Source organism: Pipra filicauda, unplaced genomic scaffold (genome assembly GCF_003945595.2).
Source record: "Pipra filicauda isolate LSUMZ 115617 unplaced genomic scaffold, ASM394559v2 scaffold478_size463431_pilon, whole genome shotgun sequence".
NCBI lineage: Eukaryota > Metazoa > Chordata > Aves > Passeriformes > Pipridae > Pipra > Pipra filicauda.
This window is the reverse complement of record NW_024104618.1, coordinates 339,846-463,432: the sequence shown is the minus strand read 5'-3', so window position 1 is coordinate 463,432 and position 123,587 is coordinate 339,846. Positions and strand designations below refer to the sequence as shown.

The 123,587-nt window shown below is 39.3% G+C and overlaps 1 protein-coding gene and 2 long non-coding RNA genes across 3 annotated transcripts; 1 reads left to right on the top strand and 2 right to left on the bottom strand.

Annotated features, from left to right (window-relative positions):
* Nucleotides 1–2,643: 2,643 nt before the first annotated feature.
* Nucleotides 2,644–80,604, top strand: NR5A2 (nuclear receptor subfamily 5 group A member 2). Its single transcript, XM_039386285.1, has 7 exons — nucleotides 2,644–3,067; nucleotides 5,486–5,604; nucleotides 6,889–7,030; nucleotides 9,734–10,380; nucleotides 43,498–43,617; nucleotides 53,328–53,475; nucleotides 77,360–80,604. The coding sequence occupies exons 1-7, from the start codon at nucleotides 2,986–2,988 to the stop codon at nucleotides 77,605–77,607; spliced, it is 1,506 nt and encodes a 501-aa protein (XP_039242219.1). The 5' UTR covers nucleotides 2,644–2,985; the 3' UTR covers nucleotides 77,608–80,604.
* On the bottom strand, nucleotides 22,456–24,742 carry LOC120324266. Its single transcript, XR_005565433.1, has 3 exons — nucleotides 24,704–24,742; nucleotides 23,570–23,606; nucleotides 22,456–22,701 (listed from the first exon to the last, which is right to left on the bottom strand). It is a non-coding gene; the product is annotated as an uncharacterized LOC120324266 (long non-coding RNA).
* On the bottom strand, nucleotides 36,966–40,049 carry LOC120324267. Its single transcript, XR_005565434.1, has 3 exons — nucleotides 40,024–40,049; nucleotides 39,560–39,622; nucleotides 36,966–37,004 (listed from the first exon to the last, which is right to left on the bottom strand). It is a non-coding gene; the product is annotated as an uncharacterized LOC120324267 (long non-coding RNA).
* Nucleotides 80,605–123,587: the final 42,983 nt, after the last annotated feature.

Here is a 123,587-nt window from a genome sequence, read left to right as displayed (position 1 = left end):
TCATTTTTAATATGTACTGCCCTAAACTGTTACTTCGGAGAAATGTGGATGTGTAATAACCACTCCAAAGTATTTTCATCCATAGCGACAGCTCGCAGAGTGACTTTGCGATGTACAGATTGAAATCTCTCCAAACTCTTCCCTGGCGGAATCACATTAAGTCCACGAGTAGGAGCGAAAAGCCCGGGGACCAGTGCTAGGGCCATATCCTCGGGGGAGTGTTGTACGGGGAGAGCCGACCCGGCCCGGGCCACCCGCCGGCGGAGGCACTTGGCCGCGCTGCCCGCGGGGGCCGCAGCCCGCCTGGCCCCGGCTGCGCTCGGGCTGTTTTCGCCTGCCCTGTCCGGACGCGGGGTTTCCTTCCCCTGCTTTTCCCCGAACAGGGATGCCTTCCCCGGAGCAGCGGTAACGAGAGTGGCATCACGGAGAGCTCCGTCGGGGTGTCGCCAAGCGGCGTGACCCACCCGGCGGTGAGCGGTAGGGAGGGGACCGGCTTGCCCGGTGGAGCTCAGCGGGCTGCAGGACCCAGGTCCGTGGGTGTCCTGACGGTCTGCTGTAAATGCGTCCGGAGCTGTGCTCTGACAGCACTTCTCCTGCGGGGAAGGGCTGCGAGGAGGGGTCGCTCCTCTGCGAGCCGCCCCCGTAGCGCTCCGGCCGCCCGTCGGGCCCAGGCGGCCCGGCTGCAGGCTCGGAAGGCCGGAGGGCCGCGGCCTCGCCGCGCCGCGGAGACCCCCGACCCGCAGCCCTCAGGGCGGGTGCCGGGGGAGCGGAGCGGAGCCGCCGCTGTGCTCTGGACGCCGCGTGTTGAGCCGCCCGGGCTCAGCGCTGGGCGATACTACACGAGAGGGGTTGTTTGCAACTAATGTATCTGGGAACAATTTCCCAGGGGCCGAAACAGAGTCTCAGCCTGAGTTACTTCTGCCTAGAAACGGGGGCATTCCCTCGAGAGGGTTTTCAGCCGCCCCGTCCTAGCCATCCAGCTGTTTTCTCACGCAGCTCGCCATCCTGCTGTCCTAAAACTTATTCGCAGACGACCTGCTAAACTGTGAAATTATAACTTGAGGTATAAGGTGTTGATATAGTTCACCCGCTCGAACTCCCGCCCGAAGGGGAATGGGGAAAGGTGAGAATGGAAGGAGCCCGAGAGGTCTGAGCCTCTCTGCGTGCTGGGCTCTACTCCGCTGATGCTGGTGTTGGGTTGGCTCGAGATTTGCGCTGAACTAGCAAAGGTGTCCCGGCTACTGGATGCAAAAAGTTGAGCGCAGCCGAGTCTGCTCTCTGCATGTGGTGCGCTTGACTCACTGCGGGTTCACCCTGCGATCACCACCACTAAGTTACAACAACGACCAGTTTTCACCATCTCTCTCCCAGTCGATGGGAAATGCCATACTCTGCGCTAGAGACAGTTCCGCGCCCCACTTCCCATCGGAAGCAATTTTCACCGCCAAATATTTTCAGCTCTTAATATACACAACGGAGATTAAAGTGCCAGAGGAGCACGGGCAGCCGAGCGCTCGGATGGGGAGCCCGGATGCTTTCCAAGGTGCAAATATCGCTCATCCCACACCACCAAACCTATGCGCCGCAGTGGGAACTGCGCGGAGCCTCCCGGACCCTCCCGGCGAAGGAGGGGCAGGAAGGGCAACGGGGGAGGGCAGAGCTCCGGCTCGACTCGCCGGGCGGTCTGCACCCCGCCGCCCCCGGGGCTCCCCCGCGCCGCGCCGCGGGGCCGCCCGGCTCTCGACGCTGAAGCACCAGCGTGCGAGAAACGAGTTCTTTGGGACAACTTGGAAAGCAGTGCCACTTGCTGCACTGTGAGCCGGGGAAGGGAGCGATGGCTCTGCCAGGGCACTGGCTTTTGGCAAACGATGCTACTGGCACTGACAGATTTCGCAAGAAGCTTAGGGGAGGGAGACCGAAAAAGCCTAAATAGGTGCAGCGAGCTCCAACGCGGCTCCTGCTCGCTTGTGTCAGACCCTAGGGCTGCGCCGGCTGCAACGTGGCCGCAGGGGTTGGGGGTTCCACTGTGTACCCCCGCCCGCCCCGAGAGAAGGCGAGGGCCGGGGTGTCTTCAGCCGCCGCTGGCCGGGCGAGGGCATTGCCCTGCCGGCCCCAAGGGAGCTAGAGCGTGGCTGCCCGCCGGCACGGCCGCGGAAGGGAGAGTAGGCGTAGCCCCAGCCCGGCGGGGCTGGTGACCCGTCGGGCTCCGCTGGGGCGAGGAGGGGCGGCAGCAGCCCAGTTCCTCACGCCGCAGCCCCGTTTAACCAGCGGGGGTGACTGCGCTGGGCCAGCGTGTGTGCGGTGCGTGTGTGTGCGCGGGGGGTGTTGCTCATCCCGCCTCTGCCTTATTGGCTGCAAGGGCGGTGTCGGGGCCCCCCTTCGCCGGAGACCCCGCACTCTGCAGCCCCCAGGCTCCGGGAGCGCCTCCCCGCGGGGCCGGGGCCGGAGGTCCCGACTCGGCACCTCCGCACTTGTACCGGGGGGAAGCGGGGGAGGAGGAGGAGGAGGAGGGAGGAAGGGAGGAGGGGGACGGGGGTGGGAACCCTGTCCAGCAGCACCAGCGGCGGCAGAACGCTCCTGTGCACTGTGCCGCTCCGCATGGATCGGGGCGCCGAGCCGCCGCCGTGCTGAGCCCCGGGTGGAGCTGCTGCCGGCTCCCGGGGTTCCTCCTTCCTCCACGGCACCCCTCGGTCTTCCTCCTCCTCCTCTCTTCTCCGCCCCCCACCGCCTGCAGCCCGACTACCGCTCCGTGGCTCCGCTAGCCGCGGGCACCCGGCGGCGCTTCCCGGCGGCCGGGGCGCTCGGTGCTCCCGCTCCAGCTGGGCAAGGGCTGGCGTGGAGCACAGGGAGGGAAGAGGAGGAAGAGGGGGAAGAGGCAGCGGCCGCCGAGCGCCCCTTGCTCCAGCTAAATTTGTGCTGCCGTGTCCAGGTGCTGTTGTCGCGGACGGACACGGAGCTCCCAGACCGGCCCGCAGCCGCCTTGTCATGCTGCCCAAAGTGGAAACGGAGGCTCTGGGACTCGCCCGGTCGAATGGGGAACAGGGGCAGATGCCGGAAAACATGCAAGGTAAGGGGGGAGAGGCATGGCGCTCCCCCTCCGCGCACGCTCGGGTTTCCCTCGGCAAAGCCCTCCTTCGTCCTGCCAAAAAAGTTTGTGGCTGTTGCTTGCGAGCTCCCCCCGCCGCCGCCCGCTCCGCGCCTCCCAGAGCCCCTGCCTTCGCGGGCCAACTTGCAGGGTTGCTCGAGCGGGCAATGGGTGTCGGGGCACCGGGTGCCGGGGCACCAGGGCCGAGGCGACGGAAAGGCCCTGGTCAGAAGGTGCAACCGCGGCCGGGGAACCGTCAAGCACCTGGCCGGTCGCAGCCTTCCCTGGCGTGCAGACGCACCGTCGCACACTGCCTCGCCCTGCTGCAGATGCGGGGGATCTCGGTCTAATTCCCAGTCCGCGCCAAACTGCCTCGGAGTTTATGGCAGGCGGAGTTAGGCGGGGAAGTCCTGCCGAGCACTCCGTGTGCCACACACCGTCCCAAACGGGACCCGAGGGCTCTGTCCCGCGGGTGCGGCGCTCGCAGGTACCGCGCAGGTGGCAGCGGCGGTGTCGCGAAACTTCGCAGTAGAAAGCCCCGATGCCGCGGAGGATTTGCGCCCTTGCGGGGTACTCAGGAAGGCAGAGGGATGCCCGAGGTGGGATGGTGCTGGAAATGTCTCTGGGGGTTGGCGGGACGGGGCTGTTCCCAGTGCCCTGCTCCGGCTCGGAGCGCTGCGCGGAGGGAGACGGCGCAGATCCCGCCGAGGGTCGGCTCCGTGCCTTGGAGCTGGCACCCCGGGATGCGGTCAGTGGCCACCCAGCCCTGTGCGCCTCTCCTGGGGCCCCAACTCCCGTCCTGCCTGCTCTTTCGAAATTATCCCCTCTCCTCCCGGGAGCCTGCTGTGAAGTAAGGGCGGGATGGGCCGGGGACCTGGAGGTGCTGGAGGCGACCTGCCCAGCCCTTTCCTCACCCAAGGAGGAGGCTCCGTGCAAGGGCACGGCGCTTGGAAAACCCCTGCTTTCCCATTTGTTTTTTCCTACGAGGAGGGGAACTTCGCCCCAGCGCCGTACCCTGGAGCCGAGACCGCAGGAGCAGAGGGGAGGGCCGGGCCCTCCTTCTCCTCCGCCTGCGGCCGCCCCGTGTCCGCCCCACGCCGCTGGCAGGCGGCGATCCCTGGCCGTGTCGAGGTCGCTCAGGAAAGGTTTCTCCGGCAGCGTGCTAGCGGGATAATGTCCCCGCGCTCCCCGGTAGCTCCCCCGAGCGCTGGGGCGCAGCTTTTTGCTTTGGCGACCGGGCGCTTCAGGCGGAGTCTGAGCGCTCCAGTGCCCCCGACCTGTGGCAGCCGCAGGGTTAAAGACAAAAAGGCGACATCCTAAGCAGTGCGGCGGCGATGCCCACCGCCTCTCGCCTTGCTCAGGAGCCTTCCGCTACCACGATGCTTGCCGACCAGGTCGGGGGCTTAGCAGCAGGGAAGGGAAAGGAAACCGGCCCCACATCGAGTGGAAGGGTTTCATTTTGGGAATAACCTGAGCGGCTGACCGGGGCTCCTTGTGGGGGAGCTCGGCTCGAGTGACCGCGCTTCACTCCGCATGTTTTAGCCCCCCGTCCTCTCCTGACGCCTCCTCCCCGCCTTTTCCCCGAGCGGCAGAAACTTCAGGCGGCCCCCGCGCGCAGCTTTCACGCCCAGCCCCCGGCAGCGGGGGATGCTGGGTCTGCGGGCCGGGCAGACCTGAGCGCATCCCCCGAGGACGGCGGTCCCGGTGCGCTGTCTCTGCCGACCCGCGGACGGCTAAAAAGCGTCTCTCCCGTGTCTCTGCGGACCCGCGGGCTGTGACAGCCGGGGCTGCGGGCACGCAGCGCCCATCCAGCGGCGCGGGCAGGGGGCGAGGGCGAGGGGGCGGTCACCCCGAGACGACGGGTTTGGGAGGCGCGGAGCCGGTTTTAAGCTGGTTTTGCAAGCAGCTAACTTGGATTTCACGCGGTGCAAAAGTGCTCGATCCGTGAGATACAGATTTTGTCTAGGTAAATATTTGCAGGCTGATGTTGAAAGAAAACTTTAAAGGAAACGAATTGCTTTAAATATGCAAGTGACAGTCTTTTCTTTCTGCTTTTTTAAACGTTGCCCTTGATAATTCTTGGATTTAAATTAATTCTTTCAGTTTGTGATTCCATAAAGTAAGCACTAGGCTAAAGGCACTCTATAAATATAAATATCTAAACATAAAACTTAGAAGTTGATGGTTCTTGCTATACTTCTTAAGTACCATGCAGATTTGATGATGATGAAAAGCTGCATGTCTCCATGTAAGTTGTTTTTAAAAATAAAACGTTTTGTCCCTCTATTTTCAATAGTGTGCTTGTTTTAAGTGAGCTTTCTCTCTAGGTGAGAACAGTTGAAAAAAATTTAAGTTAGTAACATAAATTCTAATTGAATGTGCTATTTCTCCTTTCCCCAGTGTCTCAGTTTAAAATGGTGAATTACTCTTATGATGAAGACCTTGAGGAACTATGTCCAGTCTGTGGAGACAAAGTGTCTGGGTACCATTATGGACTTCTCACCTGTGAAAGCTGCAAGGTTCTCTACTTATTACTCCATACAAACACAAGTATAGCAAAAAATGTTTCAAATATAAGCAGAAAAAAGATAATTAAAGAAAACAGATGTGTAATAATTTGGGTTGTTCCTGATATGTTTCTTATTACATTCACATAAAAAATTTAACCACCAAAAAGCTTTAGGATTTAGAAGTCTCTTTGAGAGAGATATCTGCACAAATGGAAACAACTTTGACTGATTTGCATTGTAGTTTTGTCATTGCTTTTAAGTATTTTGCTGTTGTCATGTAGTTCTAGAAGAACTTTCATTCCTAACTGTCCTAAATATTGGTTTTAGTTGATTTATATCCATTCAAAGTATTTCTTTTCCTGGAGAATAAAGTAAGAAAATTATCCTCAATACAGATCAGCTTTGCAAAATCTAATGCAGCTTTCTTAAGATTTTTCTTTCATCCTTCAATATTCCATTGTACATTTCTGTGACTATAATGACGATGCACTTTATTCACGCAAACTAGAACTGTCAGAGCTTACTTGACACACAAAGTCAAGTAACTAATTATTTGGTTAGATCATTCATTAATTTTGAAAATAAAATATTATTAAATGCAATTTATCATATGGAAAGATGAATATATCTGCACTGTTTTATTATACTATAAGGTTTACATAATTATGATTTTATGATGTCATATTTTTAGTGTAAAATTTTTAAAATATTTTACAGTTATTTAAGTAGTGCACTGTAAAGGAAACTCCTTTGCCAGAACAATGCAATTTAACATTTAGTTGCATGGAAAAATTAACTTAGTCCATTATATTTTCACTAAAAAATAATCAATGAGTATTGATTATTATCAATAATAATCAATCAAGCACTTATTATGACTCTAGCATGCTCCACTGGGATGTACAGTAGCCAGAGGTATTCTGTACCTCTGTTATCTTTGCAACAGTGTCCCTACTTATTTCATGCAAAACTACTTTAAAAGAAAGACTTTAATAATTCTGCTATGATTAAAGAACACAAAAGGAACTGGTCAGTGTCACTATTTCTGCCACCACTGTCAGAGGCACAGAAGGCTACACCCTTACCAATCTCTGACATAAGCCTATAAAACATAGCACTAAGACAAGAAAACCTCCTCTGGAGTCTGGGTTCAGATCACTCATTTAAAATAAACTCTAACTTTGTAAGTGCTTGAGTGGCATCTGAAAATTATGTTACAATGATTTCCATAAAATAAAATGCTGAAATACAATATTCAAGCAAAACAGGCTAATTTTTGTATCTATCATACAGGGATTCTTTAAGCGAACAGTCCAGAATAACAAAAGGTACACATGTATAGAAAATCAGAATTGCCAGATTGACAAAACACAGCGAAAACGATGCCCTTACTGTCGATTTCAAAAATGTCTAAGTGTCGGAATGAAATTGGAAGGTAAGAGCTACAGTCTTGCTGATATCTTCAACTATGCTATTAAATTATAGGATTAGATGTTGCTACATTCTATTTTATATTTCAAAAGTTACATATTTATGTTTTTGAAATTATAATAAAAGATTACTGTGCATGCTCAGTGAAATTGTTGCTTTATAAAAAATCTAGTGAGTGAATGGTATATCACTAGGAACCATAGTCCGTTTTTTCATATACATTTCATATAGTTTGATATTTCAGGAGTTTAAAGTCTGTGAATTAATGGAACTAGATACAATACTTTTGCAGCTTTTTAAAAAGACTTGTTTTAAATTAAACATAAAATACATAAGAAGTGTCCAGATTATAAAAAAAATTATTTGTTACTATGGAGAGTGATCTGATTTTATTTGTATTTTATCTAGGGTTGATGGGGGTTTTAACATACATTCTTCTGACAATAAGGCAGAAAACAAAGAAACAGATAAAATAAGGGTTTTTCTCACACCAACTTGCCTTTGAGATTAAGGAACCAAATAATCTCTAAAGTTGTGTCCTATATTTTTGTAATGCTACACCTGCGAGGCTATTGCAATTGAAAGAGTATAAGGCATTTTGAAGTACACTTTTTGACTTCATTTCACTTTCTCATCTACAGAGAATAATGAAAAGTGTACAATACCCTTTGAGGTAACCGAATGCAAAAATGTCGACTTGAATTTGTGAATCATACATAGTTCATTCTAACTTTGATATATAAAATATTGAAATTCAGATTTCACAGCAGATGACATTTTTCCTTGACCAAGGACAAGCTCCTACATTCCTTATTGTTACAACTGTACTGAAATGACATTCACCGTAGATGCTTAACCAGGAAAAATCAGGCCAAAGGAGGGAAACCATAAACCACGAAGGGAAACATAAAGGAAAAGACCCAGTCACCTGACTCTGGCAAAGGAAAGCTGTTGATATAACTGAAGATAAACAGAAAAATCAGCCTCCTGCAGTTTAATTGATTCAATACTGTTCTAATTGCCCACAAGACTGAGCAAGCACTGACACAGTGCACTAAACATCCTGAATCACTGCATGTGCTTCCAAATTCAAATAGTACAATAATAGGACGTGTTAAATCCTTTTGTAATTGTTAACATTAAGGATAAGGATAAAATACATTTATCTACTCCTACTTTTAACTCCTGTCCCTTGCTGACAGTGATACAAGACCAAAATTTGTCTTCTGTGATTGCACGCAGAATTTAAGTAGGAGTTATACAAAAGCACTTGCTAATCCAATTTGCTCACAGTTTTTAATTGCAGAGTAATTAGGAGGATACTGTGTATACAGATTTAAAATAAATTACATTTACCAGTGATATCATTAATTTCTTGCATTTTGTTCAAAGTCAACCGCAATTTTAGAAGCATCATTTTTACTACAAATTCAAGCAAAGTGCCTGTGCTTTTAAAGATACTGTAGAAAATGTACTTTAGCTTCCTTATCCACATCCATGCAACTTCTTTTTCCTTGTTTAGAAAATTGGAAAAACACATGCTTCCATAATAGTAAATACTTGTGACATTTACATGTGTATTTCCCTGATAGTCATAAATATATATAGCCTTAAAAGTCTAGTTCATAAACAACCATAGACCAAAAAAAAAAAAAATCATTAAACGTTAAAGTCCTTATGATAAGGTACAGTATTATGCGTATCTAGCATTCATAATAAATTTTTAATGTCTTACTAATCCCTAAGATAAAAAGCTCAAGAACTTAACCTCCAGCAATCTCAGCAGTCTCAACATGTCACCAGGCTGTCAAAGGTTCCTCTTTCAATCTAATTGCTGTTGGGTAAGGTGGGCTTGGTGAAAGCTCCTCACTCACTAGTCCAGTACATATATACCATGGTGACAGACGCTGCTGTGGCAGAGACCACCAGTATGACTCCCAAGGCAGCTGTTGAGTAGGATTTGTTTTAATTATTTCTAATTCCAGAGATATTGTAGACCAGAACGGTGTCAATAGTTTCTGTTTCACTTCCATCTTCCACGTGGAAGGCAGCAAGCTGACAGCTTTCTCTCTGCACATTTCAACTGCAGCTAAACATTTCAGTAGAGCTGTTCAGCAAACTAGAAATGTCGAAGTTTCACACCAACCTGAACAGAATCATCAGAAGGAAATATTTCCTTTTTGCCAAGAGAAATGTATTCCCCTTCATGACTACTGAACGTTTCACAATTTACATTTCAGATGTTTTGCTGCGGTGGAAGGCAGTAATGGAATGATTGTAATGAGACAATGTGGTCTGCTGGATACGTCTCAGACAAATTCTGGACATCACCCCTTGTTTCTTAATGACATAGTAGCTTGACATAAAACCAAATTACATTGAGATTTCCACATGATCCCATAGCAGGTGTGAAATTCCTGTAGCCATCCATTGTGTTTGTCCCTGTGTCCTAATCAATGTACAGAGAAGTTCTCCTGTGTTAGTAATATATGCATGTGACATTTAAGTTACTAGAAAAAAGTGACACTTGTTAAGTCAAAATGAATCTTTTCCTTTAGGAATAAAAGCGCAACTTTGAGTTTGTGGGGAAAAGAAAAGAAAAGAGGAGTTATATTTTTACATTTCTGCTCTCTCCTAGTGTATGTTTCACTAGAGAGTGTCTATTCCAAGATTTAATTATGATTTACTTCCTCCTTTCCCCTGGCAGCTGTGCGAGCTGACCGAATGCGTGGCGGTCGAAACAAGTTTGGACCAATGTACAAGAGAGACAGGGCACTGAAGCAGCAGAAGAAAGCTCTTATCCGAGCAAACGGACTTAAACTGGAAGCCATGACTCAGGTGATCCAAGCAATGCCAACTGACCTGACAATATCCTCTGCAATCCAGAACATCCATTCAGCCTCCAAAGGCCTACCTCTGAACCATACTGCCTTGCCTCCCACAGACTATGACAGAAGTCCCTTTGTAACCTCTCCAATTAGTATGACAATGCCACCCCACGGCAGTTTGCAAGGCTACCAAACCTATGGCCATTTTCCAAGCCGTGCTATCAAGTCCGAGTACCCTGACCCTTACACTAGTTCACCAGAGTCAATAATGGGCTACTCATACATGGATGGTTATCAAACAAGCTCACCAGCAAGTATTCCACATCTGATATTGGAACTCCTGAAATGTGAGCCAGATGAGCCGCAAGTCCAAGCTAAAATCATGGCATATCTGCAGCAAGAGCAAGCCAACAGAAGCAAACATGAGAAGCTCAACACATTTGGACTTATGTGTAAAATGGCTGATCAAACCCTCTTCTCCATTGTTGAGTGGGCTAGGAGTAGCATCTTTTTTAGAGAACTTAAGGTAGGTAACAGTCTTATATTATCTTTCAGTCAAGAAAATACTATTTCTTACAATGTTGTACTTCAAGCAGGAAACCATGGTTTACATTTTCTCCCCCCGAGCATCTCATTCTTTATTTATTTGGCTTGAAGTAGTCAGACTATTACAAGGAGAAACTTGAAGTTGTCTTCCACCTGAGCCTGTAATTAGCTGTAGCAAAGAGATTCAATATTCAGTTCGGCTTTTCTGTATTTTCGTATTTATTATAACTACTGTTAACATCCATAGGGCCTTGCATAAATTTTACGCCTTCCCCGTCAGCATCACTCATTGTCTGGCTTGTATTCAGAGTTGTAAGCACACCTGTTACACCATTCCACATTCATTTATGTAATTATCTCATTACCTTATTTAACATAGGGGGGAACACCGTTTCTGTCTATCTCTGTTCACACTTTATGTAACTCCATATTTGGAATATTCACTTTCTCAATGAGATACTATTTTATGCACTCCCATGTGTCTAATTAACCATGAAGGCTGAATCCTAAGCAAGATATACACACAGCAGAAAGCAAGGAGGAAGAAGATACCTTAAGGACTCCTTTTGGTTCTCATCACCACGAGTACATGGGGGATTCCTTTAGTCTAGGCTGCTACAATGACCTTTCAGGTCCTAATTTTGTTGGAGCACCCAGTAAACCCTCATGCACAGCTTTCTGGTGGCCAGAAATTGCTCCATTTACATTTCTCATAACTGTAAAAGCAGTTAGGTGATCTGTTGTAGTCAGGTCTGAAATTTTAAGCCAGAAATCTGAGATCAGACAATAGATATGAGCTACAGTTTTTAACGACTTTATTGATACAGAAATTAGCTCTGGCAAGAATAATCTTCTGTCTCAAAAAAACCCTCAAGATGATGAACTCAACTCACATCTGAATTTCCTTATTATGTTGCCAGTTACCTATCTCTGTCTACTAGAGAGATGTTTTTGCCACAAGTATTTGCTGCTGAAATCTGTAAAGCTTTGTGACCACCTATAATTTCTGACTGCTGTCAAAATAATTCAGTATCCAAATACAATAATTAGTGTAGAACTTCACTGAGAACTGAATCTACATGAACCAAGAGCACAAAAGCACCCTGTTAAAAAGCTGCAATCAGAAAGCTTGCCACAACATTTCTGTCATAACCATAATGACATGGACACATGAAATAAAGCTTGTTTACATGAAAGATAACCTGTATATGTTGCATATACAACTCCAGTTGCATATACAACTTCCCTCCATTTTTTTGTGGGAATGGTTGCAGGAATCATTGAAAACTCAGTCTATATAAGGAGAAAGAACGGGGGAAGTTTACTCAGAAAGAAAAACCAAAATGCATTAAAGAGAGGAAAAGGCTGTCACATATTTGCTATCTAAGCTGTATGCATTTTTATAGTAAGCTATAAGCCATGCTACCCATTTTAATAATTTAAAAATTGAAATTGCGAACATCTTATTTTTCCAATAGACCACGTTCTAAATATCTGAGACCAGATCTTTCTATCCATACCTGGGGAGTACTTTAGTCTAGAGTAACAATGTTAAAGATCACTGAATCTTGCATATACCTTTCAGTGTAAAAAATTTTAAGTTACAATCTACCCTAAATTCCATTTATGATTAAAGTGAGAACATGAAAAGATAGTCAAGCAATATTTTTTTTTATGGTTCCATAGGTTAATCTAGAGGCAGATTTTATAAGTATTCAACGTGATATACTGGGAATAGTTTTAGAGAGGCTCCTCACCTCCAAACTCAGCCTGGACGATATTCTTTAACCAACATATGTTCACTGGTATGGACACAAAAGAGGCAGAAATTTGTTTCATGTAAATGCTTACCAACTTCTTGCTCTGGATGTCTGTATACACTACCACGTACATACAGATTTCTGGAAATACATATATTCTAAGTTGCTACGTAGAGCCTTTGGCTAGTGAACTGACTTTCACACATTTGTAGAAAGCATTAGTTTCATCTTAGTGTTTGTACCCTTTACACCTTAGAAGCTTAGAAGTACAACAGTTTCATACCTTCTGGCATATCCAGATGAATTTTTTTAACTGGACAAGATCCACAGAATTGCACAGCATTCCAGAAGAAGAGCAACTCACTTGGAAATCCATCCACATCCAAAATTTAGGGACCAGATTATACACAATGCTAAGAACTTAGGGCTTTTCAATTTCTAAAAAGAGAGGTGCTTAAAACACGTTTAGATCAGACCCTACATTTTTAACAGTACTGGGTAACACTATCTGTCTTTTCAGTTGTGAGTACAAGATCAGTATTAAACAAAGGGTTTCAAACCTTTCCTGAAGGCAGCTCTCTTCTGTGCATCCATGGTTTCAGGTCCTTTTGATCAAGATAGCAAAAGCAGCTATTTCAGATTGCTCCACAGAACATGAACATTTACCCTGTGGGAGAGGGTAAAAAAATTAAAAACCACCTAAGAATATGACAGATTTTAAGTGCAGAAGGAAGGGGAGGCAATTGTGATAAAGTTGCAACTAGATTTTCAGCACAGCTTTGTTTCCTACCTGTACACAGAAGTATGTATTTGCTCAGAAAGCTATTTTATTATTATTCCTACCTGTCTAAACTTAACAACTGAATATTAAGATGTCTTTCAGACAAGTCAGGTCCATTAGCAGATCTCTGGGACTAAAATTTTAAATTACTCAAATAATTAAGCAGTATAAATGTGGCTTGTATGAAATTCATCTTGACTTTACCATCAGGAGTGATGCCTTGCACAACTGGCTTTGAGTTACTGGACAGCATGTTTGCAATTATTTACTGTATCTTTTCACTTCATTTGAAATTTTGTCTTACACACTCGTCTCTTCAATTAATATAAGAGAGCAACTACTTTCCTTTCTGCTAAATTTAGAGAATTGTAGTTAGGAGAATTCAGGAAGAGGATATGATAAAAAATGCTGTCCCAGTCCATCAATGGTTTAGGCCTTATTTGCCCTAGAGATAATAACCCAGCACTGGGATACAGCTTTTAAGTTTTCTCTTTTTCTTTCCTTTTGGCTGAAGACTGGATTTTTTTAAAGAGATCTCAAGGGACAACAAATATGTTTTAAAACTATTTACTGAAATTTTTATCAGCTTATGCTTATCACAGTCTTCTCACTTACTGCTCTACAAATTGTCATCACCTCTTTGGAATACATTATACATTTAAGGATATAAAAGGTAAAAGTATTGACTGGCTAGAACTACCTACAGCATGCACTGCATTTGGAGATGCCCTGTGCATGGATTTAAGTATGTAATTTAAGGCTAATATTCATACTCGGTAAAGGAGCAGATCCTCTCATCTTCAAACATTATTTGAAAAATTAAAGAAGCAAACTAGTCAGGATTAATAATAATACCAGAATAAGATCCAAAGCAGCCAACTGTAATCCAGTAACTTTACCACCTGCTGAAATTTCAAACATCCCTATCTTTCTGGTGAACTTGGAATACTTTATAAGTAGTAATTACATCATAAATTCTGGGGGTTGACATTACATATTACTTTTTTATTCATAATGAGAAATGTTTCTATGTAGTTCTTTATACACAGATGAAATCAGAATACAGAGATAACCTCCCAGTAGACTCACGATGATGATACTAGTAGTAAAGAAGGTCTTTGTTTGCTATTCTGGAGTTGTTGAAAACTCAGTAAATATAAGAGTAAGATACATCCATCTTATCCTCAGCTAAGAAAACTCAGGAATGCCCTGGGGATGCTAGATTTGTAGCCAGCTGTCTTAGCCAGGTGAAAGGTCTTTGTACAAAGCTAAAAAGAAAATATTGCAAGCGTTCCTAGAGTCCAAAGGTTGCTTGGCCCCAAGAAAGGATGCAGACAGCTCCACTGGACTGGTCTTTCCTCATCAGGCCGCATCAGTGAAAATTCAAAAACTACTTCCAGAGCTAAGTATTCCCGAACCCATAAAAGAAAGCAGGCCAGGAAAAACACAGGACCTGCACTGTGGAACAGTTGTCAGGATACCTTCTTCTGGCTGAGGATCAGAATCAACTAAATGTTAATAGTTAAAAAAAAAAGGCACTGAAAGACCGGTGACTCACAAAAAATACTACCTTGACTTATTTGGCTATTTTAGTGAGGATGTCATAGGTCAAAGTACTGTGTGAGCACAAACCCACTTAGTGAATGATTGCAGGAAGAGACAGTGTACTTCATGTTAAAGAAGCTCATCCTACAACTATTCACTGAGTTTGCAAATTTAGGCCATTCATTGATGTCAGACTGTATCAGTTCCGGGACAGATTTCTTGCTATAAGTCTAAAGTTGCCCCTGCTTACATTAGCTGTGGCCTTCAAAGAAATGCACATATCTCAAAAGGACCCTGTCTATAGAACTTGTACTGTGCATGGCAACACAGATGTTTTGGCAGCTCACAAACTAATGAAGGCCTGGCTTTGTATTATGTATTCCTTGTAAGCACAACTATATTATCAGAGTTTCAAATTATTTCTCAAAGAAGTGCAAATAGTGTGAATAGGATTAACAGAACTCCTGGGGTCTCTTAATTTTTTCTGTAAAATCTATTTAGATAGATGTAGTAATGTAATACTTGATACACCAGCTTTAATTTCAAATTTCAGACTCTATGTAGTTAAGTATCAAGAAATGCGTAGAAAAGAAGGAATTGCAGAAATTGAATTATGACACAGAACTAGCACAGAATAGCAAAAGAATAGGTTTTCTGAGTTCCTGATTTTTGAGAAAAAAAATCAGCAGTGAAATACCTTAAAAGATCTCCTTCAGGGTGATGAAAGGTTGATAAAATATTTAGACTAAAGTAATCAAGTGCAATTTGATAACTTAAAGTGCTTTTGGACTTTGTAGTGTATGTGTTTATCAGGACAGGAAATGTAACTTGCATAGCTGATGAAATAAAATTTCTGCAACGTTCTTTCAGTCAGAGGGCTGCCAGAAATTGAGGTCCAGGACAGCCCTTGATTTTGGTAATCACATTAGTTATTCTGTTGTCATGTGCAGCTGCTGGTTTTTAGTCTGTCTTCAGTGTATCTGGATCTGAGAAAAATACCTCAAACATTTAAAAATTTAGAGGAACACTGTAAACTTCATGATGATCTGGCTCTTCTCTGAACAAAGGATGTGATTAAATGCTGTATTTAAGCATGTGGGCATGTCATTTTGCAGCCTTTTTAAATAGTTTGTTCAGTGCTCAGCCTCTGGCACATTTTTTAGGCATAAAAAGAAAGATGACATTCTCCTATGCCCTTCTATGTCACATATGGATACTTTAGTTTCACTCTGCCATACGATGTTGTTATCACCTCTGATAGCAGGAGACTGAGTTCAGTCACTCTGGGTTTAGTAATTTTTCTATCTAATACCCAGTTAAGCGTCACACTGAGATTAAGAACCATGTTCCATATAGGTGTTTTTTGAAAGACTGCCACTTCTACACTTGAGTGGATCCACCATCAGTAGTTCACTAGCAAGCTTACTCAGGTTCCCATGAATAGCCACAATGCAGTAACGAAGTTTTATCACCTATTAGAGAAAATTTGAGCAAGTAACGATTCCTAAAGCTGCCCAGCTCATAAGCAGAGATATAATAAGCTGTGGTATGGACATGATTCCATAGCTACAGCCACTCCTGCTACATGTCCTGAAGCAGGCACTGAGTTAATCAGAGTTTAAGGTATTTGTTACAGAAAACAGAAGTTTAACATTACAGTTAATTGTTTTCCTTCAAAGTGTAAGTTTCCAATTTGTTTGACAATTGCCAGCAGTGACATAGAAAGGTTACTTGGGTGCATTAGCAAATGCATATCATATTGCTGTAGGGCAAGATGAAAAAAATAGTGCTCTTTAGATCTTGCGTGCTGTGAGTAGTCCAAAGTGATGTTAAAGTTAACTCCAACAATAACGGCTGTGCCAACTAAGAAACTGAACAATGAAAGCTCAGCCACATTGACAGTCTGTTGTATTTTCAGACAATTTTTAACCATTATTTTCTGCTATGAAAATTGGAACTTTTTACCAAATGACGGAGAGCTTTGCACGTTAAAAATTAAACAATTCCAGTCTCTCATAAAAATCATAGATTTTGCTTCATAAAGTCACATTTTTGACAACAAAATGACAGATCTTCATTTGCAAAGGTCTCGATTTTTTGCAAGCTTCTGCAACAAACAAACAAACAAAAAAAGGCAAGCCATTTTTCCATCTGCAAATTATGACATTTTACACAACCAGGCAATAAATCTTACTACAGGAAGAGGACTAGTTTCATTCAGATCCAGAGTTTTTGTATGATACCTGTATCATTCAGATCCAGCACTTGTGTATGATACTTGGATGGGATGGTTCCCAGTTACAGTGAAAGTTTGCCTTTATAAATTTATCAAGGCTGTTCAGATTTAAGGATGTTCTTCTGTTAACCTGTAGCCCTTAGGATCACCTACAGTAAGGATGAAATCCCAGCCATGCTGAAGTCACTTACAGACTTCCTATTAGCCCTTCAGAATGCCCTATAGTATAAATGGATGCTCTTCTATATTTTCAAATAGAAGAAGTAAGCTGTCCCAGGTCAAGGGATTATCATCTTTGTACATATATCACTGTGGAGACAGTAGCTCCAAAACAATCCACTCAGGAATAGGGCTGAAAAATGCTGACAAATTACAAGAAAAACAGAGGAAAGTGTGATTTATGAAGAAAGATTAAAAATCCAAATATTCATAGCTTGATGAGGCATCAAATACATCCATATGAAAGCCTTGTAGAAGCACAACATCTGAACTAAACAAGGACCAAGGAGAGTGAGGAACTGCGTAGTTCCTTACCACTGTTATTGGTGCTACCTGTGGTAGTGCCAATAGTATGTTTTCCACAACAGTCAGTCATCAGATTCATTATTGGAGAGAAGGCCTAAAGCTGAGAGCTTTCAAATTGTAAGATCACTCAGAACAGGTTGGACACACTATACAACTATATAAGCACAGGAACATACTAAAGGATTGAAGTATTTTCCATTTCCAATGTCAAAGTTATTATAAAATGGAGTTTCAAATAGAGGCAGTAAAACCAAGAGGCAGACTGCTCTTAAACATCTGTCTGGTATCTCTGTACTCCATACTTTGGCCAGTATGCACTAACAAGTAGATTTTCAGACTTGTAAAATAGAATAACCCATCAATTGCCAGGGAAGTGTGTCATTTTATGCTAGCCAAAAACTTAGTACAAGAGGAAATAATATTTCAAAAATTAATTTAAACCTGAGCACAATTCACGAAATACTCAAATCAATTATAACCATTTGATTTGAACTCCATTACAGCCAACGTGAAGCCAGTGGCCACGTCCAAAATAGGGTACTCAAATAAATGAGTGCAGTGCAGATCTTTGCGTAAAGTGACATGTAACATAGCTATTGACTCCTTCCCACTTCTCCCACACCTGGCTGGAAAGAACAGTTAAAAGCAAGCTGGAGCACAACCACTATTTTTAGGGCAGCCTTTAACCATTCCCTGATATATTTGGTTTTTTTCTAAAAGAAGTCTCTTAATTATCAAGTCTGCAACCATTTCAACTGGGAATAAAAAGCACAGTTTTGTTCAGCTAAATCACAACACACCTTCTTATACCACATTACAGAATTGATTTTAAACATTTACTCTACCTGTGCTATAGAAACCACTGGGTATCACAGCCCCATCACCTCAGCGCGACTGAGGGGCAGGGGCTGCCACTTCCCACCCGAACCAGGGCTGGTCTTGGGGATGCTGCCAGGACCATCCCACTCCATCACCCTCAGAGAGGCCCTTGAGAGCCCCAAGGGCAAGGCAGGATTTGAAAGGACGAGGCAAGGGCAGACACAGGCAGTGAGGGAGCTCAGGGGGGGCATCGCTGGAGCCTGAATGGTGCCGTGGGTGGGGCCCAGGTGGGACCATTAGGGGTGTTGGGGCTTGCAGCTGAGGGGCTGTGCCCAGCGCAGGGCGTCAGCAAATAACATATGAGAAACCCCGAAAAAAGTGGCAAAGTCAAGGGCCACGGCTTTGCTCCTCTCACGCGTTCTTTCTCCCGAGGCTGACTCCTGGCCACGTAAAAGGGGTCCGGGCTCCAACCCGAGGTGCCGCGCCAGGAGCCGCTCTGCCGCCCGGGGGTCCGCGCTCGAGTCCCGAGGCAGGGCAGGGCAGGGCAGGGCAGGGCAGGGCAGGGCAGGGGTGTGTCGGGGTCGATACTCAGCCCTGGGCTCCAGGCGTGTGGAGCTCCAGCTGCCTTCCCTGGAAAGGAGCCGCTTCCCTCCCTGTGTCTCCTTTAGGAGCGGGTTGCATGGGCTGCTCTGTCCCCCACCAGCCCAGCCAGGCACACTGCTCCTGTGTAAAACAGAGACAGGGACACAGCAATCGGTTCTGTCCTCAGCAGACGTGCAGCCCTTACCTCAGCCCGTCCATGTCCGAGTGGGTGGCAGCATCAAGGAGAGGAGAGAGCATTTGTGCTGAAAGGCAGACTGCCAGTTAGTTTTGCTTTAACGTTTCCCCAAATCCAGCTGCTTTCAGTGGAGTTGGAAGATACTCACCAAATTTTTCCTTAAAATGTTCTTTATTTGCTATTTTGAAATAGGGACTGAAATGTGTTCCAATTGGTGTCACCACAGGCACGTTTGTAGAAAAACTACAGAAGAAACAATCGAGGCGATAAGGAATTAAGGAAAACTAAGAAGGAGATAAAATACAGAGCAGATGGGAAAGTGAGGCTATAATTTTATGTAGACTATCTCAGTGTCTCTTTTCCACCAACAAATGGTGGAAGTTCAGTTATAGGTGGTTAGAAAAACATCAGGGCAAACAAATATTTAACACCATGTCTTGGATACACCCCAATCGTTATGCAACCATTACAGACAAAAAAAAGGGATACCAAAAATTAGTAAAATAAAATACCAATATTCATATTGCAGTGAAAAAAAAAAATTCATTTTGTTTAATTCTGGAATTGTCTGTTGTACCCATCAGTCGGAGAGGGAAAGAAACTAAAATCTGTTTTCGGAAATTCAGAAATAGAAAAATGCTTTTTACATCTAAATACAGCTCTTGCATTTGTTGAAAGAAAAGTTACTTTGATATTTGTTGCTAAATAAAATCTTGGATCAAGTAAACTTAATTAAAAAAATTAGTTAAGGCAACAATAAACACAGGAAATATACATGAATAAAGTGTTCTAAAAGTCAGGCAACTCTTTTAAGACTATAAATATCACCTAAGCGAGGCCACTATAATTAGCAAAGGGTGAACAAAAGAAGACATCCAGAAATAGATGGGGAGGGGGAGGTTGGGAGGGTGAAATGTCTTGGTTAACCTTATTCGAGTGTTCTTTCCATAGCATAGGAAATGGTTCCAGCTAGCTCATGAGTTCTGTTGGTATTAACTGATTTTTAAAAGGACATTTCCATGTTGTCTGTATGCCAAGAAATTCTTTTACTGGCGTGTTTGCTGAATACAGGAAACATCGCCCTAACTAAGTGACACTGAATGTGACAAAGAATTGTATCTTTATTCTGGTGTTTCAGTCAACACAGTCTCTTTGTTTCAGCTGGAAACCTTTCGGTATTTATTGGGGAATACTTACTGCAGTCTTGCAGTTTGTCCTGAGTAATGAGCAAACACAGTGGCTGGTGGTGCTGAGTCATAATCCCTCACCACTCAAGAAGCAGCTTGCTGCATCCCTTGGGCAGCAGCTGATTAGTCTGAGGGATGATCCAGCACTTTAGTGGAGGTAGAGACAGGGCACTCTAGTCACACACTAATCTACTTCATCTCTCTTCAAGGTATGGGCAGAAAAGACTAACAGTGCTGGGAATCTTCCTTGTCTCCATGCTATAGCCAGAATTCCTTGTGTGAGGAAATAAATGTGTACCTACAACTGCTTACTATCCTAAAGAGAGAGATGAACAAGTCAGTCTTTTATATAGTAATTTTCTGTGTAAGTCAGGCTGTGCTTATAGGCCCAGTCTTGTACTGAGTATCAGAAGAAAGCTTTACTGAAGCCAATGAGAATTTGTCTGAATATGAAGTGCAAGTGAAGGTCTTGAATAGTGTATTTCCATTTTCACTCACAGCATTTGACAGTTTCCTGTTTTCTTCCATAAAGCTGCCTGTGTCAAGCATTTCAGTTTCATTTGCTCCGTGTTATTTCTATATGCCCTTTTTATTATCTATTTTCTCTTTTCCTTTCTCTTTCTCAGGAACTGTGCTAGTGCCACAGCCACTACATAGGCAGCAGTAACTGCAATTATTTGTGGCTCCGAGCTCCACTGACCGCAGAGATCTTCAACAGTCAGTGGTTTCAGTGACAAGCCCTCAAATTCCTTGTTCCCCCTTTTTGGAAAAGGTGGAAATATTTGAGAAAATGGTTCAGAGTGGGTGGGTCAGGCAGGCCAGCAGTCATAGCTTGATACTTCTGGAGCTCAGTGAAAATTGCAGTAAAACCACAAAGATATTAAATCCTAAGTATTAACTTTCCTTCATGTAACAGCAAAAACATGTAGAAAGAATAACAGGTGACAATCATGCAAAGTTTCTGTTTCTGCTCCCATTTGTCTGTGCAACAGTTTTAGGGCAGTTAAAATTGTGGGAGAGGGTAGGGTTGTAGTAGACAGGCTGCTTGCTGGGAGGCATGAGACTAAATTACATGGTAGTGCAAATCATCTAGCGTACAAGTGGAAGCCAAAACTAATGTGTAGTTCATACCCAGGTCACCACAGTATAAAATAGTTTCAGCTTCTTTTTTAAGGACTCCACAGTAACTGATGTGCCTTATATCTACGCGTGGAGAAGAGAGCAGTAGATAGAAAGCCAGCTGCTCACAAACAAATACTAATGGAGTATTGTTTGGCTTAGTACACACCATACTCATGAAAAACAAAATCAGGCAATTTTCTGCATTTGAGGCTGAGACCTAGAATCTCCTAACACTATTTTGAATATTGGCCATATTGCTAAGATTCTACACAGACTTTCTAGTCTTTGAGCCATCCAAAATTGCTCTAAGGAGTAGCACTGCCTTTCTGCTGCAAGACTTTGAAAACAAAACAACAAGAATATTAACAACAGCAACAACAGTAATAACAACTTTAAGTAGAAATAAACACACGGCAATTACTTTACATTGCTTTGGACCCATCATTCACAAGATGGGTTCTGGTTTGGCAGGTGTGGTCAAGGACAATGTTGTCTCCTGACTAGGAATGAACTTTCGGAAAGAACGTTCCCAGTAGGAAGGTTTAGACCTCAAAGCGAGTGTTTACGTGACTAGCTCATTTGGTAACATTGAACAGCATTTATTTTTAATTTGCATGCCTCTCCTTTAAGTAATACCCTTCTCCTCTTGACTTCACTGAGAGCTCCACATGTTTTGCCTTTGATTCCGCTGCATGCTGACAACTCTAATTAGTGTTAACAGGAGTTTCAGTGGAGTTTCTCATTCTCCCTCTTTCTCTGTAAAACAGTTTACAGATTGGGAGTTGGAGCTATATCAAACTGGTACATGGTACCTATCAGGAATGTATCTTCCTGTCTGCTCTGTCCCTGGCAAAATGGAACTCAAACTTTTTTTTCAGGCTGCATAACAATGGTGGCATAACTATGAGAAAAATGACATTGATCATTTTAACGAACTCCCCTCAGTTGTGAAAAGACTGCTTAGTATTGGTTTTGATTTTTAACAGTAAAAATTTCAGCTAGTTAACACAGTCTTTCTCTGTAAGTTGCTGTCATAGTAACTTGGTGCAATAAATGAGTTAGCTCAGTTCTCTAGGGCTAGAACCTGCAGTTCATACTGAACCTCAGTCTGTTCTGCCCTGTAGAAACTGCTTTGAATTTCAGAGATATTTTGTACAGGGAAGAAATACTGTTCCATTTTGAGATTTTAATCTCAGACTTTCATGCACATATGTACAGACAGACACGATGAACAGAAGCCCCCTTTCTTCTTCTTCCTAAGAACTATTGCATTTGGCTTTCTGTGCTCACATAACCCTCCTTCCAATATTTCAAAAGACACAGAATTTCCCAGCATGATGATAAAGTTTTCCTGTGTTCCAATAATAAAAGTTGAATGTACCAGTAATTTCCAGTTCCTCTGTGGTCGGGCAGCCTGTGAAGACTAAATCAGAAGTATCCAACCTGCAGTATCAGTGTGGGAGTCGGAAACAGATGTTCACCGGACAATACAATTTGTTGTCACTGTCGATACTATATGGCACTTTTCCCAACAAAAATTGTCTGTAGCTGAAAAGGAATGTAGGGAATGATTCACGCTCCAAATTATTATTTGTTAAATTACTGTTAATGTTAAATACTCTTTGTTTTGCTTTGTTTAAAATGTCTGAATCGAGGAGGCACAAGCACTCAAAATACAATTAACTGGGGTTGTAGCATCTGTATACTCTGTGAACCAATTAATTTAAGGCTTTTTTCATCAAGACAAGACATTTTAAAACCAAGAGTCAAATTCTCTTCTTTAGAATCAGGGTACCTTAACTTTTAATTTTGTAAAATATTTGCTCAGTAACTATTTACATAAAAAGCACATGGCAAGAGGTAAATGAGACAAATAATTTTGTGCATATTTGAGTGTGTATCTATGAAAATTAAAAATTATTATATTCATATAATAGTATTTTTATACATATAATAACATCCTAAAGTAGTTTATGCCTTGGAAATTCTAATATGCCATTTGGGCATTCAAAACTGATCAAACACTCAAATGAAAAGTCCTCTATTAGCATATGATAGTAACATATGATGCCTAGCCTTGATTTCCAAATTTCATGAATATTACAAAAGCAGAAGCACAAGATCATACTTACTGTAAAAGGCAATGGATTGGGTTAGGTGCTTTGTAAATTAAATATTAATTTTTTCAGGGATACATCAAATATATGGGAAAAAAGAGGATGTATAAAGCCAAATGATATCCAGCCTAAACACAAATTAATATATTCAGTAGAAGTGTCAAAGAGAGAGCTAAAGATCTGAATGCCAAAAACCTTGGATATAGCACCTATATTTACATGAAAAAGTAACACTAGGTATTTTCGAAAATGAAGACACTGGGGATTTGGAGTTCACTGAAACCAGGGACAAAACTCACATGCAGCCGCTGACTGTTGTATCTCTAGCAGGCTTTCCTTAGAGATATTAAAAAGAGGAAAAGGTATGTTTAATCACAAAGCCTGAACAAGAACAAATGATTCTAGCACTGTAAAATCAAACAGTTGTCTTATTTTTACAAATGCATGTGGTAACACTTCACACTAATGTTTTTGTAATACTGATTTTGCATTTACTGTGTTTACATGTCAGCATGTGATGAGACAGAATGAAATAGCTGATGAGGTAACATTTAGCACACATGTAAGCAATGTGCTGAATTTTTGTGTGTCTGTATATGTGTATTTTCACATACATTCTTGGGTCAAACTGAGTTTTTCATCAACTAAGTGTGGGCAAGTGCCAAAGTGATTTAGGATTAGAATGGGATTTAGGCTGATCTAGCTACGGTTGTATTTCTCATTTCATCATCGTGCCAGGAATACTGTGACAGTTGTGGGTTTTCTTTAATTTATGAAATAGACAAAATTAAATGCCCATACCAGACATACTGTTTGGTTATGGGGAGTGAAAGAGAAACACTGGGTTAGGCCTTATTCTTTTGTCTGCACCCAGAAGAGTCTTGAATGTACAAAACAGCTGGGAAACTTCCTTTGTAGCACACAGCTTGAAAAATGAACTCAAGACTTTTTTTTTTTAAAATCAGTCTGATTAGGCTTATTTCAAGTGACTGTTATTCTAGTTCTGCAGTATATCTCTTTGTAAAATATGAATCAGTACAGAAGTGTGTTTTCTGGGTGCATTACATCATTTTTAATACTAACTCTACTCCTATTTTTGCCATTGTGATAGTTGAATTCCAATAAATGTTTTAGACTTTGAAGACTTGTCATTGCAATACCAGAGACAGCACGTGCTCATACAAAGTTTTAGTACTACTTATAATTTCAAAAATTAGTGGATTAAAACAGACTCATTTGCAAAATCGATTAATCTGCCATTTTCAATCATGCTGCTTTTTATGTGTTAATTTTTATCTACTGAATGGCATTTTGCTTTCTCTCTTCCTCAATTTAATTACCCTTTTTGAAAAAGAGAGGCTTCAGAAGGAGGCAAATTTTAATGTGCAGGTTACAGGAAAGATTTCCAAAGAGATGAGAGAAAAAGAGGTTACTGAAATTAGCAGGACTGTGTCCCGCCCGCCAGCGAGCGGAGTGAGCAGCATTCGGAGGAGAGGAAACCCTTGGCCACCTTATAGTGTGGCTGTGTACACCAGAGTTAGTTAGAGTGCTCTGAATCTCATCTTTTGATCTCGGGCGATATTTTTCTCTGTTATGTCACAGAGGTCACCTGGCTCATGTGTGACAAACTGCCTGCATAAGTCACAGTGCCAGTGGCAGAGATTTGTAACCATGTCCCTGGTCCATTGCCTTTGAATTATTTCGCAGGCCCTCTGCTTTACATTTACACTCTGTCGGAAGATGAACAGGGGAAGGGAGTAAAATCAAGGGCAGGGTCTCATCCTGAAGGACAAGGGGAAACAGGTGGAAGGTTAATGGCCCTGGAGCGTATCCACAAGCCTCTCAGGCTTGATATATGGGCCTCAGGCCTAAAACGGGCATTGGCTTTCAAAGATATATTATTTCATTTGAGGAGAGACATTCTGGAGTTCCTGCATTTGTCTGCTGATAGATGATCCTCTGTCCACAATTGGTTATGGCGTGTGAGTTTTCCTTGGGCCTGCTCCCGTACATAAAAATTTTGCTGAGCTCTCCAACCTTTCGCATGCCTGTGAGAATGGGACGTGTGCGGGCCTTTTGGCAGGCGGCTGGATTTTTGTTGCTGCTATTTTCGTAGTTCCTTTTGAAGCGCCAGGCAAGTGGGGGATGAAAGGCACTTCTGTTCATTCATACACGGCTGGGAAGGGGCAGCTTCACAAGGACGAAAATGGGGCACAAGAAGATGTGAGGGACCCATTATGCAGACGTGTGTCTGCAGCCCAGGAGGAAGTCACTCCTTCTGACCCCATATTTTATACCGGCACACACCCGCAGAAAGATAAAAACGGGGAAATGATTTACATAATTTTTATGACCTCTCTTCTTTTATTATATTACAGTTCTGTTAGGGTTTTGGCATGTGCTCCAGCTCTTGGGCAAAAAAACTATGATAGTAACTCCATATCTTAAAATTACATTTACTGAGGCCCTCCTCCAGAACACTTACCTCAGGCACCATGGGAAAATGAGACATTGCTGCCCATGTCCTAGCAAAAGCCCAGAGGACCCAGAGCTGGTTCTGCTGAATGCAACAGGACCACACTGCGGGCAGGGCAAAGCCCGAGCAGGACCTGGACCTGTTCCGTCTGTTGTGCCCGGCTGGAAGAGGCACTTAGGCATGTATGGAGGAGCCTGGTGTGGCAAAGGCCTCGGTTCACAGAGGGAGCAAGTCCTGCATTCCTATGGCGTCTTCTGTCATTGCATAACTGCTGTAAATTGCAGGAAAATCTGTTTAAAAACCAAAGAGTTTAACAAAAAATCCCAAACCCCTTAATATATATTATGGTTTAGCATAGCCTGCATAACAGATTGCTGTTATCCTGATTTTTACCTGATTGTAGTTACTGTTATAGGATTATGTCTCTAAGACCTATTACTCCATGACAGCATGATTTAAGGAAAGTAGGGTGTATATTTTCACTACATAAACTATATTCATTTAGATTTCATAACAAATAACTTTTCAGTTTCAGTAGATAGATTTTGCTTGAAAGAATTCACATTAATTATGCTTAAATATCTCCTAGTTCTACCTTTTTTATTTTTCCTGTGCTGCTAAAAAAGCAAAGTAAGTGCAGTATATATGTTGTAAGTATATGTTTGTTTGCTTTGGTTTTGCTACAGTAAAATTTGTACTTACTTAAGTTGTAAAATATTTTTACAGTGTTGTTTGAGTAATTAAGATCTGCTTTTGCTATCACTTAAGTCAATTGTTAAACTCTCAGCACTCCACTGCAAGCAAGATCGGGTGCATTCTGCATTTCAGTCACTTTCTGTAGAAAACGTGCTGGTGCAATGCAATTACTGTTTCTTCATTTAGTGTTCTGCAGAGTTTTAGTTAGACAAGTGAGCTAAAAACTTGAGAGATATTTAGCATCTCCTGCAGCAGTAGGAAGGAAATCTGAGGACTTGTTAAAAGGAAAGATTTAGGAGCAGAAATTCTGCAGAGAGAACTGAACAGAGTGTTAGCAGGCAGGAGGATCTGCTTTTCCACTTGTTGCTTTGATAACGGATAAAAGGCTGTCATGAACTGCAGGCTACCAGCTGGGAGCAGATAGAGTAATCCCAGCAGAGGGCTGGCCCCAAACTACACAGGCATTCTTTTAAATCTTCGAGACCATAGGAAAGTTGTTTTTCCCCTACCATTGTCATCATTATTCATGATGATGTGTTCCACCCCAGTTTAAAATGTTGGTCTAGAAAATCTACTTTACAATACTTTTCTGTTTGAAATATAAGCAAATATCACGTAGAAAGATATTTCAGCTATTTCACTCAACTACCTAAAGATTCCCAAAATAAATTCCAGAGAACTGGATCTGCCATCACATACCACTGCTGTAAGAAATCTCTGTCATTTGATTGTAAAGGTATATTGTGCCCAACGTGCAGATAATCATAGGAACAATTTGGAACCTATGTCTTCCTTGTAATCAACACACTTGATAAATGAAATCTAGAGGATGTGTTACTTGAAAGAGAATGGCAAGAGAATGTCATTTGTTAGAAAATGAGCCCAAGCGACCCCTGCACGGCACCAGTGCAGGCAAACACAACAACAGACAGAGCCCAGCAAACCCCTTCACATGGAGCCGTACTGATGTGCATTGTGCCACCAAGGTCATGTTACCAACATGCTTAGACACAGGCAGGACTGGGCCAATAGCATTTGTTAGCATGTGTACAGATGCTTGACAAGCCGTGGTGTTTCAACCTGCCATTATTGAAGAGAAAGAACAAAAAATACTTGAAGCTCCGATTGTCATTCTATACTGTTCATTTTAATGATATATGTAGGGGTCTAGCTTACTTTGTATTCTTATGTGTAATTACCCATATAAAAAAACACCACTCATTAGTGTTCTGTTCCACTGACTTAATTATACCCCTTAATTAAATCTTGACTAACTGGGGGTCACTGCAGTGTCAGTGGGATTTGTCACTGTTTGTCAGCAGGTGTCTGGTCACATCTATTTCTGGTTTCCCTGTTGCTGTATGCTGTTTAAGAGCACAGTCTTTTCTAAATGCAAAGGACAATTATGCATTACCTTGCTGTGTTTTGTTCCTTAAAGAAACATCAGTGAATCTGTTCTGTAATACTAGCGCTCTCCCAATCTTTATGTACAGGAGATGGGGAATGTAGCAAATATAAACCTTTTCAAAACACAGCTCATTACTTCACTTATGCTCCTTTTCAAAGGCTTAGTCTTCCTACACTTAAAAGACATGGTCTTATTAATTTATCAAATAATCTTATGTTCAACAGGCATAAAACTATCTTGCAAATATCAATCCAGGGATACTTCTCCTTTTCCCTATCTCCTAAACATGAAATGAATTTGAAACATGACCAGCAAGAATGAGCTAAATCAATATTACATGCATAACAAATACTACATGGCATGTGCTGCTATTGCTGTGCTGCTCTGAGTCAGAAGACCGAAGCTCCCGACTCACTGTTCCCTGAATAATTCAATTGGAGTTCTGCATGTGCAATAAGTGCATAATAGCGCCATTTCTGTCTATTTCAAATTTGCATGTTTTGGGTTTGTTATTTTAGAAAGTTACTTAGGGGAAATATAATTCCCCTGTTTACGCATATAATAGGTACCTAATGTTCATCTGAATAATTGATTAGTCAAGTCAGGCTTTCATAATTAGCTATCGGCTTTCCAGTGTAAGCCCACAAAACACTTGTCAATCTACAGACATTTTTAATTTATTAATATATTTATTATCAAAAGAACTGCAGTAGTTACCTAGAAAGCATTTATTATTTATTCTGTCGAGGCTGAAAAAGCATTTAGATTCTAGACATGTATTTTGAATCTATTGTAACTTTCCCAGAAGATTATTTTTTTGTTCTGAAAGTTTTCATAAATGTTCTCTGCCTGTAAGAACTTGCTTACAGTGGAAATTGGAAAGAGGGTTTTCAAAAAAAAAAAATCCATTCCTAGGTTACACAGAAGCTAGTGACATATTTCACTAACTATAAAACAATGTATATTTCTTATTTTTACTCAGATACCTAACAACGATCTAAATAAATGCCACTAGTAGACATCCTTAATGCAGCCACAGACTCTGTGACCAGACAGATGTATCTGTTGATAGCACAAGTGTGACAGTGATATTGCAATTATGAGTTGTGCAGCTGTATGGTAAATTGAAGAATTATAAGATAAATTGTATTTATCATGAACTTCATGATGCCATTTGAACTCTACCACTATTCCACTTTTGCTTCTGCATGTTCCTGACCAGTTTTCAAGTGGTTGTTTTTAAAGGAAAAGGACATCCTCCTTACTCTAGAAGTGTATTTTGAGCCCAATGGTGTGAAGTTTATAAACCAAACCATTTGATTGTGAAATCCAGAATGATTGTTCAGTTCTTACTAGAAGTATACTAAAGATTGAACATCCCATAAAACAATAGGACTAGAAATCTTTTGATTTATATTATTGAGAAACAAATTTTATGTTTCCATTGGGAGGCAGCATTTACTTCTAGCACTTCTTGAGTGTGAGACACTGAATTTTTAAAAGATAGCATTATTATTATTTATAGAAAAGGTATTTTAGTTCTATATATGCTATGTTTACTTTCCCTGGCTCCTGTTCAGAAGAATAACCTTCATTTTAGTGAAAATATATAAGCATCAGCTTCCCATCAGTGAGATCAGGACGAGTGCTTTTCTGAATCAAAGTCCTTCTGATGCCTGTACTGTTTGAAGTGTATTAAGTTCTGTGCTTTGTAAGTTGAAAGATACAAATATAATATCAGAATTCTAAACCCCTTTTAGATCTAAAACACTTCTATTATAGAATAGCTTTTTAGTTTGTTTGGAAAGAACATGATGAAAAAACCACAACATAGTGGTAGGAAAAAAGTATGCCCATTTTGGTGGTGTGATTTATTTAATTGTGGTTCACCACTTCAAATTATGTGGTTTCACAGAATTCACAGAAGTCCTTGAGCAATACTACAGCATCTTGTATACCACAAGTATTATGTATATACTCTCAGTTTCTACTGGAAGGTAGAAACAATATTAGAATCCTTCTCTTTAAGAAGTTTGGTAACATAACTCCCATTGAAAAATGCAAATATATTTCTAAGGGTGTCATTATAAAGTCCGTCCTCCACAATGTATATATCTTGTACTAATATAAAATTCTGTTATCTATTTTATATCCACTGCAAAATAATCAAAAATCAAGTGCTACATTGCAAAGAACACAGTATGTATGTAGGATTCAGAGCCATGTTTGCAACTGCTGTTTTAGTTTTCTCTATAACATTTGTACAGTGTTAACATTTCAATCAGTGTTATATAAGGATTTTCTATTAGGATATTTTTAAGCATAGTTTTTTCTACCTGGAAAGCATTTATAATTTAGGCTGGTATGCTAATTAGGGATTTGAGCTGTGTGAGCATGGAAATGTCTGCATTCTCACTATTAACGTGCAAAGTTCTCAGCAGTTCCCGAGTCTGTTACCCCGAGTTCAGAAACATTTCCCAGTGGTATTGTATGGCTAGCTCGGTTCTTCCATTTAGATTTTGAAAGAGCATTGTTTTCAGAAAGTGTTTTACACCTGGAAATAGATGTGTCTGCTAAACAGATTCATATTTGCATCATTAGACAGGTGATCTGATCACAAGGCGGAAGAGAGATCATATACATAAACAATGAATTAAAGCCCTGAATAGGATTGCTAAGGCTGTTTTTCTAGGTTACAGCTAAATGAGGGGCCATTATGTGGGCTTTCAGATAGACTCACAAAGCTCTTATCTGTATAAACCTGATAGATCTGCCATTATTCTTAGTGACTAACAGAAGTTATATCATTCAGTTTCATTAAAAATGCATTAATCCTTTTTTAGTAACCTTTTCCTAATTCATTGATTCAATTATACAATGAACAATAAAAATGTTTGGTATAATAAAAATACAGTATTAAGAGTGTGTTATATACATAAATATTTCATTGCAATGAAATTATTCAGGGTTAAAAATATTAACAATATTAATATCATGCTCCGAGACAAGAAAAGTGTACTTTATTTTCAGCGTCTCTGAAATTATAAATCAAAAGGATGAGTCTTTAAAATGTGAGTCCCAAAGTACTTGGTTATAGTATTACTTGTGGTCACTTCATGTACAGACTTCCTGTACAGTTGGTGACACTTACCAGCACAGGTTGATTGAGGGACAGAAGAGTTTTTGGTATGTATGCACATATTGCTCGTAAATATCATGAAGCCAGGCTCCTTCTTATCAGCTCAATTCTCCCCAAAGTCACTGTCCTCTGAAACGTCCTAAATGAAAACAGACTGACTCCCACAGTTGGACCTTGAGTTAACACAAGTATTGGGAACATCTTGCTTGGTGAAGGTACACTCAGAGCATGGCAGCACTCTGAGCAACTTTCACAGCAGTGGCAGCTTCCACTTACACCAGCTAAATAATTCAGACCACCAGGACTCCAGTATAGCTCTCAGTCTGGTAGTTCACCCAAGACTTCAATTGATTTTGACACAGCTAGCACTTTTTATCATTTTGTACTTGGGTTTTTTTATTAATTTCTGTGTCAGGAGAGCAAACTATCATTTGGTTGTATTATACCGTTCTCTCAAATGCCAATAGCCAGGCGTGGCTGAGCCGGTGCCTGTGCGACACACTTGATGTTGCTGCTCCTGTGAAAATCTGGTGTGATTTCTGCATGCATTCCAAGACTAGAGGAGCAGAAAGCACTTCATATTTTCATTAGTCATCCCTTTACAGATTTACTTTTAATTCTTTCAGCAAAGCAGATTATTAAAAGCAATGACCTGAGGTCTTCATTCAGATATCAGACTTGCAATCCTGTATAATATGCGCCGCAGGGCAGAGGTCACACTGACGAGTCTGTTAATGTAGTCACTCTGGGATAAGATCAATCTCCATACTTCACCATATTGATCTAATAGCTCATTGGCACTTCCCTCTTTGAATTGATTAGCTCATGTGTGAAAAGAGATTGATGGGTTTGTGACCCTGAGGAGTCTGTCAGGGGCACACCCATGGCAGGGGAAGTGCATGTTTTCACTGCTTCATTTGGGTGGCTCATTACCTGGATGCCTCACGGGGAATAAGGGTCATAACGTTGTTTTATGAATTATTTACAAGAAAATATCAGGGGGTTGTTTTATTTGATGCTCTACCTGTACTGAATCCATTCTAAACAGAGCATGAAAAAATACACATAAATGGCCAAAGGTACCAAACATTTGTGTAAAGGGAACCACGGCATATAAGTGACCTTAAAAAGCAATTTTACTAATATAAGGTAATCATAATAGATATGAGGGTAGGAATAGACTTCATGGGTCACCTAGTCCATTCCCCTTATGCAATGACAGAATATTGATGATATCTAGAAATGAATTACATTTTAATTGCATATTCTGGATAAGTACTTATAGTGAATCTAGTTCAGACATCTTGGGGAACTTCATATGCACATTGCACTGTAGAAAGAGGCAATTTGCATGCAACATGTGAGCTAAAAAATAAACTGTGCACATTCCTCAATTGTTAAAAGTAACCAAAAAGACCCCAAGATTCAACTCCATTTGTCAAATAGTCATATATTTGCAAAATGCATATACAGTAGATTGGATTTTGGTGCAGTGTGTGCTCATGCAAGAGGAAATTTAAAAGGAGCTGTCGCAAGAAGCTGAATTTAGAAGTTGGCTTATGTTAGGGTGTGCTTAAAAACTGTATGCATTATCAAAGTCTTTACAGATATAAAGCAATAAAGCTAAAAACTGGCTCCTTGAAGCCTTTTGCTGAAAGCCAGGAATTTTTGTATTTCTGTCTGCATGTGAATTGTAGAATGAGTATGAAAGACATTCATAATGAAAAAATCTCGTCTATGCCATCCAAGCTCTGGATACTGTACAATACCATACTAGGGATGGTGTTACATAGGATGTCAGGTTATGTGACTATGCCACAGTTCAAAAAAATATTGAGCAAAATATTCTCATATGTCATTAAGCTGATGCTTATATTTGTGTAAGAAGACAGTAAGCTTCACTAATAATATCTTGTTGTATTATTTAACTGGACATTCTGGGTTTATTTTGCGGACTGGCAGTTTAAATTGAAAAACTGATAATTTTACTTATGGAGAAGTATCCATGTATGCTCTATGCAGTCGGGCAACCCTTTCCTACTATTTGATTTATGGTAACATAAACAGATACTGCATAAGACAGTAATAGTCAGTCCTTTCCCTAAAGACCTTACACTCTAAAAGAAACAGACCCTCAGGCAGATTAGTTAAAAAAAAAAAAAAAGAAGAGAGCCAAAGAGAGAATTCAATCCATTACCTGTCAGTGACATAATGCTGAATATTTGCATAATCTTGCATTCATTTTTACTTTTAAATCATTCATGTACCAGGAAAATTGCCCTGATATAGACTTATGTAGCCATATTTTAAAAAGTCCTAAAACACCTCAGAAACACTTATTAGAGGCAGAGTTGTGATGCACTTTCCTTTGGTAAGACTGGGATAAATCTGGGATTAATCAGTAAATCTTCTTACATTTGGGTGTCAAAGTAATCTTTTAGTAAAGTAAAATCTTCAATTATAAAATTCATATTAAACCTAATTACAAACCAAAGTAACTAGTACTTATACCTAGATTAATAGTAGATTGCCAGACACTTGAATACAAGCAATGCAAAGCAAGATTTTTTGAGGAAAACGTTGCCATTTCATTGCAAGCTCTTGCCCACTGACAAAGCCTCTGCCAGTCTGACTGAAACTTAGCTCCTACAGTTGTGGTGTGTGGTGTGCTCGTGGGTGAATGCAAAGTAATTAGAGCAACCTGATTCTGTTGATCATCATCCCTGCTGTCATTCAGAAATGAGCTAAGAAAAACCTAATTAATTAGATGTACATACTCTCTCCATTTTTCCTAAACACACACCTAATCTTCTGTTGCATACAGACATATAGGAACCCAATTTAGACATTCACAGTTTTGATACCTGTACCCAGCTGTGACAGCAAAGTCCGTGGCTGGCCGATTTGTGTCACAGTCCATGGACATTTTTGCCTATAAAGTTCCTGCTCGTTCTGTGTTCTGTACTGCAAAAGTTCCTGTCAACAACATAACAAACAGCCCATATAAAACCAGTACCAACAAAGATATTTTTAAACATTAAAATTAATCTTAACTGCAGTGCTAATGACAATATGGGATCTGGGCAGAGTGGTGACAATCTTATTTTAATGACACTTCAGAGATTTCCAAATTAGACTACAGGAAACAGGAAGTAGGAATAAATGAAACAAAGCCAAATGAAAGGATGAATGGGAAAAAAAATTAATACATACTTGCCAGTTCCTTAAACATTCATTCAATCAACACTTCCTGTGATTTTTAGTAGCATGGCTCTGTCTGCTCTTTTAAACTTGACTCTGTTGGGAAAGGAGCTAATTTTTTTGAGGATCGTGTTCATAGTTGAAAGGATTTAGCTGGGTGGTAGTAGCTGCATGCCAAGAGCCTCTTGCAATGCTTTTAAGATATAAAGGGAAGTACTAAGTCTTTTGGATCATCCCCATATACCTTGTTGGATCATGCATCACTACACCTCCGCAACCTACTTGTATGACTTCAGCTTCCTTTGGTGGTGTTTTTAAGCAATTTTTTCTATCAAGTCAGACGGATACTGGTTTAATACATGACAACCTCCATTCATAATGCTGATTTTTCTTTCACTTTCTCCGTTAGCACTGGATCTTCTTTCTTATTTAATCTCTGCCTCAGTGACTTACTGTTACTGCTCCAGCCCTCGGGATGTAAGACAACATTTCTGTACTTTTTCTTCATCAGTATGCCGACTCCTTTCACAGCTTGACTGAAGATACTGTTTCTCATGATTTCTTACTGCTTTTGCTGTGGCATTTTTTGGCTGTTCTATTACAAATCAGAGGAAAACACAGTGGAATACATTTGTATGACAAGTGCAGTGTTCTACAGCAACTCCGGCATCTGTTGCCAAAGTTGTATTACAGGTGACTGTCCTGTTTAGCACACTATAGCTCCCAGTCTTGAGACTTTAGATCCTTTTGTTTCACTGACTCAAGTACGGAGAAGGAAATTCCTGCATTTACATAGTTGGATGTTTGTCAAAAGTTTTAACAAGACTATGAAAAGTAAAATATAAACTAACATATTCTGATTACTGAAAACGATTGCAGTGCTGTGCAATCAAAAGATAAAGAACATTTTAAATAAAAAACCTACTGATTGGCAGATAATTACAAATGGTATGAAACATCTAATGTATTACATTCTTTGTATGGTTTGTCAGTGTCCAACCCTGGGTGTCGCTAATACTCACCTGGAAAATTATTCTTCTGCCATAATGTTAAAGTAACTTCCTGTTAGCCATGACTTCAGAGGATTATTTGCATATTTCCATCTGCATAACTGTGAATACAGTCCCACACTGTGTACACAAACCCGGTATCACCTGCTAAAAGAGAGTAAGATTTTACTTCTCTTATGGCTTGCCCTTTTCCCATACTCCACACCAGCTTGAATAGATCTACTGGAAATAAACACTAACCCCATTAAACAGAAGAGTAACCACACTGTAATTTAAAAGAGAGATGACTTAAGTAACTCTTGTGGTAATGCATGCAAAAAACAGTGTTCTGGGGCAGGCAGCACTTGAAAGAATGGGACCCTAAGTGTGTTGAGATATTGCTCTGCCTGCCTGATACCATATTAAAGAGTCTTTCTGACATTACCATGTCTCTCGTGTCACAAGTTAAAAACGTTTTCTATATGATGCTTACTTGATAGAGTTTTAATAGAATATTTATTTTGTTAAAAGTAGATTTAGTTCTTAGTAGAACTTTGTCTTTAATATTGACAATCTACCTTGTATGTTATATTGATCTCTGTTGAGATTTGATGTTGCTGAATTCTAAGAAATTTTGCAAATGAGAGAAAATGTAGGAGGTGGAGTTTATCTGTAGACTCTTAGAATAAGTGTTTAGAGCTGAAAAATACAGAAGCTGTAAGAAAAATTAAATCATATTTTTTCCAGTGAATCACCAGACAGGAAAGGAACATTAGGTACTAGAAGTTCTTTCATATAATGCTAAAATATGTGACTTGGAGAAGACCACAGATTTTAATCACAGGCTGCTCTACATTAGAGTGAAACTGCTGATTCAATATATTGAGAATAAATTCACCAGCAGTACCATAAAGTTTACTAGACTCAGTCTTGTCTTCTGATTCCCCGGAGGACATAATTGTGCATCCTAAAAAGCAGATCAGACCTGCAAGGCTAATGATGAATCAGATGGGCCTAATTCTGATTTTATGTGGAAGACAAAAGACTTACGTTCATGCAAGTTAAGAGTTAAGAATATGGTCCAGCACAATTTTGCAGTTAGTTTGTTGACAGCAGAAAAAACAGGTGTTTTTCAGAGAAACACAGCTATGGCACCAAAATTGCTACATAAACTACATAGTCTTGTCTAATTCTTTTAAAATTCTAGACCCAACTATGCATAAGCTTAGGCTGTACTAACATCAGTAAAGATACTCACAGAAGTAGGATTTTGAAGGTTAATTCTATCGGTCCAGTCCAAAAGAAAGCACCTCATTCTTCACTCTTTGAAAAAGATGCTGAGAATAATTCATTTTCCTCTTTCCTTATCTTTGTATTCACTCTGAGAGGCAAGAAACACTGCATTGTAAGCAAAATATTCAGTTGTGACTAAAAAGAAATACTTTTTCTTATTTTCAGTTAAAATAAAAAAAAAAGACCCAAAAAAGAAGGTAAGAAAAACACATTTATAATTCATCAGAAATAATGCTGACTGTCAAATACTAAGTCATTTTCATGCAGTTTGCACAGAGATAAATGTGAGGAAAAGGAGAAGAATATATGTTGCATTTGACGCACTATATAATATATACACACACAAAGTTTATTGTAACAGCCCTTTCATCTGATGCTTGTAGAACTGAAATTTGTCATTTACCTTCTCCTTAAGAGAGGAGAATGCTCTCTAAATGGAGTCCAAAAATCCATGAGAGAGATCCTGTTCTTTAGCAGGATCACTCCTTCAGCAGTCTGAGGCCCCCAGACTCATCCACCTTGCATTGTATTCCTGCAAGAAAACAGGATGAGTGTGAACTGATGCTTTTCAAGGCTGCTTTTTATTAAAGTGTTTTGACTCACTGGAAGATCAGCACTGAAACTGGGAAGTGGCTGGTCAGTGATGTTCTGACCCGCTCTCTCGCAGTGATCTTGCCCATAGATGTCCAGGGCACATGAGGGGAGAAGGTGTGGTAAAGCCATCGCTCTCCCCGTGTGCATTTGCTGAACAGGAAATACCACACGCCTTTCAGAGCATGGGCACCACACCTTCACCCCTTCACAGTTCAGAAGGGTAAAAGTTTGGGGATTTTCAAAGGTATAATGTTGCTTTGTGCTATAAATTCCCTATCTGTACACTTTAAAAAAATCAAAAGTGGCTTGATATTCCAAATACTGGTGGTTCCATGAGCAGGGAGTTAACGAAGCGTTTTAGTCTTTCTCTCTTCCTCTTTCTCAGTTCCCTACTGTTGAATATAAGGTGAGCATATGAGCCTTTCTTTCAGCAAGGTATCCAGCAGTTGCTTTCCTCTGTCTGGACACTGATTTACACAAAGCATATAGGAATTTAACATTTTGGATAGATGAACTTCCTGTTGAAATAATCTGACTCTGACCAGTGGATTCAGAAGTTCCTGAAGGAGGAGGTACACACACACACGGGCACACTCCAGGTATAATTGCACCCTTATAACAGCCTCTTTGCATGCTTCAAAGGAGCAGGAAAAGGCATACACTGAAGTATTTCTGTATTTCCTTCCATTTTTAAATCAAGACAAACATAAAATGCTACCAGACTTGGACAGATTTTATATTCCCTTCACAATCATTTACCCCAACATTGGCTTGTAAAGATCACTCCCTGCCTTCACATAGAAATTTTATATTACACACAGGTTTCTAGTAAAGAGCTGGAACAACCATAGTTAATATTAAAACATTTCTTCTTGAACTTTGTAGCATTTTATTACTGATGTTATAGGTAGTAATCAGATTTTATTAGGGCATTCACTGATTCCGAAAGTTACGTGCATTCACTTCAAAAACCACATTGGCTGTTACGTGCTGCTTTTTGACAGTAGCCTTCCACAGGAGGTTTCCCACTGTTAGCAGCAACTCATCTGGAGAGTCCAAATCCTCCCCTATCTGTATAATGATTTGGAAACCATGCATGCATTCACAAGTAAAAAATAGCCTCTGGAGTGCACTTGTCTTATCAAACTTTGATTTGGGGTGATTTGCATCACTATGGCATAAGAAAATGGAGTAACAACTCAAACTATATGTCTGCAATGACTTGTGAGTGATCTCCTAACTGCATTTGAAAGAAAGTTCAACCATTGCTTGAACCTGTATGCTTCAGGCTGAACAGTTCAGACAGATGTTTAATCACTTCATATTCACTAGGAAATGGCTATTCAATGGCCGTAGAATTTAAAAGTGGCACTATGAGATGAGTGCTTCATGTTATTTTCTATATTTGCATTCCCTTCTGGAAGCATAAGTAAAAACAATTCAGCTGAATCCAGCACAGTTTTATCACATAAATTTCAATTACCATATTTTTTTAAAAATCATTAGATACCCTTTTAAATTTTTAGTAGCAGAAAAGCCCAAAGCTATAGTGGCAAGTTGATGCAAATGAACAGAGATGAAAAAGGATTCTCCAGCTTCTGAGTAAGTGAGGTATAGACTGGGTAAAATTTACCCACACTGAGCGCAGTGTTTAACTGAATCTGCAGTAATAATTATAAGGAAAATATTTAACTTAGAGCAACACAAAAAAACCATGACCCTGAAATTTTTAACAGGTAATTCATCAAGTGTCAGGCTGAAAATACCCCTTCAGAAGAAAAATTATAATAAATTTGCAGTTGTTGGTTACAGTATGCTAAATATTGTGAAACATTTTCCTAAAAGAAAGACACAGTGTGGTTTTGATAAGATTAAGGTGCATTTCAGCAAAGCATACACATTTTTCTTCATTTTACTGTTTGGCAATTTCAGTGTTGTTCTTCAGAGAAAACAAAAGTTTATAATGATTAACGTTCTGTGCTGTGGGAAGCATACATTCTACAACAATACTACTCTTGTGTCACACTAGCCTCCCTCATCTATAACATCAGCACAAATAGTTTTTCAGATGAGTAACCAGCATTTCTGAGATAAGTCCTTCCTACAATTGATAAGGTGTGATTGTGTATTTCAGTGTCAACAGAGGCCTCAGCAAGACTGACAAACTTCCATGGAGTCCTGTGTCAAAAGCTCAGGGCCCAGATGAGTGGGAGTCCAGGGTTTAGCAGACAAATGTGACGCCACCATTCCCAACCCCAGACCATCTTTTTGTCCTACCCAGACACAGCGTGCCACCATAGTACTCAGGATTAGATCTTTATACATCAAACTGAGAGTCTGTTTCCTTTACTCCTGGAAATATTCTATGTGGCCTGCACTACACTGGCAAGATAAACTATGCAAACTAGTAGGTGCATCTAAATGTATTCCCATGCATGCCTGTTTTTTAATCCTTGTTAGTGGAGAACTCAGAAAAAAGTGATTTAAAGTTACCTTATAATTCCAGCTGGCAGTGAAGGAACTCGGGCATGCCGCCGTGGAATTCTGTGTTCAAACCTGTATTTAGATATTTAACAGAATCAAATTTATTGTGCAGATGAGCAATACCACACCTGTGCTGATAACAACTGCCATCCTCTGCTTCTCTAACAAAGTACTTGCTCCTTCTCTGCCCCAGCAGCATCACTTACTGTCACACAAACCCTTAAATTCTGCATGTCATCATCCTCGCACTCAAGGTTTTACCCACATCCAGCTCCCCTTATGTCTTCTCACACCACACTGCCTCCCCGTTCCCCTCATTTAAGGCTTCCTCCTAAGCACTCTCTTTGCTTCCCTTGTCAGTTAACAGTGTGATGTTTTTCTTATTTCATACTCATAGCATTATTACTCTTTCATGCCACCCCGAATGCTGGAAATGATCTCCTATTTCTTTTGAGTCACACATCCTCCCTTACCTTCTTCCACATCTTTCTTTAAAAGGCATTTCTTCAGCAACAACTTCCAGTTACATTGTCCTCACCGGTGTGTCTTCATCTGAATGCTAATGGCCAGAAAGGACCTAAACTTAACCATGTGGGCACAGCATTCACTTATGCTTTTGCTTGAGGGTAGATAGCTGTCAAATGGGCATCCTGTTTGACAACTTGCTTAGGTAAGACATGGGTTACATTAATCCTTGTGTCGGTGTTCTCTTATGGCAGGGAGCAGTTGCAGATCTGGGGAGTGTTCTTGCAGCAGGCAGTTCTTGGCCATACAATGTTTAATTTATAAGCATTCTCAGTAGTTGGGACAACAGGCAATTTTTTTTTGTTGGTGTTAAAACACTGATAGTACTCTTAAAGAGCTCTACAAACTGAAAAACATCAACATTTAGTCAGCACAAGTTTTTGAGCTTGTTTGAATTCAATATATACCGCAATTGAAAAATTTGTTGATTATGGATAGTCCCAGGCTGGAGCTAAGTTATCTTGGTGACAGAATCTTATCTTTGCTCCTGCTTCCCCTGGTAATGGCAGAGCAGCACGCTCCAGCTTTGGAGTCAGGAGACTGAAGTCCACAAGAGGCTTTTTCTGCAGAAGATTTTCCTCTTCAGAACTGAAGATCAGTTCTGAACTTCAGGATCAGTTCAGGGCACATTCAGTTGAATGCATGCAGTTATTCTGGTGAAAGGCTGACTTTTTCATTTTGCCAGAGAATGCACTTTCTGCAACTCATTTATCAACGTGCCATGGAAACACAAACGTGTTTGTGTATTGGCTGAAGTTACACACATCATAAACTTTACCACCTCATTCTAACATGCAGAGTGATGCGTTACCATTTTTGTTCAATGTGATCTATGTTGTTTTCTGTTTTTCATGTTGTTTGCGTTATCGAGATATAAAGTGTGTGGTTTTCTGCATCTGCATGTCTTTCAGAAGTAGGCTGGAACTGGTCACTTGCCATACATTTTAGTGATCAGTGATCCTCCTTAAAGTCATGTCTCTTTCTTCCTAGTACGAAATGGGAAGCATTCTTCTGCCCCATCAGTTTTCTTAAAATGGCAAAAGCAGCTGGATCTGATAATCTTCTGCAGGCCACACTGTGTTTGGGATGTGTATTGTGCTTTTTGTGCTATCCATTTTTATAGGCGTTCACTGGTTAAACTGCAGTGAATACAGAGGAGCAGATTTTGTGAACCACTAGCAGATGTTCACTGTTGCTAGTTTTATGAGTCTTGTAGAACAGCAGGAACAGACTATGTGCAAAACAATTTTGTTGTGATTTTGCCATCTCACACTGTTTTCACAGCACTGGCGCGGTAATGATATGATAAAGCTTGGGAGGTAAGCTTTGATTGCAGACTAGCTGCTGTTGGGATCTTCAGAAAGCCAGACCTGTAAAGTGTAGTTTGTTTTCAAAAGCCTGTGGCTGAGACAGATGGGTTAGCTGGAAATATGTCATTTATAGCAGAGTCAAATGCTTGACCTCTTATTCAGGTATAAGTTGTTATGACATAGATGCTGAATGTTTAAACTGTCTCACAGTTTGTTTCCTTCAGATGTAAGCTGTGATAGCTTTGTGTGAAATGTTAATTTTGGATGACTGGTGTGTTCACATGATTTATTTGATTTTTGTGATTTTTCCAACACGTTTTTGGTCAGAGGAGAAAATTATCATGGAACAGCTTCACATAAAAAGCAAGAATAATAGAATCTGTAAATTTCAAACATATTTTTCAAATAATTAATTGAAACCTGGCCAAAGTGCATCAATGTGGTAATTTACCGTCCTCTCTTGAGCTAACAAATCACTTGATTCAAATGGTTTTGTAGTCAAATACATGTTTATGAAGAGCAATAGATCTTTAATAGCAAATCAGTCTTGCTCTGTGATCTCTGTGGGAGAATGGGATCTGTGGCACACAGACTCTTCTGCCTTTGAAAAGTTAAGAGAAAGTTAAGATAAATGAAGGAGGCAAACAGAGATTTCAATATTTCAGATGTTAAAGTCCAAGCTATATGGCAAGTAACTAGAAAGAGAGAGAGCATCATCACAGATGATGCTACAAAAATCTATAAGTAACAAATGTCACTTCCTTCTCTATCACACAACCAGAAAACAAGCTTGAAATAATAAAGTTCAGAAATGCATTAGGTCTTACTGAAAAAACTTGAAAACATCTACTGCATTATCTAGTTCAGCTCATGCAGGATTACTCCTTGTAATGTGGTTTCCTGTGTATTACAAAATCTGTTTCTAAAGGAATTGAAACTAGAACCCCTGAAAAGTAGTTTTAATAGTTTCATGTCTCAGAAATTCTAGATATTGCTCCACTTTAAATATGCTAATTTATTTTTTACTTCTTCTGATTTATAGCATTTTTAATCTGTTCAGCAATTACTGCCTATGAAGATTCTTAGAGTCCTTTCAACTATATACATGCTATGACCACACTAAATTGTAGCAAGCATCTCTCAACTCTTTCAGGGCACACATCTGAAGTCAAAGACTTTGTTTCATTTTGAAAAGAAGTCAGTAAGATCAGTAAGAATAGGTCCAGAGGATATTGATCCTTACAATGACTTAATTTAATAATCTGCCTTCCACTAATTTGTGATTTTTTCCCTCCCATTTCCATGGAAATCCTAATTATTTTTCATTCTCTAAATGAATAAAAGTGAATGCAATCCAGTTGTAATTGGAGTCATTTTAGGGACATATTTCATGGTTCTCCAGTATGTACATCCCAAATAACTTCACAAAATCTTAATGTAGATTGCTTGTGCTGAGTGCCCAGCATGTTCCTTCTGTTCCCAAATACAATCAGTGATATGTCTCACTGCTCACTACTGACTTGTGAACTGCCCTTTCTTGCCCTACCAGTGACCCTTGAAGCTGCTTAGCTTCTGTTCATGAAGTGTTATTCTCTTTTCAAACCTCCACAGCCATTTTTAGAAAGTGTTTACCTCTCTCTTCACTTTTTCCTTTTGCAAGGGACATATCTGTGACTTGGGCCTGTTGTAGCAATAATGCTCTTGAATCTGCAGATTCTTTACTATTTCCAGAAGCTGAGTTACAAAGATGGGGAGTATGGCAAAGTTCACATCAGCATTATTTCTGCTCCTCTTGTTTTGGGTGAAAATAACATCCCATTGGCATTAGCATTTCATAAATACACAATTATTATTACTTTGCATAACAGTGCCATAGTTCTGCTTTCCATTAATCTAATCAGGAGTAAAATTTCTATACACTTTATGGATAAAGGTTTCAGCAGTGTCCTGTTTATTCAGCTGAGAATAGCAATTTTGTGGGTTAATAATTCTAGGTAGCATTTCTGTTCATTCTCATGACGTTAGCCACATGCTTGAAGGAAGACTGTCTCCATATTGTGATGTAGACCTACTCCCAGAGTGATGCCACCAACGTTCATGTTTGCTTTACAGGTTGATGACCAAATGAAGTTGCTTCAGAACTGCTGGAGTGAACTCTTAATTCTAGATCACATTTACCGGCAAGTGGTACATGGGAAAGAAGGCTCCATCCTTCTGGTTACCGGGCAACAAGTGAGTATGTGGTCTTAGAGAAATATTGATGTCCTTTTTTTATAATAACTTTCAAAATAGCAGGAGTTTAACTAGGTCAGAAGCGCTCCTATGTTCCCAGAGATTCTCCACAAATAATGTAGATAAAATGACTTGTGCACTCTGCTTCTAGTCCGCTGATTACAGTTAAACTTATAAAAGCAGATATAATCATAATCACTTTGCTTTTCAAATGTACTTGTATACTTCAGTGATTGAAAAATACCAGATGAGAAATGTTTCTCAAGAAGTTGTATTTCCTTGGGGCTGAAATGGTTTCTGACAGCACCAACAACACTCCTAAACCTAATACTTTAGATTTAAGCAAGTATAGCTTATTTCGCCTTCAGAATTGTGATTTACTGAAAAGAATCACTAACAGAGTCAGAAATCTAGAGAACCTGCAGCTTACTACCTCAGAAATATCTTGGGTTTAGAGACATACACACATGTGTGAGAAACTGGGCAGCTGAGACATCTAATCACAGGGAAATTATTCAGTCCAGAGGCTATAAATGCAGATATTGTCTCAGGAGCTATCTCAGGATATGCACCCTGCAGTTTCTGCACAGCTTTCCAAGGGTTAATTTTCTTTGGGTGTCAGATACATAGATCTCCCAAAATGCAAGAGCTGTCGTCTGGCAAATATTATGAAAACAGTGAGAAAACCCAAAAGAAATAGAAAGTTTTGTCTTCCTCATACTTTCCAAAGCACAAAAAACTTGCCAGTAAAATAAGAACATTATTCCTAAGATTATTATTCTGCTTTTAACAGAAAAAAAAATCACAGTATCAAAGAGAAGCAAACTGTGCCTGGACAATATGTTTCTGACTCAAAGTGAAAACAAACAGTGGCTTATTGGTATTTAAGTAGCTGCAAACCAAACTATCTCAATTTATACACACTTGGGAAAGAGCTCCTTTTTCTGTGCCACACCGTTAGTGTCTGCATGTTGCGGAATCTCCTTACAGCTTCACGTATAATTTTAAAACTGAAGCCATTTCTTAGCACTGAGAACAAGTGTTTATAAGAATCAAAAGGAGACATAAATGCTTGAATTTATGATTAAAAGGTCTACAGTAGAAAGGAGAAATGATTGACTTTTCCAAGTAAGGAAATGGGAAAATTCAAATTCTAGCTATGGAACTGACTCCTGCACCTTCATGGAAATTCACTGGCCTGTCTCAGAGAGTAGTGTATTCCCTAATTATATGAGAAAAAATTAGTTGCATTGCTCTTGACTTATATTGATACTTTTGAGAAAATGACTGATCCCCTTTCTATTTCATCATCTACAAAAGACAGACAATTTTACCAGCAATTAGTTCATTTATCACACACAGTGCTTGCTTATTCCTGTGTTTATAAAGCTATAAGTATATTGACAGTTTTCTGTTCCTGAGAGAACTGCTAAATTAGTGTCTCATTTGTTATGTGATTAGCTAGTTTTTAATGGTACTGAGTGTCTAAGTCCCACTGAAATCATTAGAGACATTTGAATATCCTTATGTTCTAGCCATTGTGCCCATTTTCCCACAGTAATAATTTTTATCTTATAAGCCACTCTTTTCTTGAAAAAAAAACAAACAAAAACAGCCATACATCATCTCCAGGCAAAGCAAAGCGTTTCTTCACTGTTGGACAACAGGTAGCAGGACACTTATTAAATGTACTATTCCAAATCAGCAGCTGGATTTGGAAGCTGTGTATTTCGAAGCAATCTAACTAAATTAAAACCTGGCTAAATCGAACTGATTGCATCCATTTTTTTCCCAGGTTTGTAAAATAGGTTTAATGCATTCTTCTTTAAACCCAGTTTCAGTTTTCCATGCCAAAGCTTGTAATTTTGAAGTTGGTGCAAGACTCCCAGAGTCTCTCATCATCTTCTGTGCTTTCCTCTTTGCACTTAGGCTGTTTGGAGGGCAAGGAACCATATTACTAGGCTAGCAACCAGAGCACTACAGTCAGTCCTTTTCCTTATGGATGGACTCCTTGCCATTTCACTCTTGCTAACAGCTGCAGAACACACACCCATGGATGTGCCAGAGATTTTCTGAGAAATAGGGAGACACTAGACAGGAAGTAAATATGCAGTCTCTGGCTGCTGATTTTGAAACTCGAAGGATTCTGAAATCTACACGTAATGCCACTGTCTTGTCCTGATTTCATTCAGCTCTGGTCACTGCCATCCTGGTGGAAAAGTCAGAATACTTCCAGGAGCAGGTACAGCTCTCACTGGACTGTGGGTGCCACACGTGCTCACAGAAAGGCCGCTGGTCATTGAGGTATTGCAGAAGTGCCAGTGCTGTGCCAGTACCTGAGTTGTGTGTGATTGATCTTTCCAAAGTGTTTACTTTAAAACATCATCTATTAAAATGATTTTCATAGATAGAAATAATTTCTTTGAAGAACCTCTTTTATTTAGGTCGACAAAGCTGGATGAGCTAAGGAGAAGTTTTAGAATAGCTAGAATTGCCAGAGCCACAAATCTTAAAATCACAGAATAATCCAGGCTGAAAGGTATTTTAAGGAGTCACTAGTTCAACCCCCAGCTCAAACCAGGTTTCTCAGGGCTTTGTTCAGTTGGGCTTTGAAAACCTCTAAGGATGGAAACTGCAAAACCTCCATGCACAGCCTGACCACTTTCATGGGGAGGAAATTTTGCCTTAGTTCTGGTCTGAACTCTTTTTTTTTTTCAGTTTACACCCAGTGCTGGTCACTCTCCTCCTCCTCGAGCCCTGATGCAAACCACAGAGCCTGGGAGACCTTTTTAGTAAAGACTGAGGCAAAGGCAGCACTGAGAACCTCAGCCTGGTCTGTTCCTGCTGCCACTAAGTCATCATCTGAATCCAGCAGCCGTCCCACATTTTCCTTGTTCATCCCCTGACTATCAATTTGACATCCCTTGGAAGTTTCAACTACAGTTGAACGCTTTTGTAACATCATCTCTACATGCCGGTGGGCATGGACAGTGCTTCTACATTACTTGTCCTGAGCCATTCCTGGCTTCAGCAGCTGTACACTGCCTTTACATCCTGGCTAAGTTGTGAGTTACTTTTTTAGACAAGTTGATCCAATCCAACTGTTTCTTTTCTTAAATGTCAAGTTGGACTGTCTTCACAGCATCAGCTCAGATTGTTGCATTCTAAGACACAACACCAGTTCAAATGTATTTATGAAAGGACAATTATGACTGTGTTCTCTGTAACAACTGTAAAATAATCCTGGAAAGCCACACTTCTAGACCCGGGCACTATGAGTCTTTGCTAGTGCACCAAGTGCTGCATACTTTCTGGTTGCTGTCCTGATCTTTTCAGTTCCTGCAGTAGAGACAGGGAAAAACCATTCAACTATTTCATAAAAATTAATTGATTAAGGTGTGGAAAGCACTCTGACACTTCTGATGAAAAGTGCTTTAGATGTTTTTATTTCTGCTACCAACAAAGCACTATGAGCAAAATTACAGTCAATCATCTGGCTTTCAAAGATAATAACTTTAAACTGAGGACCTGAGCTAGATTGCCAAGTTTATTGCCTGAGAGATCAAGATTATTGTCACAAGTTGGTAAATTTAAGACCTCAGAAGCCTCACTCCTCGCTTTCCTTAATATATCCCTCCATAAAAGCTACTCATAAACACAGTCCTTTTTACAATCACAATCATGGTAGAAGCTGTAAGGGGGGAACGTACCACCACTTAATTAGAACATACCTGCTCTCTCCACTTAGACTGCACAGCCTCTGTTCCTCAGACACAAAAGTCAAACTTCATCCAGTTCCCCAGGGCCATACCACTGTCAGTTCTATACTAGGTATCTAAAATGGGCCAGTAGTCAGAAGCATACTTGATAATTTTCAAACACGTTGGCTCAAAACCCATTACCTTAGGGCACTCCTATCACATTTCCATATATCTGCATTTCCCTCAAGCCACTGGCTTATGAGTTTTACCCAGTGTCAATCCACTCTTCCCACTTTGATAGGCAAAAACTGTAGTCAGCAGCTAAGTAGCAAGCTTTGGCCCTTGCACAAAAAGAGGCTGTATTTTATTTTGTTATTTATTTGGTTGGGGTTTCATAACTGAAGCTCTTTTGTGTGTATGTTTCAAGAAAGCACTTTTTTCAGATCATTACAATTCCTCAGCAGTTCCTCAGAAACAAGTTCGTCCCTATGCTGCACACTTCATTTTCTGCACTAAGTACTGCCCCTCAGCAGTAGCAATTACCATTTCAAAAGGAAATAAAGTAGCACAAATGCATTTTACAACTCTCGAAATTTCATAATAGAAAACAGCTAAGGAGTGATTTGCAGTGTAGTGGTTAACTGTAAATCATTGCCAATGTGCTCTCCACACGCTGAGTTTTGTAGGTTTGCCGTGTGGCACGTAATTTTAACAGACCATTTCCAATTATAGAACTTTAATTCCTCCAACTCGAGCACTTTTCTTTTGTAACTTCTACACCAGCAACACACTGTCAGCTTCCAAGGCCCAGCACACACAGGGTAGATACTAAAGCTCTGCACAGAATATCATTGTTCGTGCATTTTCATGGAACAGTCAATACACAACATCTGAATTGTAGCCTCATCTGGGCAGACACAAGCTGCTGCTTTTGTTCATACCTACACTCTACTCATTGTTGCCAAATATTCCCTCTGCTGAGTTTGGTCAAAGCCTTTCTGAGTTAGCATAGCCTTTGATTTGTTACCCAGACAGTCACAAAAAATTTCCAATGATGCTCTGTCTTCAGATGAAGTGTATTGAATATTCAAGCTCAGCAGTGATTTCGTATCATATCATCTCTACACAAAAACCACAAAAGTGCATTACAACACTTTGGTAAAGAAATGGATTCTGTTGTACTCTAAGCTTCCTCACTTCAGCATCTTCATACTCACCATTTGAAAAACTTAATTGTCACCATTGCTAGAGTAGAAAATTTAATGGTACTGATTAAAATAGCTATCTAAATAGGCTTAACAATACTTTCATTATTATGTGTTTTATAACATCTACCATAAATTAATCTATAATGATCAACTACAGGGCATAGAATTTTTCCACTCTTGATGTATGAGTTTTTCTGAAAATAAGTTAGAAAAAGTAAATGCAGTACTTTGAAGTGTTACTATTCGCATATTATAGCTAATTATCAAGCACAATAACATCATCCTAGGGGAAAGGTCCACTGGCAACTTAATTCATTATCTTCTATCATTGTGTATCATGTTAAAATGACAAGCATCTTATGCTGCATAAGTCAACACAATTTTAATTAATATATCCAAACCTGATAACCTGTAGATACAAACATATCTGCTGGTTTTGTCCGTGCTGAGTCCTCCTCAATTTTTGTATTTAGGTGCCTCTTCAAAGTGTTTTCCAAGTTTGCTTAGAAATGTAACAGAAATATTGTTTTTAATGAAAGCATTAATCCTATGAAAAGCTCAAAATGAGTTTAATAACCACCACAGTTGCCACTGAAATATATAATTCAGGAAACAGTGGAAAGGTAATTATGGTTGTGATAGTAAATTAACTTGTTTGCTATATACTGTGCTGAATGAATCCTTCCAAGAGTAACTCATCCACCCACATGCACTCGAGCCAGCTCACAGGCTCTCAGCAGGGTCAGGACTTCAAAACCCAGGGCAGGCCATTGTGGGGAACGCCACAGGCTTTCAGTGCAGTTTGCAGCTGAGGAGGGAGAAGTGGGGGAGCAGCCTCCCAGCAGCAGCAGCCAGATGTGCTGGCCAGGGTTGCATTGAGTAGAGCAGGGAGGAGCAGGATGATCCCATTGCTGCACACAGGCACCCACTACCTCCTTTGCCTTCGTGCCCCAAACACACAGTAATCTAATTTAGTAAATTAAATATGAAATCAATCTTTCATTAACTTGAACCGCCTTAGTCTGCCAGAACGTTCATTCATTATACAGGTACTGGATAGAGCCACAGCAGGGGCTGTATTCCTTAGGTGTACAATTCCTGTATGGCTGGAAGGAATGGCATTCAGGGATAATCAGCACCTCGTAACAGCCATCAACAACTAAAATCACTCTCAAGCTTATATTCTTGAGACTATTTCAAGCTTGCTGAAGCATTGAAAGAGATAGTACAGTTCCACACAATATTTCGACATGATCCCACGATCATATTCTAGAAATCAAACACTGCTTAATTTTAGGATTTTAATTCCACAATTAACTGTTAGACTCTGTTTTGTGAGCATAGAAAGGAATTGATACCAGAGCCCACCATCTGATTCTGCCAGAAAAGTTACCATCTGAGCCCAGCGAAACCAGGGATTTGTCTTCAGGAGTCATTCATTACCATGATAAATCATTTGCAAAACAAAAAAGCACAGGTGCTCCCTGCCTTTTTGGCCTTCAGCTGCAGCATTTATTTAGCCTAGGGTACAGGAGGAATTCACACTCCTGTTTGTCTGTGCAGCCGTTACTTTACACCCATCATTTTCTTTCCAAATTAGGTTCTGTGTAAGCTTTGCCAAAGCTTCTGGTTACAAAAATGCCAGTCAATGTACCATTTTCAACATCAAAATCAACTGTGAAATGAAATAGTATTAATTGGAAAGCAAGAATAATTTAGTTCAGTTGTGGATTTGATGTTACCAAAAGTAATCAATGGTACAATATAAAGTAAATGCTAAGACTTCAATATGCAATTAAGCATTTTGCACAAAATCCAAGCTGGTTTAATTTTTGTCTTTCCAAAGTGGTTTTAATCATGAATTGGAAGGTATAATATACCTTTTATTATCAATTTCTGCATACAGGCCCAAGCAAGCAGGACAGCATACACTTAATTGTGACCACTTTTTCAGAATAGACATTAACTGAGGCTTTTTCATGCACAGTTGCTTTTGTATAAACTGATTGACACCTTTGGGGGTCGTCTTTCCACTGACTCATAATTTTGCTCACTCTTGAAAAAAGCCTTCTGCACACCTAGTATTCTCTAGTTAAAGCTGAAAATTCAACTCATCATATTTACACAATTAAAAAAAAAATCCATTCTGCGTTGTTTTTAATTGCAAATCCTACTCAAGGGACCAATTCTCCTGCTTAGGAGGCAGCCCTGTGCCTTCTACTAGAGAACCAACTGCAGTCAATTATGGTAATGAAATGTCAATAAATATAAAAATTTAATACAGCCTGTTCCTGGTGAGTGGCAGATGAGGACTTGCCTCCCAGACAAATTTGCTGGTGCTGCAAATATTAAATGCACCTGAAAGAGTAGCAGGTTGCCTGAGAGCTCTCCAGTAGAGGGATGGTGGGAGATCCAGGCATCTACTGGGTTTTTCCATTATGGCATAATCGCTGCACTAAGGCCACTGATATTCTTGACATTCAGACATTTTAACTTCTTATTATGAAGTGAGTAGCGTATTTTCCCCACAAACTGGAACCTCAGTGAGGGATTTTGAGCTTTTTTTTCCCTTCTTAACAGTTACAAAAGGGAAATTAAGTTGTGAAATTTGATCTTTATATGTGACCAGTTTCTCAATATGAAGTAGTTGAATCATGTCACTATATTAAACTCTTTGAGTAAAAAGTATTTGAGGTATGTTACTTTATTTTTTCTTATTATTTCTATAAGTAAATATGAATAAGCAAATATGTCTAAATGTTTGTGCAGAAAGAGATAAATAAGAGGTGAACTAGAAAGTAGATTTTGAATGACAGTTTGGCTGGGATTTCCAAAAATCAGGTCCTAATTTTGTCACAGATTTCTTTGGCCCTGAGTAAGTGATTTAATGTCACTACTTCAAGTTTCCCCTGGTGTAAAAGAGAGCAATAAAACCTACCTCACAGGATACTTAAGCATAATCCATTGTCTTAATTGAAACATAAGCACAACTTTAACTGCTCCAACTCTACAAAGCATCAGTATTCTTAACTTCCATACAAAAAGTGTAACTTCATTTTTCTTGTGCAGTTGCCTTCAGTCAGTTTCTTGGGAGCAGTAAGAGTACATATAAAAGAAATGTCTTATTAAAAGTCAGTAATCTATTGATTATATTAAGGTCATTACTAGGAAAGGTTATTTTTAGTTTCTTTCAGTCATCTGTCTTTCTTGGCTGAAATTTTGTCAGGTTTAAAGTATTTTAGGATTTTTTTATTGTTTTACTGCCATTTATACTTGAGCAAAATCAGTAGTTTAAAAAAAAATAATTTCAAAATACATGTTCCTTAACAGTTTGGGTTGGGTTATTTTAAGGGATCAGAGCTTGGAAAAACAAAATTTTGCGGTATTGGTCTGTTTCCTTTGATGATACCCGTCCATTCCTTATTAACTACTTTATTATGGAAGACCTTAAAGATAGGATAAGAGCATTGATACCATTAAACAAATCACTAACCCAAAGTGTGCACTTACCATTGTGCTTAGTCTTCGTTTACAGCCTTCACTTACATGTGCTCACACAAAATATGGTTAGCAATTCCCCTGTTGTTCTGGAGGCTCCTAAAAGAGAAAGGTTTTGGTAACGTTAGAGCACCCAGGCGAGAAAAAGGCATTTTGAAAATGTGTCACTGACCCATTTATGTCTCAGCCAGTTGGCCAGGAGTGGTTCCTCATGGGGGCAAGCAGCACACCAGGCCATTTCCATGGGACAGTGGCACTTGTAGGGAGTTATCTGGCACTCTGGTGAACAGGGGCTGAGCATTTTAGCTGAAGCAGTTGCTCACGTCCCCCTGGTTCTGACCCACCAGTTCCACCGTGCTCCATCCTGCGCCACTGCCCGGCCTCACAGTCACAAGCCTTGCCTGTGAGCCAGCTCAGCCCGGCCCTTGCACTTCAGCTTCACATCATGGCATTCCTGTAGGCTGCAGCACCCTTCTCTGCTGGTCCCTATCCATGACAAAGCTCATAGACAGGTCAGCCTGCCCTGAGAACAAATGGGCAGCATGACAAGGGCAGCAGGTCACAGAGCAGTCCCTCTTGTTTCTCTTCCCCCGGGGAAAGCAGCTTCGTGTGCTGCGGTTGCTGCTCAGGACAATGTGAGTGCAGCTGGCCCGTGTCACACACCTGCCAGCTCCTCCTGCCCCCTTAGCAGGGCAGGACTTGCCAGAACAAGTGTGTTCAAATCAATTCCAACAAATAGCAGGATTTTGTGTAGCTAAGGAGAACAGAAACCACCCACACAATACCTCTGTTTCCTGTGGGAATACACCGACATTTTTGGGCTTGAATAGATGTTTCTGGCCAAGTTATGGACACTGGACCAATTCCCACAAATATCATGTCCCTGTGGACTAATACACCCAGTGTAGGCACGAAGCTCACTTCATCAGTCTTTTTTCACAAGATCTTACAGTTACAATGAGAACAAGAGACACCAAGTGAATAAAACAAACCAAGATGGGGACAGCTACAAGTGCCATAAGCAGTTTTCATGTATAAAGCTTCTGCAAAAAGCTAATACAGACAAACCAGCACTCACAGCAGTGTGACATACCATTAAGATATATGGTTTAATATTATTTTCAATAGCGCTAAAATTGGTTTATATATAAAGTCATCTTGATACTTGATAATATAATTAAATTGAGAATGATTCCTTTATCCAGGAGTATCACAATTGTATGTGATTGCTTGAAACAACAGTTTGCTTGAAAGTGGTTCTGTGGCCGTGACAACCAGACAGGAATACTGTCCTCTTTTACAGGTGGATTATTCCATAATAGCATCCCAAGCTGGAGCCACCCTCAACAATCTCATGAGCCATGCACAAGAACTCGTAGCAAAGCTTCGTTCCCTGCAGTTTGATCTACGAGAATTTGTATGTCTCAAATTCCTGGTGCTGTTTAGTTTAGGTAGGTACATTTTAATCTTCATACTTAATTGTTCGGGTTTTTTTAAAACATTGAAAATATTTTGCTTTTCTTAAGTTTTTCATGAAACACATTATGAATTATATTTAATGAGGTTCACAGTAATCTGAGGATTATTTTTTAATTATCAGTTGCAGGGAAATTATGTATAAGGACTAAAAGTGTGTTTCTACAGAAATGACTCCTAAAACTGTGGAATTTAATAGAGTATTACAAACTTTCTGTATTTCTGTATGCGATTACTGAATTTTCCAGAACAAGGATAAAATTCTATTAGATATTCTAGAGAACAGTGGAAAATACAGATTCCCGTGTTCTTCTGTGATATTGAATACAGTTATGTAAACCAAATGGAGTGGGGATATGGCTGAAATTTCCCTCTTTTTCAAAGGCATCTGTGGTAAGTATAAACAATCTCCTTTGCATACGATGACTGTCACATTGGAACCCATAAGTGAGGAATGTATCTCATAGTTTTTTAAAAAGTGAAAGGAACTCCTAAAGTGCAAATTAATGATAGTAGCTTTATGCCAGATCTGGCTAGGAAATAACCTTCAAAGCGAAGATTGTTTTGTACTAGTGGAGGGGACAGAATGGGAATGATACCTATGCAAGACAAATTAGTTAAACCAGTGCCCTCCAATAAATCAGTCAAGAAAAATCACTGGTGCCAGGAATAAAAAAGGGTTTAGGGAGATGGATTCCTATTGACTTCATAGGAGGAGATTTTTCTGCCTGTCCTCTGTTTCAGGTTTGCACTTTGTTGACTTAATAAAGCTGGCCTAAATGAACTTTGCCCAAATGAATTTTTGTTTACTGGCAGACAGTTGAACGGAGAGACTTAAAAACATAAATAAGGTCAGACCCAGCTATATCTCTGTAGCAAAAACACCTCTTTTACTGAAAAGGTGTTTTTGTCTACAAAGACAGTGAACAGGTAAGCCACAGTAAACACAACAGTGAGAGACAGCAGCAGCTGGTGACATTACATAATACTTTTCTTTAAATTTCAGTTTAGAAAAAAAACTTCTGTAAAGGAATAAAATTCTAAAAAGAAGTTTTTTTAATACAATTACAAGTAGACTAAAAGGAACAGTTTAGGTCACACTGTAGAACATTGATTACAGTCTTAAATATGTCCCTCTGTGGTATTATAGAATTTGAAACTGCTTGAGAAAATTTTAGATTAAGCTCTCTTTAAATGCAGGGAGCAAAAAAGACTAATACTTCAGAGGTACAGGACACAGTACCTGTAGAAAATAAAAAAGAAGTATTTTACAAATTAGAATGAAATGAGAATAATGCTAACAGAATTGACTGTTATGAAGTACGTCCATTTTGAATCCTAGGAAGAGATGATGGATTTCCCTGGTAACTGTTAATATTTTGTATTCGGGGCTTCATTGCTTTCCATATCTTAGATTCAGAGAAGCAAAAGCAAACCATCTGTTGCAGAAATTATGTTTTATGAATTAATCTGATATAACAAGAATTCATATTTCCTAATTCCTAATAAGTAGATTTTTCAGTCATTATACAGTGGCACAGAAATATCTGTAGAGCCTGTAGCCTTCTTCTGATAAAATATTTAGAAGATTCATCTCAGTTCAGCAATATTTTAAATTAGCTGAATAAGTGAAATGCATTTGGAAAATTCTCACATTTAGGTGGCCTTTTTGTTTGATCATGTTCATCAGCTGTTCTAGTATTTTGCATTGATTTAGGAATCATTCTCACACCTTTAGCTCTTCTAATTCTGCCAGGTACTATGCTCAACTTCTGCAGCAGTTGGGCAGGAATACCCTACAAGCTTGTACCGAGTCAGGTTAGCCAGTTTTTCTCTATGCTGCTATAAAAAGAACTAATTTTGCTGCTAATAGGAATCTTGTAGTCACATCACTTGCATATTAAAGTGATGTAGCTAAGAAAGGTTCAACACCTTTGAAATGGATTAGCTCATTATTTAGCGTACTGCAGAATTCTGTTTGCTAATAGTCAGAGCTACATGTTACTCTGAAAAGAGTAAAATGTAAAGATGGTATCACTTAACCCATAGGACAGAGGCAAATATTTGATGAGAATGATGACAAAAATTAAATGAAAACCACACATGCCCTTTCCAGCTAAGTACTTAAGTTTGTGCCCAAAAGAATGAGTGAATCATCTAGCTGGAATTAATAAGATGCCTCACATCCTAAGAGTGAGTCAGATTTTAGAAGACATTGAAGTGTCTAACAATGCTGGTAGGCATTCAGCAGGGCTGTCAAGAGTAGCTAAGCATCAAAGTCTACATAAATAACGGGGAGCAATTATCATACCTAAAGTATCTCAGTGCATTTGACACGTATCTACAACTCTTAAGTATTTCAACAGAAAACTGGTCTTAATGCCAAAAAATATCACTTAATCAAAAAAATATTTCAAAAACCTCAACTGTTTCTTGTTGAAAATCTGACCCTGTAATGCTTAATGGCATAAAAAGTGCTTCAAGACATACCAGCCTATTTACATTTCTAGGGATGTTCACAGCAGTGTTAACCAAGCCAATAAAACCTTATACTCTTGTTCTTTAGTACAGCGCTTGATTGAAAAAACAATATCTAATACAAAGCCTCTCAAAGGCAATATGAACTCAGAAATCCACAGAATTAATTTATTGAGAAGAAACTGTTCGGTTTTTTATAACCATATAGATATAAGGCCGCCTTGTGTAGGTGGTTGTTATTCATGGCTGTACTATGTTGTCTGTCTCTTCACAAGACAGCAGACTCCTTTAGGGCAAAGAACCTGGTCTCTGCCTGTTTTCTTAACATTTCACAAGTTATTATCTTATTAAACTAACAGTAAAATAATGTTCAAAACCCAAAGCACTTAGAATAACTTTTTGAAATAGAATTAAATCCTATCAGTTTTGCTTGCTAGGTTTTAAATGAGAGAGATAATTGTTCATTATCTATTTGTGAGAAGTAACAAAGGGTTTATACAGGAAAATCCTTTTGATTTTTGGCAGCATTAAAGAAGATGCTGTTTAAGCTCAGACAGATGCATATTTATAGTAGCCTTTGGAGATAGCAGTCACAACTCTTCCTGAATCAAACTGCATGTACCCACTTCATTGAGCTCAGCTCCATTCTGTAGTGGGCCATCCAGTCTGTATGGGCCCATCTGACCAACACTGCCAAGTACGTGATGGTATTGACTCAGCAATTATTCAACAAGCCAGAATAGTTTGGTAACCAGTCTCTTAAGTGTGACATCTCTTTGGTTCAGTGCTATATAGTATTTATATACCTAGAACTACATAACTTTTAAATTCCCTCTCTTAATTGTGAAAAGCAAATGTTTTTACAGCTGGGTAGTTCTTACCTCTCTATACGTATAAGTCTTTCATGTCCACAGATCTTCACGCTTCAGTGACTGCCTACCCTCAGTGGTCCTCATGCATCTTTTAGTTCAGTCACTGCCACTCTCTGGAGAGGAGCAAGTCCATCACACTTGGATTACTGTTCTCATCAGATAACCAAGATGGAGTCATGATAACTCAGCAACTGTAATAACAAAGTGGATGGAAAGTTAGTGGCCAGGCACAAGTTGCAAAACTGGGAAAGACTAAAGAAATCTTTGACAGACTTGAGTGTTAAACCTACTTTTAACACTACTCGATGAACTCACATCCTACACATGGAACCTCTGAAAAACATGCTGATCACATAGTTGTGTAACTGTTTATCAGATTTACCACCAAATGACAATAAACATCTCTAGCTTTCTGAAAGTTGACCAAATTGAGGATAATGTGATTTCTTTACCCTAATCCCAGGGTAATAATACACCTAATTTTTCTATGGCATATAACCAGTATAGCCCACGGTACACATTATCAAAAAGTAGTTCAAAAACTAAATACAAGTGATTTCCTAGTTGTTAATAACTGCTGGTTTGAATCAAAATACATCACAGATAGAAAAAGCAAATGTGTCAGTTTATCAGCCTCTTTGAATTTTCGTTACCACATCTGACACTAGTTTGGAAACTCCCCTCTTTATTTGTCATAAATCAGAATTAGAAATAAAACAAATAAATGAAAATAAACAAAAAACTCATCCCACGTGATCTGTAGAATTCTCTAATTCAGGGGCTGAAATAGATTCGGGTGCTCCACTAGGCTGAAATTTTGACCTAACTAAAGGCAAAGAGAATTTCACGCAGTTTTTACCAGAGCCAAAATTTGCTTCCTAACACAGAATAAAGTTCAGATCAAATTTTCAGTACCTAAACATGATAAATGACTAAATCTAAATGACGCTTGAAGAACCAAATGAGTGCCTTAAATGGGATATTTTCTGTCATCTTCATTTTACCATCCAGTAGCTGTACAGACTGGTCACTTAACCTGAAATCAGCCTTTGTTTTCTCTTTATCAAAACTTCCCATTTGTCCTGCTAGTTTTTATTATCTGAACTCAGCAAGGATGATTTTTCAGACCTCCCATCAGAGCAGTTTGTAAAGTGAAATGCCAATAGGAAGAAAGTTAGACATCATTTGACCCATGTCCAGGCACTTGTCCAGCTGTGGAGCTAAATGCTAGACTAGGCAGCAGCTGACTGGTACTGCTCCCTTATCACTGTCAGGACACAGATAAATGTACTTCATTTAAGAAATGAAGGCTTTATCAATGGACAAATAATTGCAGAGCCACTATTGATCTCATATCTCACTTAACATGAGACAAGAGGGTCCGGTAAAAACAGTAAACATTTAATCGTGGTGGACATCAAACAATGGGCTCTTGCTTAAACAACAAAAAAAAACCTAACAAAAAAAGAACTCAGTTTTTAAACAAACTGCAGCCTTACTTAAGGGTTCGGCAGAAATCTATCTAAATCTGCAACGCTCCGTTCTCATTTCTGTGAAAATGAGAGGAATATTAGCAAATTAATCTTTCCTTGCCTTAAGTCTCCCTAAATTGTCAGAGCTGAGATAGGAGGAGGTATCTAAGGTTCTGGGCCCCACTATTTGTGCTTTTGGAAAAGAAATGTGCTAAGATCTTCATACAGATGAAGCAGGCTGAAATGAAGCATTTCCAAGGCAGACTCTACTCCCACCACTCACAGAACTAGAAGGAGCAAATACACACCCAAGGAGCAGCAGCACAAAGCCTGCCTGTGCTCCATTTCACCTGGTTCCAGTAACTCACATCGATGCAGTCACACAACAATCTGGAGCTGGAGAAAAAAAACCAACTCCAAAACAATATTTTAAATGAGCTATCGCACTTTTTACTGTACTTTACGTAACAACATTGTTCCATTCATTGTTCTGTTAGATTTACAGACTAGCAGAATCTCTGCCTCAGTGAGTTTGCAATCTAAATACACAGAAAAGGTAAGAAAAAAAATGCAGCAGCAAACCATGATGAAACATGAAGTTGTAAATATTTTCACTTTCATAGTTTTTGCTGAGAGTTTAATTTGAGATACCATGTATGTAGATAGGAAAATAAGAGTATAAGCATCAAATTGAAGTAATATGACAGGGAATATTTACTAAATTTTTGTAGTACTTACGGTAGTTAAGAGCACACAAACAAAAATAATATAAGAATTAAATGAAGAAATTAGTGAGGCAGGAGGTTTTATCAGAACAAAAGGAAAAGAAGAAACAAGACTGGAAAATTAGACAAGAACCAATTCGTGCAGGATTATAGATAACTAAGTGTAATACAGATATAAAGGTATAACCTAGCAAATTTTGCATGTAGATCTTTATTGCAGATAAAGATTAAATAGGTGCTGCAAATTTGAAATGAAAAGTATTGCATGACAGTCTTCCCTGGCAAGCCAGTGTAAGCCAGTAATGCAGCACTTATCCAGGGATGGACTTGTCATCACAAATGTGTCCACTTCTCATACAGTGACAAACAGTTCTTAGGGTTCAATGCAGTCTTCTTCAAAGTCGTCACTCTGACTGTTTCTATTTTTGGTAGTTTGTAAATATACAACTATTTTTACACCTCTTTATATATATATATATGTTATTTACAATACAGATGTATAATTGAATCCATTGTCAGTTTTCTTACATTCATCCATTCTGTTACACAAGTGTACCTGTAAAATTGCACCTGGTAAACACCGGTAACGGAGCAGGCGAGGGGTTCTGTACAAGTAGTATTCCAGCAGGGCTTTTAGGCTTCCCCACATTACATCTGAATTTAGAAAAATTCTTACTGCACACTCATCCACGCTCTTATCTCAACCTTAATGTCCAACTACAGTAAGCACTGGAGGGTAATACTGGCAAAGAAACACTTCCTAAACTTCATGTAATCATTTGGAATTCAGGAAGGATCGATTAGTATTCAGGAGATGTGACTGCTCAATATTTATATCATAGAGACTTGGCAGAAGCAAATAATGGTACATAAAGCTGATGCTTGTCTTAATTAAATGCAGTATAATACGTGTTGGGGATATTTTTTTAGTGAAGAGAGCAGTTTAGCAATGACCAGATATAACTCATTCTGAAGTTCAGAGTTTAAAACTAATCAATATGTATTTATAACAAGGGAGGAACTAAATATCATTTATTACTAGCAGACAGCTGACTAATAGTAAAATCAAGATTTATTTAAGTACTTTTTCCACATACTAATTTCTGACAAAAAAATTGCTCCCTTGTATTCTTGATTTTTTTTTCCTGTACTAACAGTATTTCAAATAGACTTTTTGAAATGACCATCTCATCTGCAGAATGCCTGGGAATGAACCAAAGAACATAGAAGGAGACATTTAGCTAGGGTGATCCTTTCACTGTGACAAACTTATGAACAGGAACATTTCCTAATTTTATGATAAGGAATCCTTAATGGCAGGTGACATTTTTAAATGCTCCTTTAAAGTATGCAATCTACATATGTGATGAGGAACAGGTTTTGATGGGCAGACAGTGCAAGGATGACAGGCACAGTCCCAGCACACTTACAGCCCAGGCTTGTCTCAGATATCACAACAAAGTTTTGAAGGGGAATATGAAGAAAGTGGATAAATAGATCTGGCATATTAAGCATGAGAAGCAGAAAGGAAAAAGCAGAAAAGTACTTGGTCCAGAAAGGTGGTGGGTGGGAAATGGAGAAGTCAGAGGCAGGAGACGACCTCGTGATGTTGAATGACTGATGATATGTAAGGCAGGAACTGCTACGAGCCCTTGAAAGTTAACACAATTTATGTCTGATGTAGCAGGGAAAAGGAAAGAAGCCAAAAAACAGGGAAGCAGTGAGATCAGAAAGGTACCTTGGCAGCACCATTTGCCAAGGCCAAAGGATGAAATGCTGTGGTCACTGAGATGGAATATGATGAAGCAATTTTTTAAAAAATTAATCAGGTAAACCATGTCTCCTGTGCACATCCCATGGAAGTCGATGAGAACACATTTGCAGGATTAGCTCTGTAATATTAGTTTGGGATTAATTATACTAGAAATATAAGTATTTAAGGGTGAAGATCACAACCTTTTGGAAGATCTCATCTCTGTGTATAGTGGAGGCTCTGTTTCTTGAAATCTGAAGTCAAGATTATGCCTCTCTAAATTATTATGATACAGGTCAGTCAAAAGCTACAGACTTTGTTCCCAACTGCTGGAAGGAAACTGATGGCTTGCATTGAGCAGAAGGCTGAAAGAGGTAACAGTGACACTTACAAGGATCCTTTCTTGTCCCCAAGAAAATTTTATAGTCAAGAATTTGAAATTTATCATGAGTTTCCTGATTGCAGTTTTGACAAACATTTCTCTGACAAATTTGAATTTGCTAACTTTTAATGTGAACAGTTGTCAGCAGTCTTATATAGTCCCTCACTGTTGCATGTTCCACATTCCCTTGGAAACTATGGTTACATCTCTTACTAGAGATTATGAGGGCAAATGGAACGGTTAAATAGCCAGCCTGCTCCTGGAGCATTTAACTCTTCTCTGGATCTCAAGCAAAGCAGCCAGGCTCCTCCACTCTGCCACCAGAAGAGCTATTCCACTTTTAACCCTCTGGGAAAGCAAAGCAAATGAATATGGACAAAACCTCATTTCAGAATAATCTCATGAGGGACATTCTCCTTTCATGGAGGCAGCATTGCCCAACAGAGAAATCAACCCTTTTGTTTCTGACTCCATTACTTTGAAGTCCCTTGAATGATATCTCAACTACGCAATCTGGTAAACGAAAACAGGAGTTATCTATCTTTGTAAAGAGTGGTGAAATCCAGAGTATTAAAGATACTATGTAAAGTAGAGGCAGACTGAAACAACACTGTTTGAAATATCTACAGATACTGTAGCAAAGACACTGTTCACAGGAATCTGATTTAAAATACCTTGAATAGATTTTGAGAAAATTTGATCCTTTCCTTTATAAATTACTCAACATGAAACTAGTTCCTTGCTGTATTTTCATATTAGGGTCTAAAACTTTGCAAAAAAAATTTGAAAATTCATCTTTTGAGGGACTGTTTTTAGAAGTGAATTTTAGCATTTTAGCACATACAGGACAAAATGGATTTTCTTTTGCCCTTTTTTTATTTCTTAGCAAAGACATATTCCTTTCACTTTATGTGTCAAAATCCATAACAAAGCCAAACAATTAAAAATCAGTCCTTAAATTTCTTATAGATGCTAAATTATGATGTATGGAGTGATGACTTTGATAAACAACGTTCTGCTCCTGGGAATGCTTTTTCAGTGAGCTGACAGGTTTTAGGCCAGCCTCCCATGCAGGTTCCACACACGTGCAGGCAGTATTAAAGAAAGTAGGACAGTGTCTATTTTACAGATATCTATCTTAGTGAAATCTCCAGTGAATTATTTTTGTGAAAAAAGCACATAATATAAAAGGAATAAAATACAAATGCTGGGGTTATAAGGTACAGTTCAGAATTAAACCAGTAGTTTTTAATAAATAAAACTTGAATCATTCATCTCAGCCCTGGGTGTAGGAGTAGTGAATGATAAAATTCCTGCAGGAATTTCTAAGATAGCCTTCTGTTTCATGGCTGATGGAGCTTTTTGAATAAACTACACTAAATAATAGAGGAAAGTTAATAATCACTGTTGATTTGTCCTGATTTTATTTCATTAAATGCAATGAATGTTGCAAATTCATACCTCATATAACTGTTGAGTACAATGGCATTATTGAGGCATGAATTTGATTCAGTCTGATCATTACTGGGTTATGTTGGCTGCTTGTCTGACAGCTGCAAGCCATGGAAATAAGATCTTATGCAAGTACTTTTTCTTTTCATGTTGTTTTTTTTCCAAAATGCATATTTAACAAGGTTTTGAAATAACAATAGGATTAGATGCTTGAGAGAAAATTAGGTCATATATTTGTTAGATACAAATCTCGCAAGTAATTAGAAACGTGGGTATCAAGCAATATTTGTATTCTGTACAGTTGCCTTTGTGTGGAGACAGTGGGGATTTCAGAATAACCCAATCAGTGTGCTCTGCACTTTTCCCCTCTCTAATATGTTTGTAGAATACTAGTAAGTACCGCTTTTAAACATCTCCTGAAAGGGGAGAACAAATTACCTGCATATAACCCATGTTTACTTGTGTGTCTACTTTTAGAATACTTTTACAATTTCTGTCCTTTTCTGTTTTTTAATATACATTTTAGATATTTAAAGTGCAAGTTTAAATGTATTACATATGTAACAGAGGAAATATGTTATTACATAGAATCTTTTAGCTGCTGTTGGCTGAAATGTTTGATATCAGTGACTACTTTTGTTAATCAAGTTTCCCAGCATAAGATGGGAATAAATGGCTTTGTTTTAAAATACAGATAAGTGAATGAATATCTTTAACCTTGGGGCCAGTAATACCACCCTATAGTCTTAATTTGAACACGTGTTTAAATGTTTCACTGAATGAGGAACTTGCTAAAGGAATATAATAACTAAATTCACTTTGCAGTAGTAACAGACAACTTACTAAATATTTTTAAAACCAGAAAATATAGACTAAAAACTGCCTCTCATGTATTTCTAATTAAAAACACACATTGCAGAGGCTCTAACCTGAAAGTGTATATATGGGTGAGTGCTGGCCATTTACTGGAGATGCACTGTAGACTGTGCCTAATACTCCTTTGCTGCTTGTGTAAGATTGAACACTGGAAGAGAAACAAAAGCAATGGCTGTCTCTGAGGGTCTTGAAAGGGAGAGGTGAAATACTGTAAAGCAACAATGAAAAGAAGTCACAGGAGAATTTAACAGGAGCTCAGGTGAAAAGAAAGGATCTGCAAGAGTGATGGGAGAAGAGTGTCAGAGAAGAGGCTATTGGGGCAGAGCAGGAACCAGAAGCAGTCAATGAAAACAAGGGGACAGCAGTGATGTGGATCAGAGGAACAGAGGGAGACTGGAGGGCTTGTGATGGGAGCCAAGAAAGCAGAGGGGAAAGGCCAGGGAGGAAACAGAAACCATAGAACTGTGATCAAAGCCAAGCTAGAGGTGGAAAGGGAGGAAATAGAAGCAAATAGGAAAGAAACAATGAAGGAAAATTCAGAAACAAACTTTACGGCCCAGCTTTGAATGCAGCTGGAATCATGAACTGGGAGACAGAAGGGGATGGTGCAGAAACACTTTCCCAAGCTCGTGGCTTGGAGCATGTTCCAGTGACTTCTGCTGGCAGAAAAAGGAAGAGGGATGAAAACTGCAACTCCTTAGGCTCTGGCAAAGCTGCTACCAAGATTGGATGAACCTCTCAGAGCAGGAGTTCCCAGTTTTGCTCTGGTCCTGTGCAAAAGCTATTGAGTATGGGACAAACTGAAAGAGTAAGCCCCCAGTCCATGTGGCTTACAAAACCTTAATTTGCACGTGGCCATCATCCTAAGGGTATTTTAAGAGTTCTTCTTTATAAGATTATTCAAAGATTAATAAGGAAAACCCTACACTTAGTATCATCTTCAGTACTGGGAGGGTTTGATGCGCATTATAAACATATTGCACAACACCTCTGTTTGCCAAGTGAAGGGAAGTCTCATCTCAGGAAAGAAAAAGATTTCAACATCAGAATGGGGAATGACACAAGAGCGTTTTTCCTCCCCAACACCAAAAAATGTAACAGAGATCAGTGAACTGCTCGGGACAAGATAGACGATGCTATCCAGTCTTTCACCAGGGGAAAACCCATACCCTAAGCAGAACAAATGATACACTCTTCTTCAAGCCCAGTCTGAGGCAGGCTGGATGGGTGGCAGCTTGAGAAAGTTCTTTTCTCTCATCTAAGACCATCTCTTCTGAGACAGATTTGTCTTTAGAGAATGGAGTCACCAGCAAGGTTAAAAAGGACAGGTATCAGGCTCACATGCACTTAAGTTCTGGAAAACAACTCCACACACTGGAAATACCTTTCACATTGTTGAGGGGTTACTGTGGCAGCAGTGTCACCTAGACTGCAGGCTGTGCTCTGGCTGGCCAGCTCTTACCTGCATTTCTTCCTCCCCTTCTGCTTTGAGACAGGAAAAAAAATACCCTCAGAATTAATTAAAAACATAGATAAAGCTAGAAAAGATGAGCCGGGGAATAAAGAGCAATTATGAACTTTCCTGCTAAAAATTCACTAGGCAACTAGGCATACTGTAAAATTCAGACATCATTGTGTCCCTCAAAAACACAGCAGAGAGAAGCAGACACGTAGACAAGCTTTCAATTACTTACGTGCCTTTGGCTTGCTTTCAGGATGCTGTGGAACTGGAAACAGCTATGGTAAACGTATTTTCTCTGCATTTGCCTTTCTTGACAAAACAGCTCCAATATTTTGATCTCAAGAATAATCAGCTCTTTTGCATTTCCTTTTCAACTAACTGCAGACTTTTGCAAGTTAAAAATTAATGACAACTTCTCTTCCTCTCTTTTTTTTTTAAACAAAACTCTTTTGTGCTCTTTTCTGAAAAAAAAAAAAAAAAAATTCTTTTTCCTACAGCCAGTAACTATTAGTCTAAACAGCATTCCAACCACTCTTTCTCCTTCCTCTGCAGTTACACACAAAACGAATTCCACCACAACAACCTGGTTCATGGAGACCATTATTCTGGAGATGAAACATTGTGTTGTGTCCTTTACCACTATTATGGGCAGTCAGTCTGTTAGAACATATTGGGCGATTATAGGTTAGTCTTTTCAGAGAAAGCCATGGGTTTCAAGTCAGCAGTAACCATCTATCAATTCTTGAGATTATGCCATGATTTACTGTCACGGCATCATGTATTCTCTGATTTTCTGCCTCCTGTGAAACATTGTGCTTTCCTTTTCTATTGATGTATCAACTATAATAGTTACAAGCAGCTACAGAAAAATCAATAGTGAACTTTCATTACTGTGCACATAGAATACCATGCTGTGAGAGCACCTAGCTGTTAAATAGTCACCAGCAATAAGGTACACTGTAGATGTCTGTTATTTCGGTCTAAATGAAGAATGTCTGAATTTGAAACAACAAATATCTAGAATTTTTGACACCGCTGAATTCTATGACAAGTTTTTTCAGTATGTGATTTTTTTTTCCCTAAGCGTCAGGCTTGATATGTACTTTCTGTACTGTAATCTGTGTATTTTTTTTAACCTAAGTCTGCCACTGGAAGTTAATATCAAAATAAACTTCTGGGCTCTGCTTAGCTGAGTCTTATTAGGCTTGATTGGACAGAAGTGGTAAGAATTGTGCTTTGTTGAATTAGTCTTATCTTACTGACTTTAAAGTGAACAGACCAATAATATCTGTGTTAAACACACAGATGGGATAGAGTTGAAAGAGGCACTATGGTGTTACCACACGCTCAGAGGTCCTCCTAGGACTTGTGCACTAGGAGAAGCATTGAGTTGCTTTTCAATGAACAGTTTGGAAAAAATAGCATAATTTTTGGTTTAAATATATTAATTTGCCTCTGAGAACAAATTAGCTTCCAATTAGTGAATGTAAATGAAGAAAGGCAAGAACAACAGTAAGCATGTGAGGATTGCCTTGAAAAAGTCCAGGCCACTTAGTGTTTCAGGCTGTTTCCCTAGGGCAGGTGGGTAGCTCTGCTGCAGCACTTAGTGGTTACTTTGGCATTTGGAGACTATGGTGATTTACAGCTATAAATGCAGTGTTTGATGCCCAATACCTTAGATTTGAAAGCCTGTGGATTTTCGTGAAACTAAACCATGAGAATGCACAAATGTACTTAAAAGAATTGTGTCCTGCCAAAAGCATATCCCACTGTTTGCCATGGCCACGACGCCACAGGAAAGCACTGTTTCTTGGCTAATGGGAATCTGGAGCCCCTTAATTCATGCCCCTTGTGTTAAACCTATGACTGTATTGTCTATGGAAACATCTCATCCGCATCTGACCAAATATTTCAGTCTGAGCTGTGCAATGAGCACAAATCTGGAGTTTACCTGACTTATTTCTGCCATTCCTTACTGAGCACTTGAAATGTTAAAAACATACTGAAGCACAGCCTTACATGAGAATGTCTGGTCTTTTCTGATGGGACGTCCTATCAAGAAATCAGAGGTAGCTGAGAAATACAACTCTGTTGTAAGAACTCATATTTGAAAGGCAGGTGTAAGAGCGCCACAGTTCTCTACCCTCTGTATAACTGATGAGTAACTGTGTTGCCAGAGAGACTTTCAGGTGGGCTTTTCTTTAGTTTTCATCTCTCTATGTTTAAAACTTTTAAGCAATAATGACAAACAACACATCCAAGTCTTTGGGAAAAAAGTACAAAGGCTGACACACATCTAGGTGCCTCTCCAGTGTTTCCTGTAGGCAGCACTGACACTTGCAGAGTTGCAGCGTAGTGACAGATGTCCCCATTTGGGCTTCTGTCACTCTCATTTGCTAAACCACTTCCACAACTAAGCTCAGACATCAGTTACAGTAAAAAGTGAAATTTGCAACTTCCACTCAGGTCAGTATGCAACGTCAGAAACAATGCGTTTTGAAATACTGCAGCAGAAAATTATGTGCCTAAGTTGTGTTTACTGTCCATGAAAGCAAGACTGGGAGTAGAGGAGAGCAAAGGATTTCTTTTTTCCACCACCTGGCAGGAGGCCCAGCAACCTGGGCCAGACAGGGGGGACAGGGCAGGAGCCCTGTCTCAGGGCCACCAACTCTGCTGTCATTCAGTGAGGAGCACCAGTCCATGGGGTATTGCATTTAAGCAAATTCATGGGCTGCTGCAGTCAGGTGTGGTACTGAACTGATGATTGGTACACCGTGAATATGATGGGACCAAACTCATTGGGTCTTTTCATCTGTGCCAGCAAGTTCTTTTGTCAATGCTAATTTGATAAGGAATTGAAACAGCATCAGCTTCAGTCTACCATCAGTGGTCTCATCTGCAGTTACATTTACATAGAAAATAACTGTAACTGCCCAAAGTAGAGTAAAGTATTTACTAATAATAGTAAAATCCATCACTAAAACACCTTTGCTTAACTACCTCTCCTTCTTTCAATCAGAATATATTATGATAATTTTTCCTCCTGTGGGACTTTGGATCTAAACAAAACAATAAGACCAAACAAAATTCACTAAGTAATAAAAAAGTGGTATGAAGCTCTACCCTTGTCTGGAAAACACTATAATGATATAACTGGCTGGTCTAATATTTTTAACCAAGTTCAAAAAAGTTTGGAATATAATAATTAAATGCAAATGCAGTCCTGATCCCAAAGACCAGAAGAATGCCTTTAAGCTAGTATTTATAACAAGAGCTATTTGACTGAGCTCTCTTGTAAATTTTATCATACCTGAGGCAGTTTTCCTCAGTCGATTAGCTGGAAAGCTGAATATATCCTGAGGCAAACCAGACATCTAGTACAGGCTAAATTCAACTACTGGAGCTTAAATTTGGCTTAATATATCCCCACTTGGATCTGCCTGTTTAATTCTCTTTCATATGATAACGTTGGTTTATTCATAGTCTGGACTTGCCACCTGAACAAACTGTACCTCATATCTTATTCTAATGGAATAAGAAAACTTTGCAAAAACCACAAAAGTTTCTGACTGAAAATCAAATGCAAATTTGGGATTAAAAACTGTTTTGTAAAGTGACTACAAGATTAGTACAGAGAGATTTTTCCCCTAAGGAGTAGTGCTTTTTATGATCATGCATTTTTTATACTCTGCAGAGACAGATGGGCTTTATAAGAGGATACAGCCTGCTACTCAAAAGGGTTTCAGTGGCAGCTGCATTTCTGTGTTTTAACTTCAGCAGAAATTTATATTCTATATTTTTCCAGAAAATATTTATATTCCTTCTTTTCAGACTGTATCACCCCTTGGTGTAGTTCCAGTGGCAGCAGTAGAAATACCTCTGAGATTAATCTGGTCCATTATTCCTATTTTAAACAGTACTTGAGTAGCAGGAGAGGGATAGAACGGGAAGGGACAGATAATATGCAAGGTTCTCATCAGAGCAATAAATCCAAACATTTAGAAAAGTTACAAATGTCTAAGCAAAAGCAGAGCAATTTTTTTTCTAAGTAAAAGCAAATCTCTATAAAATTTCCATTCCTTATTTTCTAAATATTCAGCTTCTCAGCTAAATAATATATTGTTTCTTGCTCCTCTTAGCATTATACCATACTGTCTATTATTGCAAGTTGCATATAATGCCCCTTCTGCCTCAGTTCATAACTTCAGGGACTTTGTATGATGTCCCTATCACCATTCCCAGGAACTTCATAAATATTTATGACATCTTAAACTATTCACACCCTACAAATTGTAGGCATTGAGAGCCAGTTCCCTTAAAACACCAACAATCCTGTGTGCTATTGAAGATTAAAGTGATGTTTCAGAAATTTACTGGGGAAACCCTTTGGTTCACTAAATTTATTATTTATTGTAATTTTTTTAACCCTTATCAGAGGCCTAATTTCTGCTTTTATCAAATGTGATACAAGTGCTCTGGCTGGTAGATATGCTTGCATTTAGGCATATATATATGTAAGCATGATAATGCTTACTGATGGCATGATAATTAGCATACTAGCTTTCTTATATATGCTTATTTTAACTGAATATTCAAAGACATTTTATTTCTAGCCCAGAAATATAATATAACCCTGGGATTGGGTGAGGAGTTTGGGGGGGAAAAAATGAGTTTTGACTCACTTTCTTTCTCAGTTTGTCTGTGAGACTCTTGCTAAATCACTTCTGCCCCAGAGTATCAACATGTGCTGGCATACAAATATGACCATGGCTCCACAGAATAGTGGTTACACATTTTTTTCCTGAAAAAGAGATACTTAGATCAAGACTTTTTTTTCTAGGATTGATCTGTCATTTACCTTTAGCAGTTACTAGTCAAATACAAAAACAAATCTGAAAGCAGGAACCAGAAAGCCATGTCAGCCCAGGCAGGTTCCCTTACCACCAGCCTACAAAGGCAGGCTATAAATTTGGGCTTAATCATCTAGAGTTAATTTTTTCAGTGCACCAGCAGTGCACTTCAACCCAAAGACTGGAGCACACCTTCACTGAAAACAGCCTGTAGCAAGCAATAGCTAAGACCACCCACTGGCATGGTGGGACACTCCAGTTGTTTGGGGAATTTCCTTGAAGACACAACAGAGGAACTGCTCTTCAAATTCCTGTTCCTCTGTCCTGTCTTTAAATAAAGCAGCTACTCTCCTACATGGAACCTAATCCTGTCAGTGAATGCTTAAGCACAGATTAAAATACCTACACAATAAACCTTCGGGCAATAGATGGGCTGCCCTCAGTCCCAGATGAGCAAGAGACAAGGAACATGTTTCATTGCTGGCCCAAAGCAGGAGCCAGTCTTGGACTTCAGTAGGGGAAAAACTCCTAGCGTGGAAAAAGCTTGAGAAAGTGAAAGAAAGTGAGGTGGTACTGAAGTTTAGGCATGGCCAAGATGAAGTGCCAGCAGTGGAACCACTATTGGTACTGTGGTCTGTGGAATGTCCTGGCACCTCCTGGGCTGGGCCATAGTTTCATCCCAAGTGGCTCTTCATACCCTTGACTGTGTGGCCGGACCTGGTCATGCTTTTCCCTTCTGAGTTTCAGTGAGAAACACTGGACTTTGTATTTAAGGGTGTAGCTGGCTGTGGACTTTGGGCCAGGACCTGTGAGCAACTCTTCCATCAAAGAGGCCTAGCAAGATCTTGTTTTATTGTGTTTTAATGACCACCATATCACTTATGCCTCATTTGCATGTAATAAGGATGTGGGTTCCTGGGGTGTCAGGACAAGAAGTGAGTGCAGATTTTGTTTGTTTGTTTAACTTTCAAGACAGTAAATTCAGCCTGAGCTGTTGAAAGTCAAGCTGTTTTATTTTCCTGAGTGATGACTCAGTAATTACACCAGTCATAAAGATTCAAGAAATCAAATTAAGCTTTGCCCTTTGTCTTTACAAGGACTGCAAGAAAAGAAACAACTGAAATGTAGTAACATACTTCCACAGTCGCACAAGGAAAGGAATCCACTTTATTTCCCCATGTCTCTCTTTCCACTGCAGAGATAACAGTAGCAAAAGCAGTTATAAAATTACTCACAAAAGTCAATAAGCATGGTTCTTAATAGACATCAGGAGCTTTTCAGTAAGAATCTATCATTTGCAATCTTTTTGGAACAGAAAAATAGGCTACAATATTCTAAATGGCATTAGAAAGAAGCCTACTGCTATAAAACAATATCAGAGTGTTTTGGTTGAGTCTGAGTTGTTCTGGAAGAAACAAGAGGTCCATCAAGATCAAAAACTGAAGAGATGAAATAGGATCCAGACTAAGAATTACAGCTTGTTCTCTCATAAGCATCTTATTCTCACTTTAAAAATAGATATAATTTTGCCCAATATATTTGGCATGACTGAAATACTTTGCTATAGCAGAATTTAATCAATAATTTCTAAACAATGTGCCCATTAGCAGATGTTATGTTCAACTGAAAATGAAAATGACTTTACGACCCTAATAAACAGAGATCAACTGTTGCACTGTTAGAGACAGCTTAATCCCTGCCAAAAAAGGGAAGGAAAAGTTTTCTGCACATTCAGTTTGGACTTGGGAGTCTTAAGAAAAGTGGTTTCTGTTGTTATAATGTTAAGGTTTTTCAAGGTTTGTAAAGTGCTAAATATAGCGGCTTATCGCTGATTAAGAAACATCTATCAAGAATTGTTTCCCGTGAATTCAAAGTGAATAATATTCAGCACAATCCCGCTGTAATAAAATTGAGGGGAATTTTGCAGTAAGGAGCTTATCTTTACCATAAATCTTCCTTCATTATGGCATTTTGACTGTCAAGAAGGCTTAGCTGTCGAATGACATGCATCTGCCTCCATGACAGATGTGCTGTGTGGAACCGCTGTTGTTGCCATTAGTTTCAATGAAGGAGAACTGTGGGTAATTTTCAGAGACTGGCACTTTATCAACCATTACTACTTTTGCCTTCAAAAATATTTCTAGCACGTGTCAAAAATCTACCTGTGTTTTAAGCCCTGTAACCCAGAGATTTTGCAGGGCTAGCAGAAAGTAGGGAAAAAAAATAGTAAAAAACTGTGTTTGAATAGAGGAAGGTTTGGTAACATTACCTCGGTCCTGGTTAATTCCCTTTTTTTTAACTACTCTGGGGTAAAAACCTTTGTCGTAATTAGCATATTCCATCTTCAAGGTCAAATGGGAAGGAATTGGCCTCACACTAAAGCCCCTGAGGGGAACCCCAACTTCGTGAGGAGCCATGTTGTCTCTTCCCTGATGAAGCAGCACGTTCTAGGCAGAGGCAGTACCGCTTCTTAGGCCCTGCAGCATGGCTGGAGAAAACAGGCAAACCTGAAGGCCAAAACCACCCTCACTAGAGTTTGGAAGAAGTCATGTTTTATCTACAAGCTAATCAGCCATTCCAAAGAGCTGCTAAATGTTGGGGCCAGTTGGGTTTTAGTAAAGTCCCTAAATGATGGGGCTCATCAGCCCGTTCGGGGCGAGAAAGCTCAGGCCTGGGCTGGTATCAAGTCCTATTGCCTGGAGTATCCGTAAAACTGCTTCCAGCCTTGTGAAAGTGAGAAATCCCCCTCCCCATGGAGAGGCCTAAATACAACCTTATTTCATCCTTGCAGACAGGCAGCTGAGCTGTCTGCGTTCACGTCTCTTCATTGCTTCGTGTAGAAACATATCCAATAAAAGACAAGCAGTAAAATTTAACTGTCTTTTTGTGGGAAATATTTATGCTGTTCCTAAGGAGTTGCTACTTTTCAAATTTAAATCTCTCATTCTGTTTCATTTTTCTTTTCAAGATTCCCAGACCAAAGAGAAACTCTCTATAGATTAGTACACCACCAAATTTTAAGTATTTCATGTTTGGAATATGAGAGGGAGAAAATCTCTCTGAAACCTAAATATTTTCCCCCTCTAAAGACCAGACCCATTTTGGGGGAAAATATGCAAAAGTGTTCTCCTCGGGCTGAATGTTGTATGCAGTTTCAGCTTAATGCACAGCTTTATGGCAGATGTAGAAAATAATCAAAATGGGGGGATATCTGGGAATACTGGCAGATCTTTACTGTGACTGCAGAGCAGACCATGACATGCTATAATACTGGTTTTGTCTTAATCGTCAAAAGTAAGCTATAGAGAATAAAAATTCTTTGTTTGACAGAAAAGCAATTGCTATTTCTTGTAAAACATATAATATATTCCAGAAGACCTAAGGGTTTACTTTTCAATAAGGATAGAAAAAGATGCGTGCCCCACTGTGAGCTCACAGTAAGGCTGTTTCATGTAAAAAGTTGGTAATTAGTCCCTGAGTGAATAAAGTAGAAGAGCTAAGAGACTGATACTTACTGTAGCAACACAAAACACTTTTTCTAGCTGCTAGGATTTAAAGGGTGTGTGGGTGGGAGGGGGGGACCTACTCCTACTCATTTAATTTACAAGCGTCTGAACCTCAGAAAATTATTTCTTGCATTAAGCTTAAACATATGTACTTTAAATTGTTACTAATCGATGTAAAGATTGATAAGAGGCATTCCAATTTTAAAAAGCAGACAGAAATGAAGAATTATGTGAAAACATAGAAGACTGTTGTGCTGTACACATCAGTAGCAGATTTTGTGCTCATTGTACACCACTGCCTTCAGCCAAGTTCCACCCGCATTGCTTGATGTCTCACCAAGTTAACTCATTAGCAGTCAAAGGAAATACTTGAAAAACTAAATCATGCCTGTCTAGCCAGCATTACATAATAAACACTGACAACAAAACCAAACCCAAACCGCAGGAAAACCATCTACTTAAAAACCAAAGTTATTAATCTCATTTATATCACTATTAGCTAGCACTAAGCATCAGAAATGAAAACTGTACCATTTCTTGTTCTACCTGTATAACTTGAAGTAACTGGAAATAATTTAATATTCACGTTTTTCTTTGTTATTACTCATCTTTAGTATAGCTAGAGTTTGTGATTCTCCCTCAGAAAGAATGACATAATTGTTATTGCAACTATGTGTTCAGCAAACCTATTTTTGACGATATACAAAATATCATTGAAGAGCTTGAGAGATGACAGGGGAGCTCACACAGTGCTCTCAGCACATATCCTTTGACTTCTCTCTCTGTCTGGACTGCCTCATTTGCTTTATTTCAGCATTTATCGTTAACGTACGTGAGATGAGAGCACTTACCAAAAGTCATATCCAGAGATCTTGGTCACTTCATGAAGGCTCACTCCAAAATGCATAACTAATCATCAGGTTGCATCTACATCCCCACTATTATAATTGCAGTTCTGGAGAGATCTACACACAGATGAATTGTGTGATAATTCACAGTCCTAAACTGTAGTCACACGGACTGTACCTGATTCAGTATAGAAAGTCAGGAAAATCTCTACATGTTTTTACTGGTTAAATAATAACATCTTGTTTAGAAGCACTGAGCCTCATGACAAATTTGTTTAGAGGAAAGACATTAAAAGTATTTCTTCAGGCTGAATGTGGTATAGAAGAGCCCTAGAACTACTTTTTGTTTAATGTTAGTATCAACCTGTTTTTATATCTGACTTCAGTGCTTATGTTGCCTCATATGAGTATTTAAAGAACTTTCCACTGAGATGAAAAAAGAAAAACAACACAGACCTTCCCCTGTAGTTCTGCAACTTCCATGGAATTCAGCCAGGCCAAGTAGCTGACAGGCGTACAGGAACACCTGTACAGCTCACAGGTACACCTACTGCCAAAAGCCACTGATCCTGTGTTTGGGAGTAATGTAATATAAAATATTATGTTTCTTCTTGACTTTGAGTATGGTACCAATACAGCTGAAAACAGAATGCATCTCTAAAAACATACATTAAATTCATCATTTTTGTAGAAAAACATGGAAATTTTGCGGTTCTCAGACTCTGTTTCTTCTTAATCTCTGTAAAAATTTATTTTGTGATTTTTCAATAAATATATGATCCATGCAAAAACATAAAAATAATAATGAACCTGGTTTTCCAAGAAGCCAGGACAATTTAATACACAGTAGGACTCAGACAGCAACAGAATGATGTCCCTTGAATTTAAAGGAGGTTGAATCAGATAACAGTTTCTAAAACTTCCTGATGTTTAAAGTTATTTTTAACAGAGGAAAAAAAAGTTCAAAATACTGATTCTGAAATCATCATACATTTTATCTTGCTGTTTAACACAGTTTAATTTCCAGCATAGTCCCTGTTTTCTGGGGGAATTTCTTATGTTCTAACAATTCATTCATGATTGCATTTTGCATCTGAAACAACCTATTTAAATTAATTGTGGTAGTTGATACTGTTTCTTTCTTAACTTCATAAAAATATGCTTAGAACAACCAATTTTTAAACCAGGTTACCCTAGCTACAAAATACCTTGGGAGATTTCTGTAGGTATGTAAAATAATAAGCAGCTATATTTTGTGTGAGAAAATGTCCAGTGTAATACATGAAAACATGATTATCCAAAGATCTCCAGAGACACTGGCAAAAAGACTTTGGATAAATGAGTTTGAATAGCTAAGGGACCAGGCATAGCAGCTTTGAAGTTTCCAGTTCTCTTCGCTCGGGATAATGCAAAGTTCAGACGATTCTTGTTGGACAGGCAACATAATTTAAGTATTACTAGTGAGTTCCTTAAGCCAGCTAGCAGAATTTAGGTGGATGTCGTGTCTACAGTTCCCAAACAAGCAGCACAAATCCGGGAGCCACTTGCTTTATTTCCACAGTGAAACTGGGACAGGAAAGAGGCAGGCAGTAACAACCACAGCAGGAAACACTTGCCCCCGCTCGTGCAAGAGGGAACCTGAAGCGCAGCCAGCAGCCAGCACATTCCAGAGGGGCTCCTGCTCAAAGCCTGTAACTCAGGCTCTGGAGGCTGTGCATGCTGCCACAGGCTGCCACTGCAATCCTTGGCATCTTTCCTATCCTCTTGTCCCAAAGACAATGTTTGCCTCCTCCGACCATTTCCCTCATGTTCCAGCACACAGTTATGTGCAGGAACCAATATTTGCTCTGTTTAAAGTACTTCTAGGAAAAGGTGCAGTGAGACCCAGTTTACACAGCCTCCCAGGCTCCTTATAGATTGGGGGACCAACGTGTGTTCCTGTTTTGCAAAGGAAAACACTCACTTCCCCTACAATCAAAGGCTGGCATTTACAATGAACCAAATTCTGCCAGACTCCCCACCTCCTGTGCTCCAAGAACATCCATAGAACAGATTTGTCTTTACTCAAAGTGAATTAGCAGCATAGTTATGCCCAGTAGCAGCATGCTTTGGCATTACAAGAAACTGTTACGGTACTCTACTGATGGTAAAAATGATCAAGCACCAACCAAAACAAGTTCTGCCAGCAAGTGCACTTTGATCAGTTGACTCTTTCAGCGTTATAACAGCACTCTAATTTGCAAGCTTTAGAATAACTTCTGCATTCTCCAGACAAAAATAATGCCACTGGAGTGATTTTACACAAGGAAGCAAACGCTGAGGAGATAACGTACTGCCATTTATCTCTGACCAGCGTTTCCAGAGCTTGAACTTGCTGTATAGGAACAGAAGATAATCAAACAGAGGCAGAGTGAACAAACTGTACCTGCCATGCTGATGTAAAAGCCCCGCTGTCCAAAACAAAAAAAAAAAAAAATCAGTGTTGGATTTCGGAAACCATATTCAGGTTAAAGGGCACCATTCTTATCTGGTATTCCACCCAAAGGACAATGATTTCATTTTATAAAGATCATTAGTCAGTGAAATATATATTTTAGAGAGTTTTTAGTAGGGAAGATTATTTTGGCAGTCACTGGAGTGTACCAGATGGTTCATTAACATAGGCTAGACAAGTCAAAGGCTTTCAGAATCATTTAGAAAATGTCAAACAGAAACAAGAACGCTGTCACTTTTTATTAGAATTAACTACATCATACCCTGGACACAGATTTCACCTTGGGTCAGAAAAATTAATACAGAATTATATGAATTGTGAAACATACTAGGTTAAAGATAGGGCTTCCTCTTGGGACTCATTTGCTAGCAATATATTATGGTCCTCTACTTTAGGAATCCTCAACCTTTCTTTTTGTAAGCTATGAAAAGAGCTGACCTTGCTCAGACTCCATTGGTGTCTAATTGATTTGAGGTATATGCAGAATTTCAACAAGACACTCCGCTAAAGCTCTTTTGTGATCATTTTCCCAGGAAAGTTGGCAAAAGGTTCACTGAATATTCAGCAGCTTGTAAAGTATGCTTTTGTCAGGAGGCAAAAAAAAATACATCCATTTAGTGAAACACTGCCTTCGTAAACAGGAATTAAAATGCAACTGAACTGTTACTTTTTTTTCTATTATCATTCAGATGTCAAAAATCTTGAGAACTTCCAGCTTGTGGAAGGTGTTCAGGAACAAGTGAATGCTGCTCTGCTGGACTACACAATGTGTAATTACCCACAGCAAACAGACAAATTTGGGCAGCTTCTCCTGCGACTACCAGAAATCCGGGCCATCAGTATGCAGGCCGAAGAATACCTCTATTACAAACACCTGAACGGGGATGTGCCATGTAATAACCTTCTCATTGAAATGCTGCATGCAAAGAGAGCATAAATTATACCCATTAGAGCTTCTGCTTTCAAGGAAAAAAAAAAAAAAACCCAAACATATTCTGAACTGCTCCGAGCAACACTAATTAAAACGTGGTTTTAAGACTTTGCGAAATGGTATAATAATCAAATACTAATAGTAAATAAGTGATGTATCAGGGTATTTGTATTGCAAACTGTGAATCATGTGCTACACATCCCCAAAGGAATCTATATAGGACTTTACACTGGAGTGAAGTGAACTTACCAAGTGGATACTATCACCAGTGTCGATATGAAAAAGGACAGAATGATCCTTGTATATTTAAATCTGCTGATGGCCAATATGAAGAAACCTAGGTAAAAAAACTGAGCTGTATCATCGAGCTAAGATAGTGGGGAATTTGAGTGCACTAAATTCCTTCACTGTATAGCAGGACTTCTAAAACAGTTATAAGAGATGCAAAACTGCATCTGGAGCATCTTTTATCATCCTTCCAAGGACCCAACACTTACTTCTTCTGTGATAAATGATGTGGCATCCATTCAACAATCTGTAAGAGAGAGCTGGCCTGTGTAGTGTCGCCACCGCATCCTCAGAGGCTGGTGTTGACTGTCAGTCTCTCAGGCCTGCAGACCACTGCTATGAAGAGTCTGTTATCCAGTTAGCTTGGCATTCTTACTATGTTCTGAAGTTTGTTATGTCACGTGTTCATGTTGTTCTATCAGGCAGTATCCCTCTTCTGCTACTGTTATTGGCTAGCTATTAAATAGCTAAGGAAATATTCCAAAATAAATTAGCCAATTCAACTACACACTTAACCAGGGCAGTGGCTAAAATATGGCTCCGCTGTATATTCATGGCTGTTTCCAAATAAAGGAAATGAAGATATTTTAGCCATCCCAAACGATAGCGGTTTTGACAAGAAACTAAACATTAGGACACCACATATTGATGTTAAAAAACTAAAGATAAAATTTTTAAAAATGCATTGCATGATGCAAGAAGTGACAAATGAATTGTACAACCTGGTGATGCCATGGGGCTTATTAAGAAATTATCTTTAAAATTGCCAGAAATTAGGAAACCAAATTTCAACTCAAACATACAATATCTAATGAAACCTTCTGTTTTTCAAGTTAGGTAATACACATATTTTACGCAAAGAAAGAAGAGTGATACTGCTGTGTCTATGTAGGCCAAAGTCTGCTGCAGAACAAATATTAGAAAAGAACAAACACTTCTCTCTCTGTCCAAATGAAGATATCAGTATTAACATGTAGTGCCACAGTTATAAGTCTTGCCTTATTTCTTTACCCTTAAAGGTAACTGTGCAGGTGTAGATCAACATACATTTCAAAATAAAGTATTAATCTCTAACATTAGCAAAGCATAGTGTTTACATTCTTTAGGTCCTGTGGGGAAAAAACTGTGATAAAATTGCAGAGCAGTGATTTCCTTATTATTTCTTTTAAATTGGTAATTATTTTACCAGTACTTAATTACTGTATGTCGTGAGACACTAAAATCAATAGGGGTATTTCATTTTGACTTTAATTTTTGAGATTATTGGCTGCACAATCACTTGTAGAAACTGTATAAAATCCTAATACTTTAATTTTTTTCATGAAGATTGCTGGCTTTTGAATAGTTTATTTATATTGTATATGATAGTTTTCGCTGTAGACAATTATGATGCTAATTTATTTTTCTTTGGTTTCATCTTTATATAAGATATAGCCAGAATGAAGAAGCCAAATATATGTGTTTACTGTAGCATGTCTTCAAGTTAGTGGAACATAGTTCAGGGACACAGAAGGGTCTTTACAAATTAAAATCATTCAATTGATTAAATGTCTGTAAATCTTCATAATCCTAAATGTAGTTTATTTAAATCTGTTGTAAATTATGTGAGTTATATCTTTTTCTGTTTCATGTGAATTTGAAAAGGTGCATTTCTCTCGCTTTTGTCTAAACGTTCATACATTGTATACCAAAGACATCAGCTATTACATCTGCATTAGTACAAAGCACACTAGTTTAATTGCCTGTATTAATCAACTCTAAAATTCTGTCCATGCATAGGGTACCAGTACAGCAAAGCCTTGTGTCTGTGACTCCTCCGTGCCTGTCTTGTATCAAAGCACGTCTGTACTTCCGTACAGACCATGAGCAAACCAAGCCCAGCTCCCTCAGTCATCCCACAGGGCAGCCATAAGCATTATTTAAATAACAGCCTTCTCCCTCAAACAAACTAAATTAACAGTACAGTGCAGGAGGCTATTGATGGTGGCTGTGAAATACGTGTAGGAGATAAGTGTGGGCATTCTTTTTGAAAGAAAAGCAAAGCATTATTTCAAGTGTTTGCATTCTGTACTTTCTCTTTTTCTTTTTTCCTGTTGAAATGCTACAGTGAATCTCACTGAATACTAAGAAAAAAGCTTAAAAAATATTGCTAACTCTGTTCACAGCACCCTTATCTATATACAGGACAGAAGAATTAAAATAAGGATGTAGAAGAAAAGAACAATTCAGTTTAATGGAAACTATTTCAGATAAACTAACATATATTTGCCCATTTCTTTGGTTCCAAGAATCCCATCAGATATTCCAAAGTACAAAAATAAAACAAAACAAATCACCAAAAAACGCTGCTTGCGTTAATTGTTAACTACTTTGTAACCAGGCATTTTCTGACTGCCTTATTGATTACAGGATCTGTTACTAAAAGCAGACTAAAATTCAAAGGGTTTGGCTTTGGCTGGTTTATTATAATTGTTCTGTGTTTGTAAACAGACAATCTGTAAAGTCTGACTATTTGTATTACAGATGTTCTGCAGCTGCCTTGGATTTAAATCCATGCAACTCTTAGAATGTGCAGTGAGTTACTTGTTGAAGTTGAAGTTCTCTTACTGTATCGGTGAAATACATATTGTCATGTCAGTTCTTGCCAGGAGTTTCTCATCACCAATGGAATTTTTTTTTTCAGTATTTCAATAAATATTGATATGCCCGTGCTGATTACTTTATAATTGTCTTTATAATAACATTATTCCACTGAAATGAAGCACCAGTCAAAAATCAGTTACTCAGAAGAGGAGAGTAAAATGCAGGAGAAATAAGAGTACCAAAAGAGAATTTGATGCAAGTGGAGGACACAGGTGTAGAGAAACAGCACCTTCAAAATCTCAGACAGCAGTGGTGAAATTGCTTAGGCTGAAGCCAAATAAATACAGCTAAAACAGATCAGAAAAGCTGAGTTTCTAATAAAAAAGAAAATTACCACTTAATACTTTCAAATTAATGCTTTTGATCTCATACTGCACAAGTAATTTTCACTTTACATCTACCCATAAAGAGTTAAGTAGCCAAAGCATCAGAGAGGGAAAATGACAGAACAAAAGAAAATCAGGTAACGGGATCCAGTGGAGCTCAGGATAACCTCTCAGCAATGTAAATACATGGCAGGGCCAGGGGCAAACCCACAGCTTCCAACACAACTGCCAGCACAGGCTGCCAAGGAGACAGATGTTACTGCTACTAGAGAAAAATATTTTCCTAAAGTTGCCCTCTGGCTCATCTGATTGCTGTTCTGAGAGCAGGAGGTGAAGTGGTCCAAGAGAGCTTGTCAGCAGTACCCTACTGTTTTGAGACCGAGTCCGCTGTTTCCCCTAAACTGTCTGGTAGTTTAGACGGAGCTGTCTGCTGAGGTGCCAAATGTTAATGCTTCAAGGGGAAAAAACAGGGCTATAATTAGTTATTTACAAATCCTGCTCTTGAACGAAACAAATCTGGGCTTAGTGTTGCAATAAAAACAGAGTAAAACACAGAGGATTAGGTGGCTTACAAGTGAGGAAGGATTATTTTAACTTTTAGGAATCATAGCGGAAAACCATGGTTTTGCATAAGACTCAGGGGAGATTTCAGGGTTGATAAATTTTAGATAGTTTTCCTTACAAGAGATATATTTTGGGGCAATATATTTAGTATATGCACTGCATGTTTAAACTATGAGGGGATTTATTTTTAACTGAGCTTGACACTAGTTCTGGAACAAGTTCTGCTGTATGTTTTTATTGGAAACATGGAAAGAGTGAGTTCAGTGTAACACAGGTCAAGTCAGTACAATACTTGGTGATCTTGACAATTTCCTGGAATACTGACTAATGCTTTATATTAATCCCTAATTTGAAGCCCATACTCTAGATACATTGCAATATTCAAACAACATTTCGGTTGTCTCTGATACAGTTGCTCGTTTTTTCCAGGGAAATTCTATATAGGTGCATCTGCTGGGAATTTGGAATGACAGACAAAGAGCATTAAACAGTGAACTAAGAAGGTTGCAGATAAACTTTTAGGGGCATCAGATCCTAGATCTGTATTACTCTGTGATGCTGGCATGAACCCAGATGCTTCTGTGTCAGTCAAGCAAATTCAATTGCACTTGAGTCTGTAGAAATCAATGGGCCCGCATCAATGGGACCAGGCAGAGGTTTCTCTGCATGAAACATGCTTTGCAAACCTGTTGGTTTTGTGCCTCTACATAACAAAATCCTCTACATGTTACCAACAGTCTTGAAGTCTGGCATGCAAGCTTGGACTTGCAATACCAGGTGAGTTTTCACTATTGCTCCAGGAAGGTCCTGGCCCCTGTTTCCTATTCACTGTAATTTCTTTAAGTCCCACATTAACTATCAAGCTTACGGCAGTTTGTGCAATGTATGTCCTGTGCACACCCCAGTGGATAATTCAGACACAAGGTAAAGCAAGATGGTGGAGCACAGGCTCCTGATGCTCTCTGTATTCATGGGAGCTCAGCCCCCTGCAGCCCTGCCTCAGTAAGGACTACAAGTTTTACCATTAGTTTCTAATAAAACACAAGTCAAAACAAACAGCTCTGGAGTCACAATTTTGTCCATTCATATCTTGCTCCTCCTATGCTTCAGGATCACCTACAAAAGGGTGAAATGCCTCTCAGACTGGGATCAGCATGTCAGACTGCTTCCAGTAACACTGATTACTCATCATGCTGCTGCAAACCCAAACCTTCACAGAGCAAGAGCCTCCCTGTGCGGCATTCACATCAATCACCCTGTGACTGATGCTGCTGAGCATTTGCTGGATACTACCAATCCAGGCTGTCACTTGCAATTATATAGGAAAACAGGGACTCTGCAGCAGAGGGAATAAAGCGTGTTTGTGGGAAGGACCCCAAGCAAGCTACTGTTTGTACAACACAGACTGCTGATGGCCATTCAGCAGCTGTTGGCATGCCTACATACACGTGCACACACACCATGTGCCACCTATGGGAATTCCTAAAACATGCTCGAACATCCAGCATTTCTGTTCCTATATCAAATATTTTATGAGGCACTGCTCCCTAGGGGACACCAAGCTTCAGTCATCTGCATGGCTCGATTCCTGTTTTACAGTGGTGTCCTTCCGCTGGTGTAAGCAGAAGTTTGGTGCAGAATAGCAGAAAAGTGAGGTAGGTTTTTTGAATCAATACCTCGGTGTTTATACCTTGCACTACATCACTACAGTTCTCCTGCTCTTTACAACTTGATCTCAACCAACATGTATCAAAGAAGTGAAGTTCTGCAAAGCGCTCTGCTTCCTGTACCAAAGCAGCACACTACAACTGTATGTTAAGAGAAGGTTTGTAGGACTGCCCATGTTTGAATTCCACAGTAAGAAATGTCTATTATGGTCAGCCCAAAAACTACAGTAGAAAGCAAAAGTGATAATGGGGGAGGACCAGCTCCAAAAGAAAGTAAAATAAGAAGGAAGTACATGGACACAGAGGAGACACAAGGATATTTATGTTCCATAAATAATTCACTTTTAATCTAAAGGAAAAAACCCTAAACAAAAAATGTTGGATTATTATCATTGCTTTGAAGTATTAACAAGGCCTGAATAAATTATCATGTGTGTATTGTAGGGACCTGCCACAGTAAGTGATACTGGTTTTAATTTTCATTTAATAAACATAGTTTTACTTTACAATGTATATAAATTTCAGATAAAAACTTGACATGGAATAATTGATTGAGTATGTTTAATCAATTCATTCAACTCATGCTGTGAAAACAAAAGATTATTATTGGAGTATGCTTTTATCTAAAAATCAAACACTACAGCTGCCTCACAAACTATGTCAAATTGTTTTTCCACTGTGCAAATTCAGTTGAAATATTTCACAGCAAAGTCCTACTCTTCCACTTCCCTATGATTGCCACAATATCTGGATTTGGAGTTCCTACCTCCCCCCAAAACCTGCATGCCTTTGCATAAAGAACCTGAGACGCTGAAGCTAAGGGAGGTGCTGACCAGGAGAAGGGGGGGCTGGGGCACATCTCATGATTTTTGTTCCTTTATGTCAGTATCCCTCCTCTGCTCACTTGCATTACTGAAAACCCAGCTGATGTTCCCCATGCACTCCCAGTGAGAGCCCCCGTTCTTCACGTGAGCCTCCTGCTGCCTTTCCACTCCTTTGTACCACTCAGGTTCCCTCCACCCCCATTCACATTACTCGTGTTTATTTTAATTTTCCTTTTCTTTGTATCAAAACCAAAACTCATAAGTCAACTTTACCAACATGCCAACATGTAAGAATTTTCAGGAGAGTCTCTTATATGTTGGGGAGTGGGAAAAGTCAAGGACATAATATTGTCTACATGTCTGAAGCAGCAAAGTGACCACAAATGTCAAAACAGGAAAATGACTGCTGGGCCTGGTCACACCAGGCTGAAGAAACCCCAGCCAAAAGTAAGACAAGGTCACCATCAGTGCACTGACCAGCTCCCTGGACCCAAACAATAATCAACAATTCTTACCAAACATTGTTTTCAGAGAGAAGATAGGAAACATACAAGAATTTTAGTTCAACAACAGCACAGAAATATTAATAGTAGAATCTAAACAGAGTGGCATCAGAGCTGGGATTAAATTATTTTAAGACAGACTTTTTTTCACCAACAACACACTTAGCACTGTTCAACACAACCAGAAAACAGAGCCAAAAAGAGCAGAGGGAACAAAATTTTTCTTTTTTTTTTGTTTTGTTTCTTTTTTTGTTGTTGTTTTTTGGGGGTTGGTTTGTTTTTTTAGTTATCAAACTTGGACCCCACTTTACCCCTTGGGCACCCTGCAGGGGGAAAAAAGAAAACTAAAAAGAAAACCCACAGTACTTTGTGTGGTGACATATTTGAGCCACCTTTCCTTGCTGTCAGAAAAACTGGCTGGTACCTCACCTGGTGTGCCAGAGTCCTGAGAAAGTCCAGCAGAGCAGCATCAGTGATGTCTCAGTAATGTTTTGTTCAGGATGGAGCAACAACTCCAAGGAGGTAACAGGGCACTTACTGCAAGTGAGCACTTCACAGCCTGACTGCTCCTGGTGTGAGGGCACAGCACATTGGCGTCAGCAGCTGCCAGCCTGGAAATGGAGAGAGGAGGGAGATTTAGAGAGATTATCTGCTGTTCTAGAACTGTGCTCCCCTGTTAATATACCTGGAAGTGATTAATAACACAGAATCATTGTCCATTTATTGACTGTGGGAGTTGCGAAGAAAATAACAGAATTTTGATAACAGATATTTTCAGATATTTAGACTTTAATTGATTTACTAAAGGATCACTGTACTGATGCTATTAGCTTCACCCCAACTTACCTCTCATTTAATTTTTAAATTTACATTTTTGGCACTGTTAGGATGTTGATTTCATGTGAGCAACTACACACAGAAATAATATACACAAAACAAGAAAAAAAGCTCCAGAAAGGAAATGATCACTTTAGGGTGATAAAATTGAAGCCAAACACACTGGAAAACCCTTGTTTTCTTCCTGGTAGTTACTTTGTAGTTGTTCTGCTTTGTTTCAATGCCTTCTCATGAAAGCTGTAATACAATACAAAATAATGTAGCCAGGAAGAAAATTATAATTTGTTTGTGGTTTAAAGAACTATTTTAGAAAGAAGTGTGTATACAGACATACTTGACATGTCTCAGAAGATATATGTAAAAGCAAAAAATTCCTTTTTTATTTACAAAAAGATAGATAAGAGAGAGAGAAAATTCTGTTCTATTTCAATAAATCTGTCAGTCATGAGGTATTTGAGGCTCAGATGTGTAGTTCAGCTTGTTTGAGAGATGCTTCCTGGAGATCCAGAGCAGATAGCCTGGGAATCCCTAATTCTCTTCAGTCACAAACTCCCCTGTAATCTCAGAAAATCCCCAGGATGTGCTGCCCTCATCTTCCCACCTGTATCACACAGCCAAGGCTGACCTACATCCTGTGCTGTTCCAGAAACATGACCGTCACAATAACATTTAAAACCTGTAATAAACCCAAAAAACAGCTGATGAGTAGTGTCAGGACGTGACATGTTCTGGGGTATCCACCCTGGACTGGAGGGAGAGTAGCTGGCTTGAGAGCATCCAGGTTGCTCTGAAAGGGCAGCCTTGGGAGATTGGATTTACCAGGCAGCTTTTGTGTGCATCTCCTGACATTCACAAATAACGTGGGGCTTTGGAGATGGTGTTTTATTGACAGACTCCCCCTGTCCCAAGGTACTTAGGAAGGAAAGAGACAGAACCAAAGAACGAGGCAAGCTCTCCCAGGAGAAAACACAAATGAGGACAAATTCCCTCTTTCCGTTTCAAAGGATTTTTCTTCAAGTTATTTGATATCATTTCTATGAAATGTAAGCAGAGATTTCAACATGTTTCTTCTGAGAGTATTAGTCTCTCTCTCTCTCTCTCTCCCTTCAGATTTCTCCAAACGCACAATATGCAGTCTTCAGCGTGCTAAGTTAAGTGTTCCTCCCTTAGGTCATTATTTCCACTCTTTAATTGTTCTATCAACCTTCTGTAGTATTATTGTTATCCAGATTGTGTTGGTGCTGCTTTCCAAACACAGATGAGTAACAGTTCCTGCCCTTAAGAGTGTATATTCTCGAAATAAACCTTTCAAATTCTCCACCCAAGACAAAACACACCAATTACAGCTGTAACAGTCTTCAAAGGTTTTTCAAACTCTCTGAATTCCTGTTTCTGACATGAAGCCAAATACGCATCTTTTATTAACGTAAAACTAAGCGGGGCCTTTTCCAAGAAACTGAGCTTGCATTACAAAACTGATCTTAAAGGATCTGAACTTCCCCTGAAATAAAACCCTTGAGTTTCAGAGCTTTGCCATGCCTCATTCCCCTCGGCACCGTGTACCTCAGAAACTACGAAAGGATCTCTGTGCCCCAGCCCAGGTTGCTTTACAAGCCGCACTTACGTGACAAGTGTACGATGGGTACAACCAACAAGACATCACTGATGGAAATCTTTCTCCTTTTACAGGCTGAGCTGCTAAAAGGTAGTTAGCACACCTGTTGCACAAATCAGTAAGAGTGGAAAAGTTTAAAGGCAAAACTTTATGAGAAGCCATGCAAGGCCACAACAGAAGTGAAAGAAAAATAATTAATTCCAGTTAGAGTAAACAAACAAGCTGAGAATGACTCTGAGGAACCAATTCACATTATTACACAGAAGTTTATTTCCACGGCCCATTCACATAACATGGTTTATTTGGTTTCCATTCACTGACACACTTCAAAATGTGAACTTCACAAGCTAATCCACACAAGGGCACATTTTTCTGCAAAAGCCAGGAGGGAGGACTGCATGGTTAGGAATGGGTCTCATTCTGTATTTGCTGTTGAAATTCTGATCACAGAGATGTGCTTGGTAAAACCAAAGCACAAGTAAAACCAAGTAAAAGTAAAACCACACTGATCTTTGACTATTGCTTGTAGGTTGACGCCCACCAATTCTCTTGATATTTTTTTTTTGCTACTATGTAATTTCTTCTAAACTAGACTAAAAAAAATGCCTAGTTAAGTCATGGGATAACATTTTCACAGCACTTGATGTGCAAAAAGTTTTACTGCTGAGGTTTCAGAGGCACTTAGCTCACCATGCAGCTACTCAGTCAATTGGGTCACTGAACTGCAATAAAAGACATCATTAAGTGAAACATTTGATGGAGGTACTCATTGGGTCAGTGGTTATAGTTATAAGGAACTTCTTGTGAAGCTAATAGATTAAAAAATTATTTTGATTTCCAAGACTAGCATCCCTTTTCAAAGAGGAATACATGGCAGTTGCTACTAATGCACATAGTAACTTAAGACCTTTTCAGGAAGATCACAACCAGTAACAATATTTAGGTCATTTGCATGCATAATCAGCACTGACATCAATAAATTACATTACAAAACTTGTAATGTAATCATACTATTATGATGAAAGTTCTGAGAGTTTCAGTGACTTTTAAGAATTCACTCTCCAAATCCATTGCACCTTTGCAGTGGGGCCAGACAAATGCATTGAAATGTACCATTTCCAAAAGCTAGATGGTATCTCCTGTAAAGTTACTAGAAGTTTGTGCTTCACTATTACTAAGCTACTTCATTACTACAGGTACCCCTCCTGTAGTAGTCATAGAGGCCACCAGGACTCTTCCCCCTGTCACCTCCTCTGCTTTGAAATGTCCCCTCAGGACAAGGGGTTGCGCCTTGCCAGTGCTTGCACAGCAAGAGGAGCATGACTGAGCCCAGTTATCCTTCTCCGCAGCAAACATTTTCGAAACATTAAGCCTGTGAAATCAGAGTAAGAAGTAATGGATTATTTTACAGTATTAAAGCAAATGTGTTGACAATGTAGTAACTAAATCCATCTGTAGAAGAGGAGACAGTGACCTGGAACACAGCTTCCAACTTTCCTTGAAGAAAGGAGACAAATCTGGAAATGTATCCCTAAAAAAATTCTGCTTTGGACCTCCTAGTTCAAATACAGGTAAGAACGAGTGTCCCTTCTTTTTTGACTCTACAAAAGGTTTGCTGGTGAACTAAACTGTAGGTGACAGATTAAAATACAGAACTCCTGGGGAGGGTCCCCACTTCCTTCACATTCACAGCTTCCTCAAAGAGGAACCTCTGTTTGACAAGGACACTTGACATTTTAAACACACCCATACGGACTGGATCAACCTGTGACTGGTGCCATATGATTTAGTAAAGGGTAAAGCAATGAGCACAGCTCTTACAGTTCTTCAAAATAGCGCATTTCAAACATCAAGAACACTGTGCTCATGTTCCAGCTCTGGCTGGTGCAACACAGGAAGTATGTTAAGAGTAAAAAGCAACATGTAATGTCAAACCATTTCCATGAGTTTTTCTATGACCTTGCCTTAGCTATGAGTGTTTTTGTGTCCAGAGAGGTTGAAAATCAGCAAATGGAGGAGGGCATGAAGCTCACGTACCGGCCAGAGCACAGTTCTAGTCCCAAGGCTAGAACATACTACTGGAATCCAAATTTCAAAATATCAGAAGAGTGATGGATTAAAATAAAAAAATTAAAAATATATCTTAAATATAACTTTCTTTATCATATTTTTTTTAGAAATTATTTCTCACAACCATCTTACCAAGATTTTCTTCAAGCTCTCCATCTAGGCTTTCATAAATAAGCCTATAATAATAACATGTTATACAAAGCCAAGGTCATACCAGCACTAATAAAGGACAGCAAGATGACTTTCTAATATCAGATTTCATGCTGTAAAATACTGTTCTTTTTCGCCTGAAAAGGATACAAACCTATGTAAGCATATCTGTTTTAACATCCCTAGTCGGTAATGCCAACTGTAAGTGCTGCTTCTTATGAGAGACGCCTAGAATACTCACTAACATAATAATTTCTGGTAATTACTATAAGCAAGAGTGGTGACAGGATCAGAAGAAATTAACCATTGTAATAACTGTTACAGAGATTATCAGAATAAAAAGAAACAAACAAAGAAAGAAAAAAACAAACCAAAAAAACAAACAATCAATCAAAATGCAATCTGCTAAGCACTATGAATGCATAACAGTAGCTGGCAAGTCCATGCACTGGTGCCTTCCACAGGGGATGTCTGGAGTTACTGCAGGTGCAATCTCAGCCCTGCACAGCCAATTCAAAACTGTCTAGTAGTTGGCATCTGCTGTGTAGGTTGGGTAATTTCTGCAGTGACTATGCAGCAATCAGTGAAGACTACCTGAAAATTCAGCACTTGGTGTGGTCCTAACTCTGAGAACTTGAGGATTTTCTTGTCTGGTTGGGCTCCTTGAATGGCAGGAAGGAAGATGGGGGCCATTGGAGGGAGGAGGTTTAAGCATCCTCCATCTCCTCCCCACATACACTAACAATACCAATGCCATCTAAGTTCCAGATACTGTGATGTAAAACAGTGAGTAAAGTTATGCAAATATTGTGTGTAGTGAAACCTGAGAAATGCAACTTTCTTTACTGGATACTTTATGTTCTCTTCATAAAGAACAAAAGAGCAATTTATACTGGAAAGGTTGTTTTTCAGTACCTGTAAATGTTTCCATGCTTCCCTCTATATAGGTTCAGCAAAGAATGGTATTTTGCATCTGGCTTCATATCCTTCTTTTTCTAAATGGCAGAGGAAAAATAAAAAAAAATCAATAATGGGCAAACCTTGCACCCAGTTCTATAAATGGGAAAAAAAAAATCAGCCAATAGATTCATTACATTAAACAGAAGTATTTAAATTTAGTAAATATATACCATTGCAAGACCAGGACAATTGTGAGCTGAATTTTCAATAAAACCAGGCAACAAGTATTTTCTATTTAAGGACATACACACAGTCAATAACATCCATAACACAGGGCAAGAAATAGAAAGTTCACAAGGATAAACACACACTTAACACATTAAGTCTTTTTGTTGGAAAACAAGGAGATAACTGTTTATCATGAGTATTTAATGTGCATTGTAATACCTTTTATTCAAGTTTCATATCAAGTTCAGAGTGAGGGGGATTTATCAGTTTGCATCAGAAAGCTTCTCCAAAGCTTGTCCAAAACTGGGTATGCCTGGAAATAGTAAAAACAAACCTTGTTTAAAGATGATCACTGCTTCCCAGAACTTACCTTACTTTCCTTTCTGAAAGAAATAGCTAACACGTACAACAAAATTTGATGAATAAAAGCTAAGGCAAAAAGAGCTTTTATGTCAGCATAAAATCTATTCAACCTAATTTTCCCAGAAAATATGATAGCAAATAAAAAACCGGAAAAAAACCTATGTCAAGACATTTCTGAAAAATGCTGAACTTGTTCATGTAATAAAGAACATATCACTGTACTCCTTGAAAGGGAATGAAAACTTGTCATTGGCTCCAATAAAGGCAGTTTCTCCTCCCCTCCCTGTGTTTTCTGTACATTCAGACAGAGATTTTGCAAGCACACAACTCCAGTCTCAGCTTTGGTCCCATCCAGCTCAACCATCTCTTCAGGAGCCCCTGACTTCCAGATCTTCCTAAGCTGTTCTTACACATGCAAGATTTTTTCAAGTTGCACTGTAGTTTTAAGTATAGAAAGACTACTTCATACACAGAGATGTTAGTGTGCTAACCCAACCAGTTGGTAATGTTTTGAGTAATGCATCATAAGAGCTATGGCACCTTAACGATGTATTACATTAATACATCATCAAAGCTATGACACTCTTATGATATATTAGTTTAATACATCATAGCAGTGCCCTGTCTTGGACAATGTATTACTCCAAAACATAGCAACAGCCAGAAGGCTCTCAATATAAGTTTTGTGGTTTTTTCCAACTTATTTACATTACATGAGTTTGGGTGGGGTTTATTGTTGTTTTGTTTAGTTTTTTAAAATTACTTATTATTACTTATTAGAAATAAGTGTTCACTGGGGATAGAAGGCTGTAGTTATTTATTGATAAATATCAATATACCCAAGAAGCTATTTCACAGTCCACTAACTAATACACCTTAATCCACTGCATGGATTATTGTGCCAGGGTACACATAGCTGGGGAGAAGGGGAGTGCTGATGCTACCTGCTTTCTGCCCTGAGCCCCTGCACACAGTGCAAGGGCATCATCCCCCTGCAGTCACACTGAAATGCTGCACACAACCAACTCCTCCTTAAAACTGCCAGCAAAAATGTAAACTGAAAGATTTCTTACAGACAACCTTCCTCAAAAAGGGGTGCTAGAGAAGAGATGGAATTAATTTCCAAAAATTTCCCTAATTTTAAATACTCTGCTCACATTTGAAGTGACATATCAAAAAATGCACCAAAACAGTCAGATGTGTAGTTGTGGTATTATTCACACACTACCGAGCAATCTCTCTCCTCTTCTGGTAACCTATGGAGAAACTTAACAAAATGAAAATTTAATCTTTCTAGTTACTCATTTCATGACATAGAACGTAGACCATACTAGTAAGTTATGTGTTAAATTATTAGTAGAGATTATTTACAGAAAGGTGAGGGGGGAAAAACCTCTTAAAAAGAGAGGACTTCCACCTGTTTCAAACCCTTTAAGAAAAACTTCAACTGATTGTCAATATTGCATCTTTTCTTGATATTATGAGGCTTTAGTTGGTGTAGACGGTAACAATCACCTGGCAATACTGGTAACATTGGTACAAATCAATCCCTCTAATTTCTCTGATATAACACAGTTGCATTTCCCTGTTCACACAGAATATGTAGGTCTCCTCTAGTTGTTTACTTGCATGATTGCCAAAAGTACACCAAAAATCAGTGAGTCTATATATCTACAAAGTAAATCAGGTTATGAAGGTGGTGTGTTTTGGGAAGGGATATTTTGCAAAAGTTCAAAGGTCAAAACCAATATAACAGGAGATAAATTACAGAAATTTAAAATAAAGTACCTGCACCAAAATAAAGACAGAAAGGAGAAAACAGAATTATAATCTGGAAACAAACAGAAAGGGGGGGTGGGGAAAGGGGGGAAGAGAGAAAAGAAAAAAATTCCTCACAAATAAAAATCAGCTGAAGGGAAATGACAAGAAAGTACCTTCCTCAAAAGTCTTTCAGAAAAACTAAACCCAAGCAACATCCACAAAGGCAAATTTCAGACCCGTGACTCTCTGTTGCTGTCACTTCTCTAGCATAAACAAAGCAGAAACCAGAGCATGGGTAGGGAGCTCTTAGAAACATCAGTAACTGTGAACGCTGTATCTGAACCTCCCTCTTTCAGATAAAGTCTTGAAAGTTTTCAGGTATTTTGATTTTTGCTTGCCTCTGTTTTCAGGACAAACAGACCCTTTTTTTCTCCTTCTCTCCTAACAGACCTTGCAAGACTTCAAGACTGTCACAGGAGGCAGCACAGCAGAAGCCCAAGAGCATCTGTCATCCAGGCTCAAAGCCTGGTGCCAGAAGGGAATTCTGCACAGGGGTTGACTGAGGAAAGGTGCCCATCACTTCACAGACTAGTGCCCCATACCCTGACAAACAACTGACAGTGAAAATTACATGATAAAAGGGAAATAAAAATTAATGATGGCTACTTAGTAGTTCTTTGTGGCTACAGAGCCTAACATATAAAGGTGAAAACTTCAAAGCCTGATACAAAATTATTTTTATGGCCAAAATGTAAATCTTTCCTCCTATTATTTATTCATACATTTTTCATTGATTTCACTAAAGTACTTCAAACACAATTATTGCTGAAAACAATAGTAAGATATACAAATCCTTCAGCTGCATTCCCTTTCCTCAGCCCCACGCTCATTGGGCTCCTCCTTTTCTGGCACCAGAGAAGTTAGCTCAGACACCAGCCCTCTACGATCAAAGCACTGCCCATTTCCTAAGGGCACAGCTCTTCCTAGACAGGAAACAAGCATACATTTAATTTTAAAGTGCTTGGCTGAAGTTCCCATGAGCATCCCCATGGTTGAGCCAAGGCCCCTCCTCGGGGACCTTCCCCCCGCTCAATACCGTGACATGTCCAAGGCAGTACATTTCTCCCACCAGAGAAGACACAGCCTATTTCTGCATACAGACTGCTTTCCATAAAGTCCAGGCTCGCTGTGCTCCTGTAGCTCCTGCTGTTGAGAGGTGGCTGAGTTTGGCACACAGGTCACTGCTCCTCGACAACTCTCTGGTCATTCCCACTACGTGTGCGGTGTGTGCTGATGGTGCTGGGATCTCTTGCAGCCTCTCTGGGTGTCCTTTGTCCCTGCTCAGGGCAGTGGAGGTTATACTGGGCCAAAGGCGGTGTGAAAATGATAAGAGCCCAACAGTTGCTGGTCTTGACAGTCCTCACCCTGGAGTCCTGGAGTGCCTCCACCTTCAAACAGCCTTGTGGAAGTCACGTGCTGGCATTAGGATCCACCTCCATGGGCAGCTGAGACCTGAGACAATACAAGGGGAGCAAGAACTGCTGAGGAGGGATGGGGACAAAGGGAGGGCAGAGAAGACAAACAGGAGACAAGGAGGTAACACAGAGGCCTCTGACAGAAGTCAGTGTCCTGAGTAGTCGGAGTTAACTGCACCCCTGGTTCCATTTATACGTAAATAAGCCAATTTTATGAAGGTCAACTTGTTTTTTCTGGTTTTATCTCTAAGATTCCCAACATTACTGTTTTCCAGTGGTCTAATGTAACCTATAAGAAACACTGTTTTCCCTGCATAACATACTTTTCTTACTGTTTGCATGCAGGATAAAGCACATCATACTAAGCTACAGTTAAGTTACTTTCTATTAAATTACATTCGTACACATTTGAATAATTTACAGGCAAATGTGAGTCTGGATTCAATTTTTTTCCCCTTCATTTTAATACATTAATATTCTTCTATTGCTTTTCTACTCAGCATTCTATATATTTTCCCACAGTGCTGAATCCTTCAGAAGCATAAAGCATAAGTAGTCATAAAATTGCTGGTGTGGGGGGGTAAATGCTACTCAAACACATTTGAAAAGTCACAAGTCTTTGTAGAGAAGGAACAAAGTAGCAGAGTAAGAGATTGATAACAAAATGTAGTCAAGAAAACCAAAAGGGTGCTTAATTTTCAAAGGATGGGAAAGGCCTCATAAAAATAACTTTGCTCATGTCTAAAATCAATTGCTGTATAACAGACCTGAAAAAAAGCAGTTTCACATAGTTTTGCCAGTAGGTCCCAAAAATATTTCACCTGAATGAATCCCACCCTTAGCAGCTAAAGTGAAGGGGAAAAAAACAACAAACAAAACCTACCCAACCCAAGTGACTTTCAGGAAATTTTCGGAGTAGTTTTAGGATTGCAGAATAGAAATGGAAAATAGACTGGATTTATATCCTACCTTGTCCAGTATTCAGTATTCATCCATAGGACCCTGCTCTTCCAGCTACACCTGAGAGCAGAGTTGCAGCAAAGGCAGGAGACTGCAGTCAAGACCTGTGCTGTCCACCCACCAGTGGGCAAGAGTCCTGTTCTCCATACCCCTTTCCTGTGTCCATTCCCAGCTCACAAGATGCTTTTTGCCTGGTTAGCCACCTTCACTTGCTGACATACCTAAAAGATCATTGCCTCCAGTGTGCTGAATTTTGAAACCTGCTAAGCATCTCCAGGTCCTAATCTTGACATAAATACTCTCTATCAGAATAAATACTAATGGCAACATCACCAAGACACATCTGTGTGAAGGAAATGTGGAGCAGATCAGATGCTGAGGTACTAACAAATCACAGTGTCTTAGGAGCAGCAGACATTATGCAAGGATGTATAATCTGGTTTACACACTGGATAACTTAAAATTATATGAAAACATATTTTAATTATAAGATACTAATCATAAAATATCAGCACCTAAGTGATTGACAGACTGCCTTCCTGAAGACACTGACAGGAAAGGTTATAGAGAAAATAACCATTTCACTTGAAGAACTATAGTTCAAAAAAGAGTATTCCCCTCCCTTAAACATACTGTACACTATACAGAACCCTGAAATTTAATAGATGAACAGAAGGATTTCAATTTAGTTTTTAGAATAAAAGATGACCTACAAAGAAAACCTAAGCATTAACCCAAGCACAGAAATAAGTTCTGCACACTAAGGGTGAGTGCAGAAATAACCTCTGGGGAAGAGGGAATTTATGGTTCCTGCAGAATCCTCCCCCCAGTTTCGGGTTCGTACTTGACACTTTGAGTGCATCGTGCTGGAACACAGCTGTTGCACTGGGGCAGCGCATAAAGCAAATAGGGAATTGCCTGGTTTTTCATCTGTAGGACAGCAATGAAGATGATAATAGAGAGGAACTATGTGCCATACCAGGAAATGCACAATTCTTACTAGTGACCCTTTGGGACATTTCAGTACATTAAGGAATATTCAGGTGTCTTTGGTATCAACAGCAAACACTGAACTAGCTAGAGGACTTTATTGGAGCTATAAAGAATGCTTTCCAGAGGGTTTTGGATTCATGCACTGAATTCTCCCCTCTTATACTGCCCCAGATAACAAGGGAGCACAAAGCTCATTTTTCAGTGTGTCAGATCCATATGGAAGTTGGCATTCGCGGTTATCTTTGAGAGGATACTGCCCCATGCCACAAAACCTGTGGCCAAAACTTACTACTGCTCTCAACAATCTGTATTTTGTAATTTTGAATTTAAAAGAAAATTCTACACCTTTTCATGAAGCCATCTATACAGTAGGTGCAACACAAAAACATCAGCTAACGATAAGAAGAATTTTACCATGTCCTATATCTGAGACCTGCATTTCAAGTCCCTGTAATTTTACCTCCATGTAATTCAACATGTATTTAAATTCGTCTAGTGTCAGCTCTCCCCACTAAGTCTTGTTCAGATCACCACAGGAATTTATTACAAATTTTGCAATGCTTTTGACCTGTATCAGCTTATTAAACTTTTATGAAAAATCAATGGAGTTCAATCATGTTACGAGCTGTTATTCACACATGTGTCAGTGGCAAATGGAGAAGTCTATTTATCCCAAAGTCTAGAGAGAAGGTGTTGAATTGATATAAGTCTCCAATCATATGAACTTAGAAATGAAAATTTAAGAGGATAAAAGATATGCAGCTTTGGAGAAAAATATGAGACTGAGAACTTGGAATCAATGTTTTGGGGGGGGGGGGGGGGTTACAAGTTACATAAATGAAATTAAATAATTCCATAAGATGATGTCTCAAATAGACACCCTAAGGAGTTATATCTTGATTCAAGGGGAAACAGGCAACTTGATCACATAATTGCATCATTAGAAGAAAGAGAAAAGAAGATGGAAGTATGCTTTCCCCTTTTCTTTCTCACTAAGGTAATCTTTAACAGCACAAGCAGGTTAAAGGGGGTGGTGTGGTGTGTCTGGGCTGGTGCAGTCAAAGGACAGTGCTCTCCTGGCACCCACTGCAGTTCTGCTCGGGAGAAGGAACGCAGAGTAGTCCAAGCACCTCAGGAAAGACTTGACAGGGAAGTGAGACACCTCACACATCGAGGGTACGATGAACACACAGGTCCAGGCAGCCTGACATGACCTGTGCCTGCTTGGTGAGTCCCAAAAACGCCGACGTCTGCAGGGGTACGACGAAAATCAATTAACAAACAACCGCCTCTCCAAAAACTATCACACCTTAAACATGGACTCTGGGCTGCAAGGCTACTGTTGCTTACTGCTTTTTTACCTGTATTTTGGGCACACAGACAGGACTAGTAGTTCAACACCATGTTTCAGTTGCAGAGAGGGAAATAACTAGGAGCCAAATTCTGCAGAAACTCTCCTGTGGAAGTTTCAGTACTTTAAGCTCTAGTATATTGAATAACCAGTGCACAACACATTGAGCTTTAAAAGAAAAGATAGCGCCTCTTGTTTGTTCTATTTCTTTATTTTTCTTACCTATTGTTTTGTTTTTAATTTCCGTGAGTAAGCAGTATTGATATCCTGCTGGCTTCCTGCTTAGCCACAGGAGAAGGAAGGGGAATTTTTGCAATAATTTAAAAATACACTGAAAGTATGAAAAGGTTAAGAATTCTGAAGAAAAAAAATAAATTAAACAAAGGCCAAACAGCATGAAAAAATTAGCATTTATCAAATTATCAGAGCACATGAGTATCTTACAAAGAATAGGCTGTCAAAACTGTGTCCATAGTAAAAATATGTCTATGATATTTTAAAACAAAGCTGTGAACATTCCTTGTTTTGTTTGCCTTGGTTTTATTTGGTTGGTTTTTAAAGTAAAACTTTGATAGCTCTCCAGCTAGCCATCCCAAGGTGCATAAAAGTGGCATTGCTATTCATATTTCTGAACTAGAGGCATAACGCAATATTCTACTGCAAATGGAAGAGAAACCTTTTGAAACTAATGACAGTCTTTCTGTTTATCATCTTACCAAATCCATAGGCTAATTGCTTTTATGCCAGCCAATATTTTTCTAGGAAAAGGCAGCCAAAATTCTTCCTCTAGGCAAAATACGTTTTATTGTAAATAAAAGAAAAAAATTAGTGCAAATCAAAAGAGGAAAACAAATACGATATTTTAATACCACTTTCAAAGACTCAAGTATTTCACAACAATTCTTGCACCTCCTAAATAAAGGGAAAAATTAGGCTCAGATTGATATTAGTTAGATTAACTGAAACATCTGGAAGGGCTATTTACATGCCTTCTGCATTTAATTAGAGCCTAAGACCTTTCCTGCTGCAAGCATATCTTAGCAAAGACCTGCAGGTTTACTCAGCTAGAGTGGACAAGGGTCAATAAACCAGCTTTAACCAGCAACAAGTCTGAAACTCAGGAGCTTCATGCAGAGCAGCACATTTTTATTAAATTATTCTGCAGTCTTGTACTTTTTAACTCAGCTGCCTTCACTGTAGGAAACTGAATCAAACTGCAATATATTTCAAAGAGGAACTAGTAGCAGAGCTTAGTCTTTAACAAATGTTGAGTTCATTTTGTTGCTGCATCCTCTGAAGGGAATGCTGTTTTGCTGTCTACAGCCTTGATTACTGTGGGGAAAAGCCCTAAATGGGATATTCTTTTGGCTTGATAGACAAAACATGTGTGTTGATGCATCTCACAGTGTGAACATGGTCACCAAGGGAATTGCTGCTTAACCTTTCTGAAGTTAACTTGGGTACTGCAGGGTGTTTTTGCATGTACTTACATGTACTGAGAAGACAACTGAGGGGAAAAATATTTAAAATGCTATTTTCTACAATTTACATCAAGTACATCTATAATGCAAGAAACAAACAATAAATAATGATAAAAATACAAAATTATAGTCAAACAATACTGACACTACTTAAGATATAAATATTCTCATCAGCTGTTATTTAAGAAAATTTATCAAGACAATAGGGAATGCCTGGAAAGAGACTCTGACCACCCTTTTGACTTCAAACAACATAGGAAACAAACTTGATTGCATTTAACTATTAGTTTAACATCTATTAAAACCAAATTTCTCAACCTCAGCTCTACTCTATCATTAAATATAATCATCCTTTGGGAGAGAAGGAATTCAGTGGTGTACATGAAAAATTTTTTTCTGTAATGACTTTTCCAAAGCTGGTTTGCAGCTTAGGATGGTTTGTTTGGGTTTTTTGCTTGCCTGGGGTTTTCTTTTTGTTAGGGAGGGAGGGAGTTATGAATGGGCACAAAGTTGAGAACATAGATTTCAGGTGTGAATCTTTGGTACTGAAGTTTCTAGGATGAGTGGCTGAGCCCACCTCAGAGTTGGGAGTGGAAAAACCAAGATCTTAACACATTTCAAACAATCTTACACTAAGTTACACAATACATAAAGTTGCTTAGTTTAAGTCTGTAAAATGGGTACAATTACACTTTTCTGCCTCATAGTGGTATCACTAAGTTTAAACCTATTAATCCTCAGGAAGTATTTAGATACCATACAGATATAAACCATATTAATAAGAAAAGATAGCCCTACCAAGTTTAATGGAGTTATTCACAAACTAGGAGTAAGTGATCAGAGGCAGAAATTCTTGGTTTTCATTATAGCTGCTTTGCTATTTTTGCCAAAGTCTTTACTGGTATCTCACAGGTTATGTTATTTGATAGTGTAAAGGCCAGAAGACCATTAACTTTGAAACCAGGCCAATTGACTCCAGCTGAAGATTAGGTACAATTCTGCTCCTACTGAGTACAGTGAAAATATGACTCCTAATTCTCTCAAATTTCCAGAAAAGCTGCAAAATGCTCTTTTTTCCCTTGCAATTATGCTGGTTCAACATACTCTGACTTTTTATTATACGCTTACTCTGCTCTTGCCATATATCTTTTATTTTATAGGAAAGTCTACTATTAGGTTAATATAATCCCTTCCAACTTCAATATGGTGGTTTATATAAATTAGTGTAGCATGTGTTAAAGATCTAATTTCTAATTACAGTAAAGCAACAGAAGAGGTTGAGGGAGAAATATAGTTCATTGTCAGTCATTGTATCAAATAGCCTCCACATTTGCTTGGAAGTAAGGCCTAATCAGCAATCTCCTCTCTCAGTAACTACCCTTCTTTAGCTTTTAAGCCAGGCATGTAGGCAATTAACAAAAGCTCTTAACCTGTTAAGAAAGCCCATTAAATTTAGCAAACCTTCATCTCTAAAGAAAGGCATGATTTAGCCAACACAGAACAACTCTGATAGCACTAACAAGGCTATAATCAGAATTATTTCTCATTGTGCTCCAATTTAAGGGGAAAGGACAAAGCACTGTGAGCTGCCAGGTATGTTTGGTTTTCAGTTCATGTTATTGGATGAAGGAATTAAAAAAAAAAATTACTGAAAGGATGACTACTTAGGAGCTATACTGCCAAACAACAAAAATATTCTTACAATCTCTGTCTATGGAGGAAGTTCATAAACATACCAAGCAAACTGGTCACCTGAGAATGTCCCTTTATGGTGCAAATATGTTTAATTAATCTTATGACAGATGGAAAAATGTAAATGTGTAATATACAAAAAGTTTATTTTAAATTACTAGACCAGGTTTCAATTGCTGATAACCTCAGGTCAGATATACAATAGGCCAGGCCTCTGTGAAGCAGTAAACTTGGCATCGGTTCTCTACATTCAGGCATAAACTGATCAGATTTTGTTTTGCAAAGGTCATTTAATTAGTAGGATCAGTAACTCTTACTACCTTAATTCATCTTCCTTTAGCTAACGATACCATTTTGCATGTGCTAAGTAAAACAGGAATTAACAAAATTCCAATGGCTTACTTAAATGATAAATAACAAACCATTTTAAGGAAGAAATCTCCTAGGGAGTGCGGAAAAACCTGCAGCTGAAGGCAAGCGAGTCAGGATGTGTAACTCTGCACAGGCATAAACAGGAAACGGAGCAGCTTGCATTTGGATTGACAATCTGGCTCCAAAAGGCTCATCTACACCGGGCACAGAGCTTGACCCCTGTCAAACATGAGAACCGTGGTTTCATAGGAGTTTTCTGTCCTGATACCTCGCTGGGTTCCCTTACATAAAGTAAAAAGATATTTTTCTCTATCATTCCACATGGCCAAGAAAGGTCTTCCTTAGTGAAATACTTAAGATTAATGATGTCATCTTTATTGTAAAACATTTCCTCGTGCATCCACTTCCTACACGTTTGGCAATAAATCCCTTGGATTGGAAACATCAGAAATTAATCATTTTGTAATGCAGAATAATATTCCATTCTTTTGTTGTCATGTTCCAACGTAACAGAGGAACTAGCTTGATTTTCTAGAAAAGAAATCTCAAATTTCCCACTGGCGTCACCAGGGTTTAACCCCACTTCTGCTGATTGCCAATGTTTCTGATGCACTGACCCCATAAGAATTAAACATTGTGCAACCTCATTATGCAAAACCTTACCCTGCTGTTTCCAGAGCATGTGTCTGTCCTGCAAGCAACGTTCACCATAATGCCAGGAGATGATCTCCGTGCCGAGCGGTGCTGCAGACCTGCCAGGACAGGAAAATGACCAAAAACACTCAGGACAATAAGGTGAATCACAGACCTTTCACAACAGAGAGTTGTATGAGACTCCTTCCATTACATTCCGCAGATAATGACGCCTGTAAGGAGTCATTTCATCCCTAAAAACAATATGGGCATTGTAGAACTTAAAGGAAATTACCGCAGTAACTTTATTCCTAAGGATGTTTGCCATCCCAGGTTTTGGTCTTTGTACAACAGACACAGCACTGAGGAAAGAAGATTAAGCCATGCAACAAAAAAATAATAGTGAGAAGAGCATGGAAAAATATAGGAGATTGTTCTGCTTCTCTGAAACATTTTGGTGGCTGCAGGGGAAAATTTCACAAACAAGATTTTCAAATCAATAGCCTAAAGCTCAGAATGAAACGGAACCAACTTGAAAAAGTTATGCAAACCAAATTTGGATCTAGGAACCTTATGTTCAAAGCTTCTGAAAATGGGAACTGGTCTTGTATCAGCCAGAACACACCAGGAAAAAATTCACTATTTGCCATACCACCTTTGCAACTAGTAGTGAAACCAGATATTGAAATTTAGTATTTTTTACTTACGCTATGGTCAAATAGTGTTGTCAGAAAGGAAAATGGTTCTGCAAAACATTACATTTTATTAGAAGTACCTCTGCTTTGTAAGTTTTTAAAAACTCCAAGCAAGACTGAGACAGCTTCAACCACCATTTATTCATACATTTACTTCTTCAAAAATCTTCTCCATAGTATAAACATTTTCGAAAGAATGTTGCTAGCATCCTCCATATAAGCCTTCAGAACATGTCTCCAGTAGCCCTGTTATGATGCTGCAGAGCTCTATTTATTTAAAACCTATAAAGTGTGATGGGATTTCTCTCAGAAGAAATACATTTTTGTCCATTTTGTGGAAGTTAGTGGTATCACTAACAAGCAGCTGAATGACATACGCTGGGATAAATACAACTGGTTTTATAAAGAAATAGTTCATGCCAATATTAGATTCTTGTGGTTTAAAGAGCTTTTTCAGGTGCCTTTTTTTTCTATTTTATTATTTGTACTATGGTGACCAGTAACAGCTAGATCTACAGGGCACAAACCAAAAAACAAAGTTCTTAGTTGGAAAGGTTAGTGTCCATTTTGATCTTCTCTAAGACCTTAATCTGATATTTATGGGGAGGAGGAAGAGCTAGTTAGGTTTCATTTTAAAATTAATTGAAAAAACAGTTGATTTGCATTTTGCAGACAAATACTCTGCAAATCGATGTGATCTTTCACTCATATATTTGAAAGAATATTATATCTCCCAATTTTTTAAATCAGTAAAAATAGGAAATGTTTTTAGTGCTTCAAGCACTTTTTGGTCATTTTTTTCAAGAATGGTATATGATTAACTAGAAATCATGCTCAAAAAGTACAGCACTGTTTTGGAAAAATTTTCTCATTCAGAGTCTTCCTAAGAATTTTATTGCAGCCTCATGAGAAACAATAGATTGAGCTAAGCTTGTGTCCCACCAATTAATCTGTTTTAGCAAGTAGAAGGCAGGGATCTGGACTTCCAGTAAAATGGACACCAGGAACAAGGGTCAGAGGAAGGAGATGTAAAATGTCCATTTGTCACCTGCACATCTTAATCACTAATCAGACAGCAGTGGATATGTCAGAGACTTTCAGGGCAGAAAGCAAAGCACACCATGGCCCAACATCTCCATCAGACGGCCAGTGAGTGCTGGTGGCACACCGTGCTCAGGCAGCAATGCCATCCGGCCTGGCAGCCACCAGCTGTGAGCAGGAGAGGAGCTGGCATAGCATGGGACATGCACATTTGGTGGGGGAGGTGCTGGAAGGAGGCTACACTGGGGGAAAAGCAAGGGGAAATTAGATGGGACAATCAATTACAATATTTGAAAGCATGTGATTAGCATACAATGACCAATTTCCTATTTAAAAGAGAAAAAAAAAAACCACGTTCAGTGGCATGTATTTAAGGCATATTGAGAATGTTATTTTAACACATAAGCAACAATAGTTTAGAAATCCCTAATACGAGCTGAGGATGGAGCTAAGCACCCTAGTAGTGACACAATATAAACTGCAGCACATGAAATACTGGAAGTTGATGTAAACAGCTTTTAATAGCAGTGAACATTTGTTCACTTTGTTTAGACCATCTGGATGTTCCATTGTGTTCAGTTCAACACCGAGGGCCGTCGGGTGACAGTTGATATATGTTAAGTACAAGCAAAGTGCCTCAGCCCACTCCAGGGACCCCGAGGAGAACTTTGCAGTGCTTTGTGGAATATGCTGTCAGACCGCAGCGCAGTCGCCTGCATCCTTAATGGCTCTGGGCCAAAGTCCTCTGGGTTTTGTTGTTTTCTTTTTTTTTTTTTAAATCAAAGCAGAGTGGTGCTTTTACTGTTTGAAAGGTTAGGAAAACTATGCCAAAGTTCTTCCAGGCAGCTTGGAGAGCATCAGCTGACAGGAATGATTTTCAATATGGAGCAAAGAATAAAGAGAACCAGTAATCCTGAGAGATTCCAGGTTTCACTCACTTTACATGCCATGTGGCTAACAGCCATGTGAATGCCACAAAAGAAAAAAGTTACTAATAAATGCAATGATGTAATTGTTCTGAAGAAAAGATAAGAAATGAACAGTTAGAAGCACTGAGACTTTCCCGTGTCCATCCAATAATATACTGCATTATATGCTGCCTACATTTTGGATAGTTGGTGATACATCCTCTGCAGGCAATCAAAGCTGTCTTTCAGGTACACTGGCCATTTCACATTTAATCACTGATTGTGAAATGCTTTGACTCCTGAAATTAAAAGAACTACATAAAGGAGAATTATTATTATTATTACTACTATTCTGCATCTTTACATAACCACAACTTCAGTTCAGCTTTATACAGAAGCAGAAAAGACAGAAATCTGAAAGCTTATTCAGATGCATCCACGTATGAGAAAAAAGTATTTTAAATTTTAAGGTAAAAAACTCAAATAGTCGCTCCCAGTCTTTTCTAGCATATTGATCATATAGCACAGAACTGGTTTTACATCTCCAGAAATATTATTATTTACTAAATCATGTGATACATCTGAAATACCAGTGAAAATATAATTCAATTTTTAAATCTCAAATCAACAGGCACAAAAGTATTGAAAAACATGGAAAAAACCTAGATGTGCATAGCATATCATCTTCTTTCTCTTTCAGTTAAACTGTTAGGTTACATAATCAATTTTGTCACTGTCTTTTTCCTGCAAAGTTGAGCTCTTAAAAGTTTGGCTCTTATAAGCTGTTGCACTAATCTATTTATCCACCAAAAAGGTAGCACAAAAACGGCAACACTCCAAGGTTTTCCACACTATACCTCAGCTCTGATGGGGGGGCCAAGAGCACATATGAGTTTCCATTCTGCTTTAACAGCCTCAGGAAGGCTATTCCAAAGGGTACCAGGTGATACTGTCTGTTACAGAGGTATCCATGTTACACCGTCCTGCAAGAATGAATATTGTTTCATCTACTTTGAAGCTACCAAGCAAATAGTATGTGCATGGCAATTTAAGTCACTATTTGGAAACAACCTCCTCTTTCTTTTTTTTCAGTCTAACCCAAAAGAAGTTATAATAATAGGAATAGAAATACCTTCTTCTAAAAAGATTAGAGAGAGCCTCCAAATTATATTTGAATTCTATTAAAATTGTCCTGTAAGTTATATATATTTGAGTTAATGTCATCCTTCTCAAATGTAATGAAAAGAAGCAATACCTCTGAGTGAAGTTAGAAACCAGTAAAGGCTTTACATAACTTAAAAAATATACACATCTTACAGAATCAGGTAAAAAAATAAAGAGGATCAACACATTCTGCATTCAAGCTCAAAAATATGATCAAATTACAACATTCAAATACAGACCACTATTACTGTAAAGGAGTTGCTACAGCTGGAGTTAATATCCAGCTCAAAATCAATAGGATAACTGAACTAATTCAGCTGGATTTCTGCTAGAAGACAATAATATACCTACATTTCCAGCATGTATGTAACTTCTAAACCTTCTCTTCCATCATTGCAGTGTGCTAGCTTCCATAATTCTGCAATAGTTAACACAGTATTGCCTCTTTTCAACATTATTCCCATTTTGGAGAGATTTTTGGAAAGCATAATGCACAGCCAATTAAGCATTAAGAAACATACATCACGTTTGTGATGTGAATTTGTATTTATGTTAGGATTTCAAATAGTTTTGTGAACATTAAACAAGTGCTGCAATGCTAAGAACTGCAACTACAACACAGTAAGTTTTATCTAAATTTCCAGGGATATAGAAAAGTACAGAGAAGGCAACTTAGTCCAAGCTTAGTCTAGCTCTGGCTCTGTTCCAAAGAACACCTATCCCAAATGCTGCTCATGCTCAGGTACTACCACTGTTACTCTCAGGCACATGGTGTGACTCCCAGGGATGTTCCTGTGCAGGGCTAAGGGTTGGACTCGATGATCCTTATGGGTCCCTTCCAACTCAGCATATTCTGTGAACACAAGTACAACAAATGCAATGCATTGTTATTTTCTTAGTAAATATTAAGGTGTAAAAAAATTATCGACCAATTACTATTACATCAGACAAGAAATCTATTGTAAATTAATAAATCATGAAATAATTTGCTCTTTGAAAACCAATATAATCAATAGTTCTCATGCTATTTTATACCATCATGTAGTTAAGCAAAAGAAAAATGCAGATATTATTAAAATGTTTTCTCTCCAAAAATGTCAAAGTTTCTGCTTTGTTTTTCAAAGAATGCAGTGGGTATTGCAAGTTTATGAGCATTCACACATAAACCAGTTGAGTATTTAATTTTTTGCATTTGTGTAGCAATGTAATATTTCAAAAGAAATGTAATCAGATGCAGAAGAAGTTATTCAATAGATGATAAATGGATGTACTGTAAAATGTAATGTCACCTAGTTAAAAAAGAAAAGAGAGAGAAGATGCTAATTCTGCTGATGAAGATATTGTTTTTCCCCTCTTGTGCCCTATTCATTATGCAAGGCTGCAGAATATGAAGTGTAGTGTGTGATCCGGGCGATCTAATGATCTCCCACACCTGCTCATCTGGTACAATTTTAATTAACACTCCAAGGAGGTTTGTCAAGAGTAATCAAAAACATTGTCGCTTATAAAGCTGTGGCAAGAAATCAATAGTTTTCATCAGAAAAGGTAAGGTCTGGCATAACTGAACCATTTAATTGCTTCATTCCAATAAACAAAAACTGCACATTTTAATGACTTGATTTTGGAGATCAATATCTAACCACATATTGCATTAAACAGCAACATGTGGTGGGATATTCACAGCCATTTCAATTCAGAATGAAGCATTCCTCTTTTTTTATTTCATCTTGGATGGCAATAGGTTGCTGAGCCTATGCAGTACTATGATTTATATCAAATGAGTGACCTCTAGGGCCGTAAGACTAGAACGGGTGACTAGTTCTCAATGGTAAGCTACTGGCACTTGACAAAGTGCATGAAGCAGAATGAATTTACTTCTCTTTTCCTCAATCATCAACAGGCTCTGCCCTGACCCCCATACTGACTCCTATAACAAGATCTCCTGTCTCTGACTGAAAAATTTACTGTCATGTCTACTTTTCATTGAGCTCAAGTGAGTACTTCTGTCACCTTCAGTGAACTGAGTCTGTAAAAGATTTAACTAAACACTAGTCACATTTTAAAAACTAAGCAAGAACAACTCATATAAAAAATACCACTTTTAAGCACTTTTGGAGCTGTGCTTTTTTATTACAGTTCTGCTTCTTTAAGTGTTTGTCATTAACCTGTTAAAAGCTACTACTCCACAAAGAAATGAATTAAAGGCCCATGGTATAGTGCAGGTATCATCACATTAGTAAAATATAGTAGGACTGGAACACTACTCCTGGACACAAAGGCAGCCAAAGTTTAAGTGCTTGTGAACTATGAAATACTCAAACATGAAATTTTATGTATGGAGAGATAGCAGCTATGAATAGCACAGTCACTGGAATTAATGAACAGATTTGTATACAGTGTACAGCATCACCATGCTCAAAATACGTCTATATATAGTAATGTTATTAACAAATTTTTTTAATATTCAAAGATCTTTAATTTTAAAGCAGTATTTGTAAAACATTTTTTCCACATACTTTCAATAATAACAGTTAACATAGAATATATGATACCTAGCTACATATAAAAGCATGCATAGTATATCTTAATCATTTTAACTAGTATTTTACTAATTCTTTAACTTTATAAACTAAAAAACCCCCAACATTTCAAGAACCCTGTCTATCAACAACAGGCAATTAAAAGAATGACACTTGATGGTTTATTCCAACATCTCACTAAAGCCTTACACAAAATTTTCACTCCCTCTTTAATTTCCAATTCTTTTACCCTCCCTGCTTCACAGCTTCTGGCTATTGGCTTTTACAATCTGTCCCCAGGGAGCCAGGAGTTATTACCCCTGTCGATGGAAGAGAAAGGGATGTTATTCCCCTGTCACCTTCTCCGGCTCCGGCAGATTCCTACCTCTGATCTATAGCCTTCATTGGAGAAAAGCGTCTGACATGCTGTTAGTTTTCAACCCTGTCAGATCCATCTACCCATGCTGCTGGCATTACTTACTGGAGTCAGAGTCACAGGAGTCAGACCAAAAATTTCAGAAAAAAACCACTACATCCACTCCTATTTGAGTAAATATAAGAGAGAAATGCCTATTGCTAAGCATGTAGGGTTTCAGGAGGCACTATGTGCCTCGTACAGTTTGAATCTGAGCTTAGAAACAGCTAAAGTAGTATCTGAAATTATCCATGATTGCAATAGAAATATTGTATAAACTTGATAGCACCAGCTAAATCCAAAGGATACAGAACAGTTAATTAAATGGACTTAAGAAGTTTAACAATTCCTTCAATACTGTTTTAACAAGCTACTGCTTAATATTTTAATGCTTCCTTTTAATCAACATTCACATGACAGCTACATAAAATGGGCACCTTAGATGGTGGTGGGGAGAGGCAGCACGAGACAGCTATGATTCCCTTTGCTTGTATCCTGCCTGTCATCCCACAATGCAAATCTACACATCAGCATTTTGCATTCATTATTTTACAGGACTTCAACAGTAAATTAATCTTTAATGGTAAAGTATCTATAAGGCGAGTGCATAGATGGCTGGTTTAGTTCCTCATACTCCACATGCTCAGTAACAAGGACTCATCTCCCTGACTCACAGCTGCTCAAATAGCACAGAGCTTGGTTCTCCACTACCTCCTCTGGTCAGGTACTTCTCTCACTTGGTTGTAGCCAAAAATATTGTGCTTGTTATGACTGTCAGCAAGGGGTGATGCTTGATCCCAATAGGCACAGCTTTTGCTCACACCATCAGCAGTTGTGATACAGGTAAAACTGGAAAATGGAAGTCCTGCTACAGCAGCACTCAATGCCTCTTTGAGCAGATGGGCGCCCCTCTCCTCACTAAGCTTCTCTGGGCAGAGCTTCTCATGTACCTGTTCGCTTCTCCTTGCCTTTTTCCCCATCCCCTTCTCCTTTCTTTCTCTTTTTTTCTTTTTCAACAAGGCCATGGGAAGAACAGATTTGCTCCCCCTGTACGTATTTTAGAGCACAAGCTCCTATTTCCCATATTTCACCATAAGCAAGGAGGCTGAATAGGGAAGGTGTTGCTCTTTTCCTTTCTCTCCCTGTACTCAATAAGAAGTAGGAGCAAGCAAGGTAGTATTAGAGGAGATTAAGGATTGGAGTCAAGGCAGTGACTGTAGATGGTGCAGGAGGAGAGCTACTGGACATTACCCTGGTGGCCAGAAAGGCTGGAGCAAATCCAGAGAAGGGCAATAGAGCTGGTGAGGTTAACTAACAGTGATTGGACTGAGCTAGAGGTAACAGGAACAAGGAACAAAAAAAGCCAGAAAAATGTGAAAATATTTCAGAGGAAATTTAGATGTCATCAACATGAAAACACAGTTCAAAGCTTCAAATGCAGAAGGAAGTCACAGAGAAAATACAGGAAGAAAGGATGAGAACTGGGAAGAGTTATTGCAGAGAAGACTGAACAGGAACAAGTAACAAGGAAAATGAAGGAAAATGTGCAAAGACGAACAAAAAAGCGTTGACTGAAACCTTGAAACCCAGGGATGAAAGTTTAAAAAAGAGAGAGAATACTACTTGGAAAAAAAAAAAAAAAAAAAAAAAACAAAAAACCAAAACAACACACAAAAAACCCAGATCATCTAGATTTTATCTTAAAGAAGAATCTGTTACTGACTTTATTAAAGTATTAAAGGAAAATGTGATTGTGGTGAAGAGAGAAAGAATCTGACTATTCACTGGGCAAAAATTAGCAAGAAAAGAAGCAAAATCAAGTGCAGAGGAGGTAGGTTTATGTTTAAAGGTGTAGGAAGGAAATGGGAAAATTATCTGGAAGCGTTCATGAGGTCAAGAGATTTAATTGTTTTGGACAACACCGAGTATACTTGAAAGAGCATGGAAGTTCCCAACCATTAATTTTATTCTCCTTGTAAATCCCCTCTTAAATTACTTCAGCATAACACTGGAAATAACAAAATTCTCCAAAACAGCAAAATCTCCCTCTGAGTGCTAAGTCTTCAGCCACTTCATGGCACGATACAAGGCCACCTCAAACTACACTTTTGAAAAGGCTGTAGAGGTCTACATTTTTTCCACCTAGACAGTTTTCTTCCATCTGAGCTTGATTATCACCACTTCATCATCGTTGTTAATCATGAGCTAAAACATCTTTTGCACACTGTGTTATAAACACATCACATCTCAAAATTACAATTTCAGGCCTAATTGGTTAATTTCAACTACTCTAAGCACCTAACAAATCACATTTCTCTCTGTACTGCAGTCATATAGTGGAGTCTCCTCAAGAAGATGATCCTACCCAACACCAGATGTGCCCAGCTGCCATTAACATTGCAGATCCACCAGCACAATCTATACAGAACTGACAATTTAAAGCTCCCTTTTAAGAGAATATCAAGGTCATAAAATTCAAATCCCATATTCTAAATCCATTTCTCATCAGCCTTTGCAAGTCACAAAAAAATCACGTGATTACAGTTGGAATTAAAATTGGGCCTCTTCTTTAATCCAGCAATAACCACCATATGCTGCATTATCCTAGAAGCAACAAAGAATGGATGCATCTCAAGCTCAGCAACACATCATATTAACCCAAGTGTTTGCTTTCACATAATTTTTTTTCATTTAAAAAAATACACAAATAAAAAACGTAATTAATTGGTGGCAAATTTTTTTTCTTATATGCATACTTGTCAGGAACCTTATTTGTACCTCAGAGACCACCAAATAAAACTATTCCCATCCTTTCCAGGTGCATCAAAGCAGAGAACCTGGTAACAAAACCTCTCAGCTTATTCCTTCTCATCCAAGACCACAGGAAGAGTTCCACCTTACTGCAGAACCACATACCATTGCAGAAGTAATTGTAACTGTGGTGGGTGGATGACAGATAAAAGTGAGAGAGATGGAAGAGGTGGGAAGATAGAAATTTGGCTTAAGATATTATTTGATATTCAACAGAATGTGCAGTGAAACTCAGAATTACTCTCTGAGAAACTGAAAGAAGAAAACCCTTTCAGGGGGAGGAAACCTGCCAAATGCCAACAGGGCTGGGATGTCTCAAAATGAAGCATGGCAGGCAGTGCAAGAGCTCCCAGGACTGGCCCATCTGTTACAATCACCAATGTGCTTATAGTGAGCATGAATTTTAGTGGGGCGTGAATCACTCCTGCATCCTCTGCGCCTTCACACGACTCCATCCCGGAGCACCGTTCTGCTCTCTGTAGGCACAAAACCCACTGGTGGTTTCACCGTATTTCAGCTCTTCAGTAACTCTCAGAATAAGTTGGGTGATTTCACATGAAACACACAGTCCTTTAAAAGAAATGGGTCCTTAGTTCCTCTTGAGAAATGTTTATTGCCCTCAGATTTCAAGGTCTCTGCCATATTACTCCATAAAAGCATAAAATCTGAGTGATAATTACTCTAATTACCGTAAACCTCTACCTAATGCTGCAGCTTCTGTAGACAACACTACTTTGGAAATACTCTTTATATTTGTTGTTTTGGAGAACAGATGGGAGAAGTTAATCTATTCTTTACAGTATGGTTATTTTAAACACATTATACAATGGTCTATCATTTTTTATTACTTTTTGATCAAGCAAATAATATGTAGTACTTTACTTATATTTTCCCAGTAAGAAAAAAAATTAGTATAGGGTGAAGGTTAAATTCAACTTGTATGCCCACATGAAGAGATATTACTATTGTCTCATAAAGAAGATACATAATTAAGCCTGTGAACTGCATGATCAGTTCCATCGTTAGCAGAAGGGATTTCTGAAATCTATATTGATTTTTGCCTGTGAATCTGCATTAGCCTAATCCTCATATAGAAGCACTACGAATCCACAGAGGATTGACTTTTTCTCTTTAGTTCGCAAAAATCTCACAGCTGAAATTTTTTCTGAAAACTGATGACAGGCCTAGGTGTTTTCCAAAAGTACATCTGTAAAAAAATACAGGTTGTAGGGGACCTTTCTGCTGCAGAACCTGATTTGAATATACTGTCACCTCTTCCAGGCAAATCTTGTTTTGTTTTACACTACTTTAAAGGAGATCTGAATATCATCCACTATAAATGTGTAGTAAATGTTACACATAGCATGCTATCAAAGAGGGGAGGGGAGAAATATAAAATATTAATTGGTCAAGTTCTGCTCTTAACTGTACTGATGTAAATACCTTATAACCAGATTAACTTGATGCAAAAATTATTTTCATGTCCTCAGATTCCCAGGAACAAGCAACAGTGGTCACAGTTGTTTGCCATATATCAGTGCTGAATGGAATGAATCATTGAATCACAATTTATTTGTGACCAAAAAAGATGGGGGAAAAAAGTTATGATCATTAGTCAAACATGCCCAACTCTTAGAAAACATAAAATCTAAATTATACAAGATAAAACACATTACTGGATTTGAGTGCAAAACTACCTGTGTCCCCAGAATTCAGTTTTTGAAAGGCAGGCTCCTATTTAAACCTACAGGCTTCTAGTCTCAGATAACTTCACTTAGTTCCAAATTCATCAGAAGACCTTACTTTCTGCACAGCCTTCCTGTGGCTCAAAACCCACAGCATGACACAAAGACCATTCAACCAGGGGGAAATACTTTTCCACTGCCTTGAATGCACTTTGGTTCCCTGCCCTTGTGCTCCTCTGGTGTCACAGACACACCTGGTGGGCAGCTGAGCAGGGTCCTGTGCACGCCTCCCCATCCACACCACAGAACTCCTGTGTCAGCACCTCCGTGCCCCAAATGTCTACAAATCAGTAGAGTGACTAGCTCATACAGTACATGTGCACAGCCTTTCTTCACTAAAAGAAGTATGAAACATCAAATGGACAAAAAGCAAATAATTCAAAATCAGTTTCTCAGAAATTAGATTAGTTCTTGAAAAATACTGGCAACCACAAAATGGCAGTGAAAACTGCCCTTTGACTAAAACAGACACCATAAAGAATCATAATGCTGACTTCCTAACAGCAACCTTCGCACCACACTCAAGAATTTGAAATTGGTGTCTTAGAAGTCAGCATTTTTTACTTGAAAAAAAATTGCTTTGGACCTAAAGTTTTCAATTTTGCATCTAAATACCTATCTTGGTATACGTACACTACTTTTCTCCCTCCCCACTGCATTGTTTTTTGGTTTTTTTATCTTTTGGTTTGTTTTGATTTAGTTTTTAATAAACAGAAGCTGACCTGTAACTACGGGGAATCCAACACATCTGTGAAAAGGCTGACAAAGAAGGGAAGTCAGATGCTGTGATAGAAATTCATTTTACTGTTCCTTTAGGAATCTAACTCCAAGAGGCAGCACGTGTTATTAAAAACAAACTACTTGCGGTAAAAATCTATTTCTGGGGATCGTTTACTGAAATGAAATGTTTATTTGCCAGGACAGTATTTAAAGTTCCACAGATAAGTGAAAAAATGTTCCTGAAAAGATACAAGATATAATAAAATGCAAAAGGGAAGTGGTGACAACATTAGCTTTGCACCAATTCATTTACAGCAATTTCAGATTTCATATATGTAAATTAAAGGAAGTTTCCAAAAGCAGGTCGCTTACATGGGGAAAGGAGGCTTGCTCTGTTTGCTGTAGTATAATTTTCAACTTACTTCCTCACAGAAGGTTCAACATTATTTTCAGGACTATTTTATAACTGAGGCTGCATAGAGCAAAGCGTGACATTGAAAAATAGACTTAATTACTTTTACAAAAAATTCTTGGCATAGGTCCAGTTCGTATCAGCTTAAAATACCCTGTGCGGTTCTATTGGCAGGATCATATGTTTACAAGCAGTAGATTACAGGAGTAACCACACCTCCAGGCTAATTTAAAACAATTTCTGCTAAATGGAAACAGTAGGCCCCGGATTTCTTTAATTTGGAAGGGAAAGAGGGGAGGAAAACAGCACAGGATACAATGGGAGATGTTCCTATTATAAGTCCCAGTTCACCGCACAATAAAGGGCAAGGGATCCCTTTTAATCTGAGGTGATGCAACAAGACTTAATTTGAGTAACAAAGCTTTTTTTAGGTTGACAAAGAGCATAAAAATAGACTCTGATTTGTTAGGGAAAATCACCTCAGCACACATACTCCTCCCAAAGTATTCACAGCAACTCCTGCAAGTTACTAATTTGTCACAGGATATTTTCTCTTCCTAGCTAGGTACACTCCAGCAGCAACAAAGTATTCTCAGAATGGCTGCAAACCCTGTTCCAGAACGAACATGTATTTATGCAATTCAATAGTTTATAGCTCCTTTTGAATTTTTTTGTTAGAAGTACTCATTTAGTTATACAGTATAGCAGTAAGGAGGAACAATCTTTTAAAAAAACAGGAAGAATTCATGGGGTTTACTCTGTCAAAATGAACGTAGTCCAGGCAAATCTTTACCGGCATCCCATTTTGAATCCAAGTCTGAATTCTCATCACTTGACCCACTGACACTCAGGTTTCCAATCCAACACAAACATCAGAAGCAGCAGAGCCACCCAAGCACAGTGCTGTACTGATTCCCAGCCTGGCTGAGATGCTGAAACATTGCTGCCACTAGTACAGTGGGACTGTTCTAAGCAATCACATGACTCAGGACATCTCCACATCACTGCCAGGAACACTAGAGCCAGAAAAGCACAAATTCCCAAGGTAATCATCTGTAGTAGCTGAGGTGGCTATTTTTGCTTCCCTATTTTGCCCTGAATTACAGGACACCCTACCACAAGCACAGTATAGAGGCAATAGGCCTTTGTAGCCATATTCTGATCAGGAGATAAAAATTTTAAGATGGTGAGTTGTTATTACCAGTGTGAAAGTCTAAAATAGTTTCCTTTGCCTAAGGGCTTTTCTTCCCCTTCTCTCTGGCTCTTTTTGTTCGGGTTTTTTTTCTTCTTTTTTTTAGTAACCCCTATTGACCATTGCACTACTGACTAATATCTTCTGCATCAGAAGGAAAAATGCTGAGGATGTTTGTCAGCCCATACTGTCATGAAAGTCAAAAGTAGATATGTAAGAGAAGAAAGATTATGACATTAGACATAGAAAAAGAAAGATTAACCTATGAGAGCTGTAGAAGCAGAAAGATGAGCAAAAAGTGGGGGACTCAATGGCTCCAGGGGATTGGTAATGGGTTAGACTGCCTTCCCCCTCTAGATCACTGGCTCGCATCCAGCCCACATCAGTAGTGACTGAGTGTCATTACCACCTGATGGATTTTTGGTGACCTCTACAAAAATGAATTGATGGTTTCAGCCCAGCTGAATAAATGTTCCCATCATAACAGGTACACCACTGTCTCAGCAGAAGGAAAGGATCAAACATGGACAAGAAAACGTAGCTCTATCCCTACAAACCAGTTTAATGCACAAGAAAGTCCACTTACAAGAAATGCCACAGAGATTTATTTAATACTTTCATAGCTAGAGGATTGTGCTTCTTTTTTGAAGCCTTAATGTTCACCATCCCTCAGTGTTCCTCAGGCGTTTGTCCCGGACTCTCCCAGGCAAAAGGCTGCCCATGACCAAGTCAGTGCAGTGGAACTGAAAGTTTCTTAAGGGACAATCTGAATTTGAAATTATATTACATGTAACATGATTGTTGCTTAAGGTCCTCTCATATGAAAGCATACTAAGCTAATATAGCTTTAAATGTGCCTCTTAAAGAGTTCTGTTTAAAGGTTGTGTAACACTAACTAGTACTGAAATAAGAATTAAAAACATGTTTTCTCTGCAATTGGAAAAGACGACTCAAGTGAACACTGTCTCCAGTCTAAGTTTCAAGTTTCACCATACATTGTCTCAGGGCATTGCATATGCATGCATAATTAAGAGACTTTTAGATAATTCCAAGACTGGAAAACACCTGCAGTCTCTGGTTCTTTCAAGCAAGAGTTTAGCAGGTCCCTCCTCTCAAGCAGGCAGGAACCCAAGTAGTTCCCAGCATGGTATTTGGGATGTTGTAAGCTGCTCCATGCTTATTTCTGCAAGAGAGGCCAGGGAGAAGGCTCGGTCCTGAAGGAACCAAAAGCAGAAGCTCAAGCCATGGCACTAAATGGCATCTTCTTCTCCAATCATAACAAGAGGTGATCTCAAGCCTGGTATAGGAAGGGATGCAGTTCAACAGATATTAAAATAGAAAAAGTGATACTGATTGTTATTTTTGTATTTTACATTTTTTCTTTCACAATGGAAAAACTATTTGAAGCTGACTTATCCTACAAAATAAGTATGCTGAGTTTGTGGAGGAAAGAAGGTCCTTTTTACTGTGAGAGCACAAGGTTTCCAAATGTTGGGTCCTTTCTTTCATGGGTGGCTTTTAGTGAGCCAGAGTAGAATGGGACCGTGACATCAAAATGAAGAGCACTGTTGCTCAGAACTGCATTTCACTAGAAGGAAACTGACAGAAATTCCCTCTGGAAAAAAAAAAAAAAAAAAAAAAGGTGGGTGATTTTAAGCAGAACTCAATATTTTTTGTTAGGTGTCTCTGTCCTGAGCACCCAAGAGCAAGACCCCTGAAGTTCAACATGTTGTCATTCTCTCAGTAAACCCTATTCTTTCACAAACAAAAATACAAAAACAGGAGTTGAGTAAGAATTCCTGATCTACCAGAAAGAAAAGCCCCCATCGCTCATCATGAGAGTAAAAGCCTTGACACTTAGTTTTCTTTGTCATTTATTCAAATGTTAATAGGAATTCTTGCAGCCTCACTGATTCAGTTTCTTGAATTTATTCTCGTTTTACCCAAGGTGAATAAGCCCCTGCATTTTCCTATCTCATGACTTCTTCAGAGGCAGAAGTTTCTTCTTAGAGGCAATGGAAAAAGTTGTGTAAACTGACGGAGGAAAATGAAACTGTGTTGTGAAAGAATGAATTTTTTTGTTTGGTTTCTGGGGGTTTTGGTTTTAGGGCTTTTTTGTTTGTTTGTTTGTTGGGGGGGTGGCATTGTTTTGGGGGTTTTTTTTGTCTTTACACTATTACCTGATATTGTCAGGAAAGATGGAAAGGAAGGAGTGGCTGGCTTTCCACTCATCTGAATAACTTGAACAGCTATAGCTGAGAAGTGTGGTAATGCAGTAAGGTTATATCACAACATGTATGCTCAAGTATAGTCACTGCAAAATCTCCATGAAAAACCTTGACTTCACCATTTCTTCAAAAGCAAGTATTTCATTCTAAGCTTTTATCACCAAGTTTTCTTTTAAATCTGTACTTGTTTCTTCCCATTTCTTTTTCCCAAGATGAGAAGCAGTTTCAAGCCTCAGAATTTTTCAGACATTGATGTTCTGCTTCTCTAAAGAAGGAGGGAGAGAGAAATATATCCCTGTTTTAACAAGTCTAGGCAAACATTCTCATCCAATGGAAATGCTGTCTTAAGAACATTTTTCCTTTAATACCACAGAACCAAACAGAAAATACCAACACGCAAAAACCTTAAACTGTATACTTCTGTGCTGACTCTTTGTTTATATGCAGCAAAGAGAAAATCACTTGCACATGTCCTAGCTGTTGCAAATTAAAGCTCAATTTTGTCACCCTTACTAAACCAAGAGCAATTATTCCTGCAAATTACTACAATGGCACTATTCATTCAGGTAAATACTGTTCCATGTAAGGATTGCAGAATCAAGACCTTAAAGAAAGCAACACATTTTAAATTGCCTGGTTTATCTCCATTTTCAAAGGGAAAATGAAGATCAGTCACTAAACCCGAGGGATAGAGTCATTATTTGAAATCTGAATACACATATTCAGAGATTATTGCAACCGCAAATTAAACTTCCCAGAAGAAAAAAGAATATATAAATAAATATATATATAGTTACATATTTTATACACATATATAAAATAATACATTTCAACCTTCTTATTTCCTTATTTGAAACATGAGCACCTGATAAATGTGTAAGTGATACACCTTCAGACACAGTAAAATAAGCAATACTCCTGGGGGCTATAAGCAGCTAAGTAGCCTGGCTCAATTGTCTTGTCATACCTTATACTCTCCTCAACTCCTTTGTTCTGCTATCCACAAAGCTTTATTAAAGTAGAGTTCAGTCATTTGCTCACTGCAATTCCAACAAACTGAGCCAAATGAACCATGTTCAGCCATCTGGAACCCCTTCCTCTGGAGTTTGCTCCCTTTGGGCTGCAGAATCAGTCTATTACCCCTGCATGACACGATCCAGAAACTTGCTACCACTACAGGACCTCAATTACAATTCCCAGTCCGGGTATTGCTGTCAGGGATTCTGCAATGCAACAGACACTGCATTTGTACCTCACGTTACTGCAAAGCTATTAAAGACTCCGCACTTGGAATTCTTGGACAATATTACAAAGGCTATGGACCAGAGGAGAAGTCTGTACTGCCTCAATGGGGCTTAAGGATGGCCAAGAGCACAGAGAAGGATCCACAGCTCCACAATCAGATGAAAGCAAACAGGCAGTTCTGCCCTACCCGTTTCCCTATCCCAGTTACCGCAACTGGGGCATCAGCTGGTTGATACGCTCCCTCCTGGCAGCACTGAGACAAGGACAGATTAGTTAGAATAAAAGGGAAAGGGAAGGGAAAAAAACCCCAACACCTTATGCTGGTAATCTGTCCCCTGCTTTCCCCCGAACACACAAGGGATTCTTAGTGCTGGCAAGTCAATACCTCTTAACCACCTCTGACACTTGATTCAGACGAAGACACTTGGCCCTTGAGGCTCTTCTACTTGTCAGCCAGCACACTCTCAAGAACATTCAACAAGGAAAGAAGGATGTTCCCAGACTGAGAATGTGATCTTCTGGAAAGAGGGCACTGACTGCACTGCTCTGTCCTGTATAAAAGAGTCACTTTTGCATCAACATGCAGGTCAAGGAACAAAAGAAGGGTAAGGTGCTGTGGCCAGCTAGCATGACCACAGCAGTGATGTACAGTAGAGGTAATCTCAATTTTGAATACATTTACTCTTTTGTTACACTGGTAAACACATTGAAATCATAGCAAGCAAACACAGAGAGTGTTATATGGCCCAGATCTTCTCATATGTAGTCAAGAGAGAAGGCCTTTCAAACATATCCACTAGAATGTCAAAGCGACTTTTATTTTTCCCCCCCTCTCAATATCAGCATTCCTAAACACGGCTAATGGCATATAAAACCATACTGGTCTCAGAACTCAGGAAATCTTGCTATCTAGCACCTATAAGAAAGTATATGAGCTCAGCAACTGACTGCAGGATAGTTGTGGGCCAAGTTGATAGCCTGACTAATAAAAAAATCCACTTATTCATTATCTCAGGAGACATCCTGTCTCCTGTTTGGCAATGTAACTTGTATGTATGTGCGCTATTAATGCTTTATTGTAAAAATAAGGTTTTTTCCTTCCATTGAAGCTGGTCACATCATTTGTGTTCAAGGAGAGGCCTGTTTATCCCCATCACTTCAAAACTATCACTACACAGCAGCTCTGGCCTCACCAAACATTTCAAAGCATTCTCTAATAAAACATAAAACAAGTGACATGGTAAGTAGCAACAGTTTTAATACAAAACGCAACCACTAAAGCTCCAAAATCCTTACCCATTCCTTGGTTCCTGGGGACTTCCTCTCTTCTCACTCAGCAAAGCAAGGCAGCCACACTGAGATATTTTCTTAAAAGCTTCTCCAGTTCTATATTGGCTTTTTCTCAGCACAGCAGGTGGCAGTGGTCTCAATGATGGGATGATCACATTACTTACTGTGACCTGCTACCAGCAACAGCCATCCAACAAACCACCATCTCTAGACCAATTCCCAAAGCGAGTCAGTCAGTACCCTATGGCAGCAACAGAAAAATGGCAGCAGCAGAACATCCCACTCATCCCACTTTGTCTCTAAAACCTCTTAACTACAAATAATAACAAATGAATGGCTGAAATGCAGTTTACCATGCTCCCCAAAACAAGCCAAGGATGTGCCACCTGCAGCAGCACTACGCCCACAGTAGAATGCTTGCCTGAGAGACCAAAACAAACCTGAGCAACAAAATATTTGAAGCTGAACTAATGCTACCATAATGCAGTGCTAATTTTCAGAGAGAAAAGATATAATACAGAACTTTATGTCATAAATTACAAAACAGGCATTTACGACTTCCACACATATAAAAAGAAAAGGGAGAATGCTGCATCCAGTTGCCCTGCACAGAAATAGCTGGAACAAGCCTAGCAACACTTAGCTGCACTTCTTCTCAATACAGAGGATGAATACCACACTGGCCCAGCCTCATCTTTTTATGAAAGCATTATACTAAAATATCACAAAGCAGTATTTGAAGGGCGCTACTGTTCTGTACAAAAACCTGCTCATAGGAAGAACAGCTCTTTGTTACATGCACAGACTGCTGTGCACATGATGTTGTTTGTGTGTTATTAATTCAAATTGAAAATGTCCAGAGCTTCTGTGCAACCCTCAAGATGCACATTTGGGGTTTCTTTTGTCTTGGTGTCAGTGTTCTGGTTTTGTTTTCAAATTTAGCCCTCTACCTCTGTTATATATTGGAGAAGTAAGATGGTTTATTGAACACAGGCCACGCAGTCAGAAGCTCCAGGACCAACCACTCTCATCCTACGTGATGGCACAGAAGTCCCCAGAGACCCTGTACTTCGGGTGCCCTTCTATACTATTCCTTACCTCCACAAAGCACTGTAAATAAATACCTGCATGATTGACAGTGCTCACATATTATGGGGTTGAAGGCCAGATGAAGGCAGAAAAAAAAAATAACATTCGAAGAGAGGATTACAACATGTTTCTCATGTTTTTTCAGCAGCTGGAATAATGCACAAGTAACACATAGAGTGATGATTACTCAAAAAAGAAAAAACTTACATTCAAAATAGAAACAAGAAAAAAAATCTTGCTGGCATACATCATAAAGCTTCATAAAATTAATGTTTTGGCCTGTTTTTTTAATTAATCCAGTAGAAATCCCTTTCAGAATTAAGGAGATACAAGTCCCAGATAAATAGATGTGGCAGGGAAAACACTATCCCTGCAGCATTTGTATCTTACTCAGCTCCCCTGGCTGCTAACTGGTGGCATGAAAGAGCAGTTCCAGCAGAGGCTTGACCATAGTGTCAGTGACAAAGCCATGCAATATCCCAGCCCTTTAATCACTGAAAAAATCCACCCCACTCCTTTTTGATCCCTCCTCTGCACGATGCCACCATTTCTGGGTTACAGTCCTCTTGGCAAGCATCACCAGATCCATAAACTAACTTCACAGAGTAGTGAATTGCTGTTGCTGTTCTAGGTTAACATTGACAAGAACTAACAGAGTCTTCAAAAACATCATAAACTTTGTTTTAGAGCTGACACACAACTGCTACATATTGCATTGCAGGAACACAGAGCTGTACGAGCAGATCCAGCGCTGGTCAGATAGATGGGATTTGTCATCATCTAAACTCTACCTCTAACAGAAGGGGGTGGGGAGAAGAGGAGGAAGGAAGAGAGTGAGGAGACGAAAGGGCAGAAAAAGAACTACTAGAAACACCTCAGACTACAGTATTTCTTGTGCAGATCTGACCTGTGTTATGTACAGCGATGTAACCTTGAGGGGAAAAAAAAAAAAATCAGTAAATAACTCGGAGTACTTTATAAGTGAACAACTCTGTCTTCTGGGACACTCAGTTTCATTCATCATTATGGTCTCCTGTCTCTCTTCCCAGGTCAATTGGTACTGTAACTGCAGTGGAGAACAGCTCATTCATCCATGGGGGAAAGCAACATGCTGCTCATTGCTAAGGAGTTTGCTGTGATTCTCAGTGCCCAAGTATATTATCATTTTCTTCTGACTGAGAAAATAGGAGGTATTTTATAAGCCCCTTTAGCATTTGTTCATATTAGAAACACAATGAAAGAGCAATCCAGGCTGCTAACAGACCTCCACCAGCACAAGCATGGGCATTCTATCAGCAAGCTTAACTCTGAAACAAACGCTGGAGCCAACTAGAATGGAATTACACACAGGATGAGGTGCATTTCATCTATCACAGATTACCAGTGGAAAGGGGGAAAAGAGTTGGTGAGGCCTTTGAAGGGAATAACATTAAGTCTTCTTCCTCCAAAACCACCATGCAGGCAAGGTCAAGAAACAGTGAATAGGAAAGCACTTGCCAGAAGCAGAAAAAAGGAAAAAATGTTCATTCTTCAAGTAGTAGCATTGATTTTCCGGGGGGGGGGGAGGGGAAGGAAGAAATAAACATATATCCTCAAAAAAAAAAGAAAAACTCAGTACAACACAAATAAGCTGTATTTCAGATGATTTCACTGTGATCATAAAAGTGATATGTAGCAGCAATAGCTACTAAAAAGGTTGTTCTCCAAAGCAATCTGACTTGGTCAAAATGCAGAACATTTCTTTAGCACGTCCTACTCACAAAAATAATTACAAGAATAACTGAAGACAAACCATCATTGTAAAGTCTTTTCTTTTTCCTCCCTTGGAAGTTATTAATCAAAACCTTCAGTGAATGGCAGACAGCCAGCAAAGGATTCTGCAGTCTGCTCTGGCCCTGGTTAACAGGAGCAGCAGCACGCAGCTTGCAGAGTGTGTCAGGGGTTGATGCAGCTGATTGAGACTTGTGTTATCAACTGCCACTCCCTGCTCTGGGTGAGAGAATATTTGGTTTTACACAATCAGACATTTGCTCAATCACTGAAGTTTCACACATAGAGCCCTGCACGTGACACTCAAAATCATTTGCGCGACTTTCTGTGCCTCTATTTGCGCAGAGCAAGCAGCAATGCACGGCTCTGATAACACCATTTCTTACATGAACAAACTATTTCTGTATTATCAATGACGCAGACTCCATTTTAACAGGTTTTCCCCATTTTTTCACCCCTACACGCGAGCCCGGGCACGGACAGTGCAGGTGGTGCTGCCACCTCTTGGCCACACAGAGCAGGGCGACAGAAAAACCCGATCTCCGTGTCGTGCTAAACCGGGAGGGTTGGAACCCTGACCCCGAGTTGCGAGCACGACAGGGACCACTTCTGGCACGATGTTTTCGAACTTCAGTGACTCTGTACATTATGTTATAAACAAGTTACAAAAATCGTTTGTTTACAGTGTTTCTCAGCTTAGTTCTATTCGTGCAACTTAAAGCTTTTGAGGAATTTTGAACAAATGTTATAAAGAATTGAGCTATAAGTCCAAGAAAAAGGAAGGCTAACCAATTGCTAAAAGAAAGTCTGTACTGTTTAGTAAAACTGGAAGAGTTTCCAAAGATATATACTTACTAGTGGATAATTTATATAAATTTTATGATATGTTTTTATATATATTTTATACTGTGTTCGCCATTTCTATCTACACTCTTCTGTATGTCTGTTCAAAAGGCAGCCAGGTGACACTAACCTGAAATTTCTAGTGCAATGTGCAGTGAGTTTGAACTCTACAAGAAAGGCTTTTGCACATCGCTAATCAAAAC

Bases quoted from the DNA above. Each gene is read 5' to 3' on its own strand.
- NR5A2 (XM_039386285.1), top strand. From the start codon at position 2,986: ATGCTGCCCAAAGTGGAAACGGAGGCTCTGGGACTCGCCCGGTCGAAT. The intron at 3,068-5,485 runs GTAAGGGGGGAG...TCCTTTCCCCAG, and splicing joins GATGCCGGAAAACATGCAAG to TGTCTCAGTTTAAAATGGTG. The intron at 7,031-9,733 runs GTAAGAGCTACA...TTCCCCTGGCAG, and splicing joins TGTCGGAATGAAATTGGAAG to CTGTGCGAGCTGACCGAATG.